Source organism: Hemitrygon akajei, chromosome 11 (assembly GCF_048418815.1).
Source record: "Hemitrygon akajei chromosome 11, sHemAka1.3, whole genome shotgun sequence".
In the NCBI taxonomy this organism is placed as follows: Eukaryota; Metazoa; Chordata; class Chondrichthyes; order Myliobatiformes; family Dasyatidae; genus Hemitrygon; species Hemitrygon akajei.
The window spans coordinates 166,437,707-166,581,885 of NC_133134.1; the positions used below are offsets into that span (position 1 = coordinate 166,437,707).

General features: G+C 45.0%; 2 protein-coding genes across 3 annotated transcripts; both read left to right on the forward strand.

The window, feature by feature from the left end:
* Positions 1–5,744: 5,744 nt before the first annotated feature.
* On the forward strand, positions 5,745–56,189 carry znf341 (zinc finger protein 341). Of its 2 annotated transcripts, XM_073062175.1 has the most exons (15): positions 5,745–5,868; positions 20,140–20,244; positions 20,723–20,916; positions 21,972–22,109; positions 24,410–24,592; positions 27,118–27,301; positions 33,599–33,683; positions 34,862–35,049; positions 38,336–38,517; positions 43,140–43,348; positions 45,414–45,510; positions 49,626–49,758; positions 52,961–53,072; positions 54,200–54,270; positions 55,502–56,189. In XM_073062175.1, exons 1-15 carry the CDS (start codon positions 5,838–5,840, stop codon positions 55,963–55,965), a joined length of 2,376 nt encoding a protein of 791 aa, XP_072918276.1. In that variant the 5' UTR covers positions 5,745–5,837; the 3' UTR covers positions 55,966–56,189. The 2 variants fall into 2 exon arrangements, with proteins under 2 accessions (XP_072918276.1, XP_072918277.1); XM_073062176.1 differs by lacking the exon at positions 5,745–5,868 and having other exon boundaries at positions 20,138–20,244; positions 21,976–22,109.
* A 7,154-nt stretch (positions 56,190–63,343) lies between these two features.
* Positions 63,344–111,930, forward strand: LOC140736246 (charged multivesicular body protein 4b-like). Its single transcript, XM_073062177.1, has 5 exons — positions 63,344–63,650; positions 102,940–103,117; positions 104,663–104,777; positions 109,504–109,630; positions 110,845–111,930. Exons 1-5 carry the CDS (start codon positions 63,467–63,469, stop codon positions 110,904–110,906), a joined length of 666 nt encoding a protein of 221 aa, XP_072918278.1. The 5' UTR covers positions 63,344–63,466; the 3' UTR covers positions 110,907–111,930.
* Positions 111,931–144,179: the final 32,249 nt, after the last annotated feature.

Sequence of the window (144,179 nt, forward strand, 5' to 3'; positions counted from 1 at the left end):
TGTATGATGGATTGAATTGTGTAGGGTGGATTGAATTGTGTAGGGTGGATTGAACAGTGTTGAATTGTGTAGGGTGGATTGAACTGTGTTGAATTGTGTAGGGTGGATTGGATTGTGTTGAATTGTGTAGGGTGGATTGAATTGTGTAGGATGGACTGAATTGTGTTGAATTGTGTAGGGTGGATTGAACTGTGTTGAATTGTGTAGGGTGGATTGGATTGGGTTGAATTGTGTAGGATGGATTGAATTGTGTAGGGTGGATTGGATTGTGTAGGATGGATTGAATTGTGTAGGGTGGATTGAATTGTGTAGGGTCGATTGAACAGTGTTGAATTGTGTAGGGTGGATTGGAATGTGTTGAATTGTGTAGGGTGGATTGGATTGTGTAGGGTGGATTGAATTGTGTAGGGTGGATTGGATTGGATTGGTTTGAATTGTGTAGGGTGGATTGGATTGTGTAGGATGGATTGAATTGTGTAGGGTGGATTGAATTGTGTAGGGTGGTTTGGATTGTGTAGGGTGGATTGAATTGTGTAGGGTGGATTGGATTGTGTTGAATTGTGTAGGGTGGATTGAACTGTGTTGAATTGTATAGGGTGGATTGGATTGTGTAGGATGGATTGGATTGTGATGAATTGTGTAGGGTGGATTGGAATGTGTTGAATTGTGTAGGGTGGATTGGATTGTGTAGGGTGGATTGAATTGTGTAGGGTGGATTGGATTGTGTAGGGTGGATTGAATTGTGTAGGGTGGATTGGATTGTATAGGGTGGATTGAACTGTGTTGAATTGTTTAGGGTGGATTGGATTGTGTAGGATGTATTGGATTGTGTAGGGTGGATTGGATTGTGTTGAATTGTGTAGGGTGGATTGGATTGTGTAGGATGGATTGAATTGTGTAGGGTGGATTGAATTGTGTAGGGTGGATTGAACAGTGTTGAATTGTGTAGGGTGGATTGGATTGTGTAGGGTGGATTGAACTGTGTTGAATTGTGTAGGGTGGATTGGATTGTGTAGGATGGATTGAATTGTGTAGGATGGATTGAATTGTGTAGGGTGGATTGGATTGTGTAGGGTGGATTGAACTGTGTTGAATTGTGTAGGGTGGATTGAATAGTGTTGAATTGTGTAGGGTGGATTGGATTGTATAGGGTGTATTGGATTGTGTTGAATTGTGTAGGGTGGATTAGATTGTGTAGGGTGGACTGGATTGTGTAGGGTGGATTGGATTGTGTTGAATTGTGTAGGGTGGATTGGATTGTGTATGATGGATTGAATTGTGTAGGGTGGATTGAATTGTGTAGGGTGGATTGAACAGTGTTGAATTGTGTAGGGTGGATTGAACTGTGTTGAATTGTGTAGGGTGGATTGGATTGTGTTGAATTGTGTAGGGTGGATTGAATTGTGTAGGATGGACTGAATTGTGTTGAATTGTGTAGGGTGGATTGAACTGTGTTGAATTGTGTAGGGTGGATTGGATTGGGTTGAATTGTGTAGGATGGATTGAATTGTGTAGGGTGGATTGGATTGTGTAGGATGGATTGAATTGTGTAGGGTGGATTGAATTGTGTAGGGTCGATTGAACAGTGTTGAATTGTGTAGGGTGGATTGGAATGTGTTGAATTGTGTAGGGTGGATTGGATTGTGTAGGGTGGATTGAATTGTGTAGAGTGGATTGAATTCTGTAGGGTGGATTGAATTGTGTTGAATTGTGTAGGGTGGATTGGATTGTGTTGAATTGTGTAGAGTGGATTGAATAGTGTTGAATTGTGTAGGGTGGATTGGATTGTATAGGGTTTATTGGATTGTGTTGAATTGTGTAGGGTGGATTAGATTGTGTTGAATTGTGTAGGATGGACTGAATTGTGTTGAATTGTGTAGGGTGGATTGAATTGTGTAGGATGGACTGAATTGTGTAGGGTGGATTGAACTGTGTTGAATTGTGTAGGGTGGATTGAATTGTGTAGGATGGACTGAATTGTGTTGAATTGTGTAGGGTGGATTGAACTGTGTTGAATTGTGTAGGGTGGATTGGATTGGGTTGAATTGTGTAGGGTGGATTGGATTGTGTAGGATGGATTGAATTGTGTAGGGTGGATTGGATTGGATTGGTTTGAATTGTGTAGGGTGGATTGGATTGTGTAGGGTGGATTGAATTGTGTAGGGTGGATTGGATTGTGTTGAATTGTGTAGGGTGGATTGAACTTTGTTGAATTGTATAGGGTGGATTGGATTGTGTAGGATGGATTGGATTGTGATGAATTGTGTAGGGTGGATTGTAATGTGTTGAATTGTATAGGGTGGATTGAACTGTGTTGAATTGTATAGGGTGGATTGGAGTGTGTAGGATGGATTGGATTGTGTTGAATTGTGTAGGGTGGACTGGATTGTGTTGAATTGTGTAGGGTGGATTAGAATGTGTTGAATTGTATAGGGTGGATTGGATTGTGTAGGATGGATTGGATTGTGTTGAATTGTGTAGGGTGGATTGGATTGTGTTGAATTGTGTAGGGTGGATTGGAATGTGTTGAATTGTGTAGGGTGGATTGAACTGTGATGAATTGTATAGGGTGGATTGGATTGTGTAGGATGGATTGGATTGTGTTGAATTGTGTAGGGTGTATTGGATTGTGTTGAATTGTGTAGGGTGGATTAGATTGTGTTGAATTGTGTAGGATGGACTGAATTGTGTTGAATTGTGTAGGGTGGATTGAATTGTGTAGGATGGACTGAATTGTGTAGGGTGGATTGAACTGTGTTGAATTGTGTAGGGTGGATTGAATTGTGTAGGATGGACTGAATTGTGTTGAATTGTGTAGGGTGGATTGAACTGTGTTGAATTGTGTAGGGTGGATTGGATTGGGTTGATTTGTGTAGGGTGGATTGGATTGTGTAGGATGGATTGAATTGTGTAGGGTGGATTGAAGTGTGTAGGGTGGATTGGATTGTGTAGGGTGGATTGAATTGTGTAGGGTGGATTGGATTGTGTAGGGTGGATTGAATTGTGTAGGGTGGATTGGAACGTGTTGAATTGTGTAGGGTGGATTGGATTGTGTAGGGTGGATTGAATTGTGTAGGGTGGATTGGATTGTGTAGGGTGGATTGAACTTTGTTGAATTGTGTAGGGTGTATTGGATTGTGTAGGATGGATTGGATTGTGTTGAATTGTGTAGGGTGTATTGGATTGTGTAGGATGGATTGAATTGTGTAGGGTGGATTGAATTGTGTAGGATGGATTGGATTGTGATGAATTGTGTAGGGTGGATTGGAATGTGTTGAATTGTATAGGGTGGATTGAACTGTGTTGAATTGTATAGGGTGGATTGGATTGTGTAGGATGCATTGGATTGTGTTGAATTGTGTAGGGTGGTTTGGAATGTGTTGAATTGTGTAGGGTGGATTAGAATGTGTTGAATTGTATAGGGTGGATTGGATTGTGTAGGATGGATTGGATTGTGTTGAATTGTGTAGGGTGGATTGGAATGTGTTGAATTGTGTAGGGTGGATTGAACTGTGATGAATTGTATAGGGTGGATTGGATTGTGTAGGATGGATTGGATTGTGTTGAATTGTGTAGGGTGGATTGGAATGTGTTGAATTGTGTATGGTGGATTGGAATGTGTTGAATGGTGTAGGGTGGATTGGATTGTGTAGGGTGGATTGGAATGTGTTGAATTGTGTAGGGTGGATTGGATTGTGTTGAATTGTGTAGGGTGGATTGGAATGTGTTGAATTGTGTAGAGTGGATTGGATTGTGTAGGGTGGATTGGAATGTGTTGAATTGTGTAGGGTGGATTGTATTGTGTTGAATTGTGTAGGGTGGATTGGATTGTGTTGAATTGTGTAGGATGGATTGGATTGTGTAGGGTGGATTGAACTGTGTTGAATTGTGTAGGGTGGATTGGAATGTGTTGAATTGTGTAGGGTGGATTGGATTGTGTTGAATTGTGTAAGGTGGATTAGATTGTGTTGAATTGTGTAGGATGGATTGGATTGTGTAGGGTGGATTGAATTGTGTAGGATGGATTGGATTGTGTTGAATTGTGTAGGATGGATTGAATTGTGTAGGGTGGATTGAATTGTGTAGGATGGATTGGATTGTGATGAATTGTGTAGGGTGGATTGGAATGTGTAGGATGGATTGGATTGTGTTGAATTGTGTAGGGTGGATTGGATTGTGTAGGATGGATTGGATTGTGTTGAATTGTGTAGGGTGGATTGGAATGTGTTGAATTCTGTAGGGTGGATTAGAATGTGTTGAATTGTATAGGGTGGATTGGATTGTGTAGGATGGATTGGATTGTGTTGAATTGTGTAGGGTGGATTGGAATGTGTTGAATTGTGTAGGGTGGATTGGATTGTGTAGGGTGGATTGAACTGTGTTGAATTGTGTAGGGTGGATTGGAATGTGTTGAATTGTGTAGGGTGGATTGGATTGTGTTGAATTGTGTAGGATGGATTGGATTGTGTTGAATTGTGTAGGATGGATTGGATTGTGTAGGGTGGATTGAATTGTGTTGAATTGTGTAGGGTGGATTGAACTGTGTTGAATTGTGTAGGGTGGATTGGAATGTGTTGAATTGTGTAGGGCGGATTGGATTGTGTTGAATTGTGTAGGATGGATTGGATTGTGTTGAATTGTGTAGGATGGATTGGATTGTGTTGAATTGTGTAGGGTGGATTGGATTGTGTTGAATTGTGTAGGGTGGATTGGATTGTGTTGAATTGTGTAGGGTGGATTGAACTGTGTTGAATTGTGTAGGGTGGATTGGAATGTGTTGAATTGTGTAGGGTGGATTGTATTGTGTTGAATTGTGTAGGATGGATTGGATTGTGTTGAATTGTGTAGGGTGGATTGGATTGTGTTGAATTGTGTAGGATGGATTGGATTGTGTTGAATTGTGTAGGATGGATTGGATTGTGTTGAATTGTGTAGGGTGGATTGAACTGTGTTGAATTGTGTAGGGTGGATTGGAATGTGTTGAATTGTGTAGGGTGGATTGTATTGTGTTGAATTGTGTAGGGTGGATTGGATTGTGTTGAATTGTGTAGGATGGATTGGATTGTGTTGAATTGTGTAGGGTGGATTGGATTGTGTTGAATTGTGTAGGGTGGATTGGATTGTGTTGAATTGTGTAGGATGGATTGGATTGTGTTGAATTGTGTAGGGTGGATTGGATTGTGTTGAATTGTGTAGGGTGGATTGGATTGTGTTGAATTGTGTAGGGTGGATTGAACTGTGTTGAATTGTGTAGGGTGGATTGGAATGTGTTGAATTGTGTAGGGTGGATTGTATTGTGTTGAATTGTGTAGGGTGGATTGGATTGTGTTGAATTGTGTAGGGTGGATTGAATTGTGTAGGGTGGATTGAACTGTGTTGAATTGTGTAGGGTGGATTGGAATGTGTTGAATTGTGTAGGGTGGATTGGATTGTGTTGAATTGTGTAGGGTGGATTGGATTGTGTTGAATTGTGTAGGATGGATTGGATTGTGTAGGGTGGATTGAACTGTGTTGAATTGTGTAGGGTGGATTGGAATGTGTTGAATTGTGTAGGGTGGATTGGATTGTGTTGAATTGTGTAGGGTGGATTGGATTGTGTTGAATTGTGTAGGATGGATTGGATTGTGTAGGGTGGATTGAATTGTGTTGGGCCGGGGCGAGCAAACGGCTCCACCTGCTGGCGGAACGGTTAAGGCGCGGCGGCTGGCGACCGGCGGCCTGCAGCTCCCTCTAGTGGGGACCGTGGGCTCTACTGCCTCCGCCCGGGGTTTCTCTCGCCTCCTCTCTCTCTCCATTTCCCATCGTCCCAACCTCAAATACAGCAGAGAAGCTCCAAGATGGCGCAAGCAATTTTCGAGGCGTTGGCAGGTAGTAAAATGCAACGTTTCACCCACTTTCCCACAGTTTAAGCCCCGCTCCCGCCTTGTGCGTTGTTGCATTGCGGCCTCGTCCTGTGCATGCAACAGCGTTGTCCTTTCATTGCAAAAGTCTGGCGATGAGCAAATGTCAGCAAACTATTGTTCTGCAGCCTTTCCCTTTCGTTCTCAGCCGGTGCAGATATAAGTGTTGGGTTTCTCGTGGGTCCCACTCCTGTCTGGGAAGGGGGCGGTGTCTCTGCGTTTCCCGGGGGGAGAAGCTCCGGAACAGCGGCTTCTGAGCAATACGAGAGGCGGAAGATGGCAGGAGGCTCGGGGGGTTGTTGGAAAAGCCGGAGAGGGTTTAAAAGGCCGAGAAGTCCCAGCTCTCTTGTACGCTGGGACTTCGCTACATTATTGCAAAAAAAAAAAAATACAGATAAGGTGCACAGGCCTGTCCGAGAGTACAGGTCCAGACAGGTAGCCTTAATCTGCTATCTGCAATTTTTGGGATTTGGATCGTTTAATGAGATTGGAAATGTAACTGCGGTACTTTGGCTGGGACGGGATCAGAGAAACATTCTTATGTGGGGGTCTGCAGGGAGCTGACACTGACGGAAGGAAATGGTTTCTGTAGGTGTCCCCCAAACCTGGTTGATTGCTCTTGGTGTGTTAGTGGGGTACTTCTGACAAGTTCCGTTGTTTGAATTATAAATCTCAGACAAGCTGTTAATGGGGTTTAGTGAACACAGCCCGTGTTGCCCCCACGGTTCTATTTTGGCCGGCCTGTATTCTGCCTCCTGACCACATTGTCTGAAACACAGCATCAGCAGGGATGTTAAAGAGCAAACACGAGGAAATCTGCAGATGCTGGAAGTTCAAACAACACGCACAAAATGCTGGTGGAACACAGCAGGCGGGCAGCATCTACAGGGAGAAGCGCTGTCGACTGTCCTGATGAAAGGTTTTCTCGGCCCGAAACGTCGACAGTGCTTCTCCTTGTAGATGCTGCCCGGCCTGCTGTGTTCCACCAGCATTTTGTGTGTGTTGTTATCAGCAGGGATGTTCCTGGCAGCAGTTTCTGGCTGAGAGCCCTCCTCCACTCCCTGACACCCAGGACCTGAGGGGTGAACCTCCACCACAGAACCTTTGGTCCTGGGTCCCATCACAGAGGTAGCCCCGATGTCATTGTTACACTCCGAGATCTCGCTTCAACCCCGTTCCTCTCGTGGCACAGACCGATAGAGGAGTTGGTACACGGTTCCCTGGAAATGTCCGCACAGAAGATGCTTTGCCTGCTGGCCTTCATCTTCATCTTCATCTGGACAGGAAAATAGAACATCACAGCTCAGAATTAGAATCAGGTTTAATATCAAACAAGAGAAAATCTGCAGATGCTGGAAATCCAAACAAAACACACAGAGACACACACACACACACACACACACACACACACACACACACACACACACACACACACACACACACACACACACACACACACACACACACACACACACACACACACACACTAACATGCACAGCGCTGGAGGAACTCAGCAGGCCAGGCAGCATCTACGGAAAAAAAGTACAGTCGACGTTTCAGGCTGAAACCCGTAGGCAGGACTGGAGAGAAAAGATAAGGAGTAGATTTAAAGGGTAGGGGAGGGGAGAAAGGCGATAGGTGAAAATAGGAGGGGGAGGGATGAAGTAAAGAGCTGGGAAGTCGATTGGTGAAAGAGATACAGGGCTGGAGAAGGACAGAAGGCCATGGAAGAAAGACAAGGGGAGGAGCAGCAGAGGGTGGTGATGGGCAGGCAAGGAGTTAAGGTGAGAGAGGGAAGGGGAATGGTGAAGGGGGAGGTTACCAGAAGTTTGAGAAATCGATGTTCATGCCATCAGGTTGAAGGCTACCCAGATGGAATATACAAGGTGTTGTTCCTCCAACCTGAGTGTGGCCTCATCGCAACGGTAGAAGAGCCCACGGATTGACATAATGGAATGGGAATGGGAAGTGGAATTAAAATGGGTGGCCACTGGGAGATCCCACTTGTTCCGGCGGGTGGGTAGGTACTCAGCGAGACGGTCTCCTAACCTACGTCGGGTCTCACCGATATACAGGAGGCCGCACCGGGAGCACCAGACTCAGTACATGACCCCCAACAGACTCACAGGTGAAGGGTCGCCTCACCTGGAAGGACTGTTTAGGGCCCTGAATGGTAGTGAGGGAGGAAGTGTAAGAGCAGGTGTAGCACTTGTTCCGCTTCAAGGATAAGTGGCAGGAGGGAGATCAGTGGGAGGGATGAATAGACAAGGAAGTCGTGTAGGGAGTGATCCTTGCAGAAAGCGAGGGGAGGGAAAGAAGGCTTGGTGGTTGGATCCTGTTGGAGGTGGCCTGCCCATCGCCTCTTGCTGGTGCTCCTCACCCTTTTCTTCCATGGCTTTTTGTCCTCTCCTATCAGATTCTCCCAATATCCCTTTCACCAATCCACTTCCCAGCTCTTTACTTCACCCTCCACCCCCCCAGTCTCACCTGTCACCTTGTGTTTCTCTCTCCCCTCTTCACACCTTTTAAATCTACTCCTCATCCTTTTTTTTTCTCCATTCCTGCTGAAGGGTCTCGGCCCGAAATGTCGACTGTACATTTTTCCATAGATGCTGCCTGGCCTGCTGAGTTCCTCCAGCATTTTGTGTGTGTTGTCCAGGTTTAATATCACTGGCATATGGCATGAAATTTGCTTCATAGTACAATGCAATACATATTTAAAAAAATGATCAATTGTATAAAGATTTAATTGAAGTAGTCGTGCAAAAAGAGAGGAAAAAATACTTAAAGAAGTGCTCGTGGGTTCACTGACCATTCAGAAATCTGATGGCGGAGCTGTTCCTAAAATGTGAGTGTGTGCCTTCAGGCTGCTGTACCTCCTCCCTGATTGTAGCAGTGAGAAGAGGGCATGTCCTGGGTGGTGGGGGTCCTTAATGACAGATGCCGCCTTTCTGAGGCATGGCCTTTTGAGAATCAGAATCAGCTTGCTTACTTCATGACATAGTTACTGTAATTCACGGTTTTTTGCTTTATTACTACGCATTGTACCGCTGCCCCAAATTCAACAAATTTGGTGACGTATGCTGTTGATGTTGGTGTATGTGTATGGATGTTAAATTTGTTAAGTGAAATAAGTAGTGCAAACATCTTTAAAAAAACTTCTGAAGGTGTCCTCGATGCTGGGGAGGCTAGTGCCCACGATGGAGCAGCCTGGGTTTGCAACTTTCTGCAGGTTTTATCCATCCTGTGCCGTGGCCCCTCCGCACCAACGGTGATGCAGCCAGTTGGAATGCTCTCCATGGTACATCTGTAGGAATGTGTGAGTGTCTTTGACAGACCAAGTCTCCCCAAGCTCCTAGTGAAATTAAGCTGCTCTCATGCCTTCTTTGTAATTGCATCAATGTGTTAAGACCCTGGATGGACCTTCAGAGACCCAGGAACTTGAAGCTACTCACCCTTCGCACTGCTGACCCCTCAATGAGGACTGGTGTGTGTTCTCTAGACCTCCCTTCCTAAAGTCCACTATCAGTTCCTTGGTCTTACTCATGTTGTTGTTGCAACGTCACTCAACCAGCCGATCTGTCTTGCTTCTGTACCTCCTTGTCACCATCAGAAATTCTGCCAATAGTTGTACTGTCGGCAAATTTACAGATGGCATTTGAGCTGTGCGTAGCCTAGAGAGAGTAGAGCAGTTGCAGATGGATGTACGGAGGCCCAGGTCTCCGAGCTTGGCGGTGACAGGCTCTTCGACCCACGATGTTGTGCCACCTTTTTAACCTGCTCCAAGATCAATCTGACCTTTCCCTCCTACATACCCTCCATTTTTTATATCATCTATATACCTACCTGAAAGTTTCTGAAACTCTAGATGTGTGGTGGAAAGTGTGCTGATTGGCTGCATTACGGCCTGGTATGAAAACATCATGCCTTTGAGTGGAAAATCCTACAGAAGGTAGTGGATTCAGCCTGGTACATCACGAGTAAACCATTGAGCACATCAACATGAGATGTAGCCGTAGAAACGCAGCGTCCATCATCAAAGATCCTCACCAGCCCGGCCATGTTCTTTGCTGCCGTCAGGTAGAAGGTACGGGAGCCTCAGGACCCGAACCACCAGGTTCAGGAACAGCTACTACCCCTCAACCATCAGGCTCTTGAACAGAGGGGTATAACTGACTCATTTAATGACTCTTTTATATTGTGATTTCGTGCTCGTTATCTGTATTTGCAGTTTGTTTACAGTTCCTGATGTTTACTGCAGAAAAGGAATCTCAGGGTTGCATGTGGTGACATGTATGTCCTCTGATAACAAATTTTACTTTGTCCCTGTAGTATCTGTCTCTACTCCACCCTGCCTGTGCACCACACACCCACCACTCCCTGTGGAAAGAACCTCTGACACCACTCCCCCCCCCACCCCGATACTTTCCTCCGAAACCTTAAAACGATGCCCCTTTGTATTAGCCATTTCAGCCCTGGGAGACAGTCTAAACCATTCTATCTATGCCTCTTCTCATCTTGTACACCTCTATCAACCTTTTACCCGCTTTCATTCCAAAGAGAAAAGCCCTCGTTTGCTCAACCTATGCTCATAAGACATGCTCTCTAATCCAGGCAGCATCCTGGTGAATCTCCTCTGCACCCTCTCCAATCCAGGCAGCATCCTGGTGAATCTCCTCTGCACCCTCTCTAATCCAGGCAGCATCCTGGTGAATCTCCTCCGCACCCTCTCTAATCCAGGCAGCATCCTGGTGAATCTCCTCCGCACCCTCTCTAATCCAGGCAGCATCCTGGTGAATCTCCTCTGCACCCTCTCTAATCCAGGCAGCATCCTGGTCAATCTCCTCTGCACCCTCTCTAATCCAGGCAGCAACATGGTAAATCTCCTCTGCACCCTCTCTAACCCAGGCAGCATCCTGGTAAATCTCCTCCGCACCCTCTCTAATCCAGGCAGCAACATGGTAAATCTCCTCTGCACCCTCTCTAATCCAGGCAGCATCCTGGTGAATCTCCTCTGCACCCTCTCTAATCCAGGCAGCATCCTGGTGAATCTCCTCTGCACCCTCTCTAATCCAGGCAGCATCCTGGTAAATCTCCTCTGCACCCTTTCTAATCCAGGCAGCATCCTGGTGAATCTCCTCTGCACCCTCTCTAATCCAGGCAGCATCCTGGTGAATCTCCTCTGCACCCTCTCTAATCCAGGCAGCAACATGGTAAATCTCCTCTGCACCCTCTCTAATCCAGGCAGCGTCCTGGTGAATCTCCTCTGCACCCTCTCTAACCCAGGCAGCATCCTGGTAAATCTCCTCCGCACCCTCTCTAATCCAGGCAGCAACATGGTAAATCTCCTCTGCACCCTCTCTAATCCAGGCAGCATCCTGGTGAATCTCCTCTGCACCCTCTCTAATCCAGGCAGCATCCTGGTGAATCTCCTCTGCACCCTCTCTAATCCAGGCAGCATCCTGGTAAATCTCCTCTGCACCCTTTCTAATCCAGGCAGCATCCTGGTGAATCTCCTCTGCACCCTCTCTAATCCAGGCAGCATCCTGGTGAATCTCCTCTGCACCCTCTCTAATCCAGGCAGCATCCTGGTGAATCTCCTCTGCACCCTCTCTAATCCAGGCAGCATCCTGGTGAATCTCCTCTGCACCCTCTCTAATCCAGGCAGCATCCTGGTGAATCTCCTCCGCACCCTCTCTAATCCAGGCAGCATCCTGGTGAATCTCCTCCGCACCCTCTCTAATCCAGGCAGAATCCTGGTGAATCTCCTCTGCACCCTCTCTAATCCAAGCAGCATCCTGGTGAATCTCCTCTGCACCCTCTCTAATCCAGGCAGCATCCTGGTGAATCTCCTCCGCACCCTCTCTAATCCAGGCAGCATCCTGGTGAATCTCCTCTGCACCCTCTCTAATCCAGGCAGCATCCTGGTGAATCTCCTCTGCACCCTCTCTAATCCAGGCAGCATCCTGGTGAATCTCCTCTGTACCCTCTCTAAAGCTTCTGCACCCTTCCTGTAATGAGGCAGCTAGAACTGTGCACAAGTGTGGTCCAGCCAGAGTTTGATAGAGCTGCTCTAGAGCTCGACCCTCTGACTAATGAGTTGGGATATTGTGTAGTAGTTGTACACAATTGTAAGTTGGCGAGTTTGCGTTGTAAGTGCACCTTCTGCTAAATGTCAATCTTCTAAAATTAATTTATTTGTGGAAATATTAGTTCATGTGTTGTATGGGAGTTATCTGTACTGCGTTGTGCACCTTGGTCCAGAACAGAGTTTCTCAGCCTTTTTTATGCCGTGAACCAATACGGACCCCAGCTTGGGAACATCTCCTATAGACCTCGTTTCGTTTGGGTGGTATATGGTTGATCGACAACAAACTAACTTCAACTACAGAATCAGATTAGGTTTAATATCACTGGGAAATGTGTTGTTTTGTGGCAGCAGTACAGTGCAATGCATAATAATGAAATCTGTAAATTACGGTGAGTTAACATTGAATTGCCTTGAATTAAGTAGCTCAAGAAGAGAGTGAAAAGGAGAAATAATACTGAGGTAGTGTACACAGGTTGATTGTCCATTCGGAAAGCTGATGGCAGAGGGGAAGTAGCTGCCCCCAAGGCATTAACAATATTTAAAAGGCACTTGGGCAGGGACATAGTTTGGAAAGGTTTCGTACAGGGGTTCCCAACCTGTGGTCTACAGACCACTTAATGGTATTTGTCTATGGTTGGGAATGCCCGGGTTAGAGGGATTTGGGCCAAACGTTGGCAAATGCAGCTGACTTAGGTACGGAAATCTAGGTGCGCGTGCTTCGTCCCGTTGGGCCAAAGCCCTGTTTCTCACCTGTGTAATTTTGCTAAAACTTTCACCCTACCTGTTGTTCCGTAGGATGTGCCTGATCCAGCACCCACCAACGGACTTAATTTAAACCTGAGTTCATGCAGGTCGCTGTCTCTGCTCTTTCCCCCTTTCAACCCCTGCCTGTGGTCCCAGACCTTCACTCCTTTGGCTTTCAAATTCCCGTCCTTGTTTCCTGATCCCGATGTGAAAGTCAGCTTTCCCTCCTCCAGCCATACAGCCTCCGAGGTCTGCACATCTGATTTCCAGCCGGTCCAGACTTCCATCACTACTCCAGAGGCCGTGCCTTCAACTGAATTCAAAATCTCCACCCTAATCCCCGTCCATTCCCAGAGATACAACGGATCCAGAGGCTGGAATCGTATTCCAACTGTCACTGGTTAATCTGTTCTGTAACTTACAATATTTAATATTAATGCACCTTAGTTTGTAATGTATGTGTGATTCACCTGTAGACTTTGTCCATAACTTGATAAATTATCGTGGGTTATGTGTGCCACTGTGCTAAACGCCCTGGTTTGGAAAATGTCTAATTTCTATACATTATATGACTATATATGTTACGTACATTTACAGTTAAATGCCAATAAACTTGTCTTGAATGTGGAGCAACAAACGATCTGCTGGCAGAACTCAGCGGGTCGAGCCGCACCTGTGGGGGGGAGGGGGGCGAGTGGACAGGTGAAAGGTCATGGTCCGAACCGTCGACTCTCCGTTTCCCTCCACAGAGGCTGCCTGACCCTCCGTGTTCCTTTAGAAACCCCTCCCCTCTGGCCAGGATTGACATTTTCAGTGGCAGAGCCGGTTTATATGATGCTCTTGAAGTACTTCAGGATGAAAGAAGTTGGAGATATTTGTGATACGGTTAATGGTTAGAGTGACACGATTACAGCTCGTGGGGGGGGGGGGGGGTGTGAGAGACCTTGTGCAGTCGAGTATCGCCCGTTGGCACAGTTCCCTCATACAGTATGGAACCAGACGCTCAGCCCATCGAGTGTATCAGTACTTGGGTTTTCAGAAGGCCTTTGACAAGGTGCCACACATGAGGCTGCTTAACATGCTGTGAGCCCGTGGTATTACAGGAAAGATTCTGGCATGGATAGAGCCTTGGCTGATCGGCAGGAGGCAAAGAGTGGGAACAAAGGGAGCCTTTTCTGGCTGGTTGCCAGTGACTAGTGGTGTTCCACAGGGGTCTGTGTTGGGACCGATTCTTTTTACATTATATGTCAACGATACGGACAACAGAATTGGCAGGAGGGTCCTGACGAAGGGTCTCGGCCCAAAACGTCGACAGTGCTTCTCCTTATAGATGCTGCCTGGCCTGCTGTGTTCCACCAGCATTCTGTGTGTGTTGTTTGAATTTCCAGCATCTGCAGATTTCCTCGTGTTAGGACAACAGAATTAATGGTTTTGTTGCAAGGTTTGCAGATGATATGAAGATAGCTGCAAGGGCAGATAGTTTTGAGGAAGTAGAGAGGCTACAGAGGATTTAAGACCGATTAGGAGAATGGCAAAGAAATGGCAGATGGAATACAGTGTCAGAAAGTGTATGGCAATGCACGTTGGTCGAAGAAATGAAAGGGTTGACTATTTTCTAATGGAGAGAAAATACAAAGAGAGGTGCGAAGGGACTTGGGAGACCTGTGCAGGATTGCCTAAAGGTTAACTTGCAGGTTGAGCCTATGGTGAGGAAGGCATTTGGTGAGTTAGCGTTCATTTCGAGAGGACTGGAATATAAAAGCAAGGATGTAATGTTAAGACCTGCTAAAGCTCTGGTGATGCCTCACTTGGAGTATTGTGGGCAGTTTTGGGCCTCTTACAAAGAACATTCTGAAACTGGAGAGGGTTCAAAGGTGTTTGACAAAAACGATTCGAGGCTGAATGGCTTGTCTTATGAAGAGTGTTTGCTGACTCTGGGCCTGTATTCACTGGAATTCGGAAGAATGAATGGGTGACCTCATTGAAACCTATTGAATCATGAAGGGCCTTGACAGTGGACGTGGAGAGGATGTTTCCTACGGTGGGAGAGTCAAAGAACTGAGAACACAGCTTCAGAATAGTGGGGTGTCCTTTTAGAACGGAAGTGAAAAGGAATTTCTTTAGCCAGAGAGTGGTGAATCTGTGGAATTCTTCGCCACAGGCAGCTGTGGAGACCAAGTCATTGTGTATATTCAAAGCAGAGGTTGATAGGTTCTTAATTGGTCAGGACATAAAGGGATACGGGGAGAAGGCAGGAGATTGGGGCTGAGAGGGAAATGGATCAGCCATGATGAAATGGCGGAGCAGACTCGATGGGACAAACGGCCTGTCTTATGGTCTCGTGGTCTTAACACCCATCTACACTCATCCTGTTTTCTTCTCGCTACATTCCGATCATCGCCTCCCCCATCTCACCCACACAACCGGGGCTGTTCATAGAGGCCAATTAAACCTCCAACCCGCGGTTCTTTTGGACGGGAGTGTCGTGACAAGCTAACCGGCCTCTGCCAACTGGTGCCCGTTCCACCATCGCACTTTATTAATCTGTGCGCAAGACGAGCAGCCCGGCCGCTGTCGCTGAACTGTTCTCCCCGTGCACAAGGGAACGAGACTGAGCTGTCAGACTCGCCGACGACAGAGAGATTCCACCGGGATTTGAACTCGGATCACTGGATTCACAGTCCCCAGTGATGACCATTGGAGTCTGTTTGTGAATTTCGAAAATAATATTGACCTTCCCCCACCTTTTTATTCCGGCATCTTCCCCCTTCCTTCTCAATCCTGACGAAGGGTCTCAGCCTATCCATTTCCATTGATGCTGCCTGACGTGCTGAGGCCCTGGGTGTTACTATTGCCCTCGGTGCCGTGACGGTGTTTACTGAATTGCAACTTGGGCTTCAGTTTGCTTCCACGACTTAGAATGAGTCGTTGCAAATGACAGGCCATGGTCCTACAGCGGCTGAGGTATTGGCTCAAAGAGTCTCACATTTCAGATTCAGAGTTATTTATCAAAACATACGGTGAAATGTGCAGTTTGCGACAACGACCAACACAGTCTGACGACGTGCTGTGGACAGCTTGCATGTTTGTGAAGAATAAGAATTTCAGGATGTATATTGAATACATTTCTCTGATATTAAACGTACCTATTGAACCTATGGAAACCCTCTCGCGGTCACAAGCTCCGTACAGACAGGAGCAGATGTCTGAACCCGGGTCACTCACTGCCGTGCCCCCATTTGAAACCGTACAAAGATCCAGCAGAGTTTCCCTGTGTCTCTAATAATGTCAAGAGTTGTGTTTCCGACCGGGCACTGTGATTTTCAGTGATAGGCCCATCCTTGTCCACAAGCCCCTCTCTTCCTGAATGCCTTTTCAGAACTGCCTAAATGACCTCTACCAAAATACTTCACCCTCGTATTTCTTTACCATCAGATTTCTGAACGGTCCGTAAACACGACCTCACTGTTGTATGGATTATTTATTTATTAGTTTGGTTTTGCACTGCATTGCTGCTGTGAAACAACAGATTTCACATATCATCGGAGGTGATAAACATTTTCTGTATTTGACACCCAACAACTGTCATTTGAGATGCTGGGACATTTATCGTATTATTGGGTGGATTCTTAGAGTCACAGAGAAATACAGCACAGAATCTGGTCCTTCGGCCCAACTAGTCCATGCAAAATCATTTAAACACACGACTCTCATCGACCCACACCCGGACCATAGACCCCATATCCCTCCCATCCATGTACCTATCCAAACTTCTCCCTGGTCCCATCAACCCACAACCGGACCATAGACCCCATACCCCTCCCAAACGTGTACCTCTCCAAACTTCTCCCTGGTCCCATCGACCCACACCCAGACCATAGACCCCATACCCCTCCCATCCATGTACATCCAAACTTCTCCCTGATCCCATCGACCCACACCCGGACCATAGACCCCATACCCCCCCATCCATGTACATCCAAACTTCTCCCTGGTCCCATCGACCCACACCCGGACCATAGAACCCATACCCCTCCCATCCATGCACCTATCCAAACTTCTCCCTGGTCCCATCAACCCACACCCGGACCACAGACCCCATACCCCTCCTATCCATGTACCTATCCAAACTTCTCCCTGGTCCCATCGACCCACACCCGGACCACAGACCCCATACCCCTCCCATCCATGTACCTATCCAAACTTCTCCCTGGTCCCATCAACCCACACCCGGACCATAGACCCCATACCCCTCCCATCCATGTACATCCAAACTTCTCCCTGGTCCCATCGACCCACACCCGGACCACAGACCCCATACCCCTCCCATCCATGTACCTATCCAAACTTCTCCCTGGTCCCATCAACCCACACCCGGACCATAGACCCCATACCCCTCCCATCCATGTACCTATCCAAACTTCTCCCTGGTCCCATCAACCCACACCCGGACCATAGACCCCATACCCCTCCCATCCATGTACATCCAAACTTCTCCCTGGTCCCATCGACCCACACCCGGACCATAGATCCCATACCCCTCCCATCCATGTACCTATCCAAACTTCTCCCTGATCCCATCGACCCACACCCAGACCATAGACCCCATACCCCTCCCATCCATGTACATCCAAACTTCTCCCTGGTCCCATCAACCCACACCCGGACCACAGACCCCATACCCCTCCCATCCATGTACCTATCCAAACTTCTCCCTGGTCCCATCGACCCACACCTGGACCACAGACCCCATACCCCTCCCATCGATGTACCTATCCAAACTTCTCCCTGGTCCCATCGACCCACACCTGGACCACAGACCCCATACCCCTCCCATCCATGTACAACCACACTTCTCCCTGGTCCCATCGACCCACACCCAGACCATAGACCCCATACCCCTCCCATCCATGTACCTATCCAAACTTCTCCCTGGTCCCATCGACCCACACCCAGACCATAGACCCCATACCCCTCCCATCCATGTACATCCAAACTTCTCCCTGGTCCCATCAACCCACACCCGGACCATAGACCCCATACCCCTCCCATCCATGTACCTATCCAAACTTCTCCCTGGTCCCATCGACCCACACCTGGACCACAGACCCCATACCCCTCCCATCGATGTACCTATCCAAACTTCTCCCTGGTCCCATCGACCCACACCTGGACCACAGACCCCATACCCCTCCCATCCATGTACAACCACACTTCTCCCTGGTCCCATCGACCCACACCCAGACCATAGACCCCATACCCCTCCCATCCATGTACCTATCCAAACTTCTCCCTGGTCCCATCGACCCACACCCAGACCATAGACCCCATACCCCTCCCATCCATGTACCTATCCAAACTTCTCCCTGGTCCCATCGACCCACACCCGGACCATAGACCCCATACCCCTCCCATCCATGTACCTATCCAAACTTCTCCCTGGTCCCATCGACCCACACCCAGACCATAGACCCCATACCCCTCCCATCCATGTACCTATCCAAACTTCTCCCTGGTCCCATCGACCCACACCCAGACCATAGACCCCATACCCCTCCCATCCATGTACATCCAAACTTCTCCCTGGTCCCATCGACCCACAACCGGACCATAGACCCCATACCCCTCCCATCCATGTACATCCAAACTTCTCCCTGGTCCCATCGACCCACACCCGGACCATAGACCCCATACCCCTCCCATCCATGTACATCCAAACTTCTCCCTGGTCCCATCGACCCACACCCGGACCATAGACCCCATATCCCTCCCATCCATGTACCTATCCAAACTTCACCCTGGTCCCATCGACCCACACCCGGACCATAGACCCCATACCCCTCCCATCCATGTACCTATCCAAACTTCTCCCTGGTCCCATCAACCCACACCCGGACCATAGACCCCATACCCCTCCCATCCATGTACATCCAAACTTCTCCCTGGTCCCATCGACCCACACCCGGACCATAGACCCCATACCCCTCCCATCCATGTACATCCAAACTTCTCCCTGGTCCCATCGACCCACACCCGGACCATAGACCCCATACCCCTCCCATCCATGTACATCCAAACTTCTCCCTGGTCCCATCGACCCACACCCGGACCATAGACCCCATACCCCTCCCATCCATGTACATCCAAACTTCTCCCTGGTCCCATCGACCCACACCCGGACCATAGACCCCATACCCCTCCCATCCACGTACCTATCCAAACTTCTCCCTGGTCCCATCAACCCACACCCGGACCATAGACCCCATACCCCTCCCATCCATGTACCTATCCAAACTTCTCCCTGGTCCCATCGACCCACACCCGGACCATAGACCCCATACCCCTCCCATCCATGTACCTATCCAAACTCCTCCCTGGTCCCATCGACCCACACCCGGACCATAGACCCCATACCCCTCCCATCCATGTACCTATCCAAACTTCTCCCTGGTCCCATCGACCCACACCCGGACCATAGACCCCATACCCCTCCCATCCATGTACCTATCCAAACTTCTCCCTGGTCCCATCGACCCACACCCGGACCATAGACCCCATACCCCTCCCATCCATGTACCTATCCAAACTCCTCCCTGGTCCCATCGACCCACACCCGGACCATAGACCCCATACCCCTCCCATCCATGTACCTATCCAAACTTCTCCCTGGTCCCATCGACCCACACCCGGACCATAGACCCCATACCCCTCCCATCCATGTACCTCCAGACTTCTCTTAAATGTTGAAATCAAGCTTGCACGGTAGTGTAGTGGTTAACACAACGGTTTACAGTACCAGTGAACAGGTTCAATTCATCTCCGCTGCCTGTAGGGGTTTGTACGTTCTCCCCCTGGCCATGTGTGTTTCCTCTGGGTACTCTGACTTCCTTCCACAGTCCAAAGTCTTTCCGCTTGGTCAGTTAATTACTCGTTGTGATTAGGCGAGGGTTAAATTGGGGGTTGCTGGGTAACATGGCTGGAAGGATCTGTTCTGCGCTGTATCTCAATAAATAAGTAAATATTTCGCCTTTCACCCTCTAACCCTCGCGGCTGTGCGTGCGTTGGCTGAATCCACTGTCGTAGTAGTCTCTTTAAACACAAGAGGTTCTGCAGATGCTGGAAGTCCAGAGTAACACACACAAGATGGGGACTGTGAGAGGGAAAGGGTTCGAGGGAGGGTCTGGGGAGGTCGGAGGGCCGGGTTAGACTCAACGGGGTGAATGGTGCGATCGAGGTCCCACTGTGGGGACGTGCAGAGTGTATCACCCACCGGGTTCCCTCCCCAGGCCCACACCTCGCCCCTTGGACATTGAGGGGTGTAGCTGTCCGGCGGGGGGGGGGGGGGGTGGTACTGCTGACCGATGCCCCCACACCCAGATGACTGTTGTGTCCGCCTCCACTAGGAATCGACAACCAGACTGTGTTGGCCGTGCAGTCACTTCTGGACAGTCAGGGAGCAACCTCAGAGCCCGGGACCCAGGGGGTGACCACTGGTATCCAGTCTCTGGGTGAGTGACATGGGGGGGGTCTGGGGATTCAGTTACCCCCCCTTACCCCAACCTTACTTCCTAACACCATCACACCACTTAATCCAGCCTTCTCCCACCAGTCCCATCATGTGTACATTCATGACCCCGTCCCCCGTGATCTGTCTGAACCCCCGCAGCCATGTCTCTGATGACCCTGTCCCTGATCCTCGGAGACCGTCTCTGACCTCCTCAATCCTGTCTCTGACCCCCACCAGCACATCTCTGAACCCCTGTGAACCCACCCCTGACGCCTTGAACCCATCCCTGAATCCCCACGACCCCTGACCCTTCTCTGACACCACAAACTGTTTCTGACTTGGTGATCTCTCTGACCCCTTGACCCCTTCTCTGTCCCTCGCGAACTGTCTGATCCTCTGCGATCTGTGTGACCTGTCTGAACCCTGCGACACCCTCGCCCCCTCTCTGGACCCTCCCTGACCCATGTCTGACCCCGCAGATGAGGAGGACGTCTTTCTTTGTGGAAGATGCAAGAAACAGTTCAACTCGCTGCCGAGCTTCGTTTGCCACAAGCGGGACCAGTGCCCGGGGGGTGGGGGGCCGTCGCTGGCCTCCGTCTCGCTCGCCCCCAGCGGCCCCTACACCTCCGTCCCCACCCTCAGCACCGGACCACCCCCACCCGTCAGCCGCCAGGTAGGGGAGGATGTTGACATCGTGGTTTGAGGGGATAGTGGTGGCCTGTGGTTTTCGCAGTGTGGGTGGGTGTCCTCTTCAACACCTCTCCTCTCCTCACCCACCCCCTCCCCTCCTCCCCACCCACCCTCTCCCCTCCTCCTCACCCACCCTTCCCCTCCTCCCTCACCGCCTCCCCTCCTCCCTCACCCACCCTCCCCTCCTCCCTCCCCCACCCCTCCCCTCCTTCCTACCCACCCCCTCCTCTCCTCCCTCACCCACCCCCTCCCTTCCTCCCCCACCCCTTCACCTCCCTCACCCACCCCCTCACCCACCCCCTCCCCACCGCCTCCCCTCCTCCCTCACCCACCCCCTCCCCTCCTCCCTCACCCACTGCCTCCCCTCCTCCCTGCCCTCTCCCCTCCCTCCTCCCCCACCCTTCTCCCCCACCCTCTCATCTCCAGCCCTTTATCAGCACTCAACACTCATCCTCATCCCCACCCTCTCCCTCCCCTCCCCTCCCCTCCCCTGCATTCACCTTCATTCTCTCCTGGATGGTGAGGCTTTATTTGGGCCTGGTGTTGGGTGGTGTGGAGTAAGGATGGGGGGGGCAGGAGGGAGCGAGGTGAGGAGGGTGGATGGGTGAGGGGGGGAGGTTATTATCTGTGAGGAGTGTGGGGGGGATTATTCCAGCATGAGGGGCCCGGGGCGGGGTGGGAGGGTTGTTGGGGGGGAGGTTGGGAGAATTAGCCCCTTCACACTGCATCTTTGTGACATTAACCAGATCTTTCTCGTCTGCCCCTTTCTTACTCTGTGTGTGTTTGTGTGTGTGTGTGTGTGTGTCTGCCTCTTCCCCTCCCCTATCTCTCTCCTCCCCCCGTGTCTCTATCTGAGTGTGTCTGTCTCTCTCCCCCCTCCACCTCTCTCCCTCCCTACCCTCTGTTTCTCCCCCTTTCCTTCTGCCCTCCTGACCGTCCTCTCCCTTTCTGCCCCTCACTCTCTCTCCCCCTTTTGTCTCCCTCCACCTCCCCCCTCTCTTTCGCTCTCTGTCTCACCCTCTCTCGACTGTCCTCCAGCAAGTCCCCACCTACATCACAGTGCCTCACTCGCCGCTCACACAGGCCCTTCTCCAAGGTAACGTCGTGGTGAGTGACGACGTTCTGATGTCAGCCATGTCAGCCTTCACCTCCCTGGACCAGACGCTGCCTACGCAGGTAGGCCGCAGCCCCACCCTCACTGCACAGTTCCGGGGAGGGGTGCGGGAGCAGTGTTGGGGGGGGTTATTTTTGACCAAGGGTTGGGGAGGACGAAAGGGAGTGGTAGGGTGCAGTGTTGGGGGGTTAATTTTGACCACGGATGGGGAGGATGAAAGGGAAGGTGTGGGAGTGTGGGTTATCGTTGGCCATGGGTGGGGAAGGGGAGTGTGGATTGGAGGGGGTTGGGGAGGATTGATTTCGATTTTTGGTGAGCGGGTTGGTGGGGCTACCCTGAGCTCAATGGATACTGTAAAACTGTTCAGAGTTTGTGATACCTCCTCCTGACACGGATGTCAAACATACTCTCTCTTTATTAACAACCCATGCAAAATGCTGGAGGAACTCAGCAGGCCAGGCAGCATCTATGGAAAGAAAGTACAGTCGATATTTCGGGCCAAGACCCTTCATCAGAGCTGTTCATAGATGCTACATGGCCTGCTGAGTTCCTCCAGCATTTTGTGTGTGTTGCTTGGATTTCCAGCATCTGCAGATTTTCTTTTGTTTGTAATTTGACTCTCTTTCTAAGTCCCAGTTTACATCCTGTTTAGCATTTGGATACATGTCACTGGTTAAATATTTAATCGTTGGGAAAAACTAAGCACATTTCCACATGGAAATCTCCTTGCCCATCTAGTAAGCCTCTGCCAGGAATACATTTTGGGTTGGTCAAAGTCCAATTTTGCATTAAGTTCCTGTCCAAGACCTGCATGAGATTCTGGTGAGGGAGGTGGATGTCCATGTGGAGGAAGGAGAAGCTCGTTCCCTCCAAGACTCCAAGGGTTGGCTGTGGATATTGATGCCATACTGTGGGTGTGGGCACTTGGTACATGGGGGAGGGGAGAGATTGGACCGTAAGACTATAAGATATAGGAGCAGAATTAGGCCATTTGGCCCATCGAGTCTGCTCTGCCATTTCATCATGGCTGATCCATTTTCCCTCTCAGCCTCAATCTCATGTCTTCTCCCCGTATCCCTTCAGGCCCTGACTAATCAAGATTCTATCAACCTCTGCCTTAAATATACCCAATGACTTACTGTATATGTTTTTTGATAATAAATTTACTTTGAACTTTTGAGGTCCTGATTAATCAAAAGCCTGTGGACCTCCACTTTCAACATATCCAATGACTTGGTCTCCACAGTTGCTTGTGGCAACAAAATTACAGATTCACCACTCTCTGGCTAAAGAAAATCCTTCTCATCTCTGTTCTAAGTGGATGTCTATCTATTCTGAGGCTGTGTCCTCTGGTCTCAGACTGTCCCACCATAGAAAACACTGAGGCCTTTCAACATTCGATAGGTTTCAATGAGATCCCCCTCATTCTTCTGAATTCCAGTGAGTAGAGGCCCAGAGCTGTGAAACGCTCCTCATTTGAAAAGCCTTTCAATCCCAGAATCATTTTCTTATGAATTAATCAGCCACGCAGACTTTGAACGGTAAAATGAACCTGAGGGGGTGAGTGGCTGCACTTCCAGCCGAGGAGGGATCCCCAGGGTCCCTAGTTCCTCGATCCACGGAGAACAGGCAACAGACCCCTGCTGGGAGAAAAGGTTTGAGGGGGCGAACAGCTGGTGGAGGGGGAATTTCTGAGGATGCACCACTGAGGGAGGAATATCAGGGGTTTGGTCACTTGGGGGAGAAGTTCGGGGGAGGGGACCCCAAGGAGGAAGGAATATCTGGGGACGGACCCCTAATGGAGAGGGAACGTCTAGGGGATGGACCCCTGGTGGAGAGGGAATGTCTAGGAGACGGTCCTTGGAGTGGGGAAGAAGGTCTGGGTTGATAGCTAATGGTGGAGGAGGGGGAAGTTGTGGAGGAATGAATCCTTGGATGTAGGGTGATAGATCAGAGGGGTGGAGGGGGAAGATCTGAAGGATGGACACCTGGGAAGGCAAAAAATTCTAGGTATTTGGAACCCAGGGTGTGGTCTGGGGTGTTGGACCTCTTCGGAAGAAGAGAGCTTGGAGGGTTGAAACTATGGTGTGGGGAAGGTTGACGGACACACCCCCTGGGAAGATCTAGGTGGTTGGAACCCTGGTGGTGGGGGAGGACTGCAGTGTCGGACCTCTTCGGTAGGGGAAGGTTTAGGGGACAGACCATTGGTGTGGGGAAGGTCAGGTGACAATCTGGTGGACACGTCCCACACGGGCCTCCACTCTCGTCACTCCTCCTAGATCTCCATCAGATGTTGGGCCTTCCTCCTGGGAACTAACCCCTGATCATCTTGTGTTCCATCCCCTTCCCCCGTGCCCTGCAGAGCAGTCACAACGTGCACCCAGTCACCTCCTACATCACCCCTCCTCCACCCCCTCCCCAGCCTGCAGCCGTCTCCATGACACCCAGCTCCAGCGGCAGCTCGGCGATCCAGGTCTACAGCGCACTGCCCCCCTTGACCGGAAACTCCTCCGACGGATCTTCGCTGGCAATGCCTCACTTCCAGGTAGTGAGCCGCTCGCTGGGCGGGTGGGCAGGCGGGGGGGGGGCTGATCTCGGCATCTGTGGGGAGGGCGAGGTGGACAGAGGTGGCGAGGGCGAGAACCTATGGAACCATATAGCTCAGAAATGGGCCCTTCAGCCCATCTTGTTCATGCTGACCCCGAATCGCACCCACACTGATCCTATTTGCTGGCATGGGCTCCAGATTAACCAGACTCAGAAACAGTTACTTTCCCCAAGCAGTACGACTTAGCGACACCTCCACCCACTAAACCACCTTCCCACACCCCCAACCACCACTACTTTATCATCTCCTCTCAGTACAGACACTCCTGTGCCAAGTGTCACTTTAGGGACACACAATCAGTCCATGTACATAACCCATCTTATATATTGTGGGTTTTTTTGTTGTTACATGCTTTATCTTATTGTGTATGCTTTTGGTATTGCATCAGATCCGGAGTAACAATTATTTTGTTTCCTTTACACTTGTGCACTGGAAATGACATTAAACAATCTTGAATCTTTACCACTCTACACTTTTCATATCCAAGTGCCTGTCCAAATGTCCGTATCTCCCCTCTCACCCTAAACACAGGCTCTCTAGTCTGTTTGTTTATTTAGAGATCCACCCCAGAATCAGGTTCAGTATCACTGGCATATGTCACGAAACTTGTCGTCATTGCGGTAGCAGTACACTGCAATATGTTATATAAAGAGAAACTGGAGAACAGGAAGTAATTAAATTCAATATGTAGTGTCAAAATAAAAATAAAAAAAGTAGTGAGGTCGTGTTCGAAGCTTCAATGTCCATTTAGGAATCGGGTGGCAGAGGGGAAGAAGCTGTTCCTGAATCACTGAGTGTGTGCCTTCAGGCTCCTGTACCTCCTCCCTGATGGTAACAATGAGAAGAGGGCATGCCCTGGGTGATGGGGGTCCTGGATGATGGATGCCACTTTTTTTCAGGCATCACTCCTTGAAGATGTCCTGGATACTGTGGAGGCTGGTCCCCGTGATGAGGCTGACTAATTTTACAACACTCTGCAGCTTATTTTGAACCTGTACAGTAGCTTCCCCCCCCCCCCCCACCACCTCCCACCACCTGCATACCAGACAGTGGTGCAGCCAGTTAGAATGCTCTCCATGGGTACGTCTGTAGAAATTTGCCAGTGTCTTTGGTGACGTACCAAATTGCCTCCAGCTCCAGATGAAGTACAGCCGCTGTCGTGTCTTCTTTGTAGCAGCATCGATATGTTGGGCCCAGGATAGATCTTCAGATATTGACACCCTTCTGGCCCAAAGAGCCACCCTGCCCAGCAACCCCACCTATTTAACACTAGTCTGATCACAGGACAATTTGCAATGGCCAGTTAGCATACTGATCAGTACGTCTTTGGACTTTGGGGGATCTGGAGCACTTGGAGGAAGCTCACACACTCCTTACGTACCAACTTCTTACAGATGGAGTCGGAATTGAGCTTTGAACTCCAATGCCCCGAGTTGTAATAGCATTGTGCTAACCGCTACGCTGCTGCTAGACTCCCCTGCACTGGGTGAAAGACTCTGTCTATCTTATCTGTGCCCCCCTTAATTTTATAGACCTGCATAAGGTCACTGCTCAGTCTGCCGAACCCCAGCGAGAATGAACCCAACCGGTGTATCACCGCAGCTCCCATTCCATGCAGTATCCCAGTGAGTCTCTTCTGCAATCTGTCTATTGCTGCCATATCTTCCCTGTAGTGTGCAGACCAGAATTATACACAACACTCGAAGTGTGTTCCAACCAGCGTGTTGTCCTCTTATTCATCTCCTTACGTTTCTGTGGAGCCTTGAGTCTTCAAGGGAGGGTTGTGTGTGTATATTTGTGTGTGTGTGAATGTTCCCTCTAAATTGTAATGACCAGTGTGCATGAAAATCTTATGCCCAGTGACAACAACATATGCAGTGAATAATTTCTTCAATAAAAACAGTATAAATAGGCCAGCTCTAAAATCTGCAGACAAGTCGTTGCAAACTCCACGTTGTCAACACCGTCTGCATCAGAAACTGGAAAAGGAAATGTGAGTGTGTACGATCGTGAAATATCCTCATCATGCCAGTGAGGTAGAGTGTGACAGCCTTTTGTGTGCAGTTTAAATTCCCTTGTGCGCTAGTAGCAGAAGAAGTGTGTGTGCACACGTGTACACCTTAGAGAGGAGTATTGGAGTGTGTATGTGTTCAAATACAAGTTTATTGTCATCTGCCTGTACATACAGTGTATACAACCAAACAAAACCGTTCCCTGGACCACAATACATCTACAAAACATGTATCACACACAGCACGTAAAACAAAATATTACCACAAATAAGTTAACAAAATATAATTCCAAGTGCGTGTATTGCACAGGAAACAGCTCGCTGTCCTAGTGCTGAGACCTGGGTGGTGGCAGGGTATTGATCAGGAGATCCCCTCCCCACACACAGAGCTGGAGGACACTTGGTACTCCTCCCCTCCTGCCTCTGAATCTGTCCTCCGTCGCATCCACAGGTTCCCAGCCAGTGTGTGGAAAGCTCAGCCTTCACCACGCCGCCCGTCTACAGCCCGGGCAAGCAGAGTTTCATGACCAAGACCAGCAGCATCATCGCCGCGCCAGCCCTCAACCCCAGCGCCAACCTCTCTGGCCTCCAGAGCGAGGCGGCCAAGAACAAAGACCCCGCCGGCATCCAGGAAGGTAATTTTATTGATTACATTTAGAGATGCCGCACAGTAACAGCCCAACGAGCACACGCCATCCAATTAAACACGTATCTTTGGAATGTGGGCGTAATCTGGAGCACCCAGAGGGAACCCACGCGGTTACGGGGAGAACGTACAAACTCCTTACAGACAGCAGTGGGAATTGAACCGAAGCCATTGGCGCTAATCACTGTGCTACAGTGACCCTCCCAAGTGAGGGTAAACTCAACACCCCCACCCCACCTTCACTCCGCCTCACGCCCCCACTCCAAAGACTGGGGCACAGAAACACAGGCTGGTTCTCCTCTGCAGTTCTGAGGGAGTGCCACACTGTCAGAAAAACGTATTTAAAATTTAAAACAGTACAGTACAGCCACAGTGTTGCATTAACCTTTTAAACTATTCCACAATCAATCTAACTCTTCTCCCCCCCCCCCAAAGAGTTCTTCATTTTTATATCATCTATTAAATGCCCTTTTTTTATCTGCCCCATCGCCAAGTCCCAACCCCCGGTACACTCCATACACACACCACTCTCTGTAGGGAAAAAATAACTTACCTCGGATATCCCCCTGTACTTTCATCCTAACATCTTAAACCAGGGTTCCCTGCCTTAAACAGATATAGTTTGGTATTAGCCATTATGTTGAGTAACACACACAAAGTGCTGGAGGAACTCAGCAGGCCAGGCAGCGTCTGTGGAGGGGAATAAACAGTCAGCGTTTCAGACCGAGACTCTTCATCAGGATTGACACAAAATGCCAGAGGAACTCAGCAGGCCGGGCAGCATCTGTGAAAAAAGGTTCAGTCAGTGTTTCAGGCCAAAACCCATAAGCAGGACTGGCACGTAGAATGCGGTGGGAGAAGCAACGGGAGAAGCAGTCAGTTGAATGTGAGTGCCTGGGGTCCTCGGAGGGTCCAAATCGAGCAGCTTGAAAGCGAACCCGGAAAGCGTGTGGTATAAGCTTGTGTGTGTTGCTCGGATTTCCAGCATCTGCAGATTTTCTCTTGTTTGTCATCTGGACTGACACTGAGTCTCGGCCTGAATCGTCATCTGTTTTATTCCCTCCATGGTTTATAACCTCTGGCTAGGATCTTTATGTCCTCGTTGTCCACGGGAATGGTACCGGAAGATTGGAGGGAGGTGAATGTTGTCCCCTTGTTCAAAAAAGGTAGTAGGGATAGTCCAGGTAATTATAGACCAGTGAGCCTTACATCTGTGGTGGGAAAGCTGTTGGAAAAGATTCTTAGAGATAGGATCTATGGGCATTTAGAGAATTATGGTCTGATCAGGGACAGTCAGCATGGCTTTGTGCCTAACAAGCCTGATAGAGTTCTTTGAGGAGGTGACCGGGCATATAGATGAGGGTAGTGCAGTGGATGTGATCTACATGGATTTTAGTAAGGCATTTGACAAGGTTCCACATGGTAGACTTATTCAGAAAGTCAGAAGGCATGGGATCCAGGGAAGTTCGGCCAGGTGGATTCAGAATTGGCTTGCCTGCAGAAGGCAGAGGGTTGTGGTGGAGGGAGTACATTCAGATTGGAGGGTTGTGACTAGTGGTGTCCCACAAGGATCTGTTCTGGGACCTCTACTTTTCGTGATTTTTATTAACAACCTGGATGTGGGGATAGAAGGGTGGGTTGGCAAGTTTGCAGATGACACAAAGGTTGGTGGTGTTGTGGATAGTGTAGAGAATTGTCGAAGGTTGCAGAGAGACATTGATAGGATGCAGAAGTGGGCTGAGAAGTGGCAGATAGAGTTCAACCCAGAGAAGTGTGAGGTGGTACACTTTGGAAAGACAAACTCCAAGGCAGAGTACAAAGTAAATGGCAGGATACTTGGTAGTGTGAAGGAGCAGAGGGATCTGGGGGTACATGTCCACAGATCCCTGAAAGTTGCCTCACAGGTAGATAGGGTAGTTAAGAAAGCTTATGGGGTGTTAGCTTTCATAAATCGAGGGATAGAGTTTAAGAGTCGCGATGTATTGATGCAGCTGTATAAAACTCTAGTTAGGCCACACTTAGAGTACTGTGTCCAGTTCTGGTCACCTCACTATAGGAAGGATGTGGAAGCATTGGAAAGGATACAGAAGAGATTTACCAGGATGCTGCCTGGTTTAGAGAGTATAGATTATGATCAGAGATTAAGGGAGCTCGGGTTTTACTCTTTGGAGAGAAGGAGGATGAGAGGAGACATGATAAAGGTGTACAAGATATTAAGAGGAATAGACAGAGTGGACAGCCAGCGCCTCTTCCGCAGGGTACCACTGCTCAGTACAAGAGGACATGGCTTTAAGGTAAGGGGAGGGAGGTTCAAGGGGGATATTAGAGGAAGGTTTTTCACTCAGAGAGTGGTTGGTGCGTGGAATGCACTGCCTGAGTCAGTGGTGGAGGCAGATACACTAGTGAAGTTTAAGAGACTACTAGACAGGTATATGGAGGAAGTTAAGGTGGGGGGGGGTTATATAGGAGGCAGGGTTTGAAGGTCGGCACAACATTGTGGGCCGAAGGGCCTGTAATGCACTGTACTATTCTATGCTCTATGTTCTATGGTTGCTGCCTGACCTGCCGAGTTTCTCCAGCATTTTGTGAGTGTTACTGTGGATTTCCAGCATCTGCAGACTCTCTTGTGTTTACAAGTTTTTCTGCTTAGTCCACGATCAATCTAACCCTTCCCTCCTACACAGCCCATAGCCCTCCATTCCTTTACACCCGTCTTCAGCGTTCAAAGGATGTGCACTGTATATCGCCATATAAACCCTAGAACTCAGTTTCTTGTGGGCATTCACAGAAAGACTGTACCCAACAGGGAGCACAACAACCAATGTTCAATAAAACAACAAATGGTGCAAATACAAAAAAAAGGGGAGAAAAAGGAAATAATAATAAATAAGCAATAAATATAAGACCATAAGACGTAGGAGCAGAATTAGAATATTTGGCCCGTCGAATCTGCTTCACCATTCACATGGGTGCTGTGCGCTAACAGTCTATTCATGTTTCCACTTATCTAGCATGGGTAAAGCAGTGGCTGATTGGCTGGAAGTGATGAGTGGGAATAAAGGGAGCCTTTTTGGTTGGCGACTGGTGACTAATGGTGTTCCACAGGGGTCTGTGTTGAGACCGATTCTTTTTACATTATACATCAGTGATTTGGATGATGGAATTGATGGCTTTGTTGCAAAGTTTGCAGATGATACGAAGATAGGTGGAGGAACAGGTAGTTTTGATGAAGTAGAGAGGCTACAGAGGGACTGAGACAGATTAGGAGGATGGGCAAAAAATGGCAGAGAGAATAGAGTGTTGTGAAGTGTACGGTCATGCACTTTGGTAGAAGAAATGAAAAGGTTGACTATTTTCTAAATGGAGGGAAAATACAAAATAACTGAGGGGCAAGGGGACTTGGGAATTGTTGTGCAGGATTCCCTGAAGGTTAATATGCAGGTTGAGTCTGTGGTGAGGTAGGAAAATGCAATGTTAGCGTTCATTTCAAGAAGACTAGAATATAAAAGCAAGGATGTAATGCTGAAAATTTTTAAAGTCCTGGAGAGGCCCCACTTGGAGTATTATGAGCAGGTTTGGGCCTCTTCTCTTAGAGAGGATGTGCTGAAACTAGAGAAGGTTCAAAGGAGGTTCACAAAAATAATTCCAGGATTAAACCGCTTGTCATATGAAGAGAATCTGATAACTCTAGGCCTGTATCCACTAGAATTCAGAAGAACGAGGGATAACCTCATTGAAACCTACCGAGTGGTGAAAGGCCTCGATGGAGTGGATGTGGAGAGGATGGTGGGAGAGTCTAAGACCAGAGGACGCAGCCTCTGAATAGAGGGGCATCCTTTTAGAACGGAGATGAGGAGGAATTTCTTTAGCTAGAGGGTGGTGAATCTGTGGACTTTGCCACAGGCAGCTGTGGAGGCCAAGTCTTTATGTATATTTAAGTAGAGGTTGATAGATTCTTGATTGGTGGGGGCACGAAGGGATATGGGGAGACGGCAGCAGATTGGGGCTGAGAGGAAAATTGGATCGGCCATGTTGAAATGGCGGAGCAGATTTGATGGGCCAAATAGCCTGATGCTGCTCCTGTATCTTATGGTCTAAGAGTCCTTGAAAGTGAGTCGATAAGTTGTGGGAGCATTTCAGTGATGGGATGAGTAAAATCAAGTGAAGTTATCCCCTCTGGTTCGAGAGCCTGATGGTTGAGGGTAATAAGTGTTCCTGAACCTGGTGATGTGGGTCCTGAGGTTCCTGTACCTCCTTCCTGATGGCAGCAGCAAGAAGAGAGCATGGCCTTGATGGTGTGTCTGCCTGAATCACTTAATTGTCCCTATTTTATCAGTCTCCCCACAAACCACCAAGTAAGCAGAATGTGGGATTTTTTTATCACAGTGTTTGAGATGAGGTTTTCCCCCCTCAAAAGGGGGATTGTTTGTTGTATTGGGATCTTGTTCTGCTTGCTGTCATGTGGTGAAAGGTTTCAGGTTCAGTTTTTGATCAAAAGTACTTCAAATGTGTCATTAACAGCCGGCGTGCGCACACAGACACACGTGCTGGGGGCAGCCTGTATGTGGCACCACACATTCTGGCATCAGCATTGCATGCCAACAATATTCAGCAGAACAACACAGACAACAGCAAATAATCCCCATTTCTCCCTTGTGTGTGCGCATGCAAACACACACACACTCACACTCACACACACACACGCACACACACACGCTCGCACGCGCACACACACACACACACCCCCCCCCCCTTAGAACAGGCTACCTGCAGTCCAATTAACTGGACTTAAAGATGTCAGGCCTCTGACTTCTGGATACACCACTGGGCCTCCAATTTCCACATGCACCATTGGGTTTTAATGTTTACTTATTACTATTATTATTTTTTGATCTTTGCACACTAATTTGTCCGCCCTGTTGGTGCAGCCTTTCACTGATTCTATTATGGTTCTTGGATTTCCTGAGTATGCCTGCAGGAAAATGAATCTCAGGGTTGTATATGGTGACATATATGTACTTTGAACTTTGTTTCGCTTGGAGCGAGGAGATCGTTAAGCCTTTTTTGCCATTTAGTGAGATCATTGCTGACTTGTGACGTCCCCATAAGAACAGACCCCGTCGCGTGGCTCTCAGTGCTCTGGCTTATTCTCATATTGCAAAGTCGTACGGGTCGGTCGTTGTAAGTTGTGGGCAAGCCATGTTCATGCTGGAAGCGTGGCAACTCGACACTTGTGGGCTGCCCCCAGCCCATCCTCAGACTGTGCTGGTCATTGACGTTTCAAGATTCAAGCTTATTTATCACGTGTACATCGAAACAAATACAAATACTTCATTGTCACCGAACAATTGATACTAGAGTGTACAATCATCACAGCGATATTTGATTCTGTGCTTCGCACTCACTGAAGTACAAATCAAAGTAAATGTAATAAAAATTTAAATTATAAATCATAATTAGAAAAAGGAAAGTACGGTAGTGCAAGTCAGGTCCAGATATTTGGAAGGTACAGCCCAGATCCGGGTCAGGATCTGTTCAGCATTCTTATCACAGTTGGAAAGAAGCTGTTCCCAAATCTGGCCGTACGTATCTTCATGCTCCTGAGCCTTCTACTGGAGTGAAGAGGGACAAAAAGTGTGTTGGCTGGATGGGTCGTGTCCTCGATTATCCTGGCAGCACTGCTCCGACAGCGTGTGGTGTAAAGTGAGTCCAAGGATGGAAGATTGGTTTGTGTGATGTGCTGGGCTATGTTCACAATCTTCTGCAGCTTCTTCCAGTCTTGGACAGGACAACTTCCATACCAGGTTGTGATGCACCCTAGAAGAATGCTTTCTACAGTGCACCTATAAAAATTAGTGAGGGTTTTAGGGGACAGGCCAAATTTCTTCAGCTTTCTCAGGAAATAAAGGCGCTGGTGGGCCTTCAGTGAAATGCATTGTTTGCGCCAAACAACACACTAGTGTGTGTGGGGGTGGTCCCCAAGTGTTGCCAAACATTCCAGTGCCAGTATAGCATACCCAAAATGTTTGATAGAACAACACAAAGCACAACAAACGGCAAAACAAGACCCCTTCCTCCCTCCCAAACACACATACACAGTCTTCTAACCCCACGTCAGGCTGTCATCTTCGGCCTCCACCCTGCTTCGGACCGAAAAACGTTTCACTGCGTGTTTCAATGTACATGTGACCAGTAAGGTGAATCTTTCTTTAACTAGCGGGACAGCGAGGAGTGACAGGCAGTGCAGTCCGAGCAGCCGACAAACCTCTTCCTCTTTGTGTTTCAGGCAAAGGGAAGCTTCCAAAGCTGAAGTGTAGCTACTGTGATAAGATGTTTGCCAAGAACTTTGATCTCCAGCAACATATCAGAAGGTACGTTGGGAGGTTTCCAAACTGTCAAAGTCCAAGCAGAAACAGCCTTTGTACCTCACTGTGGTTGTTAAGTCTAGAATCTCAAAGTAATCTCAGAGAGAGTCAGACAGTACAGAAACAGGCCCCTTGGCCCAACTGGTCTTCACTGACCAAAACTCATCCAAGCTAATTCCATTTGCCCACCTCCTCCTCTAAATTGGTTTATTATCCTCAAGTGTACGGTGGTATGGTCACAAACTTGTGGGTCAGGGCAACTCTGAGAGCGTTTAAAGGCACAGCCTCACAATAAGGGGATGCCCCTTTAGAACAGAGGGGGGAGGAATTTCTTCAGCCGGGGATAAAACAAAGATTAGATTGAGATTAGCTTTATTTGTCACACGCACGTTGAAACACACAGTGAAACGCGTCATTTTGCGCCAAGGATGTGACTGAGGATGTGCTGGGGGCAGCCTACAAGTGTCGCCACACTTCCGGCACGCCCAGAACTCACTGACCTCAACCTGTACTTCTTTGGAATGTGGGAGGAAACCAGAGCATCCAGAGGAAACCTGCACGGTCACGGTGAGAACGTACAGATCTGTGGAATTCATTGCCACAGACAGCAAAGTCATTAGGTATATTTAAAGTGGAGGATGATAGGTTCTTGATTAGTGAGGGGGTCAAAGCTTATGGGGAGAAGGCAGGAGAGTGGGGTTGAGAGGGATAATAACTCACTTCCAAGGACTCATTTCCACACATATTCTCAGTATTTTTTTCTTTGCAGAGTCTGTCTCCATTTGCACATCGGTTATTATTCAGTCTTTGTTTATGTATAGTTCTTTGTGGATACTATTCTTTTTCTTTATTTTTCCTGTAAACAATGGCAAGAAAATGAATCTCAAGGTAGCAGATTGTGAGCTATGCATACTTTTATAATAAATTTTCTTTGAAATTTGACCTTTAAATGACAGAGCAGCCTCGATGAGCCCAATGGCCTAATTCTACTCCTATGTCTGAGAGTTTTATGGCCTGTTACGGACTGTGAAAAGAATCGCCCATCCCACAGGCTTCGTCCACAAGTTGCTGATTGAGACGAGATAGTTTGAACTCTTTTAGGTGGATTGATAGTGTGATTGATAATCTTCCCAATGCACCTCCAGCCACTGACCCTCCCCCCACTTGCCCCTCTCTGTTTCCAGCCACACTGGCGAGAAACCGTTCCAGTGTATCGTTTGTGGCCGCGCCTTCGCCCAGAAGTCCAACGTCAAGAAGCACATGCAGACCCACAAGGTGTGGCCGGCAGGAAACTCCCGCACCACCGTCTCCATGCAGGTGGTGGCCGTCAGCCCTGAGAACAAGAGGACGCAAGGAGAGAACGAGGCTGCAGGTTAGTCAGTCGATGGGTACGCATGTACACACGTCGGGGATTGGGCTCTGAGCCGGCCGTAGGCTAGGGCAGGTAGGGGTCACCATGAAACGCCACAAAACATTCTGAAGATGTTCTGACTCGAGGAAACCGGGAAGCTGCGGCATTTTCACCAACCGATGAAGCGGTATAATTTGGGAACTGCAGCTGCTAGCCCGAGCAGAGCAAGCTCCCACAGGATGAACTTACGGGGAAGATTGGGGTGAGTCTCAAGGTGGCATGGGAACGTATCTGTTAGTGTAATGCTTTGACAGCAACAGTGATTCACGTTCCGTTCCGCTGCTGCCTGTAAGGCGGTTTGTACTTTCACCCCGTGACCTTGTGAATTTCCCTCGGGTTCCTCCCACATTCTGAAAACACTCGGGCCAGGTTTAGTAAATTGTGGGTATGCTATGTTGACGTGGGAAGTGTGAAGATACTTCAAAGTTCAAAGTACATTTTTATCAAAATATGTAAGCTATACACAACCTTGAGGTCTGTCTCCTTACGGGGAGCCACAAAACAAAGAAACCCAGTAGAACCTATTTTTAAAAAAAAGGACAGACAACACCAAGAAAAAAAGCTAACTGTGCAAAGAACAAAAGCAACCAAGCCAAGTGAATCCATAGTCGTGAAGAGCTCATCTTCAAGCTGAGCTGGTCACTGATGCAAAGGACACCTTTCACTGAATATTTCGATGTGCATGCGACAAGTAAAGCTGATCTTTAGAGAAAAGGGATGGACAGCAGGCAGGAACTGGGGTCCTTCAAAACAAAAGTGGCGTTGGACCCAGAGCTGGTGGTGTCCGTAAGGTTTCCCGGAAGCCAGCAATTGTGCAGATGTTACGGTCAGACTGTGCCGGCAAGGCAAGGAAAGAAAACTGAGGAGAAACACACACAGAATGCTGGAGGAGCTCAGCAGGTCAGGCAGCGTCTGGGGAGGGGAGTTAACGATCAACATTTCCGGCTGAGACACTTCCTCTGGTCTGTTCTGTTTTGTGTTCTACACTTTACCCTGGATAGGATTCATCTCCTGAGCTGCTAGTCTGTACATCAGGAGGATCATTTCATTACAGCAGTGCATTGAGGTAGGACAAGGGAAGGCAATAAAGGAATGCAGGATAAAGTGTTACAGTTATAGAGAAAGTGCAATAACTGGTCGTTATTTCCTATCATATGTGAACTGTACACATAAGCAAGGTAAAAGTCCAAATACCACTGTTGCGGATACTCAGTGTCAATATGCTGCTAAGTGACATCTCAATGCAAGTCGTGCATGGTGATAAAGTTCACTTGCATGTACATCTCGAAAAATTAGCTTTACAAACAAGCTGGATGGACTCAGCAGGTCGGGCAGCATCCATTGAAAGGAGCAGTCAACGTTTTGGGTCGAGACCCTTCGTCAGGACTAAAGAAGGAGGGGGCAGGGGCCCTATGAAGGAGGCGGGGGGAGGGTGGAAAACCAATCAGAGGAAAGATCAAGGGGTGGGGGAGGGGATAGGCAGGAGAGGTGAAGAAGGAATGTAAGGGGAAAGCACTATGGGTAGTAGAAGAAGGCAGAGAGAGGTGATAGGCAGCTGGAGGAGGAGGCAGAGTGAAAGTGTGATAGGGGAAGCGAGAGGGAGGGAATTACCGGAAGTTGGAGAATTCGATGTTCATACCAAGGGGTTGGAGGCTACCTAGACAGTATATGAGGTGTTGCTCCTCCAACCTGAGTTTGGCCTCATCATGGCAGTAGAGGAGGCCATGTATGGACATATCCGAATGGGAATGTGAAGCAAAGTTGAAAAGAGTTGAAAGGGTTACTGGGCATGGGTGAGAGAGCACAGGTCAGGGTACTTTTAGCTTTCTTAAGGGAGACAGGGTTTTTTTTGATATATGATGAATGGTGTGTGTGGGGGGGGAGGGTGTGTGTGTGTGTGAGGGGGGGGGGGAATGGGTGAAGGGATTTAGAATGTAAGCCTGTCGTCTGATCCACACTCCGGAGCAGAAAGTGGTGGTGATGCACCATTAAGCTGAGTGCCAACCACTGTAAAACAAGAAGAGGAAGAACTGCCTGTAAGAAAATGAATGTCAAAGTTGTGAATGGTTACATACACTCAGTGGCCACTTTATTAGGCACACCTGGTTGTAATGCAAATATCTAATCAGCCAATCATGTGGCAGCAACTCAATGCATAAAAGCATGCGGACATGGTCAAGAGGTTCAGTTGTTGTTCTGACCAAACATCAGAATGAGGAAGAAATGTGATCTTAGTGACTTTGACCTTGGAATGATTGTTGGTGCCAGATGGGGTGGTTTGAGTATCTCAGAAACTGCTAATCTTCTGGGATTTTCACACACAACAGTCTCTGGAGTTTACAGAGAATGGTGTGAAAACAAGATACATCCAGTGAGCAGCAGTTCTGTGGATGAAAACAGCTTGTTAATGAGAGAGGTCAGAGGAGAACAGCCAGACTGGTTCAAGCTGACAGGAAGGTGACAGTAACTAAAATAACCATATGTTACAATAGTGGTGTGCAGAAGGGCATCTCTGAATGCCCAGCGTGCGAACCTTGAAGTGGACGGGCTACTGCAGCAGAAGACCAACAAGCACACTCTCAGTGGCCACTCAGCTACCTATTGAAGTACTTCAAAAGTAAATTTACTTTGAACCTTGAACTTTGGGCGGAAAGGCCTATAAACAGTAACTGGATACGGCCCAGTCCATCACGGATAAGGCTCTCCCCACCATTGAGCACATCTACTTGAAACATGGTCGCAGGAAAGTAGCATCGATCACCAGGGACTCCCACCACCCAGGCCACGCTGCCATCAGGAAGAGGGACAGGAGCCTCAAGACCCACACCACCAGGTTCAGAAACAGTTAATACCCCTCAACCTCAGGTTCTTGAACCAAAAGAGATAACTTCACTCCACTTGCCCCATCATTGAAATGTTCTCACAACCTGTGGATTCACTTTCAAAGACTCTTCATCTGATGTTCTCGGTATTCATTGCTTATTTATTTATTATTAGGTTTTTTTTTCTTTTTGTATTTGCAAATTTGTTGTCTTCTGTACCCTGATTGAACACTCTAGTTGGACCGTCTTTCATTGATTCTATTACGGTTATTATTCTATAAACTTAAGAAATTGAATCTCAGGGTTGTTTATGGTGACATAAATTTAGTTTGGTAATAAATTTACCTTGAACTTTGAGTTACAGCTGCTTTTAACAGGCTCTTGTTCCTCTCTGTCCCTCACCCTTTCCCTTGCGTTCCGAGCAGATGTATCGGAGAGTGCCGAACATGTTCCACGCCAGACGCCGGACGTCCCTCCGCCAGACGGGAGTCAGGAGGCAAGGCAGCTGCTGGTGATTGACAGCTCGTACCAGTGTCAGTTCTGCCCCAGTAAATTTGTCACTTACTTCCAGCTCAAGTCGCACATGATCCAACACAAGAACCAGCAGGTGGGTCCTGCCCCACCCTTACCCACCACCCGCTGTCCTGGGAGCACACCTTAAAACTGACTAGTAATTGCCACGTGTACCGAGCTGGAGCGAAAAGCTTGCTTTTCAAAGTTCAAAGTAAATTTGCAGATTGTTCAGATAGATTTGTTTATTTGTACAGATAGATGTACAGAGCATCGCGGTAGTACAAAGTAAAACATTAATAGAATTCAGAATAAAGTATTGCAGTTACAGGGAAAGTGCAGTGCAGGCCTACGATAAGATCACAGTGAGGTACATCGTCAGGTCGAGAGTTCATCTTGTGTTAAGACGCGGGCTCACAACCTTTTTTATGGACCCTTAGCATTAACCGAGGGGTCCATGGACTCCTGGTTGGGAAGCCCTGCGCTAGGAAAACATTCAATAGTATTATAACAGCGGGATAGAATTTGTGCTTGAGCCTGGTGGTATGTGCTTTCGGGCTTTTGTATCTTCTGCCCGGTGGGAGAGGGGAGAAGACAGACTGTCCGGGGCGGGTGGGGTCTGTGATTATGCTGGCCGCTTCACGGAGGCAGTGAGAAGTGTAGACACAGGCCACGGAGGGGAGGCTGGTTTCCCTGATGTACTGAATTTAATCAGACCTTGACTGAGGCAGTGATCAGTCCGTGGAGGGGAGGCTGGTTTCTGTTCACGTGCAGAGCAGTTACCATACCGAGCCACGATACATCAAGATAGAATGCTTTCTACGGTGCGTCAATAAAAATGGTTGATGTTTGGCAAGGACATGCCGAGTTTCTTTAGCCTCCTGAGGAAGCAGAGCCACTGTGGCCTTGGCAGCGATGTGGTTGGTCCAGAGTCAGCAGGAAGTGATGTAGCTCATCTGCATAGCATAAAAATCCAGAGGAAGTTGTTAATGTTGCGAGATGATGGTCTAATACTCCATGAGAAGACACAGCAATCCCTCGTATACCATTTCGATTTGTTCATCAAGTGTACATCAAACACACAGTGAAATACGTTGTTTGCATTAACAACCAACACACACAAAGATGAGCTGGGGGCAGCCTGCGTGTGACGCTGCACATTCCAGCGGCAACGTGGCGCGCTCACGTGCAAGCAGAGCAACAGAACAGCGAAAGAAACCCTTCTTACTCTCTCTCACCCACTCTCACGCCACAGACAGGCCCCGTGTAAGGGAAAAACTTGGCTTACTGCCTTATCTCTGATTCAGATTATTTATGTATCGCATGTACTTTGAAACATACAATGAAATGCACTGTTTGTGTTAACAGCCAACACACCTGAAGGATGCACTTGGCCCAGCTTGTATGACCCTCTGCCTTAGAAGATATTCAAGAAATGTTTGAAAATGTACCGAAGAAGGGTCTTGTTTATGCTTTTCCATAGACGCTGCCTGACCTGCTGAGTTCCTCCATCGTTTTGTGTGTATTGCTCTGGATTTCCGGCATCTGCAGAATCTCATGTTTTAAATGTTCAAGGACCACCTTTCACGGGCCTCTGGAGAAGAAAGTTCCGGTGATTCAGAACCCTCAGAGAAAAAAGATTTAAGAGTGACCCTTTGTTTCATAAACAAGAGAAGGTCTGCAGATGCCGGAAATCTAAAGCAACACACACAAGATGCAGGAGAGCTCAGCAGGTCAGGCAGCATCTGTGCAAATGAATAAACAGTCAACGTTTTGGGCCAACACCTTCATCAGGACTGGAGAGGAAGGGGGAAGATACCAGAATAAAAAGGAAGGAGAATAGCTGGAAGGTAAAGTCAGGTGGATGGGAAGGGTAAAGGGCTGGAAATGAAGGAATTTGATAGGAGAGTAGAGTGGACCACAGGAGAAAGGGAAGGAGGACAGACATCAGGGGGAGGTGACAGGCAGGTGGAAAGAGGTAGAAGGCCAGAGTGGGAGGAGGAAGAATATTTTTTACCAGAAGGAACAAACAATGTTCATGCCATCAGATTGGAGGCTACCCAGACGGAATATGAGGTGTTGCTCCTCCACCCTGAGGGTGGCCCCATCTTGGCACCAGAGGAGGCCGTGGAGCAAAATGTCAGAACAAGAATGGGAATCGGAATTAAAATGTCTGGCCACAGGAAGTTCCAAACGGCCCTTGTAAGACAACCCACGCAGTCAAACTGATGAGATAAATGTCTGAACTAGGGGTACAGTACTGGTCAGGCAATGCTGGTGCTGGAACGAGTGGCCACACTCGTGGGCTGCCCCTAGCACGTCCCTAGGCTGTGTTGGTTGTTAACGCAGCTGACACCTTTCATAGTAAGTTTTGATGTTCGTGTGATAAATATCTGAATCTGCGCGCACAGTTCCAACAATTTGCTTAGTACCTCTTCCCGAGTCCCTGGAATGTTCCTGATTTTTCCAGTCACTCGGTGCGTCAATGTTCAACTTCAAGTCCAAGTTTATTGTCATCTTACTATACAACCAAATGAAACAACGTTCCTCTGGACTACAATACACCCACAAAACATCACTCACAGCACATAAAAGAAAATACTACCACAAATAAGGGAATAGATATAATTCAAAGTGCATGCAGTTTCAGCGACAGGTTACTATCGATGCAATGCTCCTCAGACAGGATGAAGAGGTCAATACTCCCCAATGCCATTAGGCTTTACAATTCTACCGCCAGGACTTAAGAACTTTTTAAAAGCTATTATTAATGCTTTTTGAGATAGTGATTTAGATGCATATCATATTTTTTTACTGAGTTAAGTATTGTATGTAATTAGTTTTGCTACAACAAGTGTATGGGACATTGGAAAAAAAAGTTGAATTTCCCCATGGGGATGAATAAAGTATCTATCTATCTATCTATGTATTGCACTACAGGTAAACAGTAAACAGCTCGCTGTCTTAGTGACTAGACCTCGGTGGTGGCAGGGTATTCATTAGTCTGGCAGCTTGGGGGAAGAAGCTGTTACCCAGTCTGGCAGTACTAGTCCTGATGCTCCTGTACCTCCTTCCTGATGGTAGTGAGTCAGAGGGATTGTGGGATGGATGGTGGGTCCTCTCAATGATCCTCTGAGACCTTTGTCTATAACACTGCTGGTCACAAATAGAGGAGAGGGAGACTCTGGCGATCCTCTAGGCGGATTTTATTATGCTCTGTTGGGTCTTGCAGTCCGTTGCCTTGCAGCTTCTGTACCACACAATGCTGCAGACAGACAGGACACTCTTGATGCTGCCTCTGTAGAAAGGTTTTAGGATGGAGGTGGAGAGCCTTGCACCCTTTGGTCTGCTCAGAAGGTGTAGATGCTGCCGCTGCCTTCTTGGTTAATGAGAAGGTTTTGTGGGTCCAGGCTAGATCCCTATGCTCTTCACTCCCCGGCAGAGCTATCAATGTGCAATGGAGAGTAGTCGACCTGCACCTTCCTAAAGTCCACGGTCATCTCTCCTGTCATGTCCATGATGAGACTGGGGTAGCCTGTTCTCACACCACTTGACAATCCTCTCTACCTCCTCTCTGTATGTTGACACATCATTGTTGCTGATGAGGATGAAGAAACGTCAGATGGAATTTAATGCCGACAGGTGTGAGGTGTTGCACTTCGGTAGAACCAACCAGGGTAGGTCTTACACAGTGAACGGTGGGGCACTGAGGAGTCTGCTAGAACAACGGGACAGGTCCTTCGTTCATTGAAAGTGGTGTCACAGGTAGATAGGTCATAACGTTTTTTGCACGTTGGTCTTCACAAACCAAAGTATTGAGTACAGGAGTTGGAATGTTATGTTCAAATTGTTTAAGACATAGGTGAGGCCTAATTTGGAGTATTGTGTGCAGTTTTGGTCACCTACCTACAGGAAAAATAAAGATAAGGTCAAAAGAGTTCAGAGAAAATTTTCGAAGATGTTGCTGGGACTTGAGGACATGAGCTTTAGGGAAAGGTTGAACAGGTAAGGAATTTATTCCCTGGAACATAGAAGATCTGATGAAGATTTGATCGAGGTATAGACAATTATGAGGGGTATAGGTAGGGTAAATGCAAACAGGCTTTTTCCACTAAGATTGAGTGAGACTGCAACTAGAGGTCATGGGTTAAGTGTGAAAGGTGAAATGTTTAAGGGGAAACATGAGGGGGAACTTCTTCACTCAGAGGGTGGTGACAGTGTGGAATGAGCTGCCAGTACAAGTGATGGACGTGGGTTCGATTTCAACGTTTAAGAGAAACTTAGATAGGTACATGGATGGGAGGGCTATGAGCTGGTTGCAGGTCGATGGGACAAGGATGGGATGAATAGTTTTGTGCAGACTAGATGGGCCAAAGGGCCTGTTTTTGTACTGTAGTGTTGTATGAGTCTATGAAGAGGCCAGCCAGTGTTTTATCATCACTGAACTTGATGATGCAGTTTAAGCAGGATCTGGCAGTGCAGTCGTGAGTCGGCAGTGGTCCGAGTACGCGGCCCTGGGGCAGCGGTCCGAGTACGCGGCCCTGGGGCAGCGGTCCGAGTACGCGGCCCTGGGGCAGCGGTCCGAGTACGCGGCCCTGCGGGTCACCAGGGAACAACTCCCAGTCTAGAACCCTCAGTACTTCCTTCCCCGGGCTTCAGAGCAGTGACGAGCAGTCAGTGTCAACAGCCGGAGCTGATTTTTATGCCCTTATTCCTCAGGTATACAAGTGTGTGGTGAAGAATTGCACTCAGACTTTCGTCAAGCTGGAGGAGTTTGTTGAACACATCAAGAACCACGATGATGAAATCACGTATCGCTGTCATCTCTGCAACAAGATCTTCCCTTCACTCTACGAACTTGGTGTCCACCAGTATTCCCACAGTTTGTACCCACAGCAGGTGCCCAAGAAAGGCCCCACATTTTACAGGTGAGTTTCCTCTGTTTTCCACGATTCCCTACAAATGCTCCGAACCATCAGTTGTCCCAAACTTCCTTCAAAGAGTCTCATTCCAAAAGTCCACTGTCCATTTTCCTCTGCCTACAATTTCCGTATCCATCACATCACTTGTATATAACTTCCACCATCTACAATGCCATCCTACCACTAAGCACATCATTCCCCAGCCCCATTCACCACTTTCTGTAGGGATCGCTCCCACACGACTCCCCGGTCCACTCATCTTTCCCCACTGATCTCCCTCCTGGCACTTACCTTGCAAGTTGGAAAAGTGCTTCACCTCCCTCACCTCCATTCAGGGTCCCAAACTGTCCTTCCAGGCGAGGCAACGCTTCACCTGCGAATCTGTCAGGATCGTCTGCTGTGTCCAGTGTTGGCAGTTTAGTCTGCTCTGCATTGGTGAGACCTGACGTAGATCCAGGGACTGCTTCTTCGAGCACCTTCGCTCTGTTCTCCACGAAAGGCGAGATCTCCCAGTGGCCACCCATTTCAGTTTGATTTCCTCTTCCCATTCCGACATGTCGGTCCACGGCATCCTCTACACCCAGGTTGGAGGAGCAACACCTCATATGCCATCTGGATAGCCTCCAACCTCTTTGTTAATTTCCAGAGGCTGTCTGACTTGCTGTGTTCCTCCAGCATTCGGTGTGTGTAGTTCTAGAGTTCCTCCAGCACTTTAGTATGTTACTGTAGTTTCTGGGTAAGCAGGGAATATCCTGAGTGGCCTTGTCTCTTCCTGATCATGTTTGTTCCCTGCTGGAGTCAGAGTTTCTCCTGATCTTCCCAGGAAATTCCTCAGGTCACTAGGCCTTCCCAACTGCTGTGTCTCTCTGTTTCACACTCAACTCAGTTATTCATGACAGGAAGGATGTGTGGGGGCTTTAGAGAGGGTGCAGAGGAAATTTACCGGGATAGTAAACACAAAGTACACTGCAGATGCTGTGGTCAAATCAAGACGTACAAAAAGTGTCACTTCGTCAGGACCCGACGAAGGGTCTTAACCCGAAACATTGACTGCTCATTTCAACGGATGCTGCCCGACCTGCTGAGTTCATCCAGCCTTTTTGTACGTCTTGAATTTACCGGGATGCCTCCTGGATTAGAGAGCATGTCAGTAAGATAGGTCGAGTGAGCTCAGGCTTTTCGCTTTGGAGCGAAGGAGGATGAGTGGTGACTTGATAGAGGTGGACAAGATGATGTATCGAGTGGAGAGCCAGAGACTTTCCCAGAGCAGAAATGGCTAAAATCAGGTGATTGAAGGGCAGTATAGAGGTGGGTCTTTTCCTCAGAGAATGCTGAGTGTGTGAAATATCCTGCCAGGGCTGCTGGTAGAAGGAGATACATCAGGGACATTTAAGAGACTCTTAGGGTTAGGGTTAGGACTGTCTGAGAGGAAAGGGTTAGATTGATCTGGGAATAGGTTAAAGAGTCTAAATATTGAGGGCCAAAAGGTCCTGTATTGTGCTGTACTGTTCTATATTCTATATCCTGCCTTTTCCTGCCATTGATTCCAGAGGTGGTGAATCTGTGGAAATCATTGCCACAGACAGCTGTGGAAGCCAAGTCATCAGGTATACTTGAAGTGGAGGTTGATGGGTTCTTGATTAGTCAGGGTGTCAAAGGTATTGGGGAGAAGACAGGAGAAAGGGGTTGAGAGGGAAACTAAATCAGCTGTGATAGAATGGCAGAGCAGACTCAGTGGGCCGAATGGCCTAATTAATTCCTAAAATAAGTCAGAGGTTTCCCAACAGATATACTTCCAATCCCCTGACCCCTTTGCTGGGGGTCCACTCTCCCCCTCAGTGCCTCCAAATCTACCCCTTCTGCAGTCCTGTTGTCTCTCCCGCACACATCTACTGTTTTTTACCCCATCTTCTATCCTGCTCCCAACATTACCCCCTCCACAGCACCTCCCTTCTGCAGCCACTGGCCTCCTCCGCTGTCTTGCCCCGGTCCCCCCCCCCCCCCCGCCTCGCTGCCATCCCACTGCTCGCCCTCAGCCAGCCTCACCCCTCTTGTGGTTGTGCGCCCACAGGTGTTCGAGGTGTTTGAGTAAGTACTCCACGCCTGAGGCCCTGGAACATCACCTGCAGAGTGCCACTCACCACTACCCCTGTCCGCACTGCCAGAAGGTGAGACTTCTCCCCCGCCTCTCCGCGAAGCGCGGCCTGCAAACCCGGTCTGGTCAAAGCCCCCCTCACCGTCCATCGGTTACAACAGTGTTGTTGGGCACCCAGGCCTGGTGGCACGGCAGATAGAGTGAGGCTCTCCCAGTGCCCGAGACCTGCGTTTGAATCCAACCTCCGGTTCTGTGCAAGTTCTCCCTGTAACCTTGCAGGTTTCCTCTCACACCCGAAAGAACACGCGGGATTAGCTGGCCACTGTAAATTGTCCCTCCCCTGTGTGTGTGTGTGTGTGTGTGTGTGTGTGTGTGTGTGTGTGTGTGTGTGTGTGTGTGTGTGTGTGTGTGTGTGTGTGTGTGTGTGTGTGTGTGTGTGTGTGTGTGTTAAAATCTGGGGGTTAGTTGATGAAGAATGTGGGGAGGGGGTATTAAAACTGGGATTAATGTAAACAGTTAGCACAGATTTGATGGGCAGAAGGGCTTGTTTCCAAGCTGTATCTCCCTATGGCACTTCCTAATGGAAAAGACAAACTGACCAGATACCTCCAAATGATTTGATACAGAAAGGATATTAATAAGCAGAATTGAAGACCTGAGTTGTAGAGAAAGGTTAGATAAGTTAGGACTTTATGTCTTGGAGTGTAGGAAAATGAGGGGACATCTAATAGAGGTATACAAAATTATGAGAGTTACAGACGGTAAATGCAAACAGGTTTTTCCACTGAAGCTGAGTGAGACTAGAACTAGAGGTAATGGGTCAGGGGTGAAAGGGGAACATGAGGAGATCTTTACACAGAGGGTTGTGCGAGTGTGAGCTGCCAGCAGGAGTAGTGGGTGCAGGCTCAATTTCAACATTTAAAAGCAGTTTGGATAGGTACATGGATGGGAGGGGTATGGGGTCTATGGTCCGGGTGTGGGTCGATGGGACCAGGGAGAAGTTTGGATGTACATGGATGGGAGGGGTATGGGGTCTATGGTCTGGGTGTGGGTCGATGGGACCAGGGAGAAGTTTGTATAGGTACATGGATGGGAGGGGTATGGGGTCTATGGTCCAGGTGTGGGTCGATGGGACCAGGGAGAAGTTTGGATGTACATGGATGGGAGGGGTATGGGGTCTATGGTCTGGGTGTGGGTCGATGGGACCGGGGTGAAGTTTGGATAGGTACATGGATGGGAGTGGTGTGGGGTCTATGGTCCAGGTGTGGGTCGATGGGACCAGGGAGAAGTTTGGATAGGTACATGGATGGGAGGGGTATGGGGTCTATGGTCCGGGTGTGGGTCGATGGGACCAGGGTGAAGTTTGGATGTACATGGATGGGAGGGGTATGGGGTCTATGGTCCGGGTGTGGTCGATGGGACCAGGGAGAAGTTTGGATGTACATGGATGGGAGGGGTATGGGGTCTATGGTCCGGGTGTGGGTCGATGGGACCAGGGAGAAGTTTGGATAGGTACATGGATGGGAGGGGAATGGGGTCTATGGTCCGGGTGTGGGTCGATGGGACCAGGGAGAAGTTTGGATGTACATGGATGGGAGGGGTATGGGGTCTATGGTCTGGGTGTGGGTTGATGGGACCAGGGAGAAGTTTGGATAGGTATGAGGATGGGAGGGGTATGGGGTCTAAGGTCTGGGTGTGGGTCGATGGGACCAGGGAGAAGTTTGGATAGGTACGTGGATGGGAGGGGTATGGGGTCTGTGGTCCGGGTGTGGGTCGATGTGACCAGGGAGAAGTTTGGATAGGTACATGGATGGGAGGGGTATGGGGTCTATGGTCCGGGTGTGGGTCGATGGGACCAGGGAGAAGTTTGGATAGGTACGTGGATGGGAGGGGTATGGGGTCTAAGGTTTGGGTGTGGGTTGATGGGACCAGGGAGAAGTTTGGATGTACATGGATGGGAGGGGAATGGGGTCTATGGTCCGGGTGTGGGTCGATGGGACCAGGGAGAAGTTTGGATAGGTACATGGATGGGAGGGGAATGGGGTCTATGGTCCGGGTGTGGGTCGATGGGACCAGGGAGAAGTTTGGATGTACATGGATGGGAGGGGTACGGGGTCTATGGTCCGGGTGTGGGTCGATGGGACCAGGGAGAAGTTTGGAGAGGTACATGGATGGGAGGGGTATGTGGTCTATGGTCTGGGTGTGGGTCGATGGGACCAGGGAGAAGTTTGATGTACATGGATGGGAGGGGTATGGAGCTGTGGTCAGGGTGTGGGTCGATGGGACCAGGAGAAGTTTGGATAAGTACATGGATGGGAGGGGTATGGGGTCTATGGTCCGGGTGTGGGTCGATGGGACCAGGGAGAAGTTTGGATAGGTACGTGGATGGGAGGGGTATGGGGTCTATGGTCCGGGTGTGGGTCGATGGGACCAGGGAGAAGTTTGGATGTACATGGATGGGAGGGGTATGGGGTCTATGGTCCGGGTGTGGGTCGATGGGACCAGGGAGAAGTTTGGATGTACATGGATGGGAGGGGTATGGGGTCTGTGGTCTGGGTGTGGGTCAGATGGGACCAGGCTGAATCACAGTTCAGCACCGACTAGATTGGGTAATCGGCCTCTTTCTGTGCCCTAGTGCTGACTTGTCATATGACCTGCTCAGCAGGAGTGACAAGACAATCCCATTGGGTAAAATCCCCTGAGAGGGAAACCCTGTTGTTGTCAAGGGAGGACACGTTCCCAGAAATTTCTCGCTCACCCAGCCTGTTTGGATGTTGGTGGTGGGTGGGGTTCATGTGAGCAGCTGCCCTCTACACGGGAGATCTCTGTCTCAGTCCCGTGTCTCTGGCAGGAGGCCAGGGATGTTCTCACTGCTGGGGATTCCTTTTTCTGTCACAAATTCACGGCTCATTGTCCATGATCCCCATAGGGTTGGAGCTCATCTCCAGTGTTTGACTCTAGTGAAAATATGTGAGTGAACATTCTGTGATCTGGGGCCGTGTTGCTGGTACATCATTCTTGGCAAGAGTTTTGTGGGACATCTTAAGGAATGGAAGGGGGTGTGTGTGTGTGTGTGTGTGTGTGTAAAAGAGTTATAGAGCACTACAGCACAGAAACAGGCCTTTTGGCCCATCTAGTCTATCCCAAACCATTTTTCTGCCTATTCCCATCAACCTGCACCTGGATCAAAGGTCTCCATGTACCTATCCACTTCCTCTGGCAGCTCGTTCCACATTCTGAGTGAAGAAGTTCACCCTCAGGTTCCCTTTAAACATTTCACCTTTCACCCTTACCCCATGACCTCTAGTTCTAGTCTCACCCAACCTCAGTGGATAAAAGCCTGTGTGCATTTACCCTATCTATACCCTCTCATAATTTCGTAAACCTCACTCAAATCTCCCCTCATTCTCCTCCCTCCTAGTGTGTGAGTCTGAGTTAGTGCCAGAATCCCACTCAAGCTCAGGGTACTAAGAAGAGGCTGCTCAGCCCCTCTAGTCTCTTCTGTTCCATTGAGCCATAGAGCCATGCAGCATGGAAACAGGCCTTTCAGCCCAGCCAGTCTGTGGCAGCCCAAATTCCCATCTAACCTGCTCTGCTTCTGTAGCTGGTCTGCAGAAAGTTGTGAACTCAGCCAGCTCCATCATGGGTACTAGACTCTGCAACGTTGCGGACACCTTCAAAAAGGCAGAAGCCCTGTCACCCAGGACATGTGCTCCTCTCACTGCTACCATCAGGGAGGGTGTACAGGAGCCTGAGGACACACAGTTCAGAACAGCTCTTCCCCTCCATCGTCAGATTTCTGAATGGACATTGAACCCATGAACACGACCGCACTACTCTTTGTTCTCTTTTTGCACTACTTATTTAATTGTATTTATTTATTTATAAATCTATCAATCTACTTTTTATTAATTGATTATTGTCGTTTATAATTTTTTATGTATTCCAGTGCACTGGCGCTGCAAATCAATAAATTTCATGACACATCACTGTGATATTAAACATGATCGGATTCTACACATTCTTAACAAAAATCATTAATCCTTGAGATTTTACGATGCCATCTTCCCTAGCCCAATCTGGGAGCACTGCCAGATCCCAGATCGGATCGGTAGTTAGGGAGGGATGAAGGTAACGTGACTTCAGAGGTTCCTCTGAAACATGTCTTCCCACTTTCCTTGTCCTCAGGTCTTCCCAAGCGAGAGGTATTTGAGAAGACATCTCCCTGTTCACGGTGGAGGGGGAGTCTTCAAATGCCAGGTCTGTAAAAAGTCGTTCAAAACAGAGCACTATCTCAAACTTCACCTGCTCATCCATTCCGGTAAGACCTCACGTTCTACCTCTCCATCTCCAAATGCTCAGTCTTTGTGGTTTCCCTCTGCTCTATCCCTACGCTCACCTCCTTGTAGTGTACTGCTCTCTCCGCCCCGGTGTTTCCGAAGGTTTCCAATCATTGATATCGTGACACCATAAAGATGTTTATTTTTTGGGAATCTGGGGACCTAACTGCAGACATCAGTACTGACAGCTGCTCTGCCTGTGACCAGAAAAAACAGAGTTGTAGGCACAGATCAGCAGGTAACAAAATCCAGTCTCCCATACGTGAACCTTCTCTCTAGTTCTCACTGCTTCAGTGAAACAGACAGCATCATCAAAGACACCAGCCACCCCAGACATTATCATAGAAAAGTACCGCACAGAAATAGGCCCTTCGTCCCATCAAGTCCGTACCGACCAATTTCATCTGCCTACTCTGTACCATATCCCTCCATACCCCTACCATCCATGTCCCTACACTAACTTCTCTTAAAGTTGAAATCAAGCTCACATGCTTCACTTGTGCTGGCAGCTCATTCCACACTCTCATCACTCTCTGAGTGAAGAAGTTTCCCCTCGTGTTCCCTTTAAACATTTCACCCTTAACCTATGACCTCTACTTGTAGTCTCACTCAACCTCAGTGGAAAAACCCTGCCTGCAATTACCCTGTCTATCTATACCTTTCATAATTTTGTAAACTCCTATCAAACTTCTTCATTACAAAGAATAAAGTCCTAACCTATTTAATTTAATCTTATAACTCAGGTTCTCCAGACCCAACAACATCCTTGTAAATGTTATCTGTACTCTTTCAACCTTGTTTACAGCTTTCCTGTAGGTAGGTGACCAAAATTGCACACGATACTCCAAATTGGGCCTCACCAACGTTTTACACAACTCCAACATAACATCCCATCTCCTGTACTCGGTAATTTGATTTATGAAGGCCAATGTGCCAAAAACTTTCTTTCTGACCTTATCTACCTGTGACATCACTTTCAATGAATGATGCACCTGTATTCCCAGATCCCTTTGTTCTTCCACACTTCTCAGTTCCCCACGTCTCACTGTGTAAGACCTACCCTGGTTGGTTCTACCGAAGTTGTTACGTACCCCATAACTGGGTCACTTACCAGCAAAGATAGAGAGGTCCGTTGAAGTCTGATGGTACTATTTTTAACAGTATTTATTGATAAAAATACACAAGATAATATCAATGCAAACATACAGATAATATACTTCGTCAATACTAAATCTAAAAGCGCGGGTATAATAATAATCAATAAGAAATAGCTCTATCGTTGTCTAGGGGATAATGTATTGTCCGATGGAAATATAAAAGTCACTGTAGTTCATTCAAGCTGCAGCGTTTTGGGTTTAAGAGAGAGACGGTTTTAAACTTGCCGGGGTCTTTTATGATGTCAATCCTTCGAGAGTCGTTGGGAGTTGATTTCCCCGTTGTTAGCTAAAAACCGTTCTTCCGTGGTAAAGGGCCCACTGATTCCGGGGCAAATGGAAAAGGATGCACGTGGCCTTTCCATCAGTTTTTGCTATTACGGGATCGCTAGCGTTTCTTCTGGTGCGTCTGAAGGGGCTGTTCCTCAGACCCTCTTTTATCCTGACTCACAGGGCACAGGGTCTCAGATGTCAATCAGGGTGGGATGATGCAATCCCTCCACCAACCCCCCCCCCCCCCCTCGGTTCATTGCCTGGGGGCTTCGATGCATCGTACAGGATTCAATACACAAGTCCGTCTCCTAGAGACAATAGCCGTTATCAATGGTTCCGCCTTTCGGAGGCCAGGACACATTCCAAACTCTTTGTGGATTCTGCATGTCTTTCTCTCATTTCCTGGGTCTCCTGACTCGAATCAATAGCGATCCTGCCATTCTCAAAAAGGAGGGGGCCACGAGCGTAACAAAGTGCAAAGCCTCACACTTGTCTGTAGTAAGTTCCATCTGCCATTCTCTCTTCCTCTCCCCTCTGATCGGGCAGGAGGTGCAAAGCCTGAAGAGATGCACCACCAGTCTCAAGACAGGTTCTACCTCAAAGTTCAAAGTACACTTAATATCTAAGTACCTATACAATGTACAACCTTTGTCTCCTTGCAGGCAGCCACAAAACAAAGATGCGCAGTAGAACCCATTTTTAATAAAAAGACTGTCAAACACCCAATGTGCAGAGAGAAAAAGACAAATCGTGCAAACAATAAAAGTAAGCAAATAGCATTCAGAACTAAAGTGAAAGCGAGTCTACAGACATGAAGCCAGGCATGGCTGTAGCCAGAGCAGGCCACAGCCTCAGTTCAGCGCAGAGCCAGGTAAACATAAGACAAAGGAGCAGAAGTTGGCCATTCGGCCCATCGAGTCTGCTCCACCATTTCATCATGAGCTGATCCAATCTCCCCTTTAGTTCCGTTCCCCCGCCTTCTCACCATAACCTTTGATGCCCTGACTACTCAGATACCTATCAATCTCTGCCTTAAATACACCCAATGACTTGGCCTCCACTGCCACCCATGGCAACAAATTCCACAGATTCACCACCCTCTGGCTAAAATTTTTTTTTCGCATCTCTGTTCTGAATGGGCGCCCTTCAATCCTTAAGTCATGTCCTCTCGTACTAGACTCCCCCACCATGGGAAACAACTTTGCCACATCCACTCTGTCCATGCCTTTCACCATTCAACATCACAGACATTGAGCAGAACTGGGCTGTTCCTTGCCCAGTGCCATCTTAAACTGTTATCAGATTATTCACTCTGGACCTCACAATCCACCATTTCATGCCTTTGGACCATATTATCTACCTGCACTGCACTTTCCCTGTAACTGCAACACTTTATTCTGCATTATGTATTTATTTCCCTCGTACTAACCTCAATGAAATCAGTCCTGATGAAGGGTTTTGGCCCGAAATGTCGGCTGTTTATTCCCCTCCGTAAACGCTGCCTAACCTGCTGAGTTCCTCCAGCATTTCATGTGAGTTGCAATGAAATGATCTGCACAGATGGGATGTGGGACAAAGTTTCCCACTGTACCTCCGTGCGTGTGACCCTCCCCTCGGTAAGCACACTTATGGATTTATATTCCTTGTCCATGTCAGAGGTGTAGTTTCAGAGATCGTTCTTCATTCCAGGCTGAAATATTCCTCCTCTGTTTCTCATGGGTCATATTAATCCCAGTCTTCTTGTACTTCTGGACAGGTGAAAAACCGTTTAAATGCTCGCTGTGCTCGGCAGCCTTCAACCGCAAAGATAAAGTCAAGAGACACATGCTGACCCATGACCCCGTGAAGAAATTCAAGTGTCCTTTCAGGTTTGATTTTGCCTCAGTGTGAACCTTAGCTTCTTACTCCAATGTGGGGTGTGGGGGGAGTCCTTTTCCCCATCCTACTCGTGCTTGTAGTTGGAAGAGAAATATTAATCTCTTCTTCGATCATCAACTAGTCATTGTATTTTTCAGGGGCATAGTGGTTAGAGTTGGGTGGTGGGGTGGAGATACATCTCTACCAAAGGCAATGTAAGGCCTGCAGGTCACCCTTGGACAAGGTGTAGCACCTGCTTAGGCCCCCGGTCAGGGTCACGTGAAGCCAGGGGAGCAGGTGGTGGACGGTCGTATGAGCAGTCGGTGCAGATCACAAGTCCTGGTTATGTGACCACTGACACCAGGCAGACAATCTCTGAAGAGAATTGATAATGGCTGGGGTCACCCGTCTTGTAAAGACACTGCCCAGAAGAAAGGCAATAGCAAACCACTTCTGTAGAAAAATGTGCCCAGACAGTCATTGTCATAGAAAGACCATGATCACCCACGTCATATGACAGAGCAGATAATGATGATTAAGAGTGATTAGAGTAAAGCTATTACCATGCCAGCAACCCTGGTTCAATTCCGACCACTGTCTGTGAGGAGTTTGTACGTTCTCCCTGTGACCGTATGGATTTCCCTCGGATGCTCCAGTTTTCTCCCTGCAAAGACATACAGGTAAGTAGGTTAATTAGTCACATGGGTGTGATTGGGCGGCACGGGCTCGTTGGGCCAGAGGGCCCTGTAACTGTGCTGTATCTCTAAATAATAGAAACAAAAATAGGGCAGAAACAGGCCCTTCAGTCCTCCAAGTTCACTCATACCATCAACGACCCATTCATACTAACCCTGCGATAATCCCGTTTCTCTGCTGCTCCACACACTCCCATCAGTTCTCCCCTGGATTCTGCCCCTCACTGACACGTTGGGGGTGGGGTGATTCACAATTCACATTTAACCCACCAAACTGCACCGGCGGTGTGTCAACACTTCTGGGCTGCCCCCAGCACATCCTCTGACCGTGTTGGTCTTTGACACAAGCGATGCATTTCGCTGTATGTTTCGATGTACACATGACCAATAAAGCTACTCTTTCATCTTTGACTGATCTGGAACAATCTCTCTGTTATCCACAGGGTGCATTCGGGTTGTACAAAAGAATTCAACAGGCCGGATAAACTGAAAGCTCATATAATCGCACACTCTGGTAAGCTCAGTTCACAGTTTAACTCTCCTTATGAATAGGTTCACATTGAGTTTGTCAGGGAGCAAGTTCCTTCTCCAGCTCAGTCTGTCTGTGCTGTCTTACCCTATCACAATATTCCTGCTGTGACCCCCGCAGTACGACCTCGGCCCTAGACCGCATTTGGAGTGCTGTGCACAGTTTTGGGCACCTTATCTAAGAAAGGATGTGCTGGCATTGGAGAGGGTCCAGAGGAGGCTTATGAGAATGATCCTGGGAATGAAAGGGTTAACATATGAGGAATGCTTGATGGCTTTGGGCCTGTATTCACTGGAGTTTAGAGGAATGACAGGGTCATCACAACATTGTGGGCCGAAGGGCCTGTAATGTGCTGTACTATTCTATGTTCTATGATCTCATTGAAACCTATTGCCTACTGAAAGGCCCAGAAAAAGTTCAGGTGTAGAGATTGTACCCAATAGATGGACCAGAGGGCACAGCTTCTGAATAAAGGGTCGGCCATTTAGAACAGAGAGGAGGAGGAATTTACTTAGACAGGAATTCATTGCCACAGACGGCTATGGAGGCCAAGTCATTGTGTATATTTAAAGTGGAGGTTCATAGGTTCTTGATTAGTCAGGGTGTCAAAGGTAAATTTATTACCACCATATGATACCTTGAGATTATTTTTCTCACTGGAATTCACATTAGAACAGAGAAATACAACAGATTCAATGAAAAGTTCACACAAGTACTGCCAGACAGTCAAAATTGTAATAACAGATAATTCTGAGAACATGAGATGTCGAGTCCTTGAACGTGAGTCTGTAGGTTGTGGAATCAGTTCAGAGTTGAGGTGAGTGAAGTTAGCCTGGTTCAGGAGCCTGTTGGTTGAACTGTTCCTGAACCTGGTGTAGTGAGAGCTGCTCCTGTGCCTCCTTCCCATTGTAGTGGCAGGAAGAGAGCATGGCCCGGATGGTGGGGACCATTGATGATGGGTGTTGCTTTCTCGTGGCATTGCTCTGTGCCGATGTGCTCAGTGGTGAGGAGGGCTTATCCTGTGATGGACTGGGCTGTGCCCACCATTTTCTGTAGAGTTTTTCGTTCCTGGGCTTTGGTGTTCCATGCCGGGCTGATAGAAGTTACGGGCAGAAGAATGGGGTTAAGTGACTAAATAAATCAGCCACGAGCAGGGGCCGGAGTGGCCGAATTTTGCTCCTGTGTCATGGTGTTTGTGTTTGTGTCTTGGCCGCAGGTATCAAGCCCTACAAGTGCCAGTACTGCAGCAAGAGCTTCAGCCGTCGGGCACACATGACAGAACACCAGCACTCGCACACGGACACCTATACCATCCGGTGCGAGCCCTGCGGGAAGGGCTTCACCCGGGAGAAGTATCTGCGGCAGCACCGGTGCGGCGCGTTCCCCAACCCCGAGGAGCGGCCGGCAAGGAGGCGCCACTGCACCGCCCGCCGGCTCCCCAGCCGCCCCAGGAAAGCAGCGGCCGGCAGCCAGACAGCAGAGCGGAGGGCAGAGGGCGGGTGCCCGCCCCCCGAGGGAGCTGAGGCGCAGGGGGACCCCGCCGCTGTCCCCTCGGAGACCAAGGAGGCCAGGGCAAGCCTGGACACTGCCTCTCAGGACAGTAGCAGCCTGCCAGTTCCGCCCAGCGGCCAACCCGTCACCTTGCCGGAGGTCCCGGTTTACATCCAGAACCCAGAGTAACTTCTCTGCGACCACCGGACTTCATCATTTTTTAAAAAAATAAAATGAACTTCACATTAGGTGTCAGATATCTGTGGAGTTTTAGGGCACAGAGAACCAGGGTGATGCGCACCTTGGCGTGATCTTGGCACCTTTCACACAGAGCATGGGAGTCCAAGGACCAAACCGCAGAACAATCGAACCACAAAATAAAAGACGATTTTCTATATAAAACTAAAATTAAAGCCGTTTTCTCTCCAAACATTTGTCTCTCGTAGGCCAGAGCTAGAATTTCTGTTGCTGTGTACTGTGGGTGAATTTGGTCAGTGGTGTTGATGTGTTTGTTGGCAGAGGAAGACAGTGTACATGTTTCCTTTTACAACCTTCACACTCGTTTAAATACTATAGAGCAGGGTTTTCCAACCTTTTTTATGCCGTGACCAATACCATTAAGCAAAGGGTCTGTGGACCCCAGGTCGGGAACCCCTGCATGGAGGGTTTTTAAGAGGCCGATCATAAACACAAGAAATTCTGCTGCAAGTTCAGAGCAACACCCACAAAATGCTAGAATCTATGGAGAGGAATAAACAGTTCTTCAGGACTGTTTTAAGAGATTCTTAGATGGGCAGGTGACAACGCTGACAGTGGACCGATATGGACCATGTGCAGGCAGAAGGGGTTAGTTATGCGTTTAATTGCTAGCTAATTACTTTGGTGTAGTATCGAGGAATGTAGGGCCTGTTCCTGCACCGTTCTGTATTCTGTTTCATCAGCAGGAGGCGATGTAGCTAATCTGCCTGGCATAAAAATCCAGAGGAGGTTATTAATGCTGGGAGACTGTGATCTAATACTCCGTGTGAGGGAACAATCCCGCATCTATCACGCCAGGTCAGATTGAGATTTATTTATCAATGTAAGTCGAAACACAGAGTTACCCAAGGCATGTGCGTTAACAACCAACGCAGCTGAGGATGTGCTGGGGGCACCCCACAAGTGCCACCACACATTCTGCTGCCCACAGAGCATGCTCACCATGTTCAGCAGAACAACAGCAGCAACAACAACGGCAAATAAGAACTGTTTATTCCTCTTCATGGATGCTGCCCAGCCTGCTGAGTTCCTCCAACATTTTGTGTGTTGCCCAAACCTTCCACACCCTCCACCCACGCAAACACCTAGGGACAGGTCTCCAACTCCAGGACAGTCTGCCTCTGGTCAAAAACTTTTTGACCAAAATGGGTCTTCAACCTCATGTATTGCTTCTGTGTCTCTCTGAAAACCTGCTGATTGGTTCTGGCAACACACACAAAATGCTGGTGGAACACAGCAGGTCAGGCAGCATCTATAAGGAGAAGCACTGTCGACGTTTTGGGCCGACACCCTTCGTCACGAAGGGTCTCGGCCCGAAACATCGACAGCGCTTCTCCCTATAGACGCTGCCTGGCCTGCTGTGTTCCACCAGCATTTTGTGTGTGTTGTTTGAATTTCCAGCATCTGCAGATTTCCTCGTGATTGTTTCTAGTATTTTTCTGTTCTTATTTTCGTTTTCCAGAACGCAAAGCCTTTTAAGATTTTTGTTTTGGTTAATTCCCTCACAGCCCCCTTTTTTTGCTGTGGTCGGGACTCGGGAGTGGGATTTGAACCCACGTCCTGAGGGTGGGACGACTGAAATAATGGAGAAGGTTGAGCACACATGCATGTGACTGGCAAGAGTAAAGTGTAGGTGGACCTAGCGCCAGAGACAAGGGGAGAGGAAGATGACGAGAGAGTGGATGAAGTTTACTCAGCGTGAGGAGCTCTTCATTAGGCCCAGATCAGAATTTCAGATGCTGCAGAGTGGGGGGGGGGGGGGGGGGTGAGGTGAGGTTGGTGGAGGCTCAGAGGTGATGGAGAGGCCACGTGGGGTTGACGAGGTATCCAAGAACAGCTAAACTGACCTCTGTAAGAATTGTAACAGCTCGACAACAGGCCCGAAGACCCAACATATCCATATGAACGGATTGGCCTGCCTGAGCTAGTCCATTTACTGGCTTTTGGTCCACATCCTTCCAAACATTATACCTGTCTAAAAAACCTTTGAAACATTATTATTGTACCTGCCTCTGGCAGCTTGTTCCATTTGCCCACCACCCAAGTGAAAAATCTGCTCCTCGTGCCCCCCCATCTTCGACCTCTGACCTCTAATTTTAGACTCCCCTACCCTGAGGAAAAGAGAGCGCAGTCAAATAGAGTGGTGAATGGATAAAGAGAGAGGTTGGTGTCATGGCTCACTTCTGAACTGGAGGTGAGTGCTGGGTGTTGGACACGCAGGGTGGGACAGAGGCAACAGAGGTGCACAAGATGATAAGGGGTATAGATTGAGTGGACAGCCAGTGACTTTTTCTGAAGGTGTAACTGGCTGATACCAGAGGGCAGAGCTTTACAGTGATTGGAGGAAAGTATAGGGGAGAGGGATGTCAGAGGAAGCTAGCAGGTGATAGGTGTAAGCCTGGTGAGGGGGAAGGTAGGTGGGTGGAGGAGGGGTTGAAATGATAGGTGGAAAATGTAATGAGCTGAAGGAGGAGGATTCTGATAGGAAAAGAGAGTAGGGCATATGAGAAAGGGAAGGAGGAGGGGCACCAGAAGGAGTTGATAGACAGGTAAGGAGAAGGTAAGGAGACAGGTATGCAGTTAGCATATGTGTGGACTCTGCAGGGCTCTTGGCAGAATCTCAGATCAACTCACTCAAAGCTTGCTGGGTAGGTAAAAAATGGGAAAGAGTGAGGGAACGTTAGCCCTTTCATAAACAGTCCACTTCCCATTCTCTCCACTGACCTTTCTGTCCTTGCTGCCTTTGTGAAGAACCAGACCTGAAATTCCACATGAGTCGTCTTATAACTGAGTGGTGTGAACATTGAGTTGTGTAATTTCAAGTGACCAGTGCCCCCTGTGTTGGTTTTTCACTCTCCTGACCCACCCAGGGTCAGTCTTCCTGCTTTTCCCAATCCTCGTTACCCAGTTTATTTTCCCTCCCTCATTGGTTCCATCTTCCCATTAGCCCACTCCAGGTGCACATTCCTTACTTACTCCAAAGTCGGCAGCCCCTCGTGTGTCCACTCCAACCTCTGTCTCTACCTGCCCCTCCTACCCAATTACACCCATATGGGGGAAGTCCACAAGTGTGCCAAGCATGCCCACAACTCACCAACCCTAACCTGTACATTTTTGGAATGTTGGAGGACGCGGGAGCACCCAGAGGAGGCCCACGCAGTCATGAGGAAAAGGTATGAACTTCTCATAGACAGCATTGGGATTGAACCCAGGGTGCTGGACTGTACACTAACCACTGTGTTTACTGTGCCACCCTGTGTCTACATTTCCTTCTCTGACTCGACCAATCACCCACCAGCCATTATCCCCAAAACTCCACCCCTCCCTAGCTCCTGCTCACCTGGATTGACCTAAACCCAGCCAAAACCCTGCCTCACCCCCTCCCTCTAACGACTATATACTGTCTCTTTCCCCTCCACACTGTCAGCATTGATGCAAGGTCTCCACCTGAACATCGATCGTCCCTCTGCCTACACTGCAGGAGCCTAACCCACCGAGTTCCTCCAGAAATTCCAGATCACATCATCTTCACCCCCTTCCACCTATCACCTCCCAACTTCCTACTTCATCCTCTCACCTACCACCAGCCAGCTTGACCACTTCCTCCTCCGCCCACCTTTTCTGGATTCGTGCCCCTTTCTTTCCAGTCCTGACGCAAGGTCCCAGGCCCATGGTTTCCAAGATTATTCTTATTTCTCTCCTTTATCAAAGGAAAAACATTGGGTATCTTGTTCATCGGCCTCAGCTATTTCCCTTCTTTCTTCTTCCAAAAACCCAGGATATATCCCATAAGGACCTGGAGACTCATCCACCTTTTTCTTCAATAGACCCAGTGCCACCACCTTCCCGAGCTCACAGATAACTTGGCACATAAGCAACCCCTCACACTGCTCTGTCAACATTATCTGATGTGGGCTCCTCTCCATTCGCACAGCCCGATGTAGATTGAAGGACTGCTTTGTTCAGCACTTTCCCTCCATCCACAAAAAGCAAGATTTCGCTGAACCCAACCATTTTAATTCCAATCCCCATTCCCATGTCAACATTCCATAGCCTCCTCTATTGCCACAATGAGGCCAGTCTTGGGTTGGAAGAGCAACACCCATATTTTGCCTAGGTAGTCTCAAATGTTATGGCATAAACATCAATTTCTCTAACTTCCAGTAATTCCAACCCCCCCCCCCCCCAGCTTCTGTTCCTCATTCTGGCCTCATACCTCTCACCTTTCCTCTTCTCATCTACCTATCAACTCCCCCTGGTGCTCTTCCTCCTTCCCTTTCTCCCATGGCCCATTCTCCTATCAGATTCCTTTCTCTACATCTCTTAATCTTTTCCACCTATCACCTCCCTTTTTCTTACTTCCTCCCCCTTCGTCCATATATCTGGCTTTACCGATCACTTGTCATCCTTCTCCTCTCCCCAGCCTCTCATTCTGGTTTCTTTCCTCTTCCTTTCCAGTCCTGATAAAAGGTCTCGCCCTGAAACATCTGTTATTTATTCATTTCCATAGATGCTACCTGACCTGCTGAGTCCCTCCAGCATTTTGTGTGTTGCTGTGGATTTCCAGCATCTGCAGAATCTCTTGTGTTCATGACCCTACCATCTCTCGTTCTTGGTATAAGTATAAAATGTCTTGTAGTCTCTTCAATCCTAATTACCAAGGACATTTCCTGACTTCCTTTGATCTGTCTAACCCCCGCTTGCGTTCGCTCCTTCATTCTCTGTATTCCTCAAGGACCTTGTCTGAGATGAGCATCTTAAATCTTACATATACTTTCTTATTGTTTTTGATTATGTTCACAACTCTGTCATCATCCAGGTTTCATCAGCCTGCCATCCCTGCCCTTACTGAAATGTGCCCATGCTGAGCTCTGAATTGTGTCCTTGATTGTGCCCTCCGTTGATGAAGATTGGCCATGGATGTTCTCTCCCAGCTGTCTGTATGATAAGCAAGCCAGGGCAGTACGATATGGAGAGCAAGCTGTTCCCCATACAGCAGGCTCCCCCTCTCCACGCAGCTGATGAATCCAAAGGAATGGCAGAGACCGCTACAGCTTACTACAAGTTACAATTAAAATTATATACAGTATAAAAGTTAAATAAGTAGTGTAAAAAGAGACCAAGAACAAAAAACATAGGTAGTGTGCATGGATTTATTGTTCATTCAAAAATCTAATGGTGGAGGGAAGAATCTGTTCCTAAAACACTGAGTGTGTGCCTTCAGACTCCCGTACCTCCTCCCTGTTGGTAGCAATGAGAAGAGGGCATGTCCTGAGTGATGGGGGTCCTTAATGACAGAAGCTGCCTTTTTGAGGCATTGAAAATGTCTTGATGCTGGGGAAGGGCACCCATGATGGAGCTGACTGAGTTCACAACTTTCTGCAGCTTTTTCCAAACCTGTGGTGTGGCCCCTCCATACCAGACGGTGATGCAGCTGGTCAGAATGCTCTCCACAATAATTCTGTGGAAATTTGTAGGAGTCTTTGTTGACAAACCAATAATCCTCAAACTCCTAACGAGATATAACCGCTGTCGTGCTTTCTTTGTAATTGTGATCAATATGTTGTGCTCAGGGTAGATCCTCAGAGATGTTAACATCCAGGAATTTGAAACTGCTCACCCTTATCTCTGATAATTCCTCGATGAGGACTGGTGTGTGTGTGTTCCCTCAACTCCCCCTTCCTGAAGTCCACAGTCAATTCCTTGGTCTTAGTGATGTTGAGTGCAATGTTGTTATTGCAACACCAATCAACCAGCTGACCTATCTCACTCCTGTACACCTCCTTGTCACCGTATGAAATCCTGCCAACAATAATTGTGTCATCGGCAAGTTTATAAATGGCGTTTGAGCTGTGCTGAGCCGCATATTCATGGGTGTAGAGAGAGAGTCGATCTATCTTCGATTGGGCTAAGCACGCAACCCTGAGCTGCACCAGTGTTCACTGACAGCAAGAAGGAGATGTTACTTCTGATCCGTGTAGAGTGTGGTCTTCTGGTGGGGGAAGTCAAGGGTCCAGTTGCTGGTGGAGGTACAGAGGCTTGTTGATTAGAACTGAGCATGTGATTGTGTTGAACACTGAGCTGAAATCAATAAACAGCAGCCTGTCTTGGGTGTTACTGTTGTCCAGGTGATCAAGGCCAAGCGGAGAGCCAGTGAGATTGAAATTGTAGGCAAATTAAATGAAATTGGCAAATTGGTTCATCCTTGTCATACGTACAGTGAAAAACTTTTTATACATCCATAGAGATCGTTTCATTACAACAGTGCATCGAGGTAGTAGATGGGAAACCTGTAGCAGAATGCAGAATAAAGTATCTGTTACAGAGAGTGCAGTGCCAATGACAACAAGGTGCATGGGTCATAATGCGGTAGAATGTGAGGTCAGGAGTCCGTCTTAACTCCTCAGAGGTCCATTCAAGATCCTGATTGCAATGGAGTAGACGCTGTCCTTGAGCCTGCTGGTACACGTTTTCAAACCTGTATTGTCTGCCCGATTAGACAGATAATATTCAGCGTGGGAGCTGTCTTTGATTGTGCTGCCTGCTTTGTCAAAGCATTGAGAAGTGTAGACGTGGTTTACAGGGGAGAGGCTGGTTTCTGCGATGGACTGAGCTGTGTCCACAGTTCCTTGTGGCTGTGGCAGAGCAGTTGCTGCACTAAGCTGTAATACATCCGGATAGGATAAAACTTGAAGGTCCAGATTCGAGATTGTTTAATGTCATTTCCTGTACACCAGTGTGCAAATGACAAATTATGCAAATACAAAAAGGAAGTTATTATAACAAGTAAACATATATTGAGAGCATGAAGTGAAGAGTCCTTGAAGGTGAGTCCGTAAGTTGTGGCGAGATCTTGATGATGGAGCATGTGAAGTTGAGAGAAGTTTTTAAAAAAAATCCCCTCTGGTCCAAGAGGCTGGAGGTTGAGGAGTAATAACTGTTCCTAAATCTAGAGGTGTGAATCCTGAGGATCCTGTTCCTCCTTCCTTATGGCAGCAACGAGAAGTGGGCAGGAGCTGGATGATGGGGGGTCCCAAATGATAGATGCTGCTTTGCTGCGTATATGTATATTCTTGGGTAAAATTGTAGTTTTTAACCTTTATGGACCGTCTATATTAACTTCCTGTTATATTATGCAAAGTCTATGTTAACTTCCTGTTATATTATGCAAAGTTTACTCACTGTTAGCCAATGAGGTACAAGGAAAAACTTTCCATAACATCAACGAGGTCTGTCGTGTTTAAAGAATAAATGTCGGCGCATCGTTAACTGTCGGGGGCGTAGGTCCCTTAAGACGTAGCGTGCGTCTTGCGTCACGGGCGTGTGCTGGCGACGGATCGCAGGGCCTGAGGCGGGTGGTGGACGAAGCCAAGAGGCCAGAAGCCGTTTCAGCGAGTCTCGGCGGCGGATCAGCGGCGGAGCCGGCCCCACCATGAGCATGTTCGGCAAGCTGTTCGGCACGACAAACAAGGCGGGCAAGGGGCCGAGCCCGCAGGATGCCATCCACCGGCTGCGGGAGACTGAGGAGATGCTGACCAAGAAGCAGGAGTTCCTGGAGAAGAAGATCGACCAGGAACTGCTCCTCGCCAAGAAGCACGGCACCAAGAACAAGCGCGGTACGGGGAGGGTAGTGAGGTTCGGGGGATGAGAGGGGGGGGGAGAGTTCGGTGGGGTGGGGCCGAGGGGTCCCCGGCCTGGGTGCGGTTTGTGGGCTGAAGGGTGGGGGGTGGATTTGAGGGGATTGGGTGGTACAGAGTAAGGGATGGAAAGTTAGGCGGCAGGGAAGGGTTGGGAAAGTTAGGGACCTGGAGAGGGAAGGGGTGTGTGGGGGGGGGGGCGAGGTAGATTTGGAGGGTCGAGGGTTGGGGCAAATGGAAAACAGTGGGTGAGAGGGATTCAGAAGGGGGTGGGGTACTGCGTAGGGGCCCGGGGATATTCAGGGCTGTAGGGAAGGTGTATGAGCAGGGGAGAGGGGAGGGGTGGGGGGGCGAGGAGCTTCAGGAGAGGGTGGGAGCTGGGAAGACAGTTCATTGCCGAGGGGTGGGGAGGTGCATGGGGGAGCCAGGAGAGGTTCAAGGCCAAACGGGAGGGAGGTTAACGTATAGGGGAGGGTGTAGAGGGAAGGGACGAGGTGGATTAAGGGCTGGGGATGGGATGAGGTAGGAGGGTGAAGTGAAGTGGCCTGGGGAGGTTCAGGCCTGAAGGGGAGAGGAATGGGGGGGGGGGGCAAGACATGGAGAGGGAATACCAGGAGGGGTTGCTCAGGGAGGTTGTGATCAGGAGTGAGATAAACGGGGGGGGGGGGGGTCTTGTTTACAGGGATACACCTGGTGTGAGCACTAATCTGTGAGATTCGGTTCTGGGCCTAGGTGGGATGGGTGGTGGTGATGGCGGTTCAGGGCCGGGGGTGGAGGGGGGTTGGGATTGCGATCAGGAGTGAGGGAATTGGGGGGACTGTGGATGGGGGCCCATAGGTGGATCTGGACCCGAAATGAGGTGTATTGGTAGGTGAGGGGGTGTGGGTGTAATCCAGGAGGATGAGGTCTGTGATTGGAAAGGGTGTGTTGCAACATTAAGCAGATAAATACTGAAAGTCCAACAAAACAGGTTCAAATTGTAAATCTTGCTATGTTGGAAAAATAATTGATGAAATTAAATATTTTAATAGGGATCTAGAAACTAAACCATTTTAAATAAAGAAGTTTAAGACTATTCTGACAGAAAAGATGATTAATGATTTTATGCCACTTTCATTAATAATTCCTATACTCTATCTCAGAATTCTTATGCAAAATTGTAATAAAATTGCCTATCATTATAATTTTGCATAAGAATTCTGAGCTCTCGGAATTGTAAATAAGGGGATGAGCGCAAGCATGATCTGTCTTTCTTACACACTTTTCTAATTCTTAATCTTGTTGGTTCAAGTTTTACTCCAACGTCTTTGACAGTCTCAGGTGATACTGTAAAAGGAATTTCATTATTGTAAATGTTTCTGTTTTGATCTGTGTGCAGACATAAAAATTCCCTGACTCATACTCTCTCCAAGGCGGCTGATATTAGTCACCAAAATCAGATTATCAGGTCATTGTCACAAATTTAATGATGTCTTTCCTATATTACTAGTGTTCGAAAATTCTTGTTTAAAATGTGTTTTTGGATGTTCTGAAGTAGAGTGGAGGATTCAGATTTATTTATCAGTGTACATTGAAATACAGCGAAATGTGTCATTTATATTAACAACCAGCGCATCCTAAAGATGTGCTGGGGGCAGCCTGAAAGTGTTTTGGATGTTTGATGGTGAAGGTATTGCAGTTAAGGTGCCAGTCCATGGGAGTTCAGTAACTCTAGTATGAACCCAAGTCTCGAAGAGGAAAAGAACACTTAGCCTATTGTTATTACTTTTCCGACTTCTATTTGATGTTCTATCCACAGTTAATGGCATATCTCTTTGTAAAGTAAAACAGCTAAGATTCCATGAATTTTATTAAAATTGTAATTTTAGTTTATCTTCAACTTCTCTGGCATTTCCTAAAATGCCATATAGGAGTGGTCTTTCTCAACTTTCCAGGAAGTGATCACAGTCCAATCACATGACCATCAATATCCGTGGCTACTGAATGTCTAAACTCCATAGTAGATCATGAGACATAGGAGTTGAATTAGGCCATTTGGCCCATCGAGTCTGCTCTATCATTCATTCTGCATTGTTTGATTTATAGTCTTTGAAATCCTTATCCAACTAAAATGTATTGCTCTAAAAACAGCAAAATGCTGGAAGTGCTTAGTTTTTTTTTAGTGACTATGAATTTATCAAAAGAGTTACAACATGCATACCAGCTCCATTTATTTTCTTGAATCTCTAGCCAATGAGCGCAGCTTATTAAGTAGCATATAGAAATAGAAAATTCTAGAAATACCGGTTCTGGTAAGAGTTAAATGGATGAATATTTCATGTTTGTTACCATTCATCAGAACCCGCATCGAATGAAAAATCATTCAGTCTAGATAGAGGGTCAGTCTGAAACATTGCCTCTGTTTTTCTGCTCACAGAACTTACTGGAACATGGCTGTCTATGGCATTTCCTGAACTTTGAATTTGTAGAACTGCAGTATCTTGGTTTTGTATTTCAGAAAATAGCATGCCATGTGGTCTGTGGCCTGATGGTTTTACACTGCAGAATACCTGAACAACACTTTGTGATGCTGGCATGCTGCAGTCAGAGGTACAAAAACATAGAATATTTCTGATCTTTAACCAGAAAGGCTAACTCTTCTCATTATATATTTTAAAACTTCTTGTGGGGCATTCTGTAAACAAAACCACAGGCTAGATGGGTTGGCAGGGTAGTTTTATCATAGGGGCTCCCAACTTGAGATCTACAGATCCGTTGCTTAATGGTATTAGTCAATATCATAAAGGTTGGGAGTTTCTGGTCTATCATCGCAATTGATTTTATCACACTTCCTCTTGAATTAATGTTTGCTCAGATTTAAAAATAACAGTGATCTAATCTTCTTAAGCAGTCCTGTCAAATAATGAGTTTAATGAACTATGTAATTGTTGAAAATTTCATACCCAGCATCCTAGGTGGGAACTTGAAAGCAGAGCGGTTACTGGGTCAGGAGTCCAGCACAGGTAACTGGAGGGGTTGTGGGGAAGAACACAGACTGTGCTCTGAAGGAGCTCAAGCATACAGAGCGAGCATCAGCAGTAGGGGAAGCATTGAAGAAGATTCTAGGAATAAGATTTAGATACTTGTATTTAGAAAAGCATGGGCTTATTAGAGACAGTCAGCATGACTTTGTGCACGGCAGGTTCTATCTCATAGATTTGATTGACACAGAGAGAGCATCAGCAGTAGGGGAAGCATTGAAGAAGATTCTAGGAATAAGATTTAGATACTTGTATTTAGAAAAGCATGGGCTTATTAGAGACAGTCAGCATGACTTTGTGCACGGCAGGTTCTATCTCATAGATTTGATTGAGATTTTGCGGAAATGAAGATGGTTGATTAGGTAGAGTAGTGGATATTGCCAACATGGACCTTGGTGTAGCCTTTGACAAGATTTCCAAAAGTTCCCTCCTGGAAAGCACTAAAGGACTATTAAAACAATAACTTCACACCATTTTAAAAGTTTCTTCCCTCGGCAGTTAATCTGATCAATAATTCTAGGTACAATCCCCAACCCTAGCCCCTCGACCTGTTACCCCCCATCACTGCACTGTAAGCACTTTAAAGTACTTTTTATAATGCTGTTTACATTGTAAATACATTATTGCATTTGTGCACATTTTATTCAATATCTGTACTTTAATTTTATTTTTGTATTATTCTTTATTTTTATTTTTAATTCTTAATTTTTTCATTGCTAATACATGTAAATGTATACGGTAAATAAAGTTGATACTTGTTAAAATTAATCAAGCCTCGTTGTAGAAGATTTAGATGGGATCTGGGGTGAGTTAGTAAGTTGAATCTGTAAGTGGCCTGGCCACGGAAGATAGTAGTATAGGCGAGTCTGTGACCAGTGATGTTCCACAGGGAAGTGATAGTCCGGCACAGAACAAAAAGCAGCATTCAGCAATGATAAAGAATTATATAAGAATAAAGCTGGAGGTTAAAGTAGGGATATGGAATAAAATGTGCATAAATACCAGCATTTATTTACAATGTAAACAGCATTTTTAAAAGTGGTTTGAAATGTTTACCATCCTGTGTTTGTAATGTATCTTATTGATTAGAATGAGCAAGTAGGTGAACTGATTAGTACACCTGCAGATGAGACAAAAGCTGGTGGAGTTAGAGGTAGCAGGGAAGGTTGTCAGAGCATACATCAGGATGCACACCAGTTGGAAATTGGGGTGGAGAAATGGCAGCTGGAGCAAGTGTGAGATGATTTGTTGTGGGGGAAGTGGCAGGATCCTTGGGAGCATTCATGTTCAGAGGATGCTGGGTTAACAGAAGTAGATAGGGTGGTGAAGGTGGTGCACGGTATATGTGCTTCCATTGGTCAGGGCATTTAGTGTACAAATTAGGAAGTAGTTCCAGCTGTAGAAAACATTGGTTAGGCCACATTTGGAGTATTGTTTGCAGTTCTAGTCACCATGTTAGAGGAAGGATGTGGAGGCCTTGGAGAATGTGCAGAAAGGGTTAACCAAGATATTCCTTGTTTATTAACTCTAAGAAGTTGTGTGACTTGGAATAGTTTTCTGTGGAGTATTGGAGAATGTAGGGTGACCTGATAGAAGTTTATAAAATTGAAAGGAGAAAATGTCAAATATTCAAGACCAGTAGTTTGTGATGATGGGGAAAATTTAAAAGAGATTTGCAAAACAAGTTTTTTTTTACACGGAGTGGTAGCTTCCTGGAAAGCTTTGCTTGGGAGGTGATAGGAACAGTTTATTTTATTAGTAAGTAGCAGTGTTCAAGAGGTAATTAGACGGGACAGTCAGGGAATAGAAGGGTATACAGCAAAAGGGATTGGTTTAAATTGGTACTGACATTGAGCCAGTTCCTGTGTTGTACTGTTCTGTGTTCTATCAATATTTTGCATTATTGCCTCATTTTTGACTGATCTTTGAATACAGAAACAAGATGATTATTTCCCTGATGAATATAACATTTTCTCTTGGTTCCATGGCACTAATGAAAAAAGCAAGGAAGAGAGTTTCCCAACATTTAACCTTCATTGGCACCACAAACTACCACTGGTTTACTGGCTGTTTAGTTCTTGGTATATGTGTGGAAGCATTTTGTATAAAATTACCTTCCCATTTCCTTCGTGATGATGTTTAGATTGTATTAATAATCATTAAGTACAGATCCCCCCTACCCGCACCATGGGAAATGAGCATCACTGTCGTTTTCTCAGCCAAAGTTCTCCATTTGTTTTTGCTGCCCTGCTGCTTCCTGCTTGTTTTGAAATGATCATCATCTCTCATTTAAAAAAAATAAGCTGTTTAGATTTTCACCAAGTTCTTTATTATATATACAAATAGCTCATTTAATATTGGTTGTAATTAGTTTGCTATCAGTCCCATGGATTGACTTTGGATTTTTTTTTTTGCAACCTTGTTTGCCTGCTCTTTGACTGGTTAATCTGCAGGTTAAGTTATATTGGAAATGGGTGTGTATTTCCTGTACGTCATGAATCCATGTGAAATGTGATCTTTGCGCTGCAAGCTATTAAAACAAAGCCGACTGGTGCAAACTTTCAGCCAGACAACCTCATAAACTTCACCGGATGTAAGCTTTTCCTTTGTGGAAATTTGCATCAGTGTTTCTCCCCTCCATGTTGCCTGTGTGACAGAAAGGAAGTGGCTGCAGTTTGAGTAGAATGGTTCTCTGTAGATCTTTACCCAGCTGTGTGATCAGATAGTCTTTGAATTATGAAACTTAATTCCAGCATTGGCATCCTGAGTCTATACATAAATTACTTTTTAACCTAGATCCATAATATGCCATGCTGTTCTGCCTTTCAATTAGAGTCATAGAAAAGAAACAGGCCCTTTGGCCTGTTGATGATGTTTAAACGTGGATAGCTCATTGCTTCCACATGTACTGTAATGCTGAGTCTGTATTTAGAAAAGGAATGATTCTGGGGTGAGTGATTGACTATTGATTCCAACTATTTAAAGGGACAGAGTCACCAGGTTAATCATTCTAGTTTTATTTTAGAATCCATTGAAGTGCATCGTAAACACAAGAGATTCTGCAGATGCTGGAAATCCAGAGCAACACACAAAATGCTGGAGGAACTCAGCAAGTCAGGTAGCATCTATGGAAGGGAATAAATGGTCAACGTTTTGGTCTGAGATTCTTCATCAAAAATCACGATGGAAGTTCCTTGGCCTGAAATGTGGACTGCTTATTCCTCCCCATAAATGTCTCTGCCCTGCTGAGTTCCTCCAGCATTTTGCATGAGAAGTGTATGGAGGCTTCAGCCATTTTGATACTTCTGATTTGCCTTTTTCATTCCTCTCTGCTGGTACAGACATCCTATCACTCTGTTAACCATGCATACCACATTTGCTCATTACCTCAGCTATGGCACTTGGCTTTTCTTGCCATCAGCAGATGTACTTGCACCTGCTATACTAGTGTTCAGTAGCTGTTGTGTATGGGGACAGCACAGTAGCTAGCACTTGGTGCATTGCTTTATAGTACCCATTGTAAGATTGGGGTTTGATTCTCGCCGCTGTGTCTAAGAGTTGTACATTCTCCCCGTGTCTGGATGGGTTTCCTCCCACATTCAAAAGACATACGGTTCGTGTTAGTAAGTTGTGGGCATGCTGTGTTGGCAGCAGAAATGTGGTGACACCTGTGGGCTGTCCAGCACAATGTTCACTGATTTGAATTGTTGCAGACAACGCATTTCACTATGTTTTAATGTCAATGTGACAAAGCTCATCTTTATCTTTACCTATGCCCTTATTTCTTCAACTCGCTCTTCTGTTGAGATGGTTCATTTAAAGCATTGGTTTGTCTGAGCTGTAGATCATTCTGTTAAGTGATCTTGCTTTGATTTAGTATTGAAATTTTTATTTCCCCAAAGCACCTTAGGCATTTTTACCATTCATCCATGCGGTTTAGCTGCTGTTGTCGTCATATTTTATTCGCAAGATTATAATTTTTTAAATTTTTTGAGTTTCTACAATGCGACAAAACAAAAAAAAGTAAAAATTTATACAGTGCAAAATAAACATCAAAAGTACAGTTCATAACAATTAAGAAAAGCACCCATAATAGAATCATAATTAATTTTAAGTTATTTGCACAATGTCTTAATCAGATTATAAAATATAAGCCAGTTGAAGTAGTTTTGTCCTGTGGAATGTTGACCATGTGACCAAGCTCACTTTCACCAAGTTTTTCCAGGACTTGGCTGGAGCTATTTGTGCAGATAACTGGAAGGATTTGTTTAGTTCATGGGTCTGAATGGGGGCATTCCGGAGGAGTCACAGGCACTAGAGCTTATAAAATAGTCTGCTGGTTACATAAACCCAATATCAGGCCGCCCATAAAACTGGAAGTGAATTCCAAACAGATATTGCAATAATAAAGTAGAGATTTTTTTTGATTCGGAAAAAGAAGGCAGTGGGAGAGCACCTAAGGATTTCTAGCAGGAAGACTTTTTGAGTTCTCGGGGGAAGAGAGAGGCCAGACTGCACAGGCGCGTGACGTCCGCCAGTTGAGCGTGAACAGTTTAAGAAGAAGGCAGCCATATCCAGCGGGCAGCGGAGTGAGAGGCAGCAGAGTGAAAGGGCTTTGGCTCAATGGGCTTCGGCGGTAACGGGACGAGGCGAGGTAGTGGTTGATTGCAAAAGGAAGTAGTATGTGTGTGAGGCTTGTTTTCTGTGGGAGGTCCTGGAGTCACCCGGCGTCCCAGATGGCCACATCTGCACCCGGTGCATCGAGATGCAACTCCTACAGGACCATGTTAGGGAACTGGAGATGCAACTCGATGACCTTCGTCTGGTCAGGGAAACTGAGGAGGTGATACAGGCAGGTGGTCACTCTGGGGCCACGGGGGACAGAGAAATGGGTCACAGTCAGGAGAGGGAAGGGGAAGAGCCACGTACTAGAGAGTACCCCTATGGCTGTACCCCGTGACAATAATACTCCTGTTTGAGTACTGTTGGGGGGGACAGCAAACCTGGGGGGAATCACAGTGGCCATGCCTCTGGCACAGAGTCTGGCCCTGCGGCTCAGAAGGGTAGGGAAAGGAAGAGGAAGGCAGTAGTGATAGGGGATTCTGTAGTTAGGGGGTCAGACAGGCGATTCTGTGGACGCAGGAAAGAAACTTGGATGGTAATTTGCCTCCCAGGTGCCAGGGTCCAGGATGTTCCTGATCGCGTCCAAGATATACTGCGGTGGGAGGGAGAACAGCCAGAGGTCGTGGTACATATTGGTACCAATGACATAGGTAGGAAAAGGGAAGAGGTCCTGAAAGAAGACTACAGGGAGTTAGGAAGGAAGTTGAAAAGCAGGATCTCAAAGGTAGTAATCTCGGGATTACTGTCTATACCACGCAACAGTGAGTATAGGAATAGGATAAGGTGGAGGATAAATGTGTGGCTGAGGGAATGGAGCAGTGGGCAGGGATTCAGATTTCTGGATCATTGGGACCATTTTTGGGGCGGGTGTGACCTGTACATAAAGGGCGGGTTGCACTTGAACCTCAGGGGGACCAATATCCTGGCGGGCAGGTTTGATAGAGCTGTTGGGGAGGGTTTAAACTAGTTTGGCAGGGGGGTGGGAATCAGCATGTGAGTGCAGGGATTAAGGTAGAAGGATAAGGGCAAGATGCTAAGAGTTCTGAGTTGATGAGGAAGGACAGGCAGGGGACAAAAGATAATTGTAGCCAGTTAAAGGGGTTGAAATGTGTCTATTTCAACGCTAGGAGTATTAGGAACAAGGAGGATGAACTTAGAGCATGGATTAGTACGTGGAATTATGATGTTGTGGCCGTTACTGAAACTTGGTTGGAAGAAGGGCAGGATTAGATGATGCAAGTCCTGGGGTTCAGGTGTTTTAAAAGGAATAGGATGGGAGGTAGAAAAGGGGGGGGGGAGTGGCATTGCTGGTCAGAGATAGTATCACGTCTATAGAAAGGGAGGACGCTGCAGAGGGAGTGTCCATGGAGTCGGTCTGGGGGGAATTCAGAAATAGGAAGGGATCAATCACTGTGCTGGGAGTAGTCTAGAGGCCCCCAAATAGCCCTCGGGACACCGAGAAGCAGATAAGCAGGCAGATTTTAGAATGGTGCAGGAAATACAGGGTAGTAGTTATGGGTGATTTCAACTTCCCTCATATTGACTGGCACCTCCTGAGTGCAAGGAGGATAGATGGGGCTAAATTTGTCAGGTGTGTTCAAGAAGGATTCCTGACGCAGTATGTGGACCGGCCGACGAGAGGAGAGGCCATACTGGATCTAGTTCTGGGTAATGAACCTGGTCAGGTGACAGACCTCTTGGTGGGGGAGCATTTTGGTGAGAGTGACCACAACTCCCTTAGCTTCAGCATAGCTATGGAAAGGGATGAAATCAGACGAAATGGTAAAGTGCTTAACTGGGGAAGGGCTAACTTTGAAGGGATGAGGCAGGAACTAGCGAGAGTAAATTGGAAACAGATGTTCAAAGAAGAAAACACAGAAGTAATGTGGGAGAAGTTTAGGGACCCCTTGAGCTGGTTTCAGGATAGGTTTATCCCACTGAGGCAAGGAAAAAATAGTAGGAAAAGGGAACCGTGGCTGACGAAACATGTGAGGCAACTCATCAAAAGGAAGCATATGTTAAATATAAGAAGCAGGAAGTAGGAGGGGCTCATGAGAAATATAGGGTAGCCAGGAAGGAGCTAAAGGAAGGACTTGGGAGAGCTCGAAGGGGGCATGAGAAGGCCTTGACATGTAGGATTAAGGAGAACCCCAAGGCGTTCTATGCGTATGTGAAGAACAGGAGGATGATAAGAACAAAGGTGGGACAGTTAAAGGATAAAGAGGGCAACATGTGCCTGGAGGCAGAGGAGATTGTGGAGGTCCCAAATGAATACTTTGCTACAGTATTCACAAGTGAAAAGGATCTTGATCAGGGTGAGGTCGAAGTAGAGCGGGCCTGTGTGCTGGACAATGTGGAGAGTAAGGAAGAAGAAGTGTTGGATCTTCTTCAAAACATTAAGATTGATAAATCCCCAGGGCTGGATATGATATGATGGGAATTGAGAGAAGAGATTGCAGGAGCATTAGCTATGATCTTTGAATCCTTTTGGCTATAGGGGAAGTGCCGGAGGACTGGAGAATGGCAAATGTAGTTCCCTTGTTTAAAAAAGGTAATGGGGAGAAACCTGGGAACTATAGACCGGTGAGTCTTACGTCAGTGGTCTGCAAACTACTGGAAAGGATTCTTAAGGATAGGATCTACGAGCATTTGGAGAAGTACAGTCTACTCATGGATAGTCAATATGGCTTTGTGAAGAGAAGATTGTGCCTCACGAGCTTGATTGAGTTTTTTGAAGAGGTAACAAAAGAAATTGATGAGGATAGGGCAGTGGATGTGGTCTACATGGACCTTAGCAAGGCATTTGACAAGGTCCCTCATGAGAGACTCATCCAGAAAGTCATGAGGCATGGGATAAGTGGAACCTTGGCTGTTTGGATAAAAAATTGGCTTAAAGGAAGAAAGCAGAGGATAGTTGTGGAAGGAAAGTATACTGCCTGGAGGTCGGTGACTAGTGGAGTGCTGCAGGGATCTGTTCTGGGACACCTGCTATTTGTGATTTTTATAAATGACCTGGATGTAGAGGTGGAAGGATGGGTGAGTAAGTTTGCGGATGACACGAAGATTGGAGGAGTTGTGGATGGAGCTGTAGGTTGTCGAAGGTTACAAGAGGACATAGGCTGCAGAGTTGGGCAGAGAAATAGCAGATGGAGTACAATCCGGATAAGTGTGAGGTGATGCATTTTGGAAGGACAAACCAGAAGATGGAGTACAGGATTAATGGTCAGTTACTTAAGAGTGTGGATGAACAAAGGGACCTTGGGGTTCAAATCCATACATCCCTCAAGGTCACTGCGCAGGTTGATAGGGTAGTTAAGAAGGCCTATGGGTTGCTAGGCTTCATTAACAGGGGGATTGAGTTCAAGAGTAGAGAGGTCATGTTGCAACTCTACAAATCTCTGGTGAGACCGTACTTAGAGTATTGTGGTATTTTGGTCACCTCGTTATAGGAAGGATGTGGAAACTGTGGAGAGGGTGCAGAGGAGATTTACCAGGATGTTGCCTGGTTTGGAGAACAAGTCATATGAAGCAAGGTTAGCAGAGCTGGGACTTTTCTCTTTGGAGCGTAGAAGAATGAGAGGGGACTTGATAGAGGTCTACAAGATTATGAGAGGCACAGATAGGATGGATAGTCAGTACCTGTTTCCCAGGGCACAAATAGCAAACACCAGAGGGCATATGTACAAAATTAAGGGAGGAGAGTTTAGGAGAGATATCAGGGGTAAGTTTTTTTACACAGAGGGTTGTGAGTGCCTGGAATGACTTGCCAGGGATGGTGGTGGAGGCTAAAATATTAGGGGTATTTAAGAGCCTCTTGGATAGGCACATGGATGAAAGAAAAATAGAGGGTTATGGGGTAGTGTGGGTTTAGTACTTTTTTTTAAGGATTATATGGGTTGGCACAACATGGAGAGCTGAAGGGCCTATACTGTCCTGTAGTGTTCTATGGTTCTATTAGCCCTTAATTTGGTTGACAGTTTGAACAAGCAGTCTTCCATCCATGATCCTGGGAATGAAAAGTTTGATATGAAGAGTGTTTGGCTCTGCCTAGGGTACTCACTGCATTTCAGAAAAATGAGGGGATACTGATTGAAAATGACCAAAAATGGAAAGGCCTAGAGGGAGTGGACTTGGAGAGGATGTTTCCAATAATGGGAGAGTGTAGGACCAGAGGGCACAGCCTCAGAATAGAGAGACATCAGTTTAGAACAGAGATGAGGAGGAATTTCTTTAAGTGTGGTGAATATGTGGAAATCATTGTCACAGATGTGTGTGGAGGCCAAGTCAAGGATAGGTTCTTGATTAGTCAGGGTGTCATAGGCTACAGAGAGAAGACAGGAGAATGGGGTTAATAAGTCAGACCTGATGGAATGGCAGAGCATACTCATCGGCCAAGTGTTCTAATTCTGCTCCTATATCAATGGTCTAAAGAATGATGCAGACATTCTATATACAGTTGCAAGAAAAAGTTTGTGAACTGTTGCAATTACCTGGTTTTCTGCATTAACTACTTATAAAATGTAGTCTGTTCTTCATTGAAGTCACAATAATAGATAAACACAATCTGCCTCAACTAATAACACAAATAGTTGTATTCTAAATTTTTTTATTGAATTTTCAAATAGGTTACAGAAAGAAAAAAAATTATCAACCCTTACCCCTCCCCTTAACCCCTCCCCCCTAACATATCCCTATAGAAAAAAAAGAAGAAAAAAGAAAGAAAGAAAGAAAGAATGCCTGGATATCGGAAGATCCCCACATGCTCCACGGAGTTCATAATAGCTTTAATATGTATACTTATTTCTTTCCCCAGATAACCAATAATTTTATCTTCTGAGCACCTATATATTTAATCCTATTTTTTGTAAATAAGGGTGCCAAATTTTCAGAAATATTTCATATTTATCTCTTAAATTATAAGTAATTTTTTCAAGTGGAATGCAGCTAAAAATTTCATTCTTCCAACGATCTATACTTAAGTATGAATCCGATTTCCAAGTAATTGCAATAGCCTTTTTGGCTACTGCCAATGCAATTTTTATGAATTCTTTCTGATATTTATTCAATTTGGATTTCAATTTTATCCCTTCAATATCACCTAGTAAAAATAATGTTGGATTATGTGGAAGTTGTATTCCAATAATTTGTTCCAGTAAAACTCTTAAATTTGTCCAAAAAGGTTGAATTTTAAAACAAGACCAAGTAGAGTGTAAAAAAAGTACCAATTTCTTGATTACATCGAAAACATTGATCAGATAAATTTGAGTTTAATCTATTTATTTTTTGTGGTGTAATATATGATGTAATCATATAATAAACAAAAGTTATATTGTACTAAACTTAGTCGAACATTTATTGTATTTGTCATACTGTCAAGACATAATCTTGACCAATTTGTTTCATCAATTTTAATATTCAAATCAGTTTCCCATTTTTGTCTTGACTTATGAATTCCTTGTTTAATTGCCTGTTTTTGAATCAAATTATATATACCAGAAATAATTTTTTAAATTTTTTCTTTATGAATTAAAGTTTCTATTTCATTAGGTTTCGGCAATAACATTGTTTGACCCAGTTTATCTCTTAAATAAGCCCTTAATTGGAAAGAACAGAAAAGAGTGTTATTTGATATTTTATATATATTCTTTAATTGGTCAAATGACATTAATATACCTCCTTCAAAACAGTTTCCTATATATCTAATCCCTTTGTGAAACCAGTTATATAAAAGTTGATTATCCATTGTAAAAGGGGTAAGTTTATTTTGAATTAAAGGTCTCTTAGCTAATAAAGATTTCTTTATCTCATCATCAATATTTATCTTATTCTATAAATCAATCAAATGTTTTAGTATAGGAAATTCTTTCTTTTCCCGTATCCATTTAGATTCCCATTTATATATAAAATCTTCTGGTATATTTTCTCCTATTTTATCTAATTCTATTCTAATCCATGCCGGTTTATCTTCATCAAAAAAAGATGCAATAAATCTAAGTTGATTTGCTTTGTAATAATTCTTAAAATTTGGTAATTGTAACCCTCCTAGGTCAAATTTCCATGTCAATTTTTCCAACGATATTCTTAACATCTCACCTTTCCAAAGGAATTTCCTCACACATTTATTTAACTCTTGAAAAAACTTCTGCGGTAATTGTATTGGTAGTGTTTGGAATAAATATTGTAATCTAGGGAATATATTCATTTTTACAGCATTGACTCTACCTATTAATGTTATTGGTAACATCAACCATTTATCAAGATCCTCTTGAATTTTTTTCAGTAATGGCAAATAATTTAATTTATATAAATTCTTTATATCATTATCAACTCTTATACCTAAATACTTTATACCATTTATCGGCCATCTAAATTGAGTTATTAATCGATATTGACTATAATCTCCTTTAGTAAGGGATAGAATTTCACTTTTATCCCAATTTATTTTATACCCTGATATTTTCCCATATTCTTCCAATCTAGAAGATAATTTACGCAACGAATGCAATGGGTTAGTTAGATAAATCAGAACATCATCAGCAAATACCGTAGATTCCGGATTTTAAGCCGCTACTTTTTTCCCACATTTTGAACAGCTTTGAACTTTGCGGCCAATAATCCGAAGCGGCTAATGCATGATTTTTTTCATGCCGCCTCGTAAACATTTTGCCTCGTAACAGTAGACCAATAAAATTGATGAGTAGTTCACAGAGGTCCAATGAAATTGTACGATAAATCAAGCGCACTTTCACAATTAAATTATTGTAAATCAGTCATTTGTACTCACCCTCATCAACATGGAAAACACTCGAAGCATTGTGCTGCCTACTTAGTTTAAACTATATTTGTTTTCTGTACTACATCGCGGGATGCTATGACGTCACACCCGGTTTCGCGGTGTCTTGTGGGAAAATGCCGGTTTGCGATGAAACGGAAAGGAGGGGGGGAGCGCATTACGCGAGCGGCTTTGGATCCGAGCGAACGCTGCTTTTAAATGCCGTTTGCGATGAAACGGAAAGGAGGGGGGGAGCGCATTACGCGAGCGGCTTTGGATCTGAGCGAACTCTGCTTTTAAGTTAAAGGTATCAATAACTTTTCCTGGTAGGCTGCAATATATATATTTTTTTACCAGTCGTTAGGAGATATTGGAATGTTGTTCAGTAAAGAAGTATACGCAACGTATATTTAAAAGTAGCCGCGTACGGGCACGGTTCGAAAAAAAGCATTTGCAATATGTATTTGTTTTTGTTACCATATGGATTTAATTAAAAGTTAAAAAAATCCTCACGTGTAATATCTTTCTGTGTAAATATCTCATATTACAACGTGGGACACCTGCGGCCGAAAATCCGGTGCGGCCGAAAATCCGGTGCGGCCTAAAATCCGATGCGGCCTTTACAATTAAAAAAATGATTTTATTTCTAAAATTAGAGCCAGCGGCTTTTAATCAGGTGCGCTCTGTAGTCCGGAATCTACGGTAAGTTAATCTTATATTCCTCCTGATTAACTCTGAACCCATAATATCTGAGTCAGTTCTAATTAATTCAGCTAATGGTTCTATCGCCAACACAAATAAAACAGGTGATAATGGACAACCTTGTCTAGTTGACCTTGTTAATTGAAATGATGTTGAAATTTGGCCATTTGTCACCACTTTAGCTTTGGGGTTAGTATTTAAGGTCTTAATCCATTTTATAAAAGATACTCCTAATCCATATTTTTCCAATACCTTAAATAAAAAATCCCATTCCAATCTATCAAATGCTTTTTCTGCATCCAAAGCAACTGCCACACTCATTGCTTCCCTCTTTTGTGCCAAATGAATTATGCTAAGTAACCGAGTTACATTATCTGCCAATTGTCTATTTTTAATAAATCCTGTTTGGTCCATGTGTATTAATTTTGGTAAGTATTTAGATAATCTATTAGATAAAATCTTTGCTATTATTTTATAGTCCGTGTTCAACAAAGAAATACCGTAGATTCCGTACTACAGAGCGCACCTGATTAAAAGCCGCAGGCTCTAATTTTAGAAAGAAAATCAATTTTGTACTTGTACAAGCCGCACCGGATTTTAGGCTGCAGGTGTCCCACGTTGTAATATGAGATATTTACACAGAAAGATATTACACGTGAGGATTTTTTAACTTTTAATTAAATCCATATGGTAACATAAACAAATACATATTGCAAATGCTTTTTTTCGAACCGTGCCTGTAACACGGCTACTTTTAAATATACATATGTATCGGTAACACACAAATTACGTTGCGTATACTTTTTTACTGAACAGTGCACGAACAACATTCCAATATCTCCTAACGACTGGTAAAAAAATATATATACTGCAGCCTACCAGGAAAAGTTATTGATCGCCTTTAACTTAAAAGCAGCGTTCTCGCGCGGGTCTAATGCGCTCGTCTAATGCGCTCCCCCCACCTTTCCGTTTATCGCAAACCAGTATTTCCCACAAGACGCGGTGAAACCGGATGTGACGTCATAGCATCCCGGGATGTAGTACAGAAAACAAATATAGTTAAAACACTTCTAACTTTAACTAGAAAATACTAACAAATGAATTACTAAGCGAAAATATTATAAACTAAATAACTGCCATAAAGGCAGCACAATGCTTTTCTTCGAGTGTTTTCCATGTTGATGAGGGCGAGTACAAATGACTGATTTACAATAATTTAATTGTGAAAGTGCGCTTGATTTATCGTACAATTTCATTGGACCTCTGTGAACTACTCATCAATTTTATTGGTCTACTGTTACGAGGCAAAATGTTTTTGGCGGCATGAAAAAAAAACATGCATTAGCCGCACCGTAGTAAAAGCCGCAGTGTTCAAAGCTGTTCAAAGCGTGGGAAAAAAGTAGCGGCTTATAATCCGGCATCTACGGTAGGTCTATATGATGTTGGCTTTAAAAGATCTGTCTTTTTTTGGCGATACTATTAAAATAGCTGTCGAAAAAGATTCTGGAAGTTTGTGTTCTTTCTGCTTGGTGTATTAGCTCCATAAAAGGAGGAATTAATAAATCTTTAAACTTTTTGTAAAATTCAGGCAGAAAACCATCTTCTCCTGGAGATTTATTACTCTGAAGTGATCCTTGAGCTTCTTCGACCTCTTTTAATGTAAAAGGCACACCTAATCCCTTCTGTTCTTCCGAATTCAATTTTGGGAGAGTTATCTGTGATTAAAAACCTTTCTAACTCAACAATATCATTTTGTGATTCTGATTGATACAGTTTAGAATAAAAAAATTTAAAGGTTTCATTGATTTGTAAAGGTTTATAAGTAATTTTATTTACACTTGTTCTAATTGCATTTATCATTTTGGAGGCCTGGTCTGTTTTTAACTGCCAAGCAAAAATCTTGTGTGATCTTTCACCTAGTTCATAATATCTCTGTTTAATACTCATAATTGTTTTTTCTGTTCGGTATGTTTGAAGTGTATTATATTATAGCTTCTTATTAACAAGTTGTCTTTGTTTTTCTTCTGTCATATATCTTTGAGATTCTTTTTCTAATTTTGTAATCTCTTTTTCCAATTGATCTCTTTCTACCATATATTCCTTCGTAATTTTAGAAGTATAACTTATTATCTGGCCTCTCAAATATGCCTTCATCACTTTCCATAATATAAATTTATCATCAACTGAATGTGAGTTTGTATCTAAAAAAAAGTCTGTTTTTTCATAAAATCACAAAAATCTTGACGTTTTAATAATATTGAATTAAATCTCCATCTGTAAATCGATTCCTCCTTATTCATCATTATCATTGTCATTATCAAAGGGGAATGATCTGACAATATTCTTGCTTTATATTCCATATTTTTCACTCTGTCTTGAATATTCGCTGATAGTAGGAAAAAATCTATCCTTGAATAAGTTTTATGTCTATTTTTCTCTTGGGTTAATTCTTCTCCATGTATCAATCAAATTTAAATCTTTCATCAGTGATAAAGTTAATTTTGCTGCTTTTGGTTTTGTAACAACCTTTGTTGACCTATCTAAAATTGGGTCTAGACAAAGGTTAAAGTCTCTACCTATTAATATTTTAGCATGTGCATCAGCCAAATTCAAAAAAGCCTCTTGTATAAATTTTACATCATTTTCATTTGGTGCATAAAAATTCATAAGAGTCCATAGTTCTGAAAAGATTTGACAATGTATAATTACATATCTTCCCGCAGAATCAATTAATACATTTTGTATTTTAATTGGTAAAGTTCTGTTGACCAAAATTGCAACTCCCCTCGCTTTTGAATTAAATGAAGCTGCTATAACATTTCCGACCCAATCTCTTTAATTTCTGATGTTCTATCTCTGTTAAATCTGTTTCTTGTATAAAAGCTATATCTATTTTCATTTTCTTAATGTATGTTGAAATTCTTTTTCTTTTCACCGGTCCATTAAACCCATTAACATTAAAACTTTAAAAATTCAGTAAATTAGTCATCATTTTTAACGGGGTTACTCCAGTCTATAATAATATATAATATTTCAACTCTCATAGTATCTTGGGGAATTATTTTTAAATTATCCATGTTGCTATGTGTCTCCCCTCCGATCATCCAGGCAAAGAAAGAAAGATAAAAGAAGAATAGATTATAAAGAAAAAAAACCCAAAAAACGCCAGGATTACACACGTGAATCCCGTAGCGATCGATCTGAAGTTCCCCCAGCTCCCCGAAACATGAAAAAAGTATATATAAGAGAAGAAAAAATATCACTACTCGATTAATATTTCTCAAATTTTTACCTTTCTCCCCCGTATCATATAATTAAAAGTATATTTAAATATTCTTCTGTCCTTAATGTCCATCAACTCACTTCAGTGTCCCCATCTTCATCTTTAATCTGTTTCACTTTTAAATCTTTACTGTGTCTAGCGAATATTTGGGAGTTCTTGTGCAAACTCCTCTGCATCCCGATGATCAGTAAAAAATCTTCTTTTTCCGTCATCCAAAATATTATCAGTGTTGCCGGGTGGCGCAACATAAATTTATAACCCTTTTCCCATAAAACTTTTCTCGCTGGGTTAAATTGCTTCTTTCTCTTCAAAAGGTCGTAACTTATATCAGGATAGAAAAGAACTGCTTTCCCTTCTATCATCAATGGCTCATTTCTCTTTCTGGCATATTGGGCAGCTGCCTTCAGGATCTTTTCTTTATCTTGATATCTTAAGCATCTTATCAGGATTGGTCGTGGGTTTTTATCAGGTTGAGGTTTTGGTCTTAAGGCTCTGTGGACCCTTTCGATTTCAATCAACTGGGTTCCCTCTTCCATTTTCAAATTTTCTGGAATCTATTTTTGAAAAAATTTTATTGGATCCTCTCCCTTCATCCCTTCTTTAAGACCAACAATTTTAATATTATTTCATCTACTAAAATTTTCAAGCACGTCTATTTTTTCCAACAGTCGTTTTCTTTCTGATGTCCAGGCAAGAATATTATCTTCCATTTTATTTACTCTATCAATAGTGTCTCCTGTTATTTCTTCCAGCTTTTTAACTTTCTTGTCCGTTTTCTCCTTTTTTCCCACCATTTTATCAAACATAGTCTTCATATTTTTAATACCTTTTATTATTTTTAATGTTTTTAATTCTTTTAATTAATGCATTATTTGAGCCAAAGCTTCTCTTATGTCTCCAGAATATCTTCCACCTCCAACCTTTTCCTGTTGTTCTTCTTTTACCTCCTCATCTTCATCTGTATGTTCCAGAGAATCGGAATCCACCTCGGGTTCATTTTCACTTCCACTTCCAATCATAGCTGGGGTTTGTAGTTCAAATTGCTCATGTTTGCACATGCCCTTTCCTGCGCACATGCGCAGTTCCTGTTGTTCCTTCTTGGAAGCTGTTGATGTTGCGGCCAATTCCTGTTCTATATCGCCGGAGGTAAGATGCACTTGAGTCCGAGGCTTCTTCATGGTGGCCGGCCCAGCTTGTACTGTCTGCAAAGTAGAAGTTTTCTTCTTTGTCTGTTTAGGAGGCATATCTAAGGAAAATCCTGAGTAGTTTAGATGTAGTTTTTAGAAAATATTTACTAACTTTTCTTCACTTAAACATTAATTTATTATTTTTTTAACGGGAGAGCTGGATTTCCACGTCTCGATCCCACGTCATCAAGTGACGTCCCCCCTCAGTTGTACTTTTCATGTCTTTATTGAACACATTGTTTAATCATTCACAGTCCAGGCTGGAAAAAGTATGTGAACCCTTGTATTTAATAACCGGTAGAACTGCCTTTAGCAGCAATAACCTCCTTCAAACATTTCCTGTAGCTGCTGATCAGACTTGCACAGTGGTGAGGAGGAATTTTAGAGCATTCCTCCATACAAAACTGTTTCAATTCATCAGTATTTCTGGAATACAGCCATTTTCAGGTCATGAATAGCATCTCAATTGGGTTAAGGTCTGGCCTGTGACTTGGCCACCCCAAACCACAAATGTTCTTTTTAAATCATTCTATTGTTGATTTACTCTTCTGTTTCAGATTTTGTTGCATCATCCAACTTCTATTAAGCTTCCTTGCTGGACTGCTACTTTGCCATTCTCCTGTAAAATGTCTTGATGCAGTTTTGAAATCATTTTTCCCTTAACAATTGCAAATGTCCAGGCCCTGAGGCAGCAAAGCAGCCCCAAACTATGATGCTCCTTCTACCATGCTTCATTGTTAGGATGAAGATCTGGCATTGGTGTGCAGTGCCCTTTTCCCTCCAAACATAGAGGTGGTGCACTTCTGCCAAAAAGTTCAACTTTTGTCTCATCTGTCCACAGAACATTGTCCCAGAAGCATTGTGGAACACCCAGGTGGTCTTCACAAACTTGAGACATGCAGCAATGTTCTTTGGAGAGCAGTGGTTTCCTCTGTGGTGTCTTTCCAGGAAAACCGTTCTTGTTCAGTATTTTTCTTATAGTTGACACATCAACAGAGACTTTAGCAAGTTATATTTATTTCTGCAGGCCCTTTGTTATTCTTGGGTCGTTTTTCATCTCCTTCAGCGTTGCATGTCGTGCTTTTGGTGGGTGCCTCCTCTTAGGGAGAGTAACAACAATACTGTTTCCCCTCCATTTGTAGACATTTTCTCTTATTGATGAACACAGGTCTTTGGAAATGCCTTTGTAGCCTTTTCAGCTTCATTCTGCTGAAGTCCTCTAAAAGTTGATTCGATTGAGACATGGTGCACATAAACAGATCTTTCTTCAGAAGAGCAGGCTTTGTCAGTAACCTGACTTTGTGTGTCTTTTATAGGGCAGGGCACCTCTACACCCCACACCTCCAATCTTATCTCATTGATTGGAACACCTGACTCCAAATAGCTTTTGCAGAAAGCGTTACCCCAGAGGTTGATGTACTGTTTTGAACTTGGACTGTGATTGTTTAAATGGTGTGCTCAGTATTGACTGGAAGAAGTACAATTGTTTGTGTTATAAGTTTAAGCAGATTGTGTTGGCTTTAATTGTGACTTAGAAGAAGATCAAATCACATTTTATGAAAATTAATGCTGAAAACCAGGTAATTGCAAAGGTTTTCCAAATGTTTTCTTGCGACTGTATGACCTCTATCTTGGCTTACTCTGAAAAGTATCTGTATTACTGCAAGCTCCATTTATCAACTATGTATATACTCTTTAACTCCTTTTCTATTTCGTTCTTTAGGTGTTCACTCAACACTTGCTTGTTTGTAACACATGCACCTTTCCTTCAGAGCTCAAGATTAAAAGTACAAGAAGTAAAATCTATGCGGTAAAGAAACTGCAGATTTGCACATTTAGATGCACGCACACACGCATTTTAGCATGTACTTCATATCCTGAATAGGCGTAAACATAAAGATAGTCTGTATATTTGATTATGAAGAGAAACACTATTGTTTGGGAAAGTTGAGATTTCTTTTTAGAAAGAAAATGTGTTTTATTGTGTATATGGGTAAGATCAGACCAGGTAAGGGAAGTTCTTTGATAAACACGTGAAAGTCTGCATATGCTGGAAATCCAAAGCAACACACACAAAATGCTGGAGTAACTCAGCAGGTCAGGAGCATCTATGGAAAAGAATAAACAGTCAACGTTTTGGACTGAGACCTTTCTTCAGGACTATCGATGCGTTCTTTGGAAGGCATTTGATCACACCAGAGATTGTTATGGAAGGTGAAGACTCATTAAGACTCGAGAGCTCTTATAGATAGCGGGGTCAAGGGATATGGGGAGAGGGCAGGAACAGGGTACTGATTGTGTATGATCAGCCATGATCACAGTGAATGGTGGTGCTGGCTAGAAGGGCCAAATGGCCTACTGCACCTACTGTCTATTGTCTATTAAATTGGTAATAGTTCAGCAGCATCAGATTAGTGAGTGGAAGGCTGACTTTCATGATGGATGTCTGTATGTGTTGCAAGGAGCTGAGCTTTTGTCTTCTCTTTATGCTTATGGGCATTGCTGGCGTTTCAGCATTTATGACCATCCAGAAGTGATTCTTCTACCACCGAAGTTAACATGCTGAAGGTACTTGGATAAGAACTGCCAATGCTGCTTTTAGTCAGTGAACTGATGACAGTATTTCCATGTTGGCATGGTGCGTGACAAGGAGGGAATGCATGTCTGCTCATCGTTGTGGAAGTGGTTGCAGTGTGGGGCTTACTGTAGTACGCCAAAGCTTGCTGCTATTGTAAAGCTTAAAGGACAAATGAATATACGCACTAAATGATTGGGTGATAAGGTGGTGGGTGAAATAACTGGTTTAAGAGGTGTCTTCTGTTATTGAGTTTTAAAATGCTTGGGCTGTATAGTAACCATTTCCTCATTTCCTTTGTCTCTTTGCATCTGTTCCCAGGATGAGGCTTTTCTTTACAGAATATTAGAGATGTCCTTTCTTCAAAGATCAGGGATTCCATTCGTCCATCATTGACACTACCCTCACTTGCATCTCCTCCATTTCCCAGACACATCCACTCTATTTATCTTCCCGCCTCCTTAACAGGGGTAGAGTTCACCTTGTCCTCACACTATGAGCCTCCACATCCAACTTAACGTCTCCTGCAACTTCCACCATTGTCAACAGGATCCTGCTACAACTCTTCTGTATCTCTGTTTCTCTCTGCCTGTCTGTCTCTTCTGTCCTCCCCCCCCCCCCCACCCCCACTGCCCCAGCTCCATGTGCAAAAAGTGGAATTTCTTGTTGAACGATCATTTCACTTCCTCTCCTCATTACCACTCTCAACATGCCAGTCCATGTTCTACTCTCCTTCCCTGATGAGGCCACTCTCAGGTTGGAGGAGCAACCCTTCATAGTCTGTCTGGGTAGCCTCCAACTTGATGGCATGAACATTGAATTTCTCCAACTTCAGTAATTTTACCCCTCCTCCTTCCCTCTTCTTCATTTCCCCACTCTGGCCTCTCTGTTACCTCTTCTTACCTACCCATCAACTCCACCTGTTAACCCTCCTAACTCCTTTTGTCCCACAGCCTATTCTCCACTCTTATCAGATTCCTTCTCCAGCTCTTACCTTTTCCACTTATCACTTCCCGACTCTTACTTCATCCCCTCTTCTCCACCCACCTGACTTCACCTGTCACATGCCATCTTGTACTCCTTTCCCCCCCCCCCCCCCACCCCACCTTCTTATTCTGGCCTCTATTCCATAACTTTCCAAATCAGATGAAGAGACTTGAACAAAACGTTAACTGTTTATTCTGCTCTATAGATGATGCCTAACCTACCGAGTTCGCAAAGCATTTGTGTATGTTGCTCTGGATTTCCAGCATCTGCAGAATCTCCTGTGTTTATAAATGACATTATTAGTCAACATTGAATGAGAGTACAATTAGTGTGGGCTTGCCGGTAGCATGGTGACATTTGTAGGCTGCCCCTAGTATAATCCTCAGACTGTGGTCATTGACGCGGAACAACTGTATGTTTCGATATTGTGATGTGACAAATAAAGCTAATCTCTCCTTAAGGTTATTATTGTGGCAAAATTTTTATCGAGCACATGCAATGAGCCTTAAGTAATGAAGCAGATCTTAAATAATGCCACCAGTATAATACTGGAGTGATGGGCTGGAGATGTGCCTCTACTGAAGGAGGTGTACAGTGCTCCTTTCCTCCGCTAGCCTGCTGATCACCCTTGGCAAAGGTGTAGCACCTGCTTAGCACCCCCAAACAGGGTCACATGAAGCCAGGGGAGCAGGTGGTGGATGGTCGTATGAGCTTCTGGTGCAGATCACAAGTCCTGGTTATGTGACCACTAATGCCAGGTAGACAGTCTCTGAAGAGTATTGATAATGACTGGTGTCACCCATCTTGTAAAGACACAGCCCAGAAGAAGGCAATGGCAAGCCACTTCTGGCAAAAAAAAAATTGCCATGAACAATCCTGGTCATGGAAAGACCATGATCGCCCATGTCATACAACATGGCACATAACTGGCAAATGATCATTAAAAGAGCTTATCTTTATCTGGCTTAAGCTGATTGCTTTAGTTAGGAACCTTGACCCACAATCCTGGGACACCATAATGTCAAAAGCTCAGTTTTGATACTTTAATGTCCCAGTAACCACCCCTGCCACTCAAGGACAAACTGAAAGCTGGCTATCAGAACACCTGTGGTGAAAGATCAGGCTGCACAGTTTGTGGTTCTCATGCTTCACTGTTGCTAAGTTCCTTGTTGTGCATAGGTAATCTCCAAAACCCTAGAGGTAGGGTCTCGGGTGTGGTAGAATATCACTCAGGAGCCCATTGATCAGACAGCAGTTAGTATTTCAGACACAAATGCAATATGCTTCTTGGTGTCTGCAGCTTGCATATGAAACCACTCCAGATTATAGTTGGAGCACAGTCTCCTTTCTAGGCTAGATAGGAAAAAGAGTGATCTAATTGTAAATCAATGTAAGGGCATCAAAGGTTACAGGGAGAGGGCAAGAGATTGGGGTTGAGAGGGATAATAAATCAGCCATGATCTATGGTGGAACAGACTCAATGAGCTGAGTGACCCAATTCTGCTCCTGTCTTACGGTATTAATCTCCAAATCTACAAGTGGCAGTTGGCTGAAAGTGGAGTATTATACATTGTGGTTTTACTGCAGTGACTAAACCAGATAGCATCTGCAGAATATCTGTATACATGGATAGGGGCTATGTACACAGACTCGAAAATTGACAGTACTGGAGAATTTCTGTGCTCTATTTTACTAATAGAGTTCACTTCAGCAGTGGCCCTTTGTCAGACTTTCAGTTATATTGTCAGATTGGCTGACTTCAGCAATCATTGGCTGAGTACTGTGCTGATCAATTGGCTGGAGAGTTCACTGATATCTGGCAGTCTGAGGTTCCCTTCTGCTTCAAGCAGGCTTCAATTATACAAGTGCCTAAGAAGAATGTGATAACCTGCCTCAGTGACTATGGTCCAGTAGCACCTGCTGTACATTCCACTGACACAGTGCTTTGAGAGGTTAGTAATGAAGCATATCAACTCCTGCCAGGGAAAAGAGTTGGATCTGCTCCAATATGCCTACCAGCACAACAGGTGCACAGCAGATGCGGTTTCATTAGCTCCTCACTCTACCCGGGAACATCTGGACAGCAGGTTGTTCTTTGTCGACTGCAGCTCGCATTCAATACCATCATCCCCTCAAAGCTAATCAGTAAGCTTCAAGATCTTGGCCTTAATATCTCCCTGTGCAATTGGATCCTTGAATTCCTCGCTTGCAGACCCCAGTCAGTTCGGATTGGCAACAGCATCACCTCCAAAATCTCTATTAGAACAGGTGCAGCACAAGTCAGAGTCCTTAGCCCGCTGCTCTGCTTAGTTTACATTTTTGACTGTGAGACTAAGCAGAGCTCCAATTCCATATTTAAGTTTGCTGACGACACTATTGTCATTGGCCAAATTAAAGGTGATAATCTGGCTGAGTGGTGCCACACAATTACTCGATGTCAGCAATACCAGGGAGCTGATTATTGACTTCAGGAGGAGGAAACCGAAGATCCTTGAGCCAGTCTTCATCAGGGATCAGGGCTTGAGAGGGTCCTGGGCCCAGCACGTAAGTGTAATTATGAAGAAAGCACAGCAGTGGCTCTACATCCTTAGAAGTTTGCGAAGGTTCAGCATGATACAGCTCAGGCCATCATGGTTAAAGCCTTCCCCACCATTGAGCACATCTGCTTGGAAAAGTCTCAGAAAAGCAGCATCCATCATGAAGGATTCCCATCACCTATTCCATGCACTCTTCTTGCTGCTGCCATCAGGAAGAAGGTACAGGAGCCTCAGAACTCTCACCAGTAGGTTCCAGAACAGTTAATACCCTTCAACCATCAGGCTCTTGAACCAATGGGAATAACTTCACTTGCCACATCATGAACTGTTCTCGTAACCTGTGGACTCACTTTCAAGGAAACTTCATCTCATGTTCTCAGTATCTATTGCTTATTTATTTGTTATTATTTTTTCTTTTGTATTTGCTCAGTTTGTTGCATTTTGCACATTGATTGTCCTGTTGTGTGCTGTTATTAATTAAATTGTGTTTCTTTGATTTACTGAGTATACCCACGAGAAAAATAATCTCAAGTTGTATATAGAAACTTAGAAAATAGGTGCAGGAGTAGGCCATTCGCCCCCTTCGAGCCTGCACCACCATTCAGTATGATCATGGCTGATCATCCAACTCAGAACCCTGTACCTACTTTCTCTCCATACCCCCTGATCCCTTCAGCCACAAGGGCCATATCTAACTTCCTCTTAAATATAGCCAATGAACCGGCCTCAACTGTTTCCTGTGGCAGAGAATTCCACAGATTCACCACTCTCTGTGTGAAGAAGTTTTTCCTCATCTCGGTCCTAAAAGGCTTCCCCTTTATCCTTAAACTGTGACCCCTCGTTCTGGACTTCCCCAACATCGGAAACAATCTTCCTGCATCTAGCCTGTCCAATCCCTTTAGAATTTTATACGTTTCAATAAGATCCCCCCCTCAATCTTCTAAATTCCAGTGAGTATAAGCCTAGTCGATCCAGTGTTTCTTCATATGAAAGTCCTGCTATCCCAGGAATCAATCTGGTGAACCTTCTCTGTACTCCTTCTATGGCAAGAATGTCTTTCCTCAGATTAGGGGACCAAAACTGCACACAATATTCTAGGTGCGGTCTCACCAAGGCCTTGTACAACTGCAGTAGAACCTCCCTGCTCCTGTACTCAAATCCTTTTGCTATGAATGCCAACATACCATTTGCCTTTTTCACCGCCTGCTGTACCTGCATGCCCACCTTCAGTGACTGGTGTACAATGACACCCAGGTCTCGTTGCATCTCCCCTTTTCCTAATCGGCCACCATTCAGATAATAATCTGTTTTCCAGTTCTTGCAACCAAAGTGGATAACCTCACATTTATCCACATTAAATTGCATCTGCCATGAATTTGCCCACTCACCTAACCTATCCAAGTCACCCTGCATCCTCTTAGCATCCTCCTCACAGCTAACACCGCCGCCCAGCTTCATGTTATCCGCAAACTTGGAGATGCTGCATTTAATTCCCTCGTCTAAATCAACTGGGGTCCCAGCACTGAGCCTTGCGGTACCCCACTAGTCACTGCCTGCCATTCTGAAAAGGTCCCGTTTACTCCCACTCTTTGCTTCCTGTCTGCCAACCAATTCTCTATCCACATCAATACCATACCCCCAATACCGTGTGCTTTAAGTTTGCAAACTAATCTCCTGTGTGGGACCTTGTCAAAAGCCTTTTGAAAATCTAAATATACCACATCTACTGGCTTTCCCCATCCACTCTACTAGTTACATCTTCAAAAAATTCTATAAGATTTGTCAGACATGATTTTCCTTTCACAAATCCATGCTGATTTTGTCCGATGATTTCACCTCTTTTCAAATGTGCTGTTATCACATCTTTGATAACCGACTCTAGCATTTTCCCCACCACCGATGTCAGACTAACCGGTCTATAATTCCCCGGTTTCTCTCTCCCTCCTTTTTTAAAAAGTGGGGTTACATTAGCCACCCTTCAGTCCTCAGGAACTAATCCAGAATCTAAGGAGTTTTGAAAAATTATCACTAATGCATTCACTATTTCTTGGGCTACTTCCTTAAGCACTCTGGGATGCAAACCATCTGGCCCTGGGGATTTATCTGCCTTTAATCCCTTCAATTTACCTAACACCACTTCCCTACTAACATGTATTTCCCTCAGTTCCTCCATCTCACTAGACCCTCGGTCCCTTACTATTTCCGGAAGATTATTTATGTCCTCCTTAGTGAAGACAGAACCAAAGTAGTTATTCAATTGGTCTGCCATGTCTTTGTTCCCTATGATCAATTCAACTGTTTCTGACTGTAAGGGACCTACATTTGTCTTGACCAATCTTTTTCTTTTCACATATCTATAAAAGCTTTTACAGTCAGTTTTTATGTTCCCTGCCAGCTTTCTCTCATAATCTTTTTTCCCTTTCCTAATTAAGCCCTTTGTCCTCCTCAGCTGGTCTCTGAATTTCTCCCAGTCCTCAGGTGTGCTGCTTTTTTTTACTAATTTATATGTTTCTTCTTTGGACTTGATACTATCCCTAATTTCCCTTGTCAGCCACGGGTGCACTACCTTCTGTGGTTTATTCTTTTGCCAAACTGGGATGAACAATTGATGTAGTTCATCCATGCGATCTTTAAATGCTTGCCATTGCATATCCACCGTCAACCCTTTAAGTATCGTTTGCCAGTCTATCTTAGCTAACCTTTGTTTCTGAATTAACTATGTCACTCTCCATCTTAATGAAGAATTCCACCATATTATGGTCACTCTTACCCAAGGGGCCTCGCACGACAAGATTGCTAACTAACCCTTCCTCATTGCTCATATATGGTGACATATATACACTTTGATAATAATATGTACTATACTTTGAACTCATAATTAGTTAGGCAGGAAGCATTCAACCCCAGAAATGGAGTTCTGTTCATAAGCAGTAGAAGCTATTATTGAATATCTCCCTAAATGTTAAATTGGTATGCATCAGCATGGATCTTAAGGATTCCCAAATTTATGGTTTAAAGTGGGGCTATTATCTCTGTATCACAGTATCAAAAGTCCACTAGCCATTCTTACCAGTCGTGCAAATCTGAAAACTGGTTATGAGAAAACCCTGTGGTGGAAGATCAGCTGCATAGTTTGTGCTTCTCATGCTGCACTGTTGATAAGTTGCTATTTCATGTGTAACTGAGCTCCAGAAACATAAAGTTTGCAGTTCTGTCACACGTAGGCTGCTCGTCCTGTATGGTAGAATGCTGTGGGGCATCCCTCATCTGAACCAGAAATATTTGGTAGCATTGCTCATTTTTGTTTTGCCGGCAACACCTCGTATAGTGCCTTCCTGAATAGCACATTCCCTGAGAAATACGGGGAAGCCTTTGTTTTTCCTCTTGATTCTTAGAGTTTGATTTTAATCTTGATAACTGTGGGTAGACTGCATTTTAGGTTTGTATTTATCTGTGTGTCAGAGGCAAACTACACTCTGTTTGAATTCTTTGATAACCAAGTCTGTTTATAGAGTCATAGAATACTACAGAAACAGGCCCTTTGGTCCATCTAGTTCATGTCAAACATGCCGAGACCCATCGACATGCACCCGGAATAGAACCTTCCATACCCCTCCCATCCATGTACCTGTCCAAACTTCCCTTAAATGCTGACATGGAACCCGCATCCACCACATTATAAATGGAGCCCTTTACCAGTTTAGCAGATAGCTTCTAGAAACTGACAGAACATAGAAAGCCATTTGGACTACTGGGTCTAAAGGTGCTAATTCTTTGATATCTCCATTCTGTTACCTTGCTTAGTGCTACCCTATAGAACACAGGTTTATTTTAGAAGGTCTGGCGAGGATTCCCCTAAACATTTCTGGAAAAATGAAGTCGTCATCTCTGGTTCTGAGATGCAAAGCCAAGAACTTGGCATAGATCCCTGTCCTCCACTCACACAGCAATGTAATAGTGACCTCATCATTGTGTGACTAGGTGTGGAGTGAGCATACAAGGTAATGTGCAGAGAGTGTTCCCCAGGATTGACGTTACCATGGGTGCACAGCCACTTGGATGCCGGGCTCACTGGTTCACTCCCGCATGGGCAGTGAATGTAGCCATTTCTGGGGGCTGGTAGCAGCCACTCCCTATGTTGACAGACTGCCCAGACACATGGGGTTCTGCAGATGCTGGAGATCCAAAGCACACACACAAAATGCTGGAGGAACACAGCAGGTCAGGTAGCATTTATGAAAATGAATAAACAGTTGATGTTTCAGGCCAAGATCCTTCATCTGGACTGGAAAGGAAGGGGGCAGAAGCCAAAGGGGAAGGAGTATAAGCTGGCAGATGATAGTGGAACTGATTTCACTTCCGTAAGGAATTCCAAAATACTTGAAGGAATTATTTTTAGCAGTGATCACAGAGATTGGATCACTCTTTAAAAGGGTTGGCATGGATACAATTGGCTCAGTGACTTCTGGCTCTCGGATTCTATACCAGGTGTTCCTAACTTGGGGTCTACCTGTTCTATACTAGTGAAGGGTCTAGGCCCAGAATGTCGGCTCTTTATTCCTTTACATAGGTGCAGCCCGACTTGCTGAGTTCCTCCAGTATTTTGTGTGTGTTATGTTACTGCCCTGATCCTACAGCCTCCTCAGCACCATCTGTTGGACATAATGGAAGCTGCTGTTTTCCGTTCTGTTTCTGTGGAAACGGCTCATAGGCCAGAACCACAACAGTAATTGTTGTTGCTAGTTTCCAGCAGAGGTCAAGAGCCCAACCCCAGCCACTAAACATTTCCTCAGTGACTCACCCGATCATGTGGCAGTGAGATCACTTTTAACTGTTTCATTGCTTGGATCTTGGCCATGTTTCCATCTTGGCAGCAGGGGAAGAGGCAAGGATTGATGCCAGATCTCAAACACAGTGGTATAACCATTACCACATCTCTGTGTAAGGACAGCTTTAGTGCTGATTCCATTAGCACTCAATCTTGGGAATATATACCCTGTAAAGCTGAGTGAGAATGCAGTTCTGCTTGCCTGAGCTTTCCCCACATAAATGGATAGGTTTTTGGTATGATTTCACTTTTTGGATCGTTTGGATTGGTACATGAATGACAGGGGTATGGAGGGCAATGGTCCTGGTGTGGGCTGATAGAACAAAGCAGTTTAAATAGTTTGGCACAGACTGGATGGGCCAAAGGGCCTGTTTCTGGCATTGTATTTTTCTGTGATTCTGACTAATTAAATCACTCTGGGAATGTTTTGCAATAACTTCTTCATGTTGCTGCTTTTTAACTGGATAATAAAAACCTGAGAAGGGTCTCAGCCAAAAACATCGACTGGCCTGAGTTCCTACAGCATTGTGTGTGTGTGTGTGTTTTTGTTTGTGTTGGTCTGGATTTCCAGCATCTACAGAATCTTTTGTGTTAATAGTCTTACTCAATCTGGTTTTCATTTGTAGGTTTAATAAATTTGGGGTTTGGGAGTCACAAACAAGTATTATATTTGCTGCAGTTCTATATTTTTCTATATTTATTTATAACTTTTCTATATTAACGTGAACCCATCTCGTTCACTGGTCTGTAGATTTTTGGATTTGATCAATGTGGATATTAAGGAATCATGATACAATGCTACAAGTGATCTGCACCAGCCTTTATTGAAAGGAGGTTTGAATACCATAGCAACCAAATCCAACTAATGGTGTATAGAGTTTTGCAGAGATTTCAGCTCTTGTCTACTGTTCTCTCTCTACTCACCCCCCAAAAAGTTCATTTTGAAGTCAATGGGGGAGTCTAGGATCAGAGGGGCACAGCCTTGGAATAGAGGGACTTCTCTTTAGAACAGATAAGGAGGAATTTTTTTAGCCAGAGAGTGGTGAATTTGTGGAATTCACTGCCACAGTCAACTGTGCAGGCCAAGTCATTGGATATATTTAAAGCGGGGGTTGATAAATTCTTGATTAGTAGAAGTATCAAAGGTTACAGAGAGAAGGCAGGACCATTGGTTGAGAGGGATAATAAATCAGCCAAGATGAAATGGTGGAGCAGACTCAATGGGCCAAATTCTGCTCCCATGTCTTATGGTGTTATCAATTCACTGGATTGACAGATATGTTACGAACCCTGTAACTAGGTGTCTTACCAGCAAAGATAGGAGTAGCCGTTGAAGTCTGATGATACTATTTTTAACAGTGTTTATTAGTAAAAATACACAAAAATAATATCAATGCAAATATACAGATAATATACGTCATCAATACTAAACCTAAAAGTGCGGGTATAATAATCATCAATAAGAAATAAGCTCTATCGTTGTCTAGGGGATAATGAATTGTCCGATGGAAATATAAAGTTCAGTTCATACAGGCTGCAGTCGTTGCTGATCGCCGTGTGGCAATTGTTAGAGAGAGAGAGAGAGAGAGAAACTTGCCGACTTTCCTTGTTACGATCTTGATCCATATTCGTCCTTTAGCTAGACCGTTCCGTGGAGGACTCGTCACCCAGGAAGGATGGACACACACACAAGCCCCCCACCGGTCTCGTAGCGTTTCTCCTGGTGTGTCTGAGGGGTGTTCCCCAGACCCGACTTTTATCCTCACTCACGGGGTCTCAGGTGTCAGTCAGGTTGGGATGATGCAATCCCTCAACCAGACCACTCTGGCTGCCCCCGAGGGGTTTCAATGAATAGTACAGTTCTCAATACACAGTTCCTTCTCCAAGAGACAATAGCAGTAATCGGTGGTTCCATTCCGCTTTTGTTAGAAGGAGACATTCCACTTTTTGTGTATTCCTGCGTTGTCAATAACAACTGCCTTTCCTGTTATCCTGCGTCTCTCTCTCATTACTGACATGAGGTGTATCTCTCTCATTTCCTGGGTATCAGACCCGAAATAATAGTGATCTTGCGATTCTCAAAGGGGGGGGGGGGGGCGGGCATTGGCCATTCTGTACCCTTCTGCCCATCAGATTTGCTCCTCATTCGTAACAGATAGAAGCGGGTTATTCTATGTTTAGCAAAAGTAAGGTTGATCGCTTCATTCTTGTAAAATTCAGTGATTAAGAGTATACTTAATTTGACAAGAATGAGAGGCAACCTCATCGAACTTAAGATTCTGAGAGTGGTGGCCAGGGTAAATGCATGAGGTTGTTTTCCGAGCTGGAGAGGCTACAACTAGAGGGTATAGTTGTAGAATAGGGTATGGACCATTTAGAACTGCTTCGTGAATAAGGTTCAAAATCTATAGAGTTCTAACTTTAGATTATGGGTACCCAACTTTGTGATCAATTGATGTTTAAACTAACGAAATGAGAAAGTGTTAGATTCAGAGGTGAAGCTAAATTGAGGCATCAGGTCAGCCCCTGGTGATACGGACTGACGGACCTGTTCTTAGAATGGATGGGGTGGGGATGCAGTGGTGAGAGATGGTAGAATATACTCCTCTATTTCATTGTGTAAAGAAAATTCCTTATGATGCAGCAAATTTCCAGAAATAGAGGATGTAATTTAGACTTTGTGTTGATTTGAAAAGCTTGTACTGAACCATGAGAGATTCTGAAGATCCTGGTAATCTTCAACACAGACACTACTAGAAGAACTCAGCAGGTCAGGTAGCATCTATTGAGAGGAATAAACGGTTCCAGTGCTGATGAAGGGTCTCTGGCCACAATATCAACAATATTTCTCTCTGTAGAGGCTACCTGGCCTTGCTGAATTCCTCCAACATTGTCTGTGTGTTGCTATGCTGAACCAGCAAACAGCTTTTGTATTTTAATGTTTATTTCCATTGATGTCTCTTGTTAATAACAAAAATCAGGAGAGATGGAGATGAGCTGCTGAGGATCTACTTTATATGGTTGTACAAAGTCAGCATTAATCTCCAGGGCTTTAAAGTGTTGTGTGTGCGTGCGTGCCTGCGTGTTCGTGTGTATGTAGTAGAATAACATACAGTAAAATAGCATTACCAGTTGGGAAATGTGAGTAATTTATAAGTGAAACACAAAACTGAGTGCTGAGCTATATCATTGGGAGCCATGCAAGGTAAAGGAACCTTGATTGATGAGAGGAAAATGCCTGTTACTGCGCTGTACTGTTCTGTGTGTAATGCCCTGGTTCACATCTTTATTGTTATGCTGTAGGTATTTCATTTAGCAGCGCTGTAAGAGCTGCTATTCTGCTTTCAGCCTGTTTGGGTTATTGTTGAAGATAAGGGATGATGTGGAATGTGTGCCATCCAACTAGCGGGAGGTTTTCTTGCTGAGGGACAGTAAAGTTGGGCTTGAGGTTTTTTTTTTGTTTGAGAGGAGATGAAGAGAGAAGATGCCGTGGAAAACAGGTCATAGCATATGATCAGTGGGAGACCCGTTAGTTTGAGATGGATTGTGGGCGACTTTCGGAAGGTGGTGTGTGCTTTCACATTAACAGAAGGCCCAGCGCGTGACAGAGAAGTTCAAGATGAGCTCCAACTTGTGTACCTTTGACTGTTGAATTAGAATGGGCCCTTTTTGTTTTTACTAACCCTTCAGTTAAGATTCATAAATATAATTTCTTGAATCATATGCAGTGTACTGTCTGTTTTGTGGCATTAATTTGTAACAGGGTAGCAAATGACAGCATCCACACAAACGAGGATTTGGGGTGGGCTCGCATCTCAATCTCACAAGTTTGATGGGACCGGAGGTTATCTTCCCTAGAGTTACTGTTACGTACCCTGTAACTGGGTGTCTTACCAGCAAAGATAGAAGTATCGGTTGGAGTCTGGTACTATTATCAAAACAGTGTTTATTAGTAAAATATACAAATCAATATCAACAATGCAAATATACAGATAATACACGTTAGCAATACTAAACCTAAAAGTGTGGGTATAACAATAATCAATAATAAACAAGCTCTATCGATGTCTAGGGGATAATGAATTGTCATATGTGAATATAAAGTTCAGTTCAGTTCATACAGGCTGAGGTAGTTGTTGGTCGATGTGTTGTAATTTTTTTTGGGGGGGGAGGAGGGGAGAGAGAGAGAGACACTCACACACCTTCCTGTACGATCTTGATCGGTCGATGTGTTGTTGTGGCCATTCAAGTATGACCCCTCTGTCCTTTAGCTAGACCGTTCTTCTATGGTGGGACTCGTCACCCAGGCAGGGGTGGACACACACACAAGCCCCCACCAGCCTCGCTATAAACACTGTGAGTTAAAATTGACCGATCCTTCGTTCGGTCTTCAATGCCCCACACTTTCTCATGGGTTCCAACATTTAAGCAGTGCTCACTAGTGTGTCTCTTGGTGTGTCTGAGGGGTGTCTCCCCAGACCTCACTTTTATCCCTACTCACGGGGTCTCAGGTGTCAATCAGTTTTGAATGGCTTAGCCCATCAAACCAGCCCACTCCGGCTGTCCACTGAGGAATTGGACTTTAAAGCCTTTAATGTGCTTTAAAACTCTACGAGAGCATCAAGCAAAAATCATGGTCTTAGAGGTTTGTGCTGTGTTTAAAGGAGGATAAATGGGTTCATTCCAGTGCCAGTATAGGTAGAGGTGGGAGAGCATTATTCCTGCTTTCTTTTTTAACTCCTCTTCTCAACATTACTACTTTTATTTACAGTTTGTTAACTTCTGTGTGTTGGTTGTTGTCAGTCTTCGTGTGGCTTTTCATAGATTTTGTTGTATTTCTTTAATTTTTCTGCATATGTAAATGCCTGCAAGAAAATTAATCTCAAGGTACAACATAGTAATATATATGTACTTTGATAATAAATCTACTTTGAATTTATTTCCCGCACTCTTTGATTTCCGACTCCATTTGGCTCCGATGTAGTATAGGCAAAATCCATTTATATCTTGAATATATTCAATGACTCCTTTACAGCCTCCTGGGATAAAAAAAAATTCCAAGAACCATTGAAACTGGAAAGAAGTTCTTTTTACATCTATCTGAAATAGGTGATCCCAACTTCTGAATCTGTGCTCCCTAAGTTTAGAAACTGGCACTGAGGAAGCCTCCTCTCTGAATCTACCCTTTCATTCTCCATCAGAATTCCATATGCACCAGTAAAATCATTTAATTTTTCTAAATTCCAATGAGCATTGATCTAAAGTTCAGAGTACATACATGTCACCATATACAACCCTGAGATTCATTTTCTTGTGGACATATTCAATAAGTCTATAGAGTAATAACCATAACATAATCAATGAAAGAGCACCCAATTAAAGTGTTCAGAGTGCAGAAGACAAACTCTGCAAATACAAAAGCAGAAAAAGTAATAATAAATAAATAAGCAATATATATTGAGAACATGAGATGAAGAGTCCTTGAAATTGAGTCTGTTGGTTGTGGGAACATTTCAGTGATGGACCAAGTGAAGTTATCCCCATTGGTTCAAGAGCTTGATGGTCGAGGGGTAGTAACTGATACTGAAGCTTTTGGTGTGGGTCCTGAGGCTCTTGTATCTTCTTCCTGATGCCAACAGTGAGTAGAGAGCATGCCTTGGGTGGTGGGGTTCCCTGATGATGGGTGCTGCTTTACTGCGACAACGTTTTATATAGATGTGTTCAGTGGTGAAGGTTTTACCCGTGATGGACTAGGCCATTTCCATTACTTTTTGTAGGGTTTTCTCTTCAAGGGTGTTGATGTTTCCATACCAGGCTATGATGCAGCCAGTCAGTTTACTCCCCACTTCTCATCAATAGAAGTCTGACAGAGTTTTAGATGCCATACAGATCCAATCTCTCATCCTTTCCTCATAAGCCAGCTCCTTCATTCTAGAAATCATCCTAGTAAACCAGTTTGCCAAGTATATTCTTCCTTGAATGTGCACTTTCAACCTGGATAAATTCAGGTACAGTCTCTCCAGTGCTCTGCAGAGCTTTAAAAGTCAACAAGTTATCTTGCAAAATATTTTTAACTAAGAAGTTTAGAGATCTGACCACATATGTTTTTATGTGCGGAAGAAGGAGCTAATGCACACTGAAGTTTTGCATTATTTAGTCCCTGCGTGTAGTTGCCCAATATGTTTATCTGCCTCTAGTGAATCTGAAAATGGCTGAGTTCCTTCCACTGCCCAAGTGAGATTTTCCACTTAATGGTATTTAGACAACTGGATTAAAGATTAGCTTTATTTGTCCCATACATGGAAGCAGTGATAGGCTGAAATGCATCATTGCATTGATGACCAACACAGCTTGAGGATGTGTTGGGGCAGCTCAAGTGTTGCCATGCTTCCGACACCAATGTGATGTGCCAACAGTTTACTAACCTTTACTAACCCGCATGTCTGGAATGTGGGAGGAAACTGGAACACTCAGAGGAACCCATGTAGTCCCAGGAAGAAGGAACAAACTTCTTGCAGACAGCAGCAGGAATTGAACTGCACTGTGAAGTGTTCTGCTAAAAGTGCTGCCCCAGGAAAAGTATACAGGGAAATTAAATTTTATTTTGCACAACAAGCTTCCACAATTGGAAATCACTTCCTGAAAGCATGGCGGAAGTGGTTTTGCTAAATGATTTTTGAAAGGGAGGCGGGGAGGGGAGTTATAGGGAGACAATATGAAAGGGAAAATGGTATTTGCCTCAGCTGTAACTGTGTTTTGTGAAGTGGATTGCAATCTTAAAAAAGATTTTAAATTCTGCCTGATTGGGCAAACAGCCAGAGTGCATGGGATTTGGCAAGACCAGTGGTGGTGTAGAACTGTAAACGTTAGCGAGGGAACTGGATTGTTGGATCAATCTAGACTGAAGCTGGAACGTTGCGGAGTCGAGTGGAGTTGTTGATAGAATGTTTTGTCGCATGCACATGCAAAATTTCATCTCATTTTCAGGTCAAGATTGCTTACAGATACTGTGGTTTTATTGCCATTAATTGCTGAGCTTGCTTAGCAATCCAATACTTTACATTAATGCATTCTGGGTTAAGTTGCCATAGCAACTTTGACTTTAGTATTCATAGGCCATGCTGTTTACTGCAAACCACTGTGTTTTGGCAGTAGGTTAAGACTTCTGCAGCTTTGCTTGGGAGGGTTCACTTGTTTATGTATGCTTGGTAAGACTCCATATTGTGCTCTTGCACAGAGATTCAGTTAATTATGGCCAGGATTAAGTACAGCCATGAAAAGATTTTTTAGGAACTTAACTGGTGCTCACAGTTGTGCGGTGACTGATCCAATCCGGCTTTTCTCTATCCCTTTCCAGAATCCTTGTGTTCTCCCATCCTCCAACTTCCCCACAAATGTTGTGGGGAATACCACAATTGTAATACCAGGAAGATCCCAGAACATCAAGAGCTTGTGCCCATTGCTGGTTCTGGCAATCGGCCTGTCTTCCCAACCTTCAGAGTAGAAAAATAACTGGTTTCTTTCTTCACTTAAGAGCTTCTTCATAAAATGAAAGGTTATTATCAAATTGAGCCAACCTGAATGATTTCGGTATTCCAAAGATAGTGGATGGGTGTGTTCAGCAAGCTGTTAAATCTCCAGTTAAAGATTAGCTTTATTTGTCACGTGGACAACAAAACATGAAATTTTTTGTTTGTGTCAACAACCAAAGCAGTGTGAGGATGTGCTGAGGACAGCCCATAAGTTTCACCGTGTTTCCAGCACCATGCCCACTACTTACTAAACCTAAGCTTATGTTTTTGGGATGTGGGAGGAAACTGGAGCACCATGCGGTTACAGGGAGAACATGCAAACTCCTTGAAGACAATGACAGAATGATCGCTTGCACAGTGAAATGTTGCAGGGTCACTACACTACCGTAGCGCCTTTTTCTTTCAGGATTAAAGCCAGTGGTGCTGTTCTACATAGCACAAGATGGGTCAGGAGACCTGAAAGCAAAAATGTCATAACTAACTATATAACCGTAAAACAAACCCCCCCCCCCGAATATTCAGCATTTAGAGTGAACTAGTTTGTTCTGTGTTAATTTTCAAATTGGAGTCTACTAACAGGATTTCACACTTTGTTTTGGTTCCTGTTTTATTCCTGTTTTGTCATCTGCTTTGACACTGCTATGGGATTCCTGTATTTTTGCTCTTCCCTTGATTTTCTGTTGTGGAGTCCATGTATAACATTTTCAGTATTATTGTCTGCACAAATGCAGTTACATGGGGTTGCATTTTGATTCACTGCTTCAACATCTATCATCTGAGATCCTCACCGTCTAGGCCGTACCATCTCACAGCTGCTTCCCTTCAACCATTCGATTCTTGAACCAATCCTACTTACTACCTCAGTATATCAACACTTTGTACTCCAGTGGATCTTATTATTTTATTGTAATTGTGTTCCTGTGTGTAGTTTTTCTTGTGCAGGTTGTGTGCCTGTGATGCTGCTGTATCTTAAGTTTTTCCATTGGACCTGTGCATACATGACAATAAAATTCGACCTTGACTCTGACATTTTTATTGTTTCAAGCCTCATAGGTTCTGAAATAAACCGTGAATATTGATGGGAAGTAAAGGCACAGCTTGCAGTTGAGGTGGTGGAATAGATCCATAGGGTGTCTCGTTTAGATGGTTCAATGTGCCAAAGATACTGGTGACATTTTTCCAAGTTAAAGTTGCTCACTTGTTTTATTCCTCCATTACACAGCTGCTCTACAAGCTCTAAAACGCAAGAAGCGGTACGAAAAACAGCTTACACAGATCGATGGTACGCTGTCCACCATTGAGTTCCAGAGAGAAGCCTTGGAAAATGCAAACACTAACACAGAAGTACTCAAGAACATGGGTTTTGCTGCCAAGGCAATGAAAGCAGCTCATGAAAATATGTAAGCGGCAACACTATTCCTGTCTTCTTCTGACACTATAGACATCCTCCTTCCCGTTCCACAGTCCTGTTATAAAAGAGAAATATTTGCTTGTGCAGTACTCAACTGAACTTACTGATCTTCTATTTTTTTTTGTTAGTCAACATTTCTCCATATCTGAAGCCTTTTATATGTATTGGACTAATTTCTCCATTTTAAAGCTCATGACCATAGTTCCTGCTAATTGTTCCTGCTACTGGTTTTAAAGTTCTTGTGCTGGAACATCTCTGCCCAGTTACTCAGTGTTTAAATGTAATCGCTCCTAACCTACACTTGCTAAAGGTGTCACCTTCAATCAGTATGGTCACCTTGAGCTGTGGCACAAGGAAAGATAGGATCAACTGGCGATAGCCAGCCCCCATTATTTTGACAGTGCTTTACCTTGGGTTTAGGATACAAGACATATTTTTATTTATTTAAAGATACAGCACTGTACGGGTCCTTCTGTCCCATCAAGCCTGCACTTCCCAGTTACCCCTGTGTGACCAATTAATGTGTATCTTTGGAATGTGGGAGGAAACCTAGAGAAAACTCACATGGTTATGGGGAGACTACAAAGTCCTTACAGACAGTGGCAGGAATTGAACCTGGGCTGCTGGTGCTCTCATAGGGTTACTCTAATCACTATGCTACCTTGCTGGCCTCACGTGGCTCAATGTGATACTAACTCCATTGACTGGTGAAATGACCAGTTGATGAGGAGTGGGGCATCTCTGAAACCAATCCTCTTGCTATCCTCCTTAGTCCTATAGAAACTCCTGTACATTCAGTGACCACTTTATTAGGTTCTGGGAGTGAAACCTGGTGTGGTTTTCTGGTGCAGTAGCCCATCCACTTCAAGGTTCGACTTGTGCATTCAGAGATGCTCTTCTGCACACCACTGTTGTAACACATAGTATTTGAGTTACTGTCACCTTCCTGTCAGCTTGAACAAGTCTGGCCGTTCCCCTCTGACCTCTCTCATTAACAATGCGTTTTTGCCCACAGAAGTGTTGCTCACTTTTTTTTGTTTTTCACATCATTCTCTGCAAACTCTAGATAATGTTCTGCATGAAAATCCCAGGGAATCAGCAATTTATCAGATACTCAAATCATCCCATCTGGCTACAACAATCATTCCATGGTTAAAGTCACTGAAATCATAGTTCTTCCACATTCTCATGTATGATCTGAACGACAACTTGAATCTCTTGACCGCTTTTATGCATTGAGTTGCTGCCACATGATTGGCTGATTAGATATTTGCATTAAAGAGCAAGTGTACAGGTGTACCTAATAGAGTGGTCACTAGTTTATAGTGGACAAAAGAACTAAAGTTTGTCATGGATAGATGGAGGAAAAGTTTCCCAGCTATATCATCCAAGCATCAAGGAATGATCATTAGATGATTGTTGTGCTAGCAGTAACCTCATCCAGTGTATGAATAATAAAGTCACCTAAAAGTTCTGGTTTGTGTATTTGAATGAAGCTGCATAACTGGTTCATTACATTGCTTTCCCCTTTCAGGGACATTGACAAAGTAGACGATCTAATGCAAGACATCACAGAACAGCAGGAACTGGCACAGGAAATTTCTGATGCAATTTCAAAACCAGTGGGCTTCGGTGAAGATTTTGATGAGGTAAATATTGAAGTGCAGTTGAACTTAAAACAGAATCAAGCAGCTTACAGTTTCCGTGTACACAGAGTCACTGACATGACATAGAACATTACAGAACAGTACAGACCCTTCAGCCCATGATGTGTTAACCTTTTCACCTACTCTAAGATCAATCTAACCATTCTCTCACACATAGCCCTCCATCTTTCTTTCATCCATGTCCCTGTCTCTTAAATGTCCCTAACGTACCTGTCTCTACAATGATGCCATGAAATTTGTGGTTTTGTGGCAGCAGTACAGTGCAATACAAACAGTTATTATAGTTTACAATAAGAAATGTAAAAATAAAAACTTAGGGGAAAATGATCAAAATAGCGAGGTGGAATTCATAGGTTCATGGTCCATTTAGAAATCCGATAATGGAAGAAGCTGTCCCTGAAATATTGAGTGTGTGCTTTCAGGCTCCTGTACCACCACCTTGATGGCAACAATGAGAAGAGGGCATGCCATGAATCATGAAGGTCCTTAATGACATATTCTGCCTTCTGAAGATGTCCTTAGTGGTGGGGAGGGCCCTTAATGATGACATCACCTTTTGGAGATGTCCTTGATGGTGGGGAGGCTAGTGAAACTGGCTGATTTGGGCTTTTTCTGATCTTGTGTATTGGAGTCTACTAAGTTTGCAAGTGGTTGCATTGCACATAAAATGTTGGTGCTTTACTCTTTTCCATCGATGCTTCTTGACCTAATGAGTTCCTCCAGCATTTTGTGGTGTTGCTTGGATTTCCAGCATCTGCAGATCTTCTTGTCTTTTTACAAGTGGTTGTTTGGGCCTTTGTGCTTAGTTTGTAAGTGCTTGTGAAGTTTGAGTGAGGAATAGTGACTTCTGGAGTGACTACCATTGATTTAAAACACTGGATGAGCTGATCAGAGAAGTGTCAAGGTTGCTGATCATCAGTGTGCTATTTTAATCTGCTCCATTGTTCAGCCCAGTATTTTGGCATTAAAACTGTACCGGTAAGGAAGAAAGCATTAAAAATCCAGGTCCTAAGTTAAATGCAGTACGCAAGAGGTAGCTCTGCCATAAATGAGACATAAAGGTTAGGAGCTGGGTAAATTTCACTCAGATAAGAAAGATCGGATTTAACATAAAAGGAAAATTAAATGCCGAAAAAAATGGCAGCAGTTAGCGCAGTGCTTTACGGTGCCAGTGATCAGGAATCTGGGTTCAATTCCTGATGCTGCCTGGAAGCAGTTTACACATTCTCCCCATGACCACATAGGTTTCCTCCCACATTTCAAAGACCTACACAACACCTAATCTAAGATAGCCTTTCCCCGAGTAGGCTTGGGCACAAGCTGCTCTAAGAAGCCATCAAGTAGGTAGTCATCAAATTCCCTCCCTTGCGATCTGACACCAACCTGATTTTCCCAATCCCCTTGTATATTGGAGTCTCCCATTACAATTGTGTCATTACTCTTATTACATGCCTTTTCCAACCCCTTTGCAATCTCAACCTGACATCTTGCTTACTATTTCGACACTTAAGTATGATTCCAATAATGTTTTTGTTCAACCCTTGCAGTTTCTTAACTCCACCCACGAAGATTCAACATTCTTGAACCCTAGGTCACCTCTTTCTAAAGATGTAATTCCATCTCTGACCAACAGAGCCACACCACCTATGCCTTCCTGCCTGTTCTTTTGATGCAAAGTATATTCTTTGATGTTAAGCTCCCCACAATGGTCTTCTTTCAGCCACAACTCAGTGATGCCTGCAGTGTCATACTGACCAATCCCTAATTGCACATGAGTTCATCTTATTCCGAATTCTATGTGCATTTAAATACAGCAGCTTCAGTCCTGCATACTTCACCCTTTTGAATTTTGCCTCTGTGATGCAATTTAACCTGCATTTATACCCAGTAATTGGCTTATCCTTCCTTACATTCACGTTACGCCTGTAATCTACTTGTAAACCTGCTGGCTCATCCTCAACTCTTATCACACTGGTTCCCAATATACCCAATGACTTGGTCTCCACAGTCATCTGTAGCAGTGGTTGGTGTGTGGAATGCATTGCCTGAGTGTGTGGTGGAGGCAGATACACTAGTGAAATTTAAGAGACTACTAGACAGGTATATGGAGGAATTTAAGGTGGGGGGACATATGGGAGGCAGGGTTTAAGAGTCGGCACAACATTGTGGGCCGAAGGGCCTGTACTGTGCTGTACTATTCTGTGTTCTATAAACTCAGCAGATTCACCACCTCTGCTTAAGGACCATAAGATATAAGGACAGAATTAGACCATTTGGTCCATTGAGTCTGCTCTGCCATTTCATCATGGTTGATCCAATTTTCCTCGGCCCCAATCTCCTGCCTTCTCCCGGTATCTCTTCATGCCCTGACCAGTCAAGGCTCTGTCGATCTCTGCCTTAAATATACATTAAGACTTGGCCTCCACAGCCATCTGTGGCAAAAAATTCCACAGATTCAGCAATCTGTGGCTAAAGAAATCCCTCTTCATCTCCATTCTAAAAAGATGCCTCTCTGTTCTGAGGCTGTGTCCTCCAGTCTTAGACTCTCCACCATAGGAAACACCCTCTCCACATCCACTCTTATCAAGGCCCTTCACCATTTGATAGGTTTCAATGAGGTCAACCCTCATTCTCCTGAAATCTAGCGAATACAGGCCCAGAGCCATCAAATGCCCTTCACATGACAAGCCATTCAATCCTGGAATAATTTTTGTGAATCTCCTTTGAACCCTTTCCAGTTTCAGCATATCCTTTCTGAGATAAGGAGCCCAAAACTGCTCACAATACTGCAAGTGAGGCCACACTAGTGCTTTATAAAGTCTCAACATTACATCCTTGCTTTTATATTCTAGTCCTCTTGAAGTGAATGCTAACATTGCATTTCTCTTCCTCACCACAAACTCAACCTTCCAATTAACCTTTAGAGATCCTGCACAAGGACTCCCAAGTTCTTTTACACCTCAGATTTTTGTATTTTTCTCTCCATTTAAAAAATAGTCAATCCTTTAATTTCTTCTGCCAAAGTGCATTCCCCACTGTATACCATCTGCCACTTTTTTCCCTTTCTCCTAATCTATCCAAGTCCTTCTGTAACCTTATTACTTCCTCAAAACTTCATGCCCCTCCATCTATCTTTGTGTTGTCTGCAAACTTTGCAACAGATACATCAATTCCATCATCCAAATCATTGACATACAACATAAGAATCTATCCCAACTCCTATCCCAGTGGAACACCACTAGTCACTGGCAGCCAATCAGAAAAGGATACTTTTATTCCCACTCTTTGCTTCCTGTCAATCAGCGACTGCTTTATCTATGCTAGAATCTTTTGTGTAATACCATGGGTTCATAGCTTGTTAAGCAACCTCAAGTGTGGCACCTTGTCAAAGGCCTTCTGAAATTCTAACTACACAACATCAACCAGTTCTCTTTTGTCTATTCTGCTTGTTATTTCTTCAAAGAATTCCGACTGATCTGACAGGTAAGCTTTTCCCTTGAGGAAACCATGCTGACTATGGACTATTTTATCATGTGTCCCCAAGTACCCTGAAGCCACATCCTTAAAAATGGACTCCAACATCTTCCCAACTACTGAGGGTCAGACTAACTGGCCTATAATTTCCTTTCTTCTGCCTGCCTCCCTTCTTGAAGAGTGAAGAGTGACATTTGCAATGTTCCAGTGTTCCAGAACCATTCCAGAATCTAGTGACTCTTGAAAGTTCATTAATTCTTCCACAGCCTCTTCAGCCACCTCTTTCAGAACCCTGGGTTGTACACCATCTGGTCCAGGTGACTTATCTCCCTTCAGACCTTTTCAGTTTCCCAAGATCCTTCTCCCTAGTGACAGTAACACACTTCATGACCCCTGACACCTGGATCTTCCACCATACTGTTTGTGTCCTCTACAGAAAAGACTGATGCATATTACTTATTTAGTTCATCCATCTTTTCCTTGTCCCTCATTTCTACCTCTCAAGTATAGTTTACCAGCTGTCTGATAACCATTCTTGCCTCTCTTTAACACTTTATTTATCTGAGAAACTGTTGGTATCCTCTTTAATATTGTTGGCTAGCGTACTTTCGTATTCTACCTTTACCTTAATGACTTGTTTAGTTGCCTTCTGTTGACATTTAAAAGCTTCCCAATTCTCTTAACTTCACACCAATTTTTGCTGTATTATATGCCCTCTCTTTGGCTTTTATGTTGGCTTTGACTTCTCATGTTAGCCATGGTTGTGTTATCTTGCCTTTAGAATACTTCCTCTTTGGGATGTGTATATCCTGTGCCTTCCGAATTGCTTCCAGAAATTCCAACCATTACTGCTCTGCTGTCCTCCCTGCCAGTGTTCTTTTCCAATCAATTCTGGCCAACTCCTTGCTCATGCCTCTGTAATTCCCTTTACTCCACTGTAATACTAATGCATCAGACTTCAGCTTCTCCTTCTCAAATTTCAGGGTGAAGATTATGATTACTTGCCCCTAATTAGGCCACTTAGCCCATTGAGTCTGCTCTGCTATTCCATCATAGCTGATTTGTTATCCCTGTACTCCAGTCTCTTGCCTTCTCCGTGTCTTTCATGCTGTTACTAATCAAGAACCTATTAGCCTCCAGTTTAAATATTGAAATATTTTGCAATGCTGGTGAAATCATTTTAGCTTTCTCTTGGGGTTTGTGACAAGAGACTATACTTCTGTCCCCTCTGTAGGAGGATTTGATGGCTGAGTTGGAAGAACTGGAACAAGAAGAGCTTGACAAAAACCTGCTGGAGATCGGAGAAGCAGACAACGTGCCTCTTCCCAATGTCCCCTCCACCTCTCTCCCAGAAAGGCCAGGTAAGTGTTTGTTCATTATCTGCGTCAGTAAAACCACAGTTACTTCCACCTTTGTACACTGGGTTGTGTTCTATTAATATAACTTCCCAGCTGCTGCGAAGTACCGAGTTGTATGAAAGTACAGCAAAATTCTCTGCAATAATAACTGGGTGGTACGGGTTTCTATGAAAGCAAGTTAACCTTTCTCATTATAGCTGGTTGAAGTGACTGCAGTCATCTGTTCAAACACTTCAATCTGAACAAAGCACTTCCAATCAGCAAGGACCCCACCATCCAGGCCATGCTCTCTTCTCACTGTTGCCATCAGGAAGGAGGTACAGGACCTTAAAAAACTCCAAGTCAAGAACAGTTATTACCCTTGAACCATCAGGATCCTGAACCAATGTGGATAACTTCACTCACCTCAACTCTGAGCTGATTCCCCAATCTCCACTCATTTTTAAGGATCCTGCAACTCAGTATTATTTATTATTATTACTTTTTTGTTTTTTTGCACATTTTTGTGTGTATTTTTCATTGAGTCTATTGTATTTCTTTGTTCTGCTGTAAATGCCCACAAGAGGGTGAATCTCAGGATTTTATATGGTGACATATGCATACTTTGATAATAAATTTACTTTGAATTGGGTTACAGATTACTTGAGGTGAGGAAACTAAAACCTTGGTAGAAAATAACCCATACATTAAGACAAAGGTAACTGAGAGTGGGGTTGGTCATGGTACATGAACAGATTAGGCCATTCAACCCATTGAGTCTGTTCCACCATTCCATCATGGCTGATTTGTTATCCGTCTTGTCCAAACCTGTAAGATAATCAGAATCAGGTTTAATATCACTGGCACATGTTTTGCAAAAGAGGACAAATTGTTCAAATAATAAAAACAATAAATAACTAATGCAGAGAACATGAGTTATAGAGTCCTTGACAATGATTCTGTAGATTGTGGAATCATTTCAGTGCTGAGGTGAGTGAAGTTATCCATGCTGATTCAGGAGCCTGATGGTTGAAGGCTACTATCTGCTTCTGAACCGTGTGGGACCTAAGGCTTCTGTTCCTCCTGCAGGTACAGTGTGAAGAGAGCATGACCTGGTTGGTGGAGATCCTTGATATTAGATGCCACTTTCTAGTGGCAGCGCTCCGTGTAGATGTGCTCAATGATGGTTCCTTTCAGTGTGTTTCATTTATATATCCCCTATTTCTTGTTACTTCCAGCTGCCAAGAAGGAAGAGGAGGACGACATGCAAGAGCTCGAAGCATGGGCTAGTAATATGTGAGGGCGGCGGGCATCTTGTAAAGCACGGACATTATTGTACGCCATGGTTGTGGGTCTTTTGTTCTACATTGAAGGTTGTGAGCAGAGTAAATTTCTAAATGACTCCTGGGATCCATTCTGGGGAGGGTGGCGTGGGTGTGTGCAGTGTGGCAATATGGTTTGCTGTATGTGAGGAGGTGCAGGGAAACATTTTGGTACTACTTGATCTGTCTTTCATTGGATTTTTTGTTAATGGCCAAAATCTTTAAGCCCATAATGATCCGGTACAGTGTTCTCCCTCCTCCCCCTCCTGGAACTGATGCCCCACCCCGTCTCTCGTGCCAGTCGCCACATCACATCCTTCTGTTCATTTGTAACTGCTGCAGTGGCGATTTAGTTCCCAGAATAAAACTCCTTTCGCACGTCCATAATTGTTCGCTTGAGATGAAGACAGAGTTGATGATTACTTCTGTGCTATTTTTGATTAATTTAAAAATAATTTCATTCAAAAAAAGAAATCTCAATTGAAGACCCCCCACTCCTCCCGCCAAACAAAATACTTATTTCAGCAAGGAGTTCTTTATTTATAAAGCTTGTAAATTATTTTCTTCCCTACAAGACTTAAGCTGCTTTAAAAGTGTATTTTAATTGGGTATAAGCACGTGATTTACCGCTATCCAGGTGCCTCCGGGAATGTTTTGGTGTATGTTGGGTTTTGTTTGTCTTTGGATGGGAGGGGTGGGAGGGATGGTTACAGTTAACCTTATTTCTACACTCCTGTGTGTCAATCAAAGCTGGCGGTGTGATTCCTTCTATCTTTCTGTACATCTGGTATAATTTCACCTATCTGTTTTATTATGGATTTACACAAGACACCTTCTGAATGCTGCTTCAGCTGAAAAGTTATATTTTTCTCCTTAACGTGGGCTGTATACAGCACAACAGAGGCACTGTGAGGCTATCAATCCATTACAAGATCTCTCTAATCCTACTTAAACATGCTGTAAATATGTTAAGAGAAAAAAATAAAATTTCTTTTAATGTAACTATGTCATGAACCAGATGTTTGAAAACCACGCCAAGATTCAAGAGTGTTTAATGTCGTTTCCAGTACACAAGAGAAAGGGAGAGCAAAATAATTGTTACTCCGGATCTGGTGCAGCACAGAAAAAGCACAATAAGATAAAGAACATAATAATTTAGTTTATTTTTTTTAAGATATCTTAACATTTATTATATCTCTATAAAGTGATATTAGGCACAGGAGTATCTGTACATAAGGTGATTGACAGGAAATGATAAAGTGGTGGTGATTGGGAGTGTGGAGGGGTGAGTCAGTGGGTGGAGGTGTTGATCAGCCTTGCTGCTTGGGAAAGGTATCTGTTTTTGAGTCTGGTGGTCTTGACGTGGATGCTATGTAGCCTCCTTCCTGATGGAAGTGGGACAAACAGTCCACATGCACAAAATGCCTGTTGATGGATACTCTTTCTCCCCCTTGGCATCTAACCTTGACAAAGTCTGCACTGAGAAAGTCTTTCCTTTCAGTAACCCTAGGACATTGATATGAAGATGGAAGGGCAGGATATGTTGAGGAAGCAGGAAGTCTGCAGAAAGACTTGGGCAGATTAGGAGAATGGACAAAAAATGAGGGATGGAATACAATGTAAAGAAGTGTATCAGCACTCAAAAGTTCAAAGTCAATTTGTTATCAAAGTACATACAGTCGAAGTCAGAAGTTTACATACACCATTCGATAGAAAATTTGTGGGCAGAACTGAAAAAGCGTGTGTGAGCAAGGAGGCCTACAAACCTGACTCAGTTACACCAGTTCTGTCTGGAGGAATGGAACAAAATTCCAGCAACTTACTCTGAGAAGCTTGTGGAAGGCTACCCAAAACATTTGACACAAGTTAAACAATTTAAAGGCAATGCTACCAACTTCTGACCCACTGGGAAAGTGATAAAAGAAACAAAAGCTGAAATAAATCATTCTCTCTACTATTATTCTGACATTTCACATTCTTAAAATAGTGATCCTAACTGACCTAAAACAAGGAATGTTTTCTAGGTTTAAATGTCAGGAATTGTGAAAAACTGAGTTTAAATGTATTTGGCTAAGGTATATGTAAACTTCTGACTTCAACTGTACGTCACCATATACAACACTGGGCATTGTTCTGGACATTCAGAGCAAATACAGAGAATAAAAGAACAATAGATATAGAGAACATGAGATGAAAAGTCCTTATAATTGAGTCCATAGGTTATTGGAACAGTTCAGTATTGGGTGAGTGAAATTTATCCCCTCTGGTTCAGAGCTTGTTGCTTGAAGGATAATAACTTTGACTGAAATTGTTCATGTATGGTCATGCACTCCTGTAGAAGTAATAAAGGTGTCGACTATTTTCTAAACAGGTGCAAAAGGACTTGGGAGTTTTTTTTTTGTGTGCAGAATTCCCTAGCTTAACTTGCAGGTTAAGTTGGTGGTAAGGAAGATAAATGCAATGTTAGCATTCAAGAGGACTAGAATATAAAGGCAAGGATGTAATGCTGAAGCTTTATAAGGCACTCACTTGGATTACTGTGAGCAGTATTGTGCTCCTTATCTATGAAAAGATGTGCTGGAATTGCAGTGTCCAGAGGAGGTTTGTGAGAATGATCCCTGGAATAAAGCAATTATTGTATAAGGATCATTTGTGTCTGGTGTGTTCTCGCTGGAATATAGAAGAATGGGGGGGGGGGTCTCAGTGAAACCTATTAGACCATTTAGAACAGATGAGGAATTTCTTTAGCCAGAAGTTAGTGAATTTTTGGAATTCATTGCTTCAGATGGCTGTGGATGCCAGGTCATTGGGTACATTTAAAGTGGAAGTTGATAGGTTCTTGATTAGTCAGTGTCAGAGGTTACAGGCAAATGTGATTGAGAGGGTTAATAATCAGCCATAATGGAATGGTGCAGCAGACTTGAAGGGCCAAATGGTCCAATTCTGCTCCTGTGTCTTATGACACTACTTCTGTTGGATGTCATTGTCAGGGGTCTGCGGACCACTTCTTCCTGGGAAACACAAGAGGGTGCAGATGGTGCAGTCTGGAGCACCAGAAAATCGACAGGAGGAACTCAGCAGATCGAGCAGAATCAATTCATTCCACCCTCTCCACAGGTACTTCTCAGCCTGCTGAGTCAAAATCAGGTTTGATATCACTGACGTGTTATGAAATTTTTTTTGCAGCAGCAATACAAAGATTACTATGTCATCATCATCATTATATTCCAAGTCATAAGATGTTGGTGTTCATGACTATGATGTTCTTGGCAGATTTTTGTCAGTAATTTACTATTGCTGCCTTCTGGGCAGCGTCTTTACAAGACAGATGACCCCAATCATTATCAATACTCTTCAGAGATTGTCTGCCTGGCAGCAGTGGTCACATAACCAGGACTTGTGACAATAAATTGTGCAAAAGAGGAATAGTGAGGCTGTGTTCATGGACCATTCAAATATCTGACGGCAGGGTGAAGAAGCTGTTCCTGAGTTGTTGAGTGCGGGTCTTCAGGCTCCTGTACCCCCTCCCTGATGGTAAGATTAGCTTTACTTGTCACCTGTGCATCAAAAGGTACAGTAAAATCTTATCACTTGCATCAAATCAAATTGGTGAAGACCGCACAGCAGCCTGCAGTACCACGCTTCTGGCACCAACGTACCGCGCCCACAACTCACTAGCCCTCCTGTATACCTTTGGAATGTATGAGGAAACTGGAGCACCTGGAGGAGAGAAGCAAGAATCGAAGGCCCTTTCGGTGATCACTGGCACTGTTACCACTATGCGACCATGCTACTGCCCTATATAATGATGTGCAGTAATGAGAAGAGGGCACCCTCCATGATGGTGAGGGTCCATAATGATGGATGTCCCAAGTCCAATATTTATTCCTCTGAAGATAATTGAACATAATTACCTGTAACTCTCGTAGCTGATGTGTTGGAGTTGGATGTGCTTCAGTTGGGTTCTGTATTAACAAGGTGACAATACTTGCACTGACCCACCTGCAATACTTGCATTGCCTGGACCCACTGCAGTTTGTCTATCTCCACAATATGTCTACAGCAGACACGATGTCAATGACTCTACACAGCCTTGGATCCCGTGGACAATGCAAATACCTATGTCAGGATGCTGTTTATAGCTCCGTGTTTAACACCACCATTCCTGCAATCCTGATGGATAAGCTACAGAACCTGGGTCTCTGTACCTCCCACTGCAACTGGATCCTTGACTTCCTAACCGGAAGACTACCATCTGTATGGATTGTAAATACATCAGCCCTGAGCTATAAACACTATCCTGACAACCAACACTGGTGCACCACAGGGATGTGTGCTTAAACTACTGCTTTACTCTCTCTGCACCCATGACTGTGGGGTTAGAGACAGCTCAAATGCCATCTGTAAGTTTGCTGACAATGCAACCATTGTTGGCAGAATTTCAGATGATAACAAAAGGGCATACAGGAGCGAGACATACCAGCTGGTGGAGTGGTGTCGTAGCAACAACCTTGCACTCAATGTTTAGATTTTCAAAAGGCTTTTGACAAGGTCCCACACAGGAGATTAGTTTGCAAACTTAAAGCACACGGTATTGGGGGTATGGTATTGATGTGGATAGAGAATTGGTTGGCAGACAGGAAGCAAAGAGTGGGAGTAAACGGGACCTTTTCAGAATGGCAGGCAGTGACTAGTGGGGCAAGGCTCAGTGCTGGGACCCCAGTTGATTTAGACGAGGGAATTAAATGCAGCATCTCCAAGTTTACGGATGACACAAAGCTGGGCGGCGGTGTTAGCTGTGAGGAGGATGCTAAGAGGATGTAGGGTGACTTGGATAGGTTAGGTGAGTGGGCAAATTCATGGCAGATGCAATTTAATGTGGATAAATGTGAGGTTATCCACTTTGGTTGCAAGAACAGGAAAACAGATTATTATCTGAATGGTGGCCGATTAGGAAAAGGGGAGATGCAACGAGACCTGGGTGTCATTGTACACCAGTCATTGAAGGTGGGCATGCAGGTACAGCAGGCGGTGAAAAAGGCAAATGGTATGTTGGCATTCATAGCAAAAGGATTTGAGTACAGGAGCAGGGAGGTTCTACTGCAGTTATACAAGGCCTTGGTGAGACCGCACCTAGAGTATTGTGTACAGTTTTGGTCCCCTAATCTGAGGAAAGACATTCTTGCCATAGAGGGAGTACAAAGAAGGTTCAACAGATTGATTCCTGGGATGGCAGGACTTTCATTTGAAGAAAGACTGGATCGACTAGGCTTATACTCACTGGAATTTAGAAGATTGAGGGGGGATCTTATTGAAACGTATAAAATTCTAAAAGGATTGGACAGGCTAGATGCAGGAAGATTGTTTCCGATGTTGGGGAAGTCCAGAACGAGGGGTCACAGTTTAAGGATAAAGGGGAAGCCTTTTAGGACCGAGATGAGGAAAAACTTCTTCACACAGAGAGTGGTGAATCTGTGGAATTCTCTGCCATGGGAAACAGTTGAGGCCGGTTCATTGGCTATTTTTAAGAGGAAGTTAGATATGGCCCTTGTGGCTAAAGGGATCGGGGGTATGGAGAGAAAGCAGGTACAGGGTTCTGAGTTGGATGATCAGCCATGATCATACTGAATGGCAGTGCAGGCTCAAAGGGCCAAATGGCCTTCTCCTGCACCTATTTTCTATGTTTCTATGTCAGTAAGACCAGAGAGCTGATTGTGGACTTCAGGAAGGGTAAGACAGGGAAACAAACCAATCCTCATAGTGGGATCAGAAGTGGAGAGAGTGAGCAATTTCAAGTTCCAGGGTGTCTAATTTGCTGAGGATCTAACCTGGTCCCAACTTACCAATGCAGTGATAAAGAAGGCAAGACAGAGGCTATATTTCATTAGGAGTTTGAGGAGATTTGGTTTGTCAACTAAAACATTCAAACTCCTACAAATGCATTGTGGAGAGCATTCTGACTGACAGCATCACTGTCTGGTATGGGGGTGGGGGGGGGGGGGGGAGAGCAAGATTGAAATAAGTCGCAGAAACGTGCAAAATGAGTCGGCTCTATCATGGGTACCAGTCTCCGTAGTGTCTGAGGCATCTTCAAGGAGTGGTGCCTTAGGAAGGTGGCATCCATCATTAAGGATCTCCATCACCCAGGACATGCCCTCTTCTCACTGTTACCATCGAAAAGGAGGTACAGAGGCTTGAAGGCGTACATTCAGCGATTCAGGGTCAGTTTCTTCCCCTCTGTCATCTGATTCCTAAATGGTCACTGAACCTATGAACACTACCTCACAACTTTTTTGGGGGCTTTTTGCACTACTTATTTTAACTTGACTGTTTAATAGACATGTATATATTTAATTAATTCAGTTTTTTCTCTATATTTAATAATATCTTGCATTGTACCACTGCCGTATAGTTAACAAATTTCATGACAAATGCTGCTGATATTAAACCTGATTCTGATTCTAATGCAGAGTGCTTGGAGACATTTAAAGACACAACATGTAACTCTGGGTGCAGGTTCATAACTGTGATCTTGGACTGAATTGTACCTATTCAACAAGACCCTGGTAACGTCAGGCAAGTTTTCCTCTTCTGCTCTCAGGAGTGAGCCTGCTTTGTCTTGGCCATCTAACCTGGACTTTGGGTAGCAATCCTGCTTGATGAACAGACCCAGCTACTTTGCAGTATAGGTAGCAGCAAGGAGGGAGGCAATTTGTAGATCACTGATGCACCACTTAAGATTCAGATTCACTTATTTTTCACATTTACATTGAACCAGAATCAAGTTTAATATCACAGGCATATATCAGGAAATTTGTTATGCAGCAGCAGTACATTGCAAAACAGAATAGAAACTGAATTACTTTGTGTGTGTGTGTGTGTGTGTGTGTGTGTGTGTGTGGAAAAAAGGTACTGTTCATGGGTTCAATGTCCAATCGATAATTTATTTTAAATCACCTTAAAATGATGTTACTGTGTCTAGTCCATAGATGTAGTTGTAGATTTCAGCTGTAATACATTTGATTTCCAACAGAGCTGCTTGCACAAGTGGCCTTCTTAATGGCGCCCCGAAGCACTCAGTGAACTGCTTCATTTGCATTAACAACCAATACACCGAAGCATTTGCTGGGAGCAGCCAGCATGGCTTGCTACACATTCTGGTGCCAACTTAGTATGCCCACAGTCCTCAGCAGAACAACACAAGCAACAACTACACAATACGCGCACACTGTCCTCAGATTTGCAGACATTGGGCCTCCGGTCATTTGGGGGAGTTGGGGGGGGGGGGGAGCTGATTAAGAACATGTTTATATTATTCAGTGCCTTTCTTGCATTCATGGATTGAATTCAAGTCTGATGCTATGCGATGAGCTGTTCTCTTGCCCAATGTAATATAAAGATTATCGCAGCCACTGCTCCACTAAATATCCAGGAAGACAACCATAGTAGCTGAGTCCTAGTACCCTTGCAAATCGCTCTTGGAAATTGGGTGGGAACTACTTGCATCACTGCAGTGCTGGTGAAGGTGCTCCCGCAATGGTGTTGGGCAAATGGTTTAGGGTTCAGACCCAGCCACGATGAAGGACCAATGATATATTTCCAGGTGTGATGAGGAAGAGACCCTACAAATGGTGGTATTTCCATGCACTGGCTGTCCATGCCCTCTTTAGATCATAAGACATAGGAGTAGATTTAGGCCATTCAGCCCATCAAATCACCATTCCATGATGACTGATTCTGGATCCCATTCAACCCCATACACTGCCTTCTCACCATATCCTTTGATGCCCTGACTGATCATGAAACTATCAACTTTCACCTTTAATATACCCACAGTCTGTGGCAAAGTATTCTACAGATTTGCCATTCTGGCTTAAAAAAATGTCTCCTTACCTCTGTTATAAAAAGCCACCCCTCAATTTTGAGGCTGTTCCTACTAGTTCTGAATACCCCTACTATAGGAAACATCCCCTCCACAGCCACCCTATCTAGTCCTTTCAACATTCAGTAGGTTTCAATGAGATCGTCCTGCATTCTTCTAAATTCCAGTGAGTACAGACCCAAAGCTGCCAAACACTCCTCGTATGTTAACCCATTCATCCTAGAATCATCCTCATAAACCTCCTCTGGACTCTCTCCAATGACAACACATCCTTTCTGAGATATGAGGCCTAAAACTGTTGACAATACACTAAGTGTGGCCTGACTAGTGTCTTATAAAGGCTCAGCATTATCTACTTGCCTTTATATTCTCCTTGAAATAGATGTCAACATTGCATTTGTCTTCTTTACCACAGACTCAACCTGCAGATGAATCTTTTGGGAGTCTTGGATGAGGACTCCTGTAAGTCTCAGCACCTCTGATGATTGAACCTTCTCCCCATTTAGGTAATAGTCTGCGCTATTGTTCATTTTACCAAAATGCATTATCGTACATTTCCCAACACTATATTCCATCTGTGACTTTTTTGCCCATTCCAATTTGTCTAAGTCCTGCTGATATTGCATTGCTTCCTCAGCACTACCTTCCCCTCCACCTATCTTCATATCATCCACAAACTTTGCCACAAAGCCATCAATTCCATTATCTAAATCATTGACAAGCAATGTGAAAAATAGTTGTCCTGATACTGACCCCTGAGGAACACCACTAGTCACTGTAAACACAAAGTACACTGCAGATGCTGTGATCAAATCGAGACATACAAAAGAGCTGGATGAACTTAGCAGGTGGGGCAGCATCCGTTGAAAGAAGCAGTCAACGTTTCGGGTCGAGACCTACCTCTCCTTTTGTCCACTCTGCTCGTTACTTCCTTGAACTCTAGCAGATTTGTCAGGTAAGATTTCCCTTTACAGAAATCATGCTGACTTCAACTTATTTTATCATTAGTCTTCAAGTACTCTGAAACCTCAAACTTAGTAATAGACTCCCAACACGTTCCCAACCACTGATGTTAGGCTAACTGGTCTATAATTTCCTTTCTGCTGCCTTCCTCCTTTCTTAAAGAGTGGAGTGACATTTGCAATCTTCCAGTCCTCTGGGAACATGCCAGAATGAAGTGATTATTGAAAGATCATCACCAATGCATCTGCAATCCCTTCAGCAACCTCTCTCAGGACTCTGGAATGTAGTTCATCTGGTCCAGGTGACTAATCCACCTTATGACCTTTGAATTTGCCTAGCACTTTTTCCTTTGTAATAGCAATGACGCTCACTCCTGCTCCCTGACACTGCTAGTGTCTTCCACAGTGAAGACTGATGCAAAGTACCCATTAAGTTCATTTGCCTATTCTCTGTCCCCCATTACTACCTCACCAGCATAATTTAACAGTGGTCCAATATCAACTTTCACCTCCCTTTTACTCTTCATATAATGAAAAATACATTTAGTATCCTGCTTTATACTATTGGCTAATTTGCCTCTTATTTCATCTGTTCCCTTATAGCTTTTTAGTTGCCTTTTTTTGGATTTTAAAAGCTTTCCAATCATCCAACTTCACACTCACTTTTGCTCCTTACAGTGGCATACAAAAGTTTGGGCACCCCTGGTCAAAATTTCTGTTACTGTGAATAGTTAAGTGAGTAGAAGATGAACTGATCTCCAAAAGTCATGAAGTTAAAGATGAAACATTCTTTTCAACATTTTAAGCAAGATTAGTGTATTATTTTTGTTTTTTACAATTTTAGAGTGAAACAACAGAAAGGAGCACCATGCAAAAGTTTGGGCACCCCAAGAGATTTGAGCTCTCAGATAACTTCTACTAAGGTCTCGGACCTTAATTAGCTTGTTAGGGCTATGGCTTGTTCACAGTCAGTGTTAGGAAAGGCCAGGTGATGCAAATTTCAAAGCTTTATAAATACCCTGACTCCTCAAACCTTGTCCCACCAATCAGCAGCCATGGGCTCCTCTAAGCAGCTGCCCAGCACTCTGAAAATTAAAATAAATGATGCCCACAAAGCAGGAGAAGGCTACGAGAAGATAGCAAAGCATTTTCAGGTAGCCGTTTCCTCAGTTCGTAATGTAATTAAGAAATGGCAGTTAACAGGAATGGTGGAGGTCAATTTAAGGTCTGGAAGACCAAGAAAACTTTCTGAGAGAACTGCTCGAAGGATTGCTAGAAAGGCAAATCAAAACCCCCATTTAACTGCAAAAGACCTTCAGGAAGATTGTTAGCAGACTCTGGAGTGGTGGTGCACTGTTCTACTGTGCAGTGACACCTGCACAAATATGACCTTCATGGAAGAGTTATCAGAAGAAAACCTTTCCTGTGTCCTCACACAAAATTCAGAGTCAGAAGTTTGCAAAGGAACATCTAAACAAGCCTGATGCATTTTGGAAACAAGTCCTGTGGGCTGATAAAGTTAACATAGAACTATTTGGCCGCAATGAGCAAAGGTATATTTGGAGAAAAAAGGGTGCAGAATTTCATGAAAAGAACACCTCCCCAACTGTTACGCATGGGGGTGGATCGATCATGCTTTGGGCTTGCGTTGCAGCCAGTGGCATGGGGAACACTTAACTGGTAGAGGGAAGAATGAATTCAAATTGAATACCAGCAAATTCTGGAAACAAACATCACATCGTCTGTGAAAAAAAAAAGCTGAAGATGAACACACCTCAAAATCCACAATGGATACCTCAAGAGGCACAAGCTGAAGGTTTTGCCATGGCCCTCACAGTCCCCCGACCTTAACATCATTGTAAATCTGTGGATAGACCTCAAAAGAGCAAACGGCCCAAGAATCTCACAGAAGCCTTTTGCAAGGAAGAATGAGTGAAAATCCCCCAAACAAGAACTGAAAGACTTAGCTGGCTACAGAAAGTGTTTATAAGCTGTGATACTTGCCAAAGGGGGTGTTACTAAGTACTGACCATGCAGGGTGCCCAAACTTTTACTTAGGGCCCTTTTCCTATTTGTTATTTTGAAACTGTAAAAGATGGAAATAAAAAAAGTAATCGTGCTTAAAATATTAAAGAAATGTGTCATCTTTAACTTTATGCTTTTTGGAAATCAGGTCATCTTTTACTCGCTTAGCTATTCACAGTAACAGAAATTTTGACCGGGGTGCCCAAACTTTTGTATGCCACTGTATATGCCCTTGGCTTTTATGCAGTCCTTAACTTCCCTTATCATCCACAGTTGCCTACCCCTGCCATTTGCAAACTACTTCTTCTGTTTGACATACAGTATCTGTCCTGCGCCTTGGACACTGTTCCCAGAAACTTCAGCCATCTCTGCTCTGTCATCATCCCCACCAGTATCCTCCTCCAATCCATCTTTGCAATCTCCTCTCTCATGCCTCTAATTCCCTTTATTCTGTTGTGGTACTGATACATGTGACCTGTGCTTCTCCCTCTCACATTATGATCACTGCCTCCTAAGGGTTCATTTATATTCTTCCCTAATAGGATCTGGGTTATTACACAACACTCAATCTAAGATAGCCTTTCCCCGAGTAGGCTCAAGCACAAGCTGCTCTAAAAAGCCATCTCATAGGCATTCAACAAATTACCTCTCTTGTGATCCGATACCAACTTGATTTTTCCCAATCCCCTTGTATATTGTCCCCCATTATAACTATGACATAACCCTTATTACATAACTTTTCCAGCTCCCTTTGCAATCCCAACCCCACATCTTGGCTACTATTTGGAGGCCTATATATGATTCCTGCAATGGTTTTTTTTACCCTTGCAGTTTCTTAACTCCACCCACAAAGATTCAACATTCTCTGACCCTATGTCACCTCTTTCTAAAGATGTAATTCCATCTCTTACCAACAGAGCCACACCACCACCTATGCCTTCCTGTCTGTCCTTTCCATACAAAGTATATCCTTTGATGTTAAGCTCTCAACTATGGTCTTCTTTCAGCCACGACTCAGTGATGCTCACAATTTCATACTGACCAACCTCTAATTGCACCACAAGTTCATCCACCTTGTTCCAAATGCTATGCAAGTTTAAATACAGCATCTTCAGTCCTGCTTTCTTCACTCTTTTGAAATTTGCCTCTGTGGTGCAATTTAACTCTTTGCTTTATCTGTATTTGTACCCAGTCATTGGTTTGTCCTCCTCTACATTCTTGTTACATCCATCATCTGCTTGTAAACCTGCTGGCTCATCCTCAGCTCTATCGTACTGGTTCCTATCCTCCTCCCTTGGTAGAAGACTCCAGTGTTTTGGCGATGCTGTTGGAATGGGCTGGGCAGGTAATTGTTAATGGCCTATACTGTAGACCCTCTCATTGAATGGTCCAGTCAAGTGAGCTGCTTTGTCTTGGGTGGTGTTGAACTGGAGTTGTTGATGCCACAGGCATCCAGGCAAGAAGAGAATATCCCTTCACACAATGCACAAAATGCTGGAGGAACTCAGCAGGTCAGGCAGCATCTATGGAGGGGAATTAAGTCAATGTTTCAGGCTGAGACCCTTCATCAGGACTGGAAAGGAAGGGGGGAAGGAACCAGAATGAGGTGGTACAGGGAGAGTGGATGGAGTGCCGACTGGCAAGTGACAGGTGAGGGGATGGGGGAATGAAGTAAGAAGTGGATGAGGTAAAAGGCTGAGGAAGGAGGAATCTGACAGGAGAGGCGAATGGACCATGGGTGAAAGGGAAGAAGGGGCTCTTTTCCAGTTCCAATGAAGGAACTCAGCTTGAAACACTTAATGTTTATTCCTCTCCATAGATGTTGCTTGACCTGCTGAGTTCCTCCAGAATTTAGTGTGTATTGCTCTGGATTTCCAGTATCTGCAGATTGTGTTTATATTTTATCACACACTGATCTCATGTTTCCCTACAATGTATTCCAATTGTCCATGGACTTAGTCTGTCTATATCCCACTAAAGGCTCCACTGCATATTCCTTGCAAAACAGCAATCTGCGTATTGCCAGAGTGTACACCGTACAGTTAGAAGAAAGTCGAATTTGTTGCCATATGCATAAGTGCATGTGGACACCGACACAAAGAAAAACATAACTGCAGCAGCATCACAGGCACAGAGCCACATCTGAGCTACATTAAATACACTCCGTGGCCAGTTAATTAGATTCACCTGTGCACCTCATTAATGCAAATATCTAGTAGCCAATCATGTGGCAATATCTCAATATTATAAAAAAAAACTTGCAGACATGGTCAAGGGGTTCAGTTGTTCTTCAGACCAAACATCAGAGTGGGGAAGAAATGCGATCTAAGTGATTGCTGGTGCCATACAGGGTGGTTTCTGATCTCAGAAACTGCTGATCTCCTGGGATTTTCATGCACACCAGTCTCTAGAGTTTACAGAGAATGGTGCGATAAACAAAAAACATCCAGCGAGTGGCAGTTCTGTGGGTGAAAACATCTTGTTAATGAGAGAGGTTGGAGGAAGATGGCCAGCCTGGTTCAAGCGGATAGGAAGGCGACAGTAACTCAAATAACCAGAGCACCTCTGAATGCACAACATGTGAATCTTGAAGTAGATGGACTACAGCTCCAGAAGACCATGAACATGCACTAATTTTCCACTTAATTAAGTGTAGGAGATACATAATAAAGTGCCCTTTGGGTGTATACAAAATATGGTTTAATGGGAGTTCAGTCTCTGCGGGGCAGAGGACCTGTTTGATGGTATAACCATATAACAATTACAGCACGGAAACAGGCCATCTCGGCCCTTCTAGTCCATGCTGAACGCTTACTCTCACCTAGTCCCACCGACCTGCACTCAGCCCATAACCCTCCATTCCTTTCCTGTCCATATACCTATCCAAATTTACTTTAAATGACAATATTGAACCTGCCTCTACCAGTATGATGTAGGTAAGTTGAGATATGGGCCCCCCATCACAATGGACATGCCCTCTTCTCATTGCTACCATCAAGAAGGTACAGGAGCCTGAGGACACACACTCAATGTTTCAGGAACAGCTTCTTCCTCTCTGCCATCTGATTTCTGAATAGACAATGAATCCATAAACACTGCTTTGACTTTTCCTCAGTGTTTGCACTAATTTAATCCAATCTTTTCTGTATAATTACTGTAATTTATAGTTTTTTAAATTTAGTGTTGCAATGTTCTGCTGCCACAAAGCAACAAATATCCCATCATATAGTACTGTGTAAAAGTCTTAGGCACATATACAGTATAATAGCTGTGGTGCCCAAGACTTTGGCACAGTACTGACTTCGTCATGCTGGAGCGGAGAACAAAATTGTATATCTGAAAGGAGCAAAGGATGTTGGGAATGGCAAAGGTGGAGCGCCATGGGTGGGGTGCGGGGCAAATGGCAGGGGAGGAGGTCCGGGGTGAGGGATGGAGTGGATGCAGACACACCCAGCCCTGAGACACCAGGCAAGATCATTTGATTCCAAATAATAGGTTTATTGATCATTACAGAATGTTTCTCTGGTGCTTCCTGCTCCCTTCCCCTTTTCCCAACCATGATTCCCCTCTCCCTGCATCCTTCTCACTCCACAATGGAGACCCATATCAGTTATCAGGTTTATCATCAACATATGTCACAAAATTTGTTTTTTTTTGTAACAGCAGTACAGTTCAATGCATAAAATTACCTCAGTACTGTGCTTATATTTTTTTACACCTAAGACTTTTGCACAATAGTGTATGCCAGTAATATTAAGCCTAATTTTGATTCTGACCAGAGCGCAAAAATGCAAGATTTTAATACAAATAATTGATCAGCAAATGAGCTATTTTACTTTAACCTTCTCCTGCGGCCTCCCTGACTTTGCAGTTTGTGACTTTCTACCACAGGGAAAGGTGATTGCGGCCTTCTCCGTGTGCAGTGACCGCAGGGAGGGAGGTCGGTCCTGGGCTGGAGTGGTGTTGGAAATCTCACCCTAAGTAGGAGCGAGAATCTGCTGCCGTGTATTACTGGGAGCCACCACCAGATGGAGGTGTTGGCCCACCTTTAAAATGAGTTCCAGCTAGGAACCAGACTTAGCAGCCCACACGGAAGTCGGAATCCCAAAGGATGGTCAAGGCCCAAAACGTCGACTCTTTATTCATTTCCATAGATGCCACCTGACCTGCTGAGCTCCTCCAGCACTTTGTGTTTGATGCTTTGGATTAACAGCATTGGCAGAATTTCTCGTGTTTATGACACACAGAAAATGCTGGAGGAACTCAGCAAGTCAGGCAGCTTCCATGGAAATTAAAAAACTGTCGATATTTCTGTCAAAGACCCTTTATTAGGACTGGAATGGAAAGGGGATGATGGCAGAATAAAAAGGTTGGGGTAGGGAGTAGGAGGGTGAATTAGAATGTGATAGGTGAAGCCAGGTGGGTGGGAAAGGTAAAAGGCTGGAGAAGAAGGAATTTGAGAGGAGAGTGGCCCATAGGAGAAAGGGAAGGAAGAGGACCACCAGAGGGAGGTGACAGGTGGAATAGAAGAAGAAGCAAGAGACCAGGTTGGGGAATAGAAGATGAGGGAAGGGGAGAGAAGAAAATAGCAGAAGGAGACATTTATATTCATGCCATCAGGTTGGAGGTTACCTAGATACTGTGGAAAGGTATTGCTCATTTCTGCAATGCCATAAGTCATGGAACCATACAGCACTGAAACAGGCATTCAGCCCATCTAGTCTGTGTCAAACTATTAATCAATCTAGTGCCATCCTTTATACCACACCTATCCATTACTTATCCAAACTCCTCTCTTCAAAAGGCCTTTGACGAGGTGCCACATACGTGGCTGCTTCACAAGATAAGAGCTCATGGAATTACAGGAAAGATACTAGCACCATCAAACTTATCTGATTGGCAAGAGGCAAAGAGTGGGAATAAAGGGGACCATTTTTAATTGGCAGCCGGTGACTATTGGTGTTCCACACGTGTTGGTGTTGGGACCTCTTCTTTTAACGTTGTACGTCAATGATTTGGATGACGGAATTGATGGCTTTGTGGCTGAGTTTGCGGATGATAAGAAGATAGCTGGAGAGGCAGGTAGTGTTGAGGAAATGGTGATTGCAGAAGGACTTAGATTAGGAGAATGGGCAAAGAAGTGGCTGATGGAATACAGTGTTGGGAAATGTAGGTCATGCACTTTGGTAGAACAATTAAAAGCATAGACTATTTTCTAAACGGAGAAAATTTAAAAATTTTAAGTGCAAAGGGAGTTGGGGGTCCTTGTGCAGGACTCTGTAAAGGTTAACTTGCAGGTTGAATTGGTGGTGAGGAAGGCAAATACATTTTTTGAGTGGGCTCCCTCACCTCTGACCCTCACCACAGGTGCCCCTCAGGGCTGTGTCCTAAGCCCCCTCCTTACTCTCTCTATACTCATGACTGTGTCGCCACCCACAGCTCCAATCTGCTAATTAAACTTGCTAGTGACAATACACTGACTGGCCTAATCTCAAAAAATAACGAGGCAGACTACAGAGAAGAAGTCATCACCCTGACACAGTGGTGTCAAGAAAACAACTTCTCCCTCAATGTCACAAAAACAAAGAAGCTGGTTGTGGACTACAGGAGGAATGGAGAAAGGCTCATCCCTATTGACATCAATGGATCTGGGGTTGAGAGGGTGAACAGCTTTAAGTTCTTTGGCATAAACATCACCGAGGATCTCACATGATCAGTACATACTGGTTGTGTGGTGAAAAAAGCACAACAGCGCCTCTTTCACCTCAGATGGTTGAAGAAGTTTGGTGTGGGTCCCCAAATCCTAAGGACTTTCTACAGGGGCACAATTGAGAGCATCCTGACTGGCTGCATCACTGCCTGGTATGGGAACTGTACCTCCCTCAATCACAGGACTCTGCAGAGAGTGGTGCAGACAGCCCAGTGCATCTGCAGTTGTGAACTTCCCACTGTTAAGGAAATTTACAGAGACAGCTGTGTAAAAAGGGCCCAAAGGATCATTGGGGACCTGAGTCACCCCAACCATAAACTGTGCCAACTGCTACCATCTGGGAAACGGTACCGCAGCATAAAAGCCAGGACCAACAGGCTCCAGGACAGCTTCTTCCACCAGGCCATCAGACTGATTAATTCATGCAGATACAACTGTATTTCTATGTTATATTGACTGTCCTCTTGTACATACTATTTATTATAAATGACTGTAAATTGCACATTTAGATGGAGATGTAATGTAAATGTTTTTACTCAGGTATGTGAAGGATGTAAGAAATAGTCAATTCAATTCCTCATTTTGAGAAGATGAGAATATAAAAACAAGGATGTAATGTTGAGGTTTTATAAGCACTGGTGAGGCCTCACTTGGAGTATTGGGAGCAGTTTTGGAATCCTTGTTTCAGAAAGGATGTGCTGGTATTGGAGAGGGTTCCAAGAAGGTTCACGAGAACAATTCCAGGATTGAAATGCTTGTCATATGAGGAGTGTTTGATAGCTCTGGAATTCAGAAATGAGGGCTGATCTCATTGAAACCCATTTAATGTTGAAAGGCCTAGATAGAGTGTATGTGGAGAGGATGTTTCCTATAGTAGAAAAGTCTAGGACCAGAGGGCACAACCTCAGAATAGAGGGATGTCCATTTAGAATGGAGGTGAGGAATTTCTTTAGCCAGAGGTGGTGAATCTGTGGAATTCATTGCCACAGACGGCTGTGGGGGGCCAAGTCATTGGGTATACTTGAGGAGGCAGTTGATAGATTCTTGATTAGTCAGAGCATGAAAGGTTATGGGGAGAAGGGAGGAGGACAGTGTCAGAAGATAATGGATAGCAGAGCAGACTCAATGGGCCCAATGGCCAAATTCTCCTCCGATGTCTTATGGTTTAAACGTTGCAATCAAACCAGCATCCACCGCTTCCGCTGGCAGCTCATGAATGAAGGCGATCCTCCTCATGAGCATTTCACCTTTCACACTCAACACATGACCTCTGGTTGTAGTCCCATCCAACCCTGTTGTACTTACCGGATCTATACCCCTGATAATTTTGTATACTTCTATCAAATCTCCCCTCATTCTCCCACACTCCAGGAAATAACGTCATAACCTATCCAACCTTTCTCTATAACTCAGACCCTCAAAACCCGGCAATATCCCTGTAAGTTTTCTCTATGGTCTTACCAGGTAGGTGACCAGAACGCCACACTAAACCTCAACAATGTCTTACACAACTTGATGATAGTTTCCCCCTCTGCTTCCGTGGCCGCCGGCAGCCAAAAAAGACAGGTCAGGAAATGCAGTGGCCTGCATTATTTAATACTAAATGCCCCATTGCTAAACTGCTACATTCCAGCCTCGTGACAGCTAGTCCATTATCGGCTTTCTGAGGCAAATAACGGCCAGTAGTCAGGTTAATTAATCACTATCAGATTTGCAAAACGAAAGTTACTTTCTTGCGAGTCGGTTTACCAGTCTGCGGGTTCTAATCCATGTGATGTTGGATCCAGATTTTAGATTCGGGTTTTTTTTGTCTATCGTATGTGCATCGAAACATACAGTGAAATGTTTTGTCTGTATCAACAAGCACAGCCAAGGATGTGCTGGGGGTAGCCCGCAAGTGTCGCCACACTTGCCGGCGTCAGCGTAGCGTGTCCACAATGCGCTGCACAACCTACCAAACGGTAAAGCAGCAGAAGTAACACACGCTGCTTCTGCCCCCCAACCCCCAGCTCAGACCGCGTTTGACCTCCAGCGCACTCGTTGTGCCGTCGCCTTCCCCGGCGGACTGGCAGTCGCGGAGTCCCAGCCATCGAACCTCCACCTCCCGGCTTCCGATCGGCCTTCGTGCTTCGGCCTGGCCTGTTCGAGTTTAAACGTTTTGGTCATCGTTTCATGGAACAATCTAAAACCAGAGGGGATGCATTTTAGGTGAGAGGGCGAAAGGTCAAAGGTGATGGGATAGGCAGGTATTTTACACAGAGTCCCGGGTGCCTGGACTGCGCTGCCAGGTCTGGTGAATACGATAGAGGCGTTCAAGAAGCTCTTAAGTAGGCAGATGATGTGCAGGAAATAGAGAGATGGGGAGTTACCTGAGCACCCACCAATAGATAACCCCTTAAGAGGACATCATAGTTGACTCGAGCGATCGCACTACTATTGTACGGGTCTGAGTGTGTACACCCGTTATCCCCTACTGTCTGTTTTCAGTAAAGCTAAGACACAGCAGTGATGCCTCTTGCAGCCGAACAGTTTGTTCTCACGCTCTGTGTCATGGCAACGCGTTATTTCACCGGATACCAACAATAACCGCCAGGAAAAACTTACAACTCGCTCTTGGGACCCGACTATGCAGGGGTGGAGATGTGGAGGAGGTGGGTCCCGTCGCTGGAGAGCTCCTGTGAGCCCACCGCCTTCCTCTCTTCTGCCTCGACGTCACAAGCTTTTTGTGGGCAGTACTTGGAATCTTAACAGAAGTAATTTGGGTAGTAGTTCGAACTTCCGCACAATACTAAGCAGCATTAAGGTCCAGCAATTTACCGCTGTAAGAATGACCCGGGTGGAGGGGAAGTGGGGGTCGGGGCGGGCGCTGTTCTTTCAGCACCACGCTGCTTAACGTTCGTACAGGTTCCAGGATGTCCTCTTTATCTCTGGGGTTATAAATAAGTTTCACGTTTAAAAATATGAATCTTCCTTTAATGCTCCGAATTTCATTGTCGGTTTAACCCTTTGTTACTTCCTAAGATAGTCACCGACTTCCTGCCAGCGCCAGAGGAATCACTGGACCGACCGCCGTTCAATGACGGATCTTGACCCTCCCTCCACGTCCCGATGCTTTCACTCTAACCAGGTTCTGCTCAAGAGCAGGGATAACATCTTTCTTTTGGCTGTATCTTCAAGCAAAAGAAAAAAAAGGGCTATGTGGGAGGGAAAGGTGAGATTGATCTCGGAGAAGGTTAAAGGTCGCCGCAACATCATGGGCTGACTGGTCTGTACTGTTCTTCAAAAAATCACGAGGATGTTAGGACCATAAGATATAGAAGCAGAATTGGGCCATTCAGCCCATCGACTGTGCTCCACCATTCAATCACGACTGATTTGTTTTCTCCCACCCCATTCTCACTCTGTCTCCCAGTAACCTTTAACCCCCTTACCAATCTAGAACCCACCACTCTCTGCCTTAAGTACACCCAATATCTTGGCCTCCACAGCCGCCCTTGGCAATAAATTCCACAAATTCACCAGCCAGTGGCTGAAGAAATTACTCCACATCTCTGTGCTAAGGTATGTCCCTTTATTCTGAGGATGTGTCCTCGGATCCTCGTCTCTCCCACTGACAGAAGCATCTGATTCTGGAGCGAGTTATAAGAAGAAAGCAGATGAGTTGGATATTAGATGTCATGTGACGTCATTACATCCGATCAGTGATTGGCCAAGTATGACTTCCTCCATCATTTCACAGGTTCATCAGTGACAACAGTCCCAGTTTCAGAGCTGTAACCAAGTTCTTGCTCCTTAAAGACCAAATAATCTGCAGGAGGAAATCATTGGGTTGAGCAGCATCTGTGGGCTGAAAGGTATTAGTTTTTGGGGTCAAAGCCCTGCATCAGGACTGTGAGTGGAGATGGGAGATGACCAATGAAGATGGTGATGTGGTGAAACAGAGACAAGAGGTGATTGGTAGATAGCAGAGGGGTGTTGGATGATGGGAAGCTCAGGACAGGTAGGGGAGGGGCAGGAGTGGAGTTGGGAGACAGAGACAAGTGAATGATAGGTGGAAGTTCCAGTTCTGTGTGTGAAAATGCCTTGTTAATGAGAGAGGTCAGAGAATGGCCAGACTGGCTCAAGCTGACAGTAACTCAAATAACCATGACATAAGACCATAAAATACAGAAGCGGAATTAGGCCATTTGGCTCATCGAGTCTGGTCCTCCATTTCACATGGCTGATCCATTTCCCTCTCAGCCTCAATCTCCTGCCTTCTCTTTTAACCCTTTATGCCCTGATCAAGAACTTATCAGCCTCTGTTTCAAATACACCCAATGACTTGGCCTCCACAGTTACCTGTGGCAATGAATTCCACAGATGCCCCACCATCTGGCTAAAGAAATTCCACCTCATACAACTGCAGTGTGCAGAAGAGCATCACTGAATGCACAGCATGTCAAAGCTTGAGGTGGATGGGCTACAACACTTGGTGACAATTTCATTAGTTGCAGGAAGTACCTAATACAATGGCCACTGGGTGTAATTTCTACAAATATGAAACTGTTACTTGAAAGCATTAATGTAATAAAGAGAGAGGGGGAAGCTGTGAAAATGAGAAGGTAAAGGATAATTGTATCCCGTGGGAAACACCTTTATGAAATGCTGTAACAATTTTTAGTCATTTTCTTTAGTACGTGGATGATTTTGATTTTGTACATATCTTGTGATGTGAAACTGCAAATACTGAAACAATGCATGTTGATGGTGAATTTCTAATTAGGAGCCCCAGGCAGAGTGGAAGGTGAAGTTTACAAAACACGCTAGGCACAATCTTTCTTCGCATTCTTGTTTGATACTGTATTAGATTTTTAACTAATTTATTTTAATTATATATCTAATTCTTTAATCCTTACAATTATTGGATATTTTTATTTTTTGTTTGATGTCATGTCTTGACCAACACACCACAATAAATTCCTATTCGATGTAAAGGTGTAAAGTTAATCCTTGACCCTTGATTTATTATAAATTATTATAAATTACTATGATTGCACATGGCACATTTAGATGGAGACGTAACGTAAAGATTTTTACTCCTCATGTATGTGAAGGATGTAAGAAATAAAGTCAATTTAATTCAATATTTACTGTACTTTCAGTTGTGGGGGGGGGGGGAGAATTTATTCCCCTTCCCTGTCCGTCTCTTTCTTTGGGTGCTGTAAGCTCACACTCAGATCCATTCGAGGGCAGAACCCTCAGAATCAAAATCAGTTTTAATATCACTGACGTGTTGTAAAATATGTTGTTTTACGGACTTACTTAACCCTATCACCCCTTCTGGGGCATAGGCTGCCAACAGGGTCCTCTGTCCTGGGTCAATCTTTCAAGTTGTCCCCATGTGGACCCATCTCTTCTTCCTCTCTCAGGGATGCTGTCTTTGGAGCTTCTGTTGGTGATTCTGCAGCTCTGGGATTTTATGGGATGGGTTTGCTATCCCCATGCCCAACCCTTCTCCTTCCATAGCCAGGCTTGGGAATATTCATTGTGGAGTTCAGCAGTACAGAGCAATATTTAAGAAGCACTATAAATTACAATAAGAAACATACTCAAATTCCTAATGAAGTATAGCCACTGGTGTGCCTTCATCAAAACCGCACAAATATGTTGCGCCCAGAATAGATCTTCAGAGATGTTGACACCCAGGAACTTGAAACTGCTCATCTTTTCTTCTGCTGATCCCTCAGTGAGGACTGGTGTGTGTTCCCTCCACTTCCCCCTCCTGAAGTCAATTCCTTGATCTTACTGACGTTGAGTGTGAGATTGTTGTTGATGCTGGCTGATACTGTAATGCCACCATGCCACCACGCTGCCCACCCACTTGGAAGTCTTCACGTGCATCGAGCAGTGACTAACAGGGCTGCAGGTCTAAGATGGGAGGTGGGCTTAACCTAAGATCCATTCTCGGCTGGTGTGGCCTGTTTCTCTGCTGTTCATCACAACACTTGTAATACAGACTTACAAGGCAGGAGTTATTATGTCTGGAGCACCAGGCCATTTTACCGAGGGGACACAAGAGAAGCCAGGTGCTGATATCTGGATCAATACGCTAGGCATGCTGACATGGTGGTTAGCACAATGCTTTATGACATCCAACTCTAAGATTGCTGTTCCGTTTCTGCCATGGTCTGTATGTTGAATGCATGCGTTTCCTCCGGCTGCTCCATTCCCCCCCCATATTCCAAAGATGTGTGATTCAGGGTTAGTAAATTGTGGGCATGCTATTCTGGCACTGGAATTGTGGTAACATTTGTGGGTTGCCCTGGCACAATCTTCGCTGATTTGATTTGATGCAAATGCTGCATCTTACTATATGTTTTGATGTACGTGTGACAAATAATGTTAGCCTATAATCAACACACAAGATGGGCTGAATTCTTCTCCTGTGTGTTATGGTCTTATGTTGGGGGAACTCAGCAGGTCAGTCGGCATTTGTGGAGGGAAATGGCCAGTTGACGTTTCGGGCTGGGACCCTTCACCTGGGCTGTACAAGAGATTGCAGATTTGCCCCCTCCCCTACCTGCTTTGCCCATAATCAGTCCCAGCTAAGATTTGTTTTCTTGTGGACAAACTCGGAAAATCCAAAAACCATAATCGAATCAATAAACTACTTCATCCCGCAGGATAGATAAGCAACCAACATGCAAAAAGCAGCAAACTGTGCAAATACAAAATTTAAAAAGAAATAATTAATAAATAAATAAGCAATAAATATTGAGAACCTGACATGAAGAGTCCTTGAAGGTGAGTCCATAGGCTACAGGAACAGTTCAGTGATGGGGTGAGTGAAATCAACGCCACTGGTTCAGGAGCCTGATGGTTGAGGGGTGATAACTGTTCCTGAACCTGGTGGTGCGGGTCCTGAGGCTCCTGTACCTGCTTCCTGATGGCAGCAGCAAGAAGACAGCATGGCTGGGTTGGAGGCCCCTGATACTGGACGCTGCTGCTTTACATATAGATGTGCTCAGTGGTGGGGAGGACTTTACCCCTGATGGACAAACAAGAGAGAATCTGTAGATGCCGGAAATCCAAGCAACACACACAAAATGCTGGAGGAACTCAGCAGGCCAGGCCCATTGGCAGGACTGGGGGAGAAAAACTGAGGCGCAGATTTACAAGCTGGGGGGGTGGGGGGAGGAGAGAGAGAAGGTGAAAGCGGGAGGGGGAGGAGTGAAGTAAAGAGCTGGGAAGTTGATTGGTTGAAGAGACACAGGGCTGGAGAATCCGAAGGCATCCCTCCACCAAGCACATCTTTCCCTCCTTCCCATCCATTCCCATTCCGATATGTCTATCCATGGCCCCTTCCACTGCCATGACGAGGCAACACTTGGGCTGGAGGAACAACAACCTCTGTTCCGTCTGGGTAGCCTCCAACCTGATGCCATGAACGTCGATTTCTTGAACTTCTGGTAATGACCCCTCACTGCCCCCCCCACCGCTCCTTCACCAGTCCCCATCCCCTTTTACCTCTCTCACCCCATCTCCTGGCCTGCCCATCACCTCCCTCTGGTGCTCCTCCCCCCTTTTCTTTCTTCCTTGGCCTCCTGTCCTCTTCCATCAGACTCCTCTTTTCCAGTCCCGCGTCTCTTCCAACAATCAACATCTCAGCTCAGCTCTTTCCTTCATCCCTCCCCCTCCAGGTTTCACCTATCACCTTGTGTTCCTCTTTCGCCTCCCCCCACCTTTTAAATCTAATCCTCAGCTTTTTTTCTCCAGTCCTACCGAAGGGTCTTGCCCGAGACATCGACTGTACTCTTTTCCATAGGTGCTGCCTGGCCTGCAGAGTTCCTCCAGCATTGTGTGTGTTGCTTGTACCATCTCCACAACTTTTTGCAGGATTCTCCATTCAAGGGCATTGGTGTTTCCAGACCAGGCCGTGATGCAGCCAGTGAATGTACTCTCCGTCATTTCCCCCTATAGACCGCAACAATAGCAGGACTTGATGTGTGGATCTATTCTCTCAGCTCATCTGATTCATGCATGAGCTCCTAGCACTAAGTGAAAGCAGTCGAACCTGGCAGCCCTCCGAAGCGCCCCCAGGCTGCCTCTATCAGCCCTGCTCTTTGACCCACATCTCCATCTGGAGAAAACAAACCTCGTTTGTCCAATCTCTCCTTACAAAGCTCAGAGAAGACAGTGAGCAGGTGTTGGGGTTGTGGGGTGGGGGGTGAGGAGACGGTGAGCCGACAGTGGCGGTGGGGCGGGGGGAACGAGCACACAGTCGATGTTGATCAGGGAGGGGTGGGGTAGGGGGGTGGTTTACTGGTTTTTTCCTGACCTAGATACATAAACATAAGCAAACAGCATCCTGTGTTTTTTCATGAATAATGTAATCAGCAGGGAGCCAGAGGAGATTCCGATAGAACTATGGGCACAGTCAGTCTATTTATCATCACCTGTTCTATACCAGGAATTATTTTTATTTATTTAATGTGGAACAGGGCCTTCTGGCCAAACAAGCTACACCATATAGCAACCCACTTATTTCACCTTAGTCTAACCTTTAAAGCAGAGGTTCCCAACCTGGGATTCACAGACCCCTCGTTAATTGTAGGGGCCCTTGGCATAAAACAGGTTGGTGAACTCTGCTTGGAAGGTTAAAGATGAGTTTTATTTGCATGCGCATTGAATGGTCCTTTACATCGACTCAGTGTGATAAGACCGTAAGACATAGGAGGAGAATTAGGCCATTCAGCCCATCGAGTCTGCTCCACCATTTCATCATGTCTGATCCCGGATTCCACTCAACCCCGTACAACTGCTGTCTCACCATATCCTTTGATGCCCTGACCGATCAGGGAACTATCAATTTTTCTCCTTAACTATACCCACGGACTTGGCCTCCACCGCATCCTGCGATGGTTGTGCTGGTCTAGCCCACTAACACAGTAGGCTGACAGCTCACTAACTCTAACTGTAACTGTGTGTGTGTGTGTTTTTGGAATGTGGGAGGAAACCAGAGCACCCAGAGGAAACCTGTGCAGTCATGGGGAGAACGTACAACCTCCTTACAGACAGTGACGAGAATTGAACCCCAATCTTACTGCGGGCGTTGTAAAGCGATGGCACTAACGTCTGGTCTATGCTATCCACCAAGCACCAATATACACTTAACCCATTTTATTCTCCCCCACATTCCCATCACTGCCACCCCCCATGGATTATACTCCAGCAGCTAGTTAACCTCCCATCCCACACGTCAGGATGAAGCAGAAAATCAGAGCACCCAGAGGACCATAAGATATAGGAGCAAGATTAAGCCATTTGGCCCATCGAGTCTGTTCCGCCATTTCCCTCTCAACCTCCTGCCTTCTCCCCGTATCCCTTTGTGCCCCAACTAATCAAAAATCTATCAACGTCTGCCTTAAACATACCCAATAACTCGGCCTCCACAGCCGTCTGTGTCAACGAATTTCACAGATTCACCACCCTCTGGCTAAATAAATAACTCCTCGTCTCCATTCTAAACGGTTGCCCCTATGCTCTGAGGCTGTGTCCTCTGATCTTGGACTCCTCCACATCCTCTCCAGATCCAATGTATCAAGGCCCTTTAAACATTCAATAGGTTTCAATGAGATCCCCCTTCCCTATGCAATCACAGGAAGATGTTATGGATTCGCTTCTTTACTTACTTTTCCCCATTTTCTCCTTTTCCTTGACAGCCTCAGAGGGAAGCTCGTTCCCATGGGAGGGTGATAGTCTGCATAATGATAGTGTACACTGCAACCTCACAAGCCTCCTTTACACTCAGGACGATCAGTAAATGGGGCAGTCGGAACTGCACACAGCAACCTCCCACACCACCGCTGACCAAGAGATAACATCTGAGGGGTAAGTGACAGTCAGAGATACCCCCTGGTCTTCGAGCAGCATGATAGCATACTGGTTAGCGGAATCACTTTACGGCGCTAACAATCACCAATCAGGATTCAATTCTGTCTGCTGTCTGGAAGGAGCTTGTCCGTTCTCCCCGTGAATGCGCGGGTTTCTCCCGGGGTCTCCGGTCCCCACTCAGAGACGTAGGGGTTAGGGTCTGTGAGTTGTGGACACGCTATGTTAGCATCAGAAGCGTGGTGACACCTGCGGGCTGCCCCCAGCACAATCCTCGCTGATTTAATTTGATGCAAATGACACATTTTCGATGTAGACCTGGGACGGCCTAACATCGATACATGTCCTTCGCTTCCCGTCCACATCACTGGCCTGTAGGCAGAGAATGGAGGACTAGACTCCATTCCACAGTGACTATATTTCATTACAAGTTTGGCGATGGTTTATGTCACCAAAAAGACTCACACATTTCTACCGATGCACCGTGGAGAGCGTTTTATAGTCGCGTTACCGTCTGGTACGCACGGGCAACCGTGCAGGACTGGAGAAAGCTGCAGAAGGTTGTAAACTCGGCCAGCTCCACCGTGGGCAACAGTCTCCCCAGCATCGGGGGCAATTTCAGAAGACAATGCCTCAAAAAGACTGGCATCCGTCATTAGGACCCCCATCACTCAGGACCCACTTCTCATTGCTACCATCAGGAAGGGGGATACACACTCAACATCTGTGGAACAGCTTCTTCCTCTCTGAATGGACGTTCAACCCATGAAAACTTCTTCACTATTTTCCCTTCTCTTTTTGCACTTCTTTAATTTAATTTCTTATATGCACTTATTGTAATTTATAGTTTTTATTACTATGTATCACACTGTACTGCTGTTGCAAAACATCAAATTCCACACATACGCCAGTGAAAATAAACCTGATTCTAATTATAATTCAAGATGTCCTTTGTCACTGGTCATGTCACTGGAGAAGTTAAGGTCAGACTTGAACGCCAATCTGACCTCTAAATCCCCCATATCACTGTCCCTAGACCATACATCCCCAAAATCCCTGTCCCTAAACCCTTAATCGCCAACATCCCCATCCCTAAACCCTAAATCCCCCAACATCCCTGTCCTTAAACCATTAATCCCCAACATCCCTGTCCCTAAACTCTAAATCCCCCACTTCCCTATCCCTAAACCCTAAATCCCCAACATCCCTGTCCCTAAACTCTAAATCCCCCACTTCCCTATCCCTAAACCCTAAATCCCCAAAATCCCTGTCCCTAAACCCTTAATCGCCAACATCCCCGTCCCTAAACCCTAAATCCCCAACATCCCTGTCCTTAAACCGTTTATCTCCAACATCCCTGTCCCTAAACTCTAAATCCCCTACTTCCTTATCCCTAAACCCTAAATCACCAACATCCCTGTCCTTAAACCGTTAATCCCCAACATCCCTGTCCCTAAACTCTAAATCCCCCACTTCCCTATCCCTAAACCCTAAATCCCCAACATCCCTGTCCTTAAACCGTTAATCCCCAACATCCCTGTCCCTAAACTCTAAATCCCCAACATCCCTGTCCCTAAACCCTAAATCCCCAACATCCCTGTCCTTAAACCATTAATCCCCAACATCCCTATCCCTAAACCCTAAATCCCCCACATTCCTGTCCGTAAACCCTAAATCCTAAATCCGTAAATCCCAAATGTTGAAACATCCCTGCCCCTAAAACCTAACCTGACCCTTAACACCCCTCTCTGACCCAAAACCATCCCTACTATATTTGGAGTGTTTTGTGCAGCTATAGGAAGGATGGGATTGAGATGGAGAGGCTGCTGAAGAGATTCACAAGAATGGTGCTGGAACTGGAAGAAGATGCTGAGTAGCCTGTGTTGTTTTCTTGGAGCGTAGAGGGCTGAGGGGTGACATTATATAGGTATTTAAAAGCATTGGGCACAGATTAGGTAGATAGTCTTTTTCCCAGGTAGGGGAGTTTAACCATAGAGGGCAGAGGTTTAAGGTTAGAGAAAAATATCAAAATTCAAGATTGTTTAATGTCATTTCTTATACACAAGTGTTAAGGAGAATGAAAGTATTGTTACTCCAGATTTGATACAGCACAAAAAAGTCAGATAAAGAGCACAATAATAAAAAAACATAATATATATAAACACATAAGATAGCTTATGATTGTATGTCCATGAAGTGATGCCAGGCACAGGAGGGTCTGTACTTAAGGTGACTCTGACAGGAAATGATCAAGTGGTGGTTGTGAAGGGTGTGTTGGAGAGGGTTAGTGGGTGGAGGTGTTGATCAGCCTTACTTCCTGGGGAAAAGTAACTGCTTTTGAGTCTGGTGGTCCTGGCGTGGATGTTCATTGCCTCCTCCCTGATGGGAGTGGGACAGACAGTCTATGAACAAGGTGTGTGGGATCTTTCATGATGTTCTGCCCCTTTTCTGGCATCTTCTCTATGTATATCCTTGGTGGCAGGCTGTCCCATTGCCAGTGAGGTGGGCTGTTGGGCAGTTTAAGCCACCCTTTGTGGAGCCTTGCTGTCTGCTGCACTGCAGTTTCCACACCACGCACTGATGCAGCTTGTCAGGATGCTCTCTACTGCACGTCTGTAGAATGATGTGAGCATGGTTGTGCATTGTCCGGCTCTCTTCAGCCTCCTCGGAGAGTAGAGGCGCCGGTGAGCTTTCCTAATTGTGTAGGGTGTGTTCTAGGACCACGAGAAGCTGTATGAGAAGTGTACCGTACTCCCAGGTGTTTGAAACTGCTTTCAATGTCCACCGCTGTGTCACTGATGTAAAGAGGGCTGTGAGCTTTTATATATTTTTTGATGTACAGTGCAGAACAAGCTCTTCCGGCCTTTCAAGGGATGCCGCCCAACAATCTCCCATTTTTGTGCTAGCCTAATCGTGGGACAATTTACAATGACCAATTAATCTACCAACCAGTACGTCTTTGGACTGTGGGAGAAAACTGGAGCAGTCGGAGGAAACCCACGCGGTCACGGGGAGAATGTACAAACTCCTCACAGGCAGCGGCAGGAACTGAACCGGGTCGCTGCTCCTGTGAAGTGTTGTGCTGCCCGAGTTCTCCTGAAGTCGCTGACCATCACATTTGTCTTGATGACATTGTTATTTACCTGGTGCCAGGCCTCAAGCTCACCCACCTCCTCCCTGTAGACCATCTCATCGTTGTTGTTGATGAGCCACGTCTTCAGTGAACTCGACAACGTGATTACTCGGGTGTTTGGCCGTGCAGTCGGGTGCGAACAGAGTGTACAGCAACGGGCTCAGCACACAGACCTGAGGGTGATGATGAGGAGGGAGGAGCGGTTGTACATCCTGAGGCCTGTTGGTTAGGACGTCCAACACTCATTTGCACAGCAGACTGCGGAGGAGGGACAGCAGAACAAGGAATGGGATTTAAGTGGAACCTGAGGATCTAGGTTTTTGACACAGAAGGTGGTGGATGTGTAGAACGAGCTGCCAGAGGGGTTCTGAGGGGAAATGTTTAACCAGAGAGTGGTGAGTATCTGGAACATATGATGTGAGAGGCTGATACTCTTACAACGTTTAACAAGCATCGGGGCGAGCACTTGGATTGCAAGGGATTAGAACCTCCTCTGGACCCTCTCCAACGCCAGCACATCTTTTCTAAGATGAGGGGCCCAAAACTGTTCACAGTACTCAATGTGAGGCCTGACCAGTGCCTTATAAAGCCTCAGCATCACATCCCTGCTCTTGTATTCTAGACCTCCTGAAATGAATGCTAACATGGCATTTGCCTTCCTCACCACCGACTCAACCTGCCAGTTAACCTTCAGGATGTTCTGCACAAGGATTCCCAAAGTCCCTTTGCATCTCAGATTCCTGGATTTCCTCCCCATTTAGAAAATAGTCCACACATTTATTTCTACTTCCAAAGTGCACGACCATGCATTTTCCAACATTATATTTCATTTGCCACTTTCTTGCCCATTCTCCTAATCTGTTTAAATCCTTCTGCATCCTACCTGTTTCCTCAACACTGCCTGCCCCTCCACCAATCTTTGAATCATCTGCAAACTTGGCAACAAAGCCATCTATTTCATCAACTAGATCATTTATATCATTTAACTCTAGTATAATCAGGAGACAATTTACAATGATTAATTAACCCACTAACCGCTACATCACTGTGAGACTGTGAGAGGAAGTCCATGCTGTTCACGGGGATAATGTGCAGAATCCTTACAGTCAACGCTGGATTTGAACTTCAAACTCTGGAACAGCAGTGTCACGCTAACTGCTGGGCTATCATGGCGTCCCCTTCTCTATGGTTAGCAGGGACATGATGGGCCAAGTGGCACGTGTACCTGCTGTATGACCCAAAGACTCGATGAAATGTTAACTCCATTTCTCTCTCCACTGTTGCTGCCTGACCTGCTGAGAGTTTCCGGCATTTTCTAATTTTATTCTGATCCATTTCCACACTTTATTTATCAGTTAAAACTGAAGAATTCAAGTCCTGAGCATTAATGACGTGGTTTTCTGTGGTGAGTTTAATCTCAAGGAGAAGGAACATCTGTCAGAGGAGGGGACAGCTTCCTCTACCTCACTCACAGCGGCCCCCTCAAGTTCAAAGTTCAAAGTAAATCTGGGTGCAGAATCAGGTTTATAATCACTGATACATGTCACGAAATTTGTTGTTCTGTGGCAGTGGTACATTGCAATACATAAAAACACTGTAAATTACAATAAGGATATATAAAAATAAAGAAATAGTGCAAAAAGAGAGCAAAATGGTGAGGCAGTGTTCATGGGTTCATTGTCCATTCAGAAATCTGATGGCAGAGGGGAAGAAGCTGTTACTGAAACATTGAACATGGTCTCCTGTGCCTCCTCCCTGATGGTAATAATGAGAGGAAGATACGTCCCTGATGGTAATAATGAGAGGAAGATACGTCCCTGATGGTGATAATGAGAGGAAGATACGTCCCTGATGGTGATGATGAGAGGAAGATATGTCCCTGATGGTGATAATGAGAGGAAGATACGTCCCTGACGGTGATGATGAGAGGAAGATACGTCCCTGATGGTGATAATGAGAGGAAGATACGTCCCTGATGGTGATAATGAGAGGAAGATACGTCCCTGACGGTGATAATGAGAGGAAGATATGTCCCTGATGGTAATAATGAGAGGAAGATACGTCCCTGATGGTGATAATGAGAGGAAGATACGTCCCTGATGGTAATAATGAGAGGAAGATACGTCCCTGATGGTGATAATGAGAGGAAGATACGTCCCTGACGGTGATAATGAGAGGAAGATATGTCCCTGATGGTAATAATGAGAGGAAGATACGTCCCTGATGGTGATAATGAGAGGAAGATACGTCCCTGATGGTAATAATGAGAGGAAGATACGTCCCTGACGGTGATGATGAGAGGAAGATACGTCCCTGACGGTGATAATGAGAGGAAGATACGTCCCTGATGGTAATAATGAGAGGAAGATACGTCCCTGATGGTAATAATGAGAGGAAGATACGTCCCTGACGGTGATGATGAGAGGAAGATACGTCCCTGATGGTGATAATGAGAGGAAGATACGTCCCTGATGGTAATAATGAGAGGAAGATACATCCCTGATGGTGATAATGAGAGGAAGATACGTCCCTGATGGTAATGATGAGAGGAAGATACGTCCCTGACGGTGATAATGAGAGGAAGATACGTCCCTGACGGTGAGGTCCCTTAATGTTGGATACCAGCTTCTTGACGAATCAGCTTTTGAAGATGGCCTCGAAGGTGGGGTGGCCAGTGGCCCATAATGGAGGTGGATGAGCTCTGCAGCTTTTCCTCGTCCTGAGCAGTGGCCCCTCCACACCAGACGGTGATGCAACCAGTCAGAACGCTCTCCATGGTACATTTGCCAGTGTCTTTGTTGACATTCATTATCAAAGTTCAAAGTAAATTTATTATCAAAGTACATGCATGTTCCCATATACAACCCTGAGATTCATTTTCTTGTGGGCATTCATAGTCAGTGCAAGAAACACAATAGAATCAATGAAATACTGCACCCAACAGGATGGACAAACAACCAAGGTGCGATAGATAGATAGATAGATAGATAGATAGATAGATAGATAGATAGATAGATAGATAGATAGATAGATGGATAGATGGACGGATAGATAGATAGATAGATAGATAGATAGATAGATGGATAGGTAAATATGGAGAACATGAGACAGAGAGCCCTTGATAGTACGTATACTGTATGTTACCACATATCACCCCGAGATTCATTTTCCTGCAGACATTTACAGGAAAATATATAATTACAATAAAATTCATAAAAACCAGCCAACATGCAAAAGAAGATTAACTATACAAATAATATTAAGTGCATGGCATGTTCTTGAAAGTGAGTCTGTAGGTCTCAGGATCATTTCAGAGTAGTGGTGATTGAAGTGATGTGGCTGTAGAAGTTGGGTTAAGTCCTGACACCCGACACAAACCTCGTTGACATCTTGTACTCCGCCAGAGAACAGCTGGTTTCAAATCCGAGACCCCGCTTAACAGAAGATCAGTTCTTGAGAATAACGCCTACCCTTTGTCTCTCACAGGTCCACACATCATGTGGACTTGGAGGTCTATCATCATTCCTGTATTTTCACTGGATCTAAGTCCTGGGACTCCTACCCCAACAGCACTTTCTCCAGCGGTTCAAGAAGATGACTCACCCCTAACTTCTCAAGGGCAGTTAGGGATGGACAATAAATTTTGACCTTACCAGTGATGTCCAG

Excerpts from the sequence above, each read along its gene's own strand:
- znf341 (XM_073062175.1), top strand. The coding sequence starts at position 5,838 with ATGGCGCAAGCAATTTTCGAGGCGTTGGCAG. Across the intron at positions 20,245-20,722 it reads CACTGGTATCCAGTCTCTGG|ATGAGGAGGACGTCTTTCTT; the intron begins GTGAGTGACATG and ends CTGACCCCGCAG. Across the intron at positions 43,349-45,413 it reads AAAGGCCCCACATTTTACAG|GTGTTCGAGGTGTTTGAGTA; the intron begins GTGAGTTTCCTC and ends GTGCGCCCACAG.
- LOC140736246 (XM_073062177.1), top strand. The coding sequence starts at position 63,467 with ATGAGCATGTTCGGCAAGCTGTTCGGCACGACAAACAAGGCGGGCAAG. Across the intron at positions 104,778-109,503 it reads TCGGTGAAGATTTTGATGAG|GAGGATTTGATGGCTGAGTT; the intron begins GTAAATATTGAA and ends TCCCCTCTGTAG. Across the intron at positions 109,631-110,844 it reads CTCTCTCCCAGAAAGGCCAG|CTGCCAAGAAGGAAGAGGAG; the intron begins GTAAGTGTTTGT and ends TGTTACTTCCAG.